Below are 135,080 nucleotides of genomic sequence, written 5' to 3'. Positions count from 1 at the left end.
CCCGCAGGACTGAAGAGCGGAGGTGGCACGTGGGGCCTGGCGTGGGTGGGATGGGGCACAATGCCTGTTCTCGAGCGGTTTGTGCTCTCTCCCCAGAGCTGCAGAAGCTGTCCTGCAGGGCCGAGCTGACTCCATTCTGGCCTACCATCAGCAGAACGTCCCGCGGGCAAAGCTAGACCAGGTATAGCAGCTATGAACCAAACGCTCCTGTCGGCACGTGCTGCTGACTGCTGACCCTTCCCTTCTGACGTGGCCGTTCTCCCCCAGCTCCTGGCCTAGCTGTGGAGGAAGGGGTTGTCAGAAAGCCCTTTCAGTGGGGTGGGAAGCCGCTTTGCTGTGGAACCTCTGCAGAGTGAGTCCTGGCTGCTGTCAGCTGTGAAAAGTTTGGGATGGGGCATGGCACGCGGCCCCGCAGCCATGTGGGCACAGTACCTGATTGTGCGTTTCCAGGGCATGTAATAGGGCCCGCGTCTTCCCCAAAAGGAATGAAGGTGAACTGCCGCGGGGCATGTTTTTGGGACAGAGAGGTCTCCTGCAGGGAAGAATACCTACCTAGGGTTTTTCCCGCTCAGGTTTATTTCCCTTTTCTCTGCCAGGCACCAGCTCCTAAAGTGCTGGGAGTTGCTGAGCCGCTTCCAATTAACCCTCCTGCTGCCAACACTCCGCAGTCCCAGCCACCGGCACCTCAAGCGAGTCAGCCACAGCCGCAGCCTCCCCCGCCGCAGCCTCCGCCCCCGCCTCAGACCATCAGTCAAACACCTTTGCCTGCGCCCAGCAGCCTGCCCCAGGAAGGGACGAGCGAAGATGTCCGGAGAGATCTGACTCCCAACTCTTTGGGGAACAACAGCGGCAGCAACCAGCCTGGAAGTAACCACCCAAATACGCCCACCGCGTCTGCCAACAGCATGCAGCCTGGGCAAGTGGACTCGTCCGCCACGTCCAGCTCCAGCCTCCTCGGGGAGGGCCCGGGCCCGGGGATGCCGGGGAACGGGCAGGCAGGCCTGGGCCCCAGGAACCCCATGAACTCGGAAGGGCTCTCGAAGGAGCAGCTGGAGCACCGGGAGCGCTCTCTGCAGACCCTGCGGGACATTGAGCGTCTGCTGCTGCGCAGCGGGGAGGCCGAGCCCTTCATGAAGTCCAGCCAAAACGCAGGCGAGGGCGGGACGGCCCCTCAGCCGCAGGCTGCCCCTGCCCAGCCCCCCGCGCCCCCCGCCAGCATGAAGAAGTATGAAGAGCCGCTGCAGTCCATGATCTCCCAGACCCAGAGCCTTGGTGGGCCCAGCCTGGAACACGAGGTGCCCCACCACCCAGGCGCTGACATGGGGCAGCAGATGAACATGATGATGCAGCGGCTGAACCAGGACAGCCTGACACCGGAGCAAGTGGCCTGGAGGAAGTTGCAGGAGGAGTACTATGAGGAAAAGCGACGGAAAGAGGAGCAAATCAGCATCCACGGCCGGCCCATGCAGGAGATCATGATCCCGCAGTCGATGGGGAGCATGATGATGCGTGGGCCCCCGCCACCCTACCACAGCAAGCCTGGAGAGCAGTGGCCGCCGGGGATGGGCAGCCAGCTGCGGGGACCCATAGATGTGCAGGACCCTATGCAGCTGCGGGGAGGGCCACCCTTCCCAGGGCCACGGTTCCCTGGGAATCAAATGCAGAGAGTCTCTGGCTTCGGAGGGATGCAGAACATGCCCTTGGATGCTCTTGGGCCCATGAATGCCATGCAGAGGCCGGTCAGGCCCGGCATGGGATGGAGCGACGATATGCCTCCTATGGGAGGCCCCGGGAACTTTCCGCAAGGCACCCTGCCCTACCCATCAGGGCAAGGGGACCCCGAAAGGTTCATGAATCCCCGTGCCAGGGAGGAGATCCTGCGGCATCAGCTGATGGAGAAACGCCCAGTGGCAATGCAGAGGCCCATGGGGATGTCCGGCAACTCCATGAGCCAGGGCATGGAAATGGAGAGGATGATACAGGCGCACAGGCAGATGGATCCATCCATGTTTGCTGGGCAGATAACGGGGGACAGCCTGAGCAGTGCCCCGATGGGAATGGATTTTGCAGGCACTCGGGGGATGCTGAGCCCCCCCATGAGTCAGTCGGGCCTTCGGGACATGGACGCACCCATGGGCCCTGGCAACCTCAACATGAACATGAATGTCAACATGAACATGAACATGAACCTCAATGTCCAGATGACCCCGCAGCAGCAGATGATGATGTCGCAGAAGATGAGGGGCCCCGATATGATGGCCCACCAGGGCATGAGCCCTGAGGAGCTGGCCAGGGCGAGGGCTCAGAATGGCAATGGCAGTGCAATGCTGGGGGGACCCAGAAAATGATGATTCCCTCCCAGTTCCCCGGCCAAGGACAGCAAGGCTTCTCGAGCGGGCAAGGGCCTTACCCCAACATGCCCCAGGAGATGGGCAGCGGCTCGGAGATGTTCAGCCCTGAGCAGGGCGCCATGCCCGTTGGGAGCATCAGTGGCACCACCAGGCTCAGCCACATCCCTCTGCCTCCGGCCTCCAATCCCGCGCCCACGCAAGGGGGCAACCTGGCCAACATGCACCCGGCACCTTCCCGGGGGCTGGGCCGCCGGCCCTCTGACCTCACCATCAACATCAGCCAGATGAACTCCCCCAGCATGGGTCACCTCAAGTCTCCCACCCTCAGCCAGGTGCACTCGCCACTGGTCACGTCCCCCTCTGCCAACCTCAAGTCCCCGCAGACGCCCTCGCAGATGGTCAGCATGCCGCCTTCAAACCAGTCTGGACCCCTCAAGTCCCCCCAGGTGATGAGCTCCTCGCTTAACGTCCGGTCTCCAACCGGCTCACCAAGCCGCCTGAAGTCCCCTTCTATGGCCGTTCCTTCCCCTGGCTGGGTGCCGTCTCCCAAAGCCACCATGCCGAGCCCAGGAGTCAACCAGAGCAAGCAGACTCTCAGCATGAACTCGTCTACTTCCATGGCAGGACTGGATCAGGGTATGCCGGCTATCTTGTGTGCGAGGGCGCATGTGTGCTTGGTTTTGGTGAGCGTGTGGACGGTGGTTCTCTCCAGCCCGTGTGCTCTTGCAGGAGCAGGGAGACGATCGTGCCTGTGCGTGCCCTTACGTCTCACGGAGCGCGTCATTTTCCCCAGGAGTCCAAACAAGGCCTTTTCAGGTAGATGGGAGGGCGAACAGAGCAGCTTTTACTTCAGCCCCGGCTCACGCTCTGCGATACAGGCAGCAAACGATGTGTCTGTGCTGGGCAGTCAGGGGCAGTTGGAAGTGGAAGTCCATCACCGTTCTGGAGCAGGGTCTCCGCGTGAGCCTCCTCAGAGTCCGGAGGGTGCTGGGCCGTGCCAGCTCTGCGTTTTGCAGCCTCCTCTGGTCACTGCTGTCGGAAGGAGGGGACGGGGCTGCCGTCTGACGGGAGCAAGCCACGGTGCGCGAGCGGTACTAAGCCGGTCTCTCTCTTGCTTGCAGGTTCTCTCCCTTCTGGGCCTCGGAGCAGCTCTTCCGCACCGGCCAGTAACACCTCTAGCACCATGAATCCCAACATGCCTTTTACTTCCTCTCCAGATCCATCCCCCTCCCAGAACCCCCTCTCGCTGATGATGTCCCAGATGTCCAAGTATGCCATGCCCAGCTCCACACCGCTTTACCACAATGCCATCAAAACCATCGCCACCTCTGATGACGAGCTGCTGCCGGACAGGCCTATGCTCCCGCCCGGAAGCATGTCAGGTACATACTTCTGGGGCCGGGCTGGCGCGAGGGGTCAGACCGTCTCGTGGCTGCCAGCAGGCCCGAGGCACCAGGTGGAGGAGGCGTCAGAAACTCTGTTCTCCCACCGACTGCCATGTCCAATAGCTTGAATTTGCCCTCGTTCGTAACAGTCTGCTCACTTCTCCGCCCTGTGCCCAGGCTGTCCGTCAGCTTTTGGCTCGGGTGTGCTGTCTGGAAGGACACGAGCCAGGCTGGCATTTGCGGCACCCTTCTTCCACGAGCTCTGGAAGTTTTCGGCACTACCTTGACCCTGCGCGGACGCCTCGGCCCTGGATTTTGACGGCTCCTGGAGTTGTCTCGGGCCCGGGACTTGCAGGCAGAGGTCTGCTGCTTGGAGCCCTTGTGTTCTTGTGCAGCGGGACAGGGACGCCCTGAACAGGGTTTGGGTGTTTTGAGTGGAGCCCAGGTGCCTGCACAGGCGAGGCTATGTCGTAGCATAGTTCTGATTTCAGTAAGCGACAGCCAGATACGCTCCGCTAGCTGGTGGCACTGGTGAGGACAGCTAGGCAAATGAGTGTTTTTCGTCACTTGGTGGCCAGCCCGAAGGGGAATTCCAGCACGCTGTACCACTTGATTTAGGGGTTTAAAGCTGTCTGATAAATATTTTTGGCAGTTTTCAAAATGAAAAATCAACTTTTTGACTCTTTCACTGCTGAGTAGTCACTTAGGTTGACCGCAGGCATGCAAATGCATTGGCTGCCTCCTGACCCGAACCCCTCCGCAGGCACTGATGGCTCCGCCGTACCGATGAGCACAGTCCTCCCTCCCGGACAGCACCTGTGTCGGGCTGCCGACTCTTTTGCTTTTTTTCTCTCCTCACCGCCCGAGGTCGTGTGGTCACAGGAGCTTGCTGCGTGGCTAACCCTGCAGGCAGGCAGTGGTGAAGGGTCACTCCTCAGTGCCTACCAGGCAGCTGAGAGCCCGGCTGAGATCATGGTGTAGGGCTGTCCCAACATGCAGAGCCAGCCGGGACGCTAAAATCAGTGGGCTGTGAGGAACCACAAATCCAGCGTGGGACTGGATGAAGCTGGAATAGCTCTCCGCTGCTCGCGGGCTTGGGGAGCCGGAGTCTGGGGCGCTTTTTCCCGACGTCGGTGCTTTGCGAGCCCATCTTGCGGCTGCTTGCTGAGCATCACGCTCCACGCTCAGGGCTTTCTGAGCAGGAGCGCTCGGCAGCCTTCCAGGGTGTGGATTTTGCAGCCCTGAGAGGTCTGTGGGCAGAGTTAACCCTCCTTTCTTTTTCCTCTCCTTAGGCGTGACGGGGAATCAGCCGAATCAACTGCACTTGAACTCCGTGGGGCCTGGATCCTCTCAGAGCCCCATGGGAATGAACCTGCCTGGTCAGCAACCCCTCTCCCACGAACCGCCCCCCACCTCCATGATGTCCTCCCCGAACCCGCTGGGCTCCAACATTCCTATGCACCCGAGTGCGCCAGGGGCGGGCGTGCCCCCCAGAACCCCATGATGCTGCCCCCGGGGCCCCAGGACTCGTTGAACCAGCAGTGCGGCCCCGTGCCCAACAGTTCGCAGATGATTCCTTCCAACCAGCTCGTGTTCCCCCGCATGCAGCAGCCCCACAACGCCATGCCGTCTCCTGCCGGAGGCATGCCCATGGCCCCCGGCGGGGCAGGCGGCCCTGGCATGCCGCAGCATTACCCGCCGGGGATGCCCTTGCCGCCTGAGGACCTTCCCTCCCAGCAGCCCGGCCAGATGCCCCCTCAGCAGCACATGATGGGCAAGAACATCCCTCCTCGGATCGGCGAGCCCTACCCGCCCGTGCTTCCCGGGGTGGCGTCGGTGCTGAACGACCCCGAGCTCAGCGAGGTCATCCGCCCCACGCCCACGGGTATCCCCGAGTTTGACCTGTCCCGGATCATCCCGTCGGAGAAGCCAAGCAGCACCTTGCAGTATTTCCCCAAGAGCGACAGCCAAGCGCCCAAATCGCAGCCTTCCAACCTCCACCTCATGAACCTGCAGAACATGATGGCTGACCAGCCCCCGGTGCGGCCAGGTATGAATGCCCCCAGCCTCCCCGGGCAGCAGGGCGTGCAGAGGGGACTCAGCATGCCCATGTGCCATCCCGGACAAGTGCCCATGCTGGGCAGGACAGGCATACCGCCCCAGCAAGGCATGATGGGCAACAGCATGCACCAGGGCATGATGTCTCCGCAGCAGAGCCTGATGGCCCAGCAGAATTTCATGCTGATGCAGGCCAAGCAGAGGAGCATGTCTGTGTCGGGGGAGATGTATGCCCAGACCGGACACATGATGTCACCTCAGGGCTCTCTCATGGGGCCCCCGCCTCAGCAGAACCTCATGGTCACGCACCAGATGAGGCAGAGGAGTGTCTCCCTGGACAGCCAGATGAGTTACATCCCCGGGCCCGGGAACATGGCGAACCTGCCTTTCTAACCCCGGCTGGCGCTCAGGGCTGGGGAGGGGACGGGGCTGCCTGTACAAACGTTTTTAAACCTTTCTTCGGGGGAGGGTTGGGGGCCAACGCCGGTGGAGGACACCACGTGGGATGCTTTTCGTATCGGATTCGCCTCTACACAGAAAACCAGATGTGCAGTAAACTTGATGTGAATTGGGTTTCTTTTTCCTTTCTTTTTTGGGGAAGGGGAGGGTGGAGGGGCTGGGAGTGGGGCTGTTACTTTGAACCCTGCGTGGTGACCAGGGACATCCAGACCCTGTGGCAGTTTGTAAATTTTTCATTTATGGTTTTCCTCCGTCAAGTGTTTTTCTTTCCCTTTTTTTCCCTCTCTCTCTTTTTTCCTTTTTCTTTTTTTTTCTTTTTTTTTTTTTTTTTCTTTTTAAGCAACCAAAATGTGCAAGAGGGTTTTTGGAACTAGCTGTAAATAGGTCGCTGGGAAAGGCAAAACTTGTGCTGGTTTTTAATTGTTCTGTATTTCTGTGTTTTAATAGAAGCCTCAAAACATGTTTTAAAAAAACAGAAACAAAAATGTGCTAAAGGCAACAGTGTACAAGGATTGAAAACTCTCCTTGGGGGAGGCAGGAGGATCCCCCAGGGTGCACAGGGCATTGAGAGATCCCATTGTAGAGTGACTCTGTGTCAAACCTGTGTTGTTCACGCGTCTGAACGGTTTGCATGTGCGGGGTGTATAGTTTCACGCAGATCTTAGGCCCCTGTGGAGGCTGTGCCGAGCCCACGAACACGACCGACGACCGAGGACCATCGGGGAGGTCAGAGCTGTGGCCCCGGCGTAACGCTGCCGGAGCAGTCCCCATCCGGCAGGGCAGAGGCTGCAGCTTCACGGGATACAGCTGCCGCTGCTCCGTGGCGAAGCTGCCGTGGCTGGGACGGGGAGGACGCCGGCCCTTCGGCTGGAGAAGCGGCGAGGATCTGGGCTTCGCAGACGATAACATGCTGGACCCGAAGGTCTCGACCAGCCGTGTCGCCTCTAGTCCCTTCTCTTCCCTTCCCGCTGTGTCCCCAGCGGGCAGGGTGGTGCGGTGTCTGGGGACAGGTGGGCTCCGAGATGAGCAAGGCGATGCATTCCTGTGCTTCCAGGAGAGGCTAGCTGGGAACCCAGCTCTTTTGCAGCCTTCCTACACCAGTCCTTTACCCATCCATCGCCCTCCGCCTCTCCACCACGCCCCCTCTACCTCTGCTGCTGAATGCTCTCCCAGGTCTTCCTCACGCTTGTCGGTCCTCCTTCTCCGGAGTTTCACAGGCAGTCTTCACTCCATCTCGCCCTGAGCTACCGGCAGCAGCCCTGCCCTACCGCACAGTAGAGGTCCAGCTGTTGAAGAGGACCTGTCCCTGCATGCGATACTCCGTCTCGGTACAAGAGGTGTCTTGTACGGTGTCAGCGGCGCAGCCATCCCGTGCTCTGGACAGAAGAGGCCGAGGTTGCGTTGCGGCCCCTCGTTCCTAGGCTGGCGGAAGCGTGCCGTTCGAACAACTCCGGCTTTTCTGGATGCGCTCCACCCTCCCCATCCGCCACTCCGTAAGGTCTTCCTGCACGCGGCACTGACGGTCTTTCCCGTGTTTGCTCACGGAGGGGACTGTGGGGTGACGCGCGTGCGTGCGTGCGTGCACTTCTGCACACACCACAGTATCTCTGGACCTCCGCGGGAACCGCATTCCAGCGTGGTGTACCCTATGGGTATCCAACGGTGAACTCGGGGCACGCGATTGCCGGAGGAACACCAGTTGGAGGATTATCTCTGCAGAGCCAGACTTAGCATACTACCTCTCTTGTAACAGAGCTCACCTTTCCCTACTTGCTACTGCAGGGAGGAGAGGGCTTTCAGAAAGGGAGATTGTCAAGTAGCGAGCGAACGGCAACGCTTTTTTATCACGTTGCAAGCTGTTCGGAAAGGCCGGCGGGTGCTGAAACGTCAGCCTGGCGGCTGTCTCGATCCAGTCTGTGAGAAGGTGGAGCCACAAAGTCCAGTTAGGAATACCTCGAAGTCTTGGGGCGTTTTGTAGCGAGCAGTACTGGGTGGGAAGCACGGGTCTGGATTCGAGGAGGGATTTCGCTCTGGTCTCCTGCGTTGTGCGGTTTTGTTGCGTGCGATGTGAGCGAGCAGCGTTTTTGGAGATGGCAAAACGGGAACAATCTCGGGAAGTGCTCATCCCTGCCTCGGCAGTTGGAGCAGAGGAATAATCTTCAGCCCAGGCTAACGAAGTGTGCTTTGGACCCGACGTGTTAGCGGGTTGGATTCTCCCTCCTTTCAGAGCGTGCGTTTCACGTGGGAGGATGTGGCTCGAACAGATGTAGCTCTTTCTAAGCTTGACTTGCCTGAAAGGCTGTGGCTTCTCTTGGCTGCACTTTGGGGTGTTGGCTGCTGGTAGTTTCTCGTAAACATCCAAATACCAGTGCCAGCCCCAAACCTTGCTCATCACCCACCAGCTAGTCTCGGTTAATTTGAAGCCATAATATTTTCTATACGGAAGTTTTTTTGTTTGTCTGTAGACAGCTGTTGTTGTTTTAGCCCGGTTGAGATCTCCACGTGTCCGTACCTTCCCTGTTGTCCCTTCCGCCCAGCCCGACTGAGAAGTTGCCTGGGGCTTGCGGTCCTCGCTCTGTCCGCAGCACGTTGTCCCTGCGTCGGCCAGAGCCCGCGGGCTGCGGTGCGCCGCTGTGCAGTGCTAGGGAGGTCGGCGCTGCCCGCTCGCGGGGACAGGGCAGCGCGATGCTCTTTCTGCCTGGCGGCAGGAGGAAGACCTGTCCTTCGGTGACAAATGAGTAAGGAGCAAAGCCTTTTGACTCAGCAGCCCTGGATGCAAAAGGGAAATCCTGACGCTAGGTCAGAGCTGGGGACTTCGGAGCAGCGGTCGGTGCTCTTCCGCAAAATCCCACCGCCCTGGAGCCAGCCCTACCCCTACCGCTGCGATGGCTGAACAACGGGGAGAAGTGGTGTTGCCTAACTCCCCTCTGCCCCGGGCACCGCGCCCAACCGCGTCTGTGAACAGCAATGTGGCAGGAGCTTCTCTGCAAGCTCAATAACAAGCCAGTCCTTGTTAGACCTGGGCAGGGTTTGCCATCAGCTGGTTGCCCGCTGCCGTGAGCCGTGTCTAGTCTCGTGTCTCGTAGTTTATCGCTCGGCTTCTCAGCTTGAGTTCTGTGTACTGACTCCACCTAATCACAGTCAAAGGTTTGCCCATGTTGTAGCCATGACTTCGCCATGTTTTTCCAGCTCCAAAAAAAGCGAACGCTGGGAAACCGCATCTTTCAGTATGTCAGATAATCACACACCTGGAATTAGCTTTCACGTTGAGGTAATGGTGACTGACCTGTTCTCTGTCATCCCATGGAGAAACTTCCCCAGTCATTTTGTACCATTATATAAATATATATATAAATATAAATATATAAATACAATATGTGAAGACATCTTATTGGTTTTTATTTGAAACAATTTTTAGGCTTGTTTTTGGGTATCTGTGCTGCCTGTAATGTATTGACCTGTTTTATAGGTGCCTTTTTATTAAAAAGACGAATTTCAAAACCTGACCCCGTGCCTGTCTTCCGTGGGCTGCGTGATTTTCTGCGGGGCTGCAAGCGGGTGTGCTCAGCCCAGCCCCCGGGAGCTCAGCCGGCATCGCCTGCGGCAGGTCGGGGCTGATCCCGGGGGCTCAGCTGGCCCCACTATAAAAACCTTTCGTCAGGTGGGGGGCTCCGTTGGAGAGGAGAGGAGCTCTTCTGGGTTGCGGGAGTCATCGGTGCCTAAGGCATGCTGAGACTTGGCTGCACTTGGAGTTTTCTTGCTGTGAAATTCGGGCAGCCCCCTCTCGTAGTGGGGTCGGCTGTTTAGCGCCTGCCGACGATTTGGCCCTCCTCGGCCACTTGCGTGCTGGCTCCCCGGCATCGAACGAGACCCAAGCGCGCAGCTCGGAGCGGTTTGTTACCGTATCGTGGATTTTGCTGCCTAAGTCCAGGCTGTGCTGGCTGGTCTCTCCCGTCCTCTGCCGTGCCAGCCCATCCTCTAGCTCCTGTGGCTTGACACAGATCATCTTTTCTAGCCGCTGCAAACAAGTAACAGTCACGAGGCAAAAACAGCCTCATTTTCCCCTCCTGCCTGCTGCTGGTCCCTGCCTCCGTGGCTGTTCCTGAGCACATCTGCTCCCAGCCACTGGTGCCTGGCAGGAGAGCTGCAGGCCCCCGGGCAGGGGTAGGTGAGGGAGAGGGGCCCGCCACCTGAGCTGCGAGTGCGGCTTCCAGCGCTGCAGGTCCCATCTCCTGCGACTTTGAAGCGGTTGCTGTGTGCCTCCACCTGAAGAGAAGCTCCTGCCCTTCGTGAGATGGCTGCGAGCTCCTTGGAGGAGCTGGGACACCCGCGCTTGGTGCGGACCTGCCTGTACCCCCGCCGTGAGGCTGCACCCTGCCTGCAGCGGGCAGCGATCGGGCCCTGCCGCTTACGGGCAGCGGACGCTGGGCCGGGACCAGGGAACTGCCTTCGCAGGACGTGGGACAGGACAGTCCTCCTAGGTAGGTGGAGGGGCATGCACAGGGCCAGTGGGGGGCCAGGCAGGGCCACCCTGGACGCCGCGAGTCCCTGGGCAGGACTGCAGAGCAGCAGGGACTCGTCGCCCAAGCTGTCCGCTGGTGCCTGGAGCCCCACGGTTCCCCCTTGTTCCGGGCATCTCGTGGCCTGGCAAACGTCTCGTGTGCCGTAGCTGCTGCGTGCTCGTGGGGAGCCAGAGCAAATGTGGAGCGTGCTGAGACGGCAGCGGGGCGAGAGGCCGGTTCTGGGGGGCTCGGAGAGAGAAGGGGGTCGTGCTGCCGTCTGTGCGCAGAGCCGAGGTGGTGCACGTGGCGTGCCGCCCAGGACCCAAGCTCGGGGGCCTTGGTGGCCGTGGTGTCGCATGTCCAGAGCCACCTGTGCTTAAAATAAGGAAGACACGGCAGGCAGCAGTACAGACACTGAAGTGCTTGAGCATCTGTTTGGTTGTGCGAGATTGGGGTGAGGAAGTAGGTCGTCGTCTTGACAAGGAAAATGAAACTGTGTGTGAGTCACAGTGGGGCAGGGGGTGCTAGAGCTGCTAGGAGGGGGTGCAAGGGCGTAGGGAGAGCCCCTTCTCTGCAGCACTCCCAGGCACGCGTTCATTCATGCGTTCCCTGGCTCGCGCTCGTCGGTGCACGCTCCGCTGCCTGCCATGGCCCCGTGATCACTGCATGTGTGTAGCAGGATGCTCTGCTGAAACACCCCAGCTCTGTCTCCTGGGAGACTCGGTCGCCCTGTAGGAAACGCGGAGCAGCGTGCTGTTGTTGGGGGTCTTTGTGTCCCCTTCTTTGGGGTTGCCTTCAGCGTGGGGACCAGGGCTTTCTCTGGGTTGCCTGCTCCAGCCCTGTTTGCAGAGCGCAGCCCGGGGCCGGGGTCACAGAGCGTGCGCTGTGGACGGCGGTGACGTGGCCTGCCCGCACGCCACCTCCCCGCTCCCTGCAGGATCCGCCTCGGAGCTCCCCTCGGCTCAGTCCCCCTTCCCGGCGACCCGGGGGGGGCAGAGCCCATCTGCCTCCCTCGGTAGCGGTGGGCCGGGGGCCGAGCAGAGCTCCGCGGAGGAGCCTGAAGCTCTGCCTGAGGGCTGCGGTGTCTGGGGGCGGCGCTGGTGGCGTGAGCACTTAGCAGGGAAGCCCGCTCTGGGCCAAGGCATGTGACGGCCATGCAAACCTCGGGGAGACGGGGAGGATTTCGCTGAGTGGAAAGCCCAGCTTCCTCTGCGGTGAAGGAGAGTTCCTCTCGCTTTCTTCTCGTCGCCGTTCAGCAGGCTGGCTGCAGTGCCCGCTCTTTGGGGAAGGGTCTGCCAGCTCTGAGCCAAGCCTTCCCCAGGCTGGCTGAGCCGCATGTGGGTGCAAGGGCGGCTTTCCACTCGGGTTAGCAGCTGCTGTAACACCGGGGTAGGAGATGCTGCAGTCGGTGGAAGAGGCTCTGTCAAGCAGGGAGCTAACAGAGGTCTGGACTGGCTCCGAACACAGTGGAGCCTTCTGCGGCACTGGTGAAGGGAAATCTGAGCGAGGCGCTCTTATGAGCCCTGCGGTCTCCATGTGTGAACAGCAACGCTTGTCAGAAAGGTGCCATCAACCCACTTAGTGCTGTCTGATGCATTTCCCTTGCAAAAGTGACACAACTGCAGACAACTGCTTACAAGCACTATACATGAGAAGACGGTATTTTATTTAACTGTTTATTACAGCTGACGTCAAAACTTTCTAAAAGTTTACCAAAATACCAGTACTAAAAACTATAGTAACAACAGATGCGGAATCTGTTCGCTCTTATTTTGCGTGCAGGTTTTCTTTTTACCTTGTGAACACTGTAAGAATTGTACACTCTGACTGTTCATTTCTTCAGTGACATTTTTGTGTAGGAACAGAGTTCCCATCAGAACCGGGGCTGGGGAGGTGTTTGCAATGCGTCAGCAACGGGTTTGCTCACCGATACAACCGTGGAGATAGCAAGGGCAGGCTTCAGAGAGCTGCTCTTCCTCTGCTGCGCGTACGTGCTTGGACAACTACGGTTGCCATTACCTGCAGGTTTCAGCTTTGAAGATGCAGCACTGCAGGAAATGGTGGACTGCTCTTTTGTACAAAAGCCTTACGCTCGGGGAGTTTTCTCCTCAAGTCACAATTTGAGAACGAGCTATTGAGATCTCTGCCTGAGCTGGACTGATGTAATGTGACCCCTTCTGTAATGACTACTCTTTTTAGCAGGGCCCTTGGGTATGGTGAAGTTCGGCTGCAACCGAGCCCTTTGTTAGCGGGCTGAACCTCAGAAGTGAGTTTAGCACAAAATTCCTGCAGCAGCAGGAGAACCGACGTTGTTCCGACTTCGCTTGAAAAGCGAGGTGAATGGTAGAGCGGATTTTAAAGTGTGCTCGTGATTAGGGTCGTGCTCGTGTGACGGTGCGTGTGGCTCTCGTACAGTTCAGGCCACAGCACTGCTTAGCTAGCAAGAGAAATGTAATGGAGCAACGCTGTGTATGCGCTGCGATGTTATACTGTGACAAGACCTACTAGGAAGCAGCAGGCTGCCCGAGTCTGCTAGGGCTGCCCCGCACGCCAGCTTGCGGTGCAGTAATTAAAGACGGTGAAAGCTGCCGCTCTTATTTTGGACCAAATTGTTATCAAGCAGCCCTGATCTGAGCAGTTGTTGGATACTCGTGGCTCAGGGTAAGATCAGTGCCCAGGTTTGTTCTGTGTAGCATGTGCTACACTTCTGAAAGCCCCATAGATGCAGGTGGAGCAAAAATACCAGAAAGCACAGTGCACAGCAAAACGCAACGTTCCGTCTCAGCCTGCTAAAAACAAACAGAAATTATGCAAATGAGCTCTTTTCCTTACTCTGGGGCAGTGGGTCTCCTTGCTCGCAGAACCCGCAAATTGCCGTACAACTAGCTGCAAAAAAAAAAAGTTACACCTTCAGCTTTACAAAGCTGCGTGGTTCATCTCCCCTGTGCTCAGTCACAAGACAGAAGCCGTCTCTTCAGACAGCTTTCTTCCTTAAAGGAAAGCTTTTGCATAGTCAGGCGTTCAGTTCAGCAGTCGCTCACTGGAGCTCTTAACAGCAGTAAAACGGATCAAATGAGTGGGAAGAGGATGCGACTGGTGTCAGGAAAGGAATCTGTGACAGTCAAATCTTTCAGTCCGTGGCAGGACCTCCTGGCATGAGCCGTGTTGGGCAGATCAACGTGCCGTGGCTGGCCGGGGGGGATATCACGCAGCAGGAGGAGCAATATTGCAGCCAGAGACCATCCAGCACCGTGTGCCCGTGCTATCGGAGTGAGCTCTGCATCCCCCGCCCGTCCTACCTGCATCTCTCGTTCCAGTTGCCGTGGCCAATGAGTCCCGCTGCTTCCTTTGGGCATGTGTCTACCAACCTGAGCTGGTGAAATGGAGACCCGCTTAGCTTTTGTCCTCCGTCCTCGCTCACTGACACAACTCCACGTTTACTTGGCTGCACTTTTTTCCTTGCCCCTGGCACCCCAGTCTCGTGCCTGGCTCCATGCACAGGACGCCTGCAGTCAATTTTTGGAGGGAGAGGTGGAAATGTCAGGTTCAACCCGCTCGGGTTCATCTGGCCCTGCCAGAGTGACCACCGGACAGCCAGTGTTCACCAACAGCTGCCAGGCAGATTTCTACAGGTATGAGAACCAGGAGGAGCCAGGGAAGGTATCTGGTGGGATTTGGGTGTTCGGTGGCTATCGGACCTCAGCTTCCTGAGGAGTGAAGGAAGTGGTGGGGACACTTGTGAAACTTGGGACTGAGGCCACAGCATGTGTGCCACTGGGAAGGCAAGCCAAGCCCCAGGCCGGTCCTGCCCTGCTGCAGGCAGCCTTTCCCAGCTAGAAAGTGGAGATAGAGGTGGTGTTGTCAGACTCGATCCCGCTGCCCTTCCTCGTCACCTCCAGGATCTCCTGCAGGGTCTCCTGGCTTATGCAGCCGAGCTCCTGCAGGATTCGGAAGAAGTCGTTACGGAACTTGACTCCAATGAAGGCGTAGAGGATGGGGTTGAGGCAGCAGTGCGTGAAGCCGATGGCCTCTGTCACCATGATGGCCGTGTCCAGCTGGTCTTCCAGGAGGCAGTTCTTGGTGAAGGCTTCTAGCTTGGTAAGCGTGTTCAGGAAGATGACGATGTGGTACGGGCTCCAGCAGAGCAGGAAGACGCCTGTGACCAGGATGGCCACGCGGACAGCTTTTTGCCTCTGCAGGCGCTGGGACTGACACAGAGCCCGGACGATGGCCAGGTAGCAGTAACACATGACCAGCAGCGGCACGAAGAAGGCCACGGTGTGGTAGAGGAAGCGGGTCGCCAGCCAGGCGTTGTTGCCATCGATCCCAACCTCTGGAAAATAGCAGATGCTGCGGTTGCTGTCATCTGTCCAGACTTCCATGAAGATGAGATCGGGTAAGGTCAAAAGCAGCGAGCAGAGCCAGACAGCCGCGCAGGTGAGGTGGATGGAGCGAGCTCTGCGTTTGCGGTAGGTGTGGATCGCGTAGACGATAGCCAGGTAGCGGTCCACCGCGATGCACCCCAGCAGCATGCTGCTGCAGTAGAAATTGATCTTGTGGACAGCGCTGAGGATCTTGCAGAGGAACTTCCCAAATACCCACCCAGCCAAGCTCTCCACCACGCTGAAGGGGAAGGTGAGCAACAGTACCAGGTTGGCCAGGGTGAGGTGGAAAAGGAAGTTTTCCGTGGTAGTGCGAGACCGCTTGAACCTCTCTAAAATGACCAGGACCAGGGCATTGCCCACGGTCCCCAAAACGAACATCAGCAGATAGATGAGGGGCATGAAGACCTTTCTGAAGGGGTCTCTCTGGTTGCCGACCACAGATGAGGCTGGGTTGAAGCAAAAGTAGCCCTCCAAAGAAGGGGTGGTGTTCTCGGCCTCGTAGTAACCGCTCAGCTCCACCTGGCTCTGGGGAACAGAGAGAGTCTGGTTACCGGAGGGGAGCTTTTGAACACGAGAACCCAGTCCCTCAGCTGCACCTGGCAGACCTGGAGCGGAGCGTCCCCACGTCCCGCAGCCCGCCTGTGTCCGGAGGGGGGGCTGCCCGTCTGCAGCGTGATGACCCGGGAGGCCCCTCTGGTGCCAGGAGGTGCAGCAGCACGTGGAGAGGGCTGTCCCGATCTCCGATAGCAAGGGCTGCTCGGTCTGTCATCTTTAACTAGCGTATTTGGGGATGTTCTGGTGTCCAGACAGACGACCAGTTTCATCTTCTGGTTCTTGCCGAGTTACCTGCTGGCGGCTTTTGCTTTCTCGCACAGCACGGAACCCTCCGCTACCAGCTTTCCCGATTTTTTCCACCCATTTCTGACACCGGCTGTCCCTGTCCTGCCTGCCGTCTGCTGTCAGGTACGAAGGTGGTGGGATTCACTGCACAGCACACCTGTACCTCAAGTTACATGCACTGATCCTGTCCCCTTCTGCCTCTCTTCCTCGGAGACCCTGGACCTGCCTGGGGCAGAGCAAGGCGAGGTGGGGACAGCAGCAGCCGTGCTTGGGATCGCTTTCCACGGGCTCGGAGAAAGGTGCGGGGCGGGTGTTCAAACGTGACTGGAGGGAACGCCTCTGAGGCGCCGTGGTGCCATAGCTATGGGGATGGATGCTGGAGAGAGCAATCTGTTCTGTTGGTAAACCTTGCGGTTCTGAATTAATTGCAGTCAGAGCAGGAAAGGGAATCTGAAAACGCCACTCGGCCCCCGGGCTGATACCCGGTAAGGAAAGTGCGATAGAGCCGCCGCAGATGCGATTCGCGCTTGGCAGGCGCGGGCTGAGACTGCGGGCAAGTCCCGAGTGCCAGGAAGCTGGAGTCGCGCTCGGGAGGAGCCCCCCGGACGGCGGGCACGCTCCGGCTGGCCTCGGGCGCCTTGCAGAAGCTGGGCGTTCACAAAAGCAAAGGGCTCGGATGCAGACGAGCGCAAAAAGAGAGCGTCGCAGGAGGCCTGCGGCAAGCTGAGAAATTGGTGTCAACTGGGAAGAGCTCGGCAGCAGTTACCCTGAGCTCCCCCACCCACACCCTCTCTGGAGACCAGCGCCGAGACTTCAGTGTCAACCACAGCGGAAGTCTCTGCTCGCTGCTTTCATACCTTTCACTGCCAACTGTAGCCGTTTGCACCTGCTGCTCCTTCCCTCCTCAGCCAAAGTTCCCATCTAAAAATACTAGCCCTGCTTTAAACAGTTTTAGAGCTGATTTGGGGGGTTTTTGCTCCCCCCGTGTGCTGCTAAGCCAAATGACCGTGACAAGCCTCGAGCCCTGCGTTGTGCCTAGCTGGAGAAGGGCGATTTATGTTTCCTCTCTCTCAGGCAGCCTTCCCTGGGCGACGCGCTGGGTGCCTCTGCACGCGACTGCCTGGGGTAAAGAGGTGACTTCGCAGCGGCAGCGCTCGTCTCGAACTGCTGTGCTGCTGAAACCACCTGCACGGCTCCAAGGGGAGCCCGGGCACGTTGATGGGGAAGAACTCTACGGAGCATTACCGAACGCGCGGAGCAGGCAGCTGGCTCAGACGGTCCCCGAGCAGTGGACGGTAGGAGGGCGAATGGACCCTTGGGGAAAGTGCGGAATAAGCTTGCCCGGCTCTCGCCCTCTTCCCCAGGCCTCTACCTTTGGCTACCGCCAGAAAGAGCGTTGAGCCAGACAGGCTTTGGTTTGACCCAAGTTACTCTTGGTCTTGCCACGGTCCCATTCCCCGCCGGCTCCGCACCCAGCGGTGCTGCCGCTGTGCCGTGATGCCACGGTGCTTCCTCCCGAACGGGCGAGAGCCGGTCCTCTTGGGGGGCTGGGAGTCCTCCTCCCTGCCCAAAACCTCAAACGCACGCGACTGTCTTCCCCTAACGTGACGGTGGGGCTGCAAGCCTTTGGGGAGAAGCATTCGTATTCCCAAAGAACAGTTATTTTTCTGGTTTATGGTATGATTCTGGAAACTGGAGATTGCTGCTAAAGACAAAAGCCTTTAGAAATCCCTCCCAGTTTGTTTTCTCCCTGGCTCAAAAATATTTCCTGCCTAGTCCGTACCTGAACCCTCCATCAGGAGTTACCAATGCGCACAGAAACCTGCGACGTGTTGGCCAGGGCCAGATCCTTGAATCTCCCCGAAAAAAAACCAAAACCAAAAACCTCTGCAATTTGGTACGGCGACCAAACCAGGCTGCTCAGGACACGTGAGTGACCACGCTGAAAACCCTGAAGAGAACATGTGTTGGAATGGGAAACTTCACCGGGGAGAGAGGTTGGAGGGTTCCAGCTTTAAAGGGAAAAAGGAAACGATGGGAAATGGCCGGGTTTGCTGGCTGGAGTGTCCGAGCGCTGCCTGGAGCCACACCAGCGCCCATCGACGACAGCGGACGGGCAGCCTGCGCCGTGTTCAACGGCTTTGGCTGCTGAACGGTTTCCAGCGTCACCCTGCATTCAGAGCCGGAGGTGCGGAGGCTGAGTGCCGCTATCAGACACCATCTGATTGCTGATAAGATGGCAGGTAGGGCTCTTACTGTAAGCCACTCGCCACAGGCAGGGGAAGCGTGCGCTGAGCTGTGTCTGAGGCGTCCTCTCATGTGCATCTCCGAGCAGAGCAGCGAGTGTGGGTAGGAGCGGACAGAGATGAGTTGGAGAGAAATAAAAGAGGATGAAAAGTCAGAGTCCGGGCTGTGACAGGAAGGGCAAGGACCAGAGCTGCGGGAGATGCACTGAACGTGGCAAGCTGAGGCTTTTGGGGACGCTGCTGCGATTCCCATTTCTAGGACTGGAAGCAGGTTGGCTGCCTGATCTGGGATGGGAGAAGTCAGCAGTGTGCGCAGGGGGACCTTGGTACAGGTCTCCTGCAATACAACTGCAGCCAGATTTGGGGGTGGGCGATGCAGCGGTGTCTTTTTCTGCAACTGAGCAGTCAAGTGCATGCCTGGGAAGCCCGTTCCTGTGCGCTCTTTGTTCAGGGATCCCTTTTCCCCTCTAACCCACATCTCAGAGTTATTCCGGTCCCCGCGTGTCAGCTGCTTTTCTCGGTTCCCCACAACTGCCAGCGATCAAAACATTTGGCTGCAGAAGAGAAGCAGCTTGTGCGCTATTAGGGATTTTCCATGTGAGTCATTCCCTTCTAGCCCGTGCCAGAGCCGGGAGAAGCACGTTTCATTCCCAAAGCCTTAAAACTGAAATTGCCCGCGTCAGTGCAAGTTACTGACAGAGCTTCTGCTCATCCCCTCTCCGGGTGCTGAACTGGGGAAACCCACGAATAAGAGCAAAGCCTGTGGAAATGCCATGTTACCGTAGCGCAGGTGCCTTCATGGCTCTTGAGTCATGCTGGTCCCATGACAATGAAAACTGGCCTGCAGCACCTCAGGGGACCTGGTGGAGATCTCGGTGGTCTTTCTGCAACTGTGTTTTTGTTTCTCTAGCCTGCAGCTGAGGAAGGTTAAGCGGGCAAAGCTTTCTTGCTATGGAGAAACAGGGTTATCATTTTGGGCACGTTACTTTTCCACAAGGTTACAGAGACGAGTGGTCCCGTACGGTATCAAAGTTTAGGTGAGGCCCTCGCTGCACTCACTGGGCGATACTGAGATAAATGCCCTTTCGGTGCAAATGTTCTCATCGCTTTTCCTTTCGCACTTGCTCAATCGGTCAAGCGATCCTCTCTGGTGAGTGCACAGCGCAAGGTTTGTGTCGCCACTTTGACCGGACACCGTTGAGGCCTTTTTTGCAAATCTCTGTGGGTAGGTCGGTGCTACAAGCGCCGAGTATAAGTAAAGCAACATATGGCACCACCAAAGCAAGCGTGGCATTGCTCGTGTGAGATCTGTGGCCAGCTCCAGGGAGGGGGCCAAACCTGGGAAGCTCCCAGGGGACAGAGGTGGGAAACGCGTGTCACAAACTCCCGACTGCGGGAAGTCTGAGAAAAGGCATAAAACTGTTCTCGCTGCGGCACCTGGCTGTCGGCGCTCGGTCCCAAAGTTAGCCGAGATTCTAAGCTAAGGTTCTGGAAAGTATTGTATGCAAAGAACAAATCCCAGCGCTGCTTAATCTCTCTGGGTTAAAAACGACGCAGTTTTGCCACAAGCAGCCGCTTGCTTATAGCGCGTGACACGCTGCGAGCAGGCGGACGGCACGCTTCAGCTTCGCTGGTTTTCTGGTGGTGGGGCAGATTTCCAGTGGAGAGAGTTCAGCTGGAGGAATGAACCAGCATGGAGATGAAAAAGGTTTGAGTTTGGTTTTAACCTCTCGGCAAGCATTAGCGCTGCTGCTGAACTTCAGCAGAGGTCAGGGAGAGAAGCGTCTTCTGCAAAAAAAGTTCTAAAGGAACGACCACTGTTCGCAAAGGATTTTTACACTGGATGAATCGGAAAAAATAAGGAGAGTAGGGCTTGCCCCCCGTCCCCCCCCACCGTATCTCCTCTCTCCTCCCTGGTCTATAGGACAAAGGAGTGACAGACAAATTGGTAAAAATTAAATCCAGCATTTCTCTCTTTGGAGAAACTAAACAAAAACTGAGGTCTGCTGTAGAGAGCCACTGTATTAAAAAATAAATTCTGAGCTGCAACATTTGAAAACCAGGCTAATGATAGCGCTGCTGTGGACTTCCCCTTGGATGGCACAACATTCTCTAAAAGGTGCAGGTGCTGTCTTTCGCTTGCAAACGCAGCGGAGAGAACTACGGGCAGAATACACAGTGTCATCACTCCCTATTAGAAGAAGTACTTGCAATTTATCTTCCCCTCTTTAAAATTCCCCTTCTGTAAATATACCGCGTATTCTCCTTTTAGCAGAGTCTATGGCAGCCTGTTCGTGGAGAAGGCAAGCAGGGGTAGGAGCGTGTATGGTCGTACCAAGGGTTTTCACACGCAGAGAGATAGCATTGGGTTTGCTTGGGTATTCCTGTTATGTAAAGATACTAGACGAGATTTCCAGGGCTTTGCACGCTGTGCGCACAGTCATTTATACCACCGAAGGCTGGTGCAAAAGGCGCCTGACTCAGAACAAGCGTTTTACGCCCACGTCGTGTCAATGGCTGCGCAGAGAGCAGGGCAGCAGGGAATAGAGACCGGGACAGGCTGGCAGCGCGGGACGGGGCTGCAGCAGCCCGGCTCTCCCAGCGAGCCGCCTGGCCCTTCGGCAGCGACGGTGGTCTCGGTCCCCGTGCAAGGACGGCGCTCGGGCTCGGCGCTCGCCAGAACGTCTGGCGCGCGAGGTCCCGGTAGTTAGGCGGCTGTCCCCAAGGGAATACCTGGCTCCCTTGGATCGCAACGGCTGCAGCCGCGTTACGCCGGCTCTCCGCAAGCACAGCGCCGTCGCTTGCAGTCCCCCTCATCGGTCGAGTCCGGACTTAAGGGATGCGAGGGCTGATTGCGACGGCGTAAGAAATTGCTCAAGCTCTCCCTCTGACAACAGGAGGGTGAGAAGACGGACAGATAGAAACCAGGTCTGTCAGCCCACCCCAGCTCTACCTGCTCTCCCCGTTATCAAGCAAAGCCAGGCCCGACTCACCAAGTCATAGGTCTCTGATGAGTAGCTGACAGGCCCCATGGTTTCAGGGGCAGGATCCGTCTCTCCTCCAGCAGTTTCAGCAAAAGTTCTTCTTTTTTGGGGTGGAGTTAATCATTTAAGTGAGTAGGGAGGGACCCAGCATGTAACAATAGAGTATTTGCAAGGCAAATGAGCTCCAGGCGTAGAGTGACCTAAATGATGTAAAGATTAGCATCTAGCTTTATCATCTTTTTTTTTGAGTGCTGTAAGTTGATTTTTAAACTACAGTTTGAAGAACCCACGTTCCTTTGGTCTGTACCAGAGAAGATCCAGAATGTCTCTAGGTCTTCCCTGGAAACCTCCAGGGCTCTTGCCCACGGCCGTCCTCATCCCAGGTTGTCCGAAAGGCTTTGCGCCGAAGGATATCCTTACCAGAAATCTCCCCGGATCCGGGCACCTCTCTGGAGCCGTGCAAGGCTTTGAAGACACCTGAGGTGAAATGCATGGGTCTGGTCTGTACGACCATCGCCCTCCGCCTCGGGGTCCTCCTGGCTGCTTGAACCTCGGTGACCTGCGGACGTCTTCTGCTCCTTCTCCTGCTGCTCTGCCCCTCGCCTTGGTCAGGGGGGCGCGCAGCGGCTTGCACGGGAAAGCACGGCCTCGGCGGCCACTGTGCCGGTCTGGGCGAGGGCGGTAGCTAGCAGAGGCTGGTCCGCTGTACGACACACAGCGAAGCCCCTTGATTAGACACCTTCCTGTAGTGCTTGTCTTGCCCATAATAAAGATGGGAAATCAAGGTTCCCTCTGCTCAGGGAAACGGGCATTTTGGCCAGTAACGTCGCAGCCGCAGATTCACGGTGTGAAAGCCCCAGTCTGGGTCAAGCAGGATAGGACGGCATCGCAGCTGGCATTTTGGCAGAAAGCTTTTCCTCTGTGAGGAGCCGAGGCGGTTTGACAAGCGCAGTGCCCGTCCTCCTCTTGTCTGGGCACGGCTGCACCGAAGCCTCCGTACCAGCGAGGAGTCTGGTAGGACTCGGCCTGGTGAAGAAGGCGGCGGCGTTATTCTGGTGAGCACTGTTCGATTTCATCTGCTCCTCATGTTTTTTAGCAGGAGCCTGGTGATCCTGACTCGACGGGGCCCTGCTGCCCCGAGGACGTTCGCTGTCCTCCCCTGCCCTGAGCACCTTCGGCGCACCTGCACGTGCCCACCCGGCCCACCAGCCTCTGGGCACCCCTTCGCCCAAAAGTGAGAGGCCGGAGAGCAGCAAAGCCGGAGGGAGGGCACGGGGAGCCTCGCGTCCCCCGCCTCGTGGGGGGAGTACGGACCTAGCGAGCCCTGTCCCGCATGGCTGGGCTCTCCCGAGGCCCTGTGCTGCCAGGGCTGTGGGGTGAGGCGAGAAGTGGGGTACCGCTGTGCCCGGGAGACAGAGAGGTTAGGAAGGATGTTTTCACCCAGCTAGAACTGGAGGGTGGAGCACTCAGCATCAGGGACTTCCTTTAAGGGCTAGCAACGAGGATGCTGCTCCCCACGGCGGGGCGCGTTTGGGACCGGCTCTGCCGGTGAGACAGCTTGTGACCTTCAACAAATGCCACCTCCCCCAGCCCCAACCGCCCCGTGAGCAAAGCAGAAGTACCGTGCAAAGTAAGGTGCTGCGAGTCCCTAGGTGACGGTGATGCTGCAGAACCTCTCGGGTCAGAGGGACGGTCTGCAGGACACGGCTACGGGGAACTGTAGGCTAGAAACACCTCCCGGGCTGTAAGCTTGGCCCTCGGACGTGGCGTGGGAATGACAGGGGTTCAGGGAGCCTGCTCCAAAGCAATAGACGCAAACGATTTCACTTGCAAACACATACCACGCCGAGAAAATGACTGCTACCGTACGGACGCGACCTACGGGATCCATGTGTTGCTGTAACGTGAAATGTGAGAAAGATGACAGTGAGAGAGAAGAGCATGGGAGAAAAATAAATGGGGAGAAAAGAAATTTAAATGAACAATAATGTCACTTCACGGGCAGGTCAGGAACCGACTATGGAAGAAAATTCAATGATAAATATTTGAGGATTGTTTTGGTGTCTGTACATGGGAATTCCTGGCTGAACTCTGGTTTTCTGCCACAGGTACACTCTCTCACTGGAGAACCGTTCTCGTTTTGTAAGGAACATAAAATTTCGTTAACTTGTATAAGGTATTCTGATAATAGGAAATTACTCAGCTTTACGTAAGGATGATAAAACGCACTACTTGCGTACGAAGTTGCTCTGTTCTGTGTAACTATGTGACTAGCGAGCACATCTACTGACCAGTTTGACACCACACTGACTTTCTGAGCTCTCCTTGAGAAAAGCCAGATCGCTTCTGGCTCCTGAATCTTCTCACCTCTAATGTTTTTCGTTTGTCTTACTTGCCGTTACCGTAACTAAAGCTTTGCTAAGCGTGTGCTGCCTACGGATGTTAGTCGTATTTACTAATCTGTTAATTTCTGTTGTCATTTGTTCTTTTAAGGTTAGAGCATGCTATTTCCTGTACATCTCACTGCGAAGTGCGATGCTTATAGCCCTGCGAAGAGTCGAGATGAAACGCCGGTCCCCGCGCAGCGGGGCCAGAGCAGCAGCAGCAGCAGCAGGCGCCGGAGAACGAAGGTCGTGCCCAGCGTGTGCCTCTGGCTGCGGGAATGGGGGAGTCGAGGCTTCTCCAGCTGTACCTGCTGTGCCCTTCCGCCAACAAGCGGCACGACAAGCGGGCACAGCAAGACACGGGCGAGACGCAGCTTTTCCGCTCCCCTGGCATTTGAAGGCACAGCGCCTGTCTCTTCAGGTTCCTTTTTCTCTTGCCGCGCTTGGAAGAGAAGCTTTACAAAGAAAGAGGGAGGCATCGGGTGGGGGAGAGGCTGACAAGGGAGCTCCGCGCCAGGGACGACCTCTCTGCCCCAGGGGACGGCAGTTCAGGACACGGCAGCAGCCCCACAGCAGAGCAGCGGGTAGTCTGGGAGCGAACGAAAGACAGAAATTAAGGACGAGGCTGTGCTGATCTTTTTTTCCCCGTGAGAATCGGGCAGGAATATGGGAAATGATTGCACTGGAAGGGTCGCCAGGCCTGCTGGAGATGATTGTGCTGCGGCTGGCGGAGGAGGGAACAGCGTGGCATCTTCCTCCCGCTGCGACCCTCAAACCTCTCGTGGTGCTGAGCCCCGGGCGCGCGTTTCGCTGTTGAGGGTAGGGATAAACGACGATCGCAAAAAGACGGCTGCAGATGTGAGGAACTAGGAAAAAACAACAATGTGAGGGGAAACAGATAGGTTTCCCTGTCTTTTTGTGCCTACTTTGGAAAAACATTTGAACAAAAATTTGCCTGCCAAAGAGTTTTGGAATTACCAGCATTTTTAGGCTAGCGTTTAAGATTACATTGCTGTTGTGCCTCAGCTTGTCTAAATAACAGCTATCCAAAAAGAAAATGGCGATATCCAACGTGCCGTGGTGGATGTGGCTCCTGGATGCCGTGGGTCAGTCTTTCATTCTTTCGTTTGTGTTAGCTGTGTTTTAATGACTACCGAACAAAGCCGCGCTAACTTTCCAGGGAAACGGGCGTGTTTCGCTGGAATCCTTGTTATGAGGTCTGAGATGCGTGCGGCTTCCGAGCAAGAGAAGCCATCGCTGCCGGTGGTGCCAACCTTTGTCACCCCGCGTCCCCCTCTATCGCGGAGACACGTTACGCAGGCCAAAACGCTTCCGCAGCGGCGGGAGCAGTGCCGCCCCATCGCTAATAGAGGATGTGGCCGCCTCGGCTCAGAAGCGTTCATTCTTTTTGCGCCAACCAGAACGGCACCAGCCCTCACCCCCTGCAAGGACGCCCACCCTGTGCCGGGGCGGGGGGGTGTGTGTGTGTGTGTGTGTGTTTCCCCGTACCCGCTCTCTCCGCCGCCAGCGCGAGGCTTGTTTCTCCCTCCTCCGCCCACCCCCCCCTCAGGCTGTTCGGCCCCGTGGCCGCCGGAGGACGGGCCGACCCCCGGGCCGAATAGAGACCGCGCACCGGGCGGAAGCACCGCGCCGAAGCACCGCGCCGAAGCACCGCTCCGCTCGCCGTCCGGCGGCGCGGCGGGCGCGGTCACGTGGCCCAGGCGGCGCGGTGCGGGGGGGGGGGGGGATCTCACGCGGGGCCGGGCGCGGCGCGCGCCGTGCGTGCGTGCGTGCGGGGCGGGGCCGGCCTGCCCTGCCGGGAGGGGGAGGGCGCACGGGAGGAAGGAGGAAGCCGCCATCTTGGAGCGTCGAGTCGCCATAACAAGGCACCAGGGGGGAGCGAGAGGATTTTATACCTGGGCGAGGGGGGAGCGCGGCTGGTGGCGGTGAGGACGGGGCAGGGCGCCGGGGCGGGCGCGGGTCCGCGGGAGCGGGGCGGGGGCGGCGGCGGCTGCCGCCCGGCCGAGCCTCGCGGCCTGCGGCGGGCCGCGGGAGCGGCGGGGCCTGAGCGGGGCCTGGCGGCGCCGAGGGGCCGCGAGCGGGGCGGGGGGCGGCCGGGCCGCGCCGGGAGCGGCCGGGCCGCGGGGCCGGCGCGCGGGGCGGGGCGGCGGCGGCGCTCGGTGCCGGCCCGAGCGGCGAGGGCGGCGGGCGGGGGCCGCTCCATTGTTCGCGGGCGGGAGGTGCCGGTGTGGCGCAGCTGCCTTTCGCGGGCGGCGGCGGCGGCGCCGCCGCAGGGCCCGGGGGCCGCGCCGCTCTGTGCCGCGGCGGGGGCGACGCCGCAGTGCGGCCCGGGCTCGCCGGGAACAATGGGCACCGCGGGGGCTCCTGCGGCCGGACGAGCTGCGCGGCCGCTTTGTGCCGGGGCCGGCCGGGCCCGGCCCGGCTCTGCTGAGGCGCGGGGGGGTGGGGGGTGGGGGGGTCGGCCGCCGGCAGAAGAAGGGAAAGGTCTACCGGCGGTTGCCCTGACCGCCAGCCCGCCTGCCTACGTGGTCTGCGCCTGGCGAGAAGAGTCGTGGTGCGGGGGGCCTTTTTGCCGTTGGACTGCCGGTTTGCGAAATGGTGGCGCCTCTCGTCTCGGAACGAGGAGATTCGTTGGGTTCGATGAGGCTGTGCGTTCTCCTGTAAGCTCTGTCCTTTTAACGAGGTAAGGAGCGTAGAGCGAGGGAGGCTAAGGGGCTGGGAGGTTCTCTCCCCTGCGATATTGGAGAACTCCTCGGCGTTGGTATCCGGGTCTTTTAGGCGGCCCTGGTTACTTTCGTGACTCGTCCGGTTTGTACGAAGTTAACGGGCAGGAGAAATCTCCCTTCAAAGATACCTTGGAACAGCGCTTCCGGTCAGGAGGATAACTGGCAGAAAAATCATGGTTCTGCAAACTTTAAAGTTTTCTAGCTGTGAAGGTAGAATTGACACGCTTGGAAACAGCTGGGAAGAGTCTGAATTCCTTTTCCATGCTCTTGAAATGCTCTCGAACGTGCCTCTTATTTGCTGGGGAAACGCGCATTTTTTGTGGACGCTGAAGTTGGGAAACAGTAGTCTGCTAGTTTTTCCTTTGCGTTTTCCCAAGATACAGATGCGTTGTGATGAGGAACTGTACAGGCAAGCCTACTTTCTGTTGCTTCCAAAAGGTTTCGGACTAGGAATGTCTTGGCTCCCTGATACAATCGTAAGGAGTTCTTCAGCACTGGTCCATGCTTACTTTATGTAAGGTGCAGGATTTGTATTATCTGTTTAGAGTTTTGCCAACCTTTCTGTTAAGTACGGTGTCAACATTAAGTCATGTGTACCAAATGTTGTCTTTTGAGCGCAATATGAGTTGTTACTGACAGCTGGAAGGTAACGTCATGCAGAACACATAAGCAGGAAGCTAGAGATCTAGTGTAAATGTATATTACTCACTGCTTCAGTTTAGGCTTGGTCACTTAGACTTAACAAAACAGGAAGCTACTGTCAGTTCAGCTTGATGATATCGTTAGTTTTGCTGCTCCGAATGGTGTTAAATCAATACCCAACTTAAAAGTTTGAGTAAGCTGGTTGAACTAAGTTTTTGGGTTGGAGGAGGGTAAGCTGTTTTCTTCGGTTTTCTGTTGTTGTTGCGTTTTTTTTAAATAAAAAAAGATAGCATAAATTGTGTTTCCCTTTCGAAGTGAAAAGGGCAATCAGAGTAACGTAAGGGTTTCGTCAGTTCTAGCTGGAATGTCCACTTGATATTGTGGTCTCGCTTCCTGTCACAAACTTGTGCATAACGTTGTTGCTTAGCATTTTAGGGCTGCTTTGGTGTGTCCCAGAAGTGGGGGAATTTCAAGAACCGGCAAAGCACTTGATATAATTTGTGCTTACTTTACGGGGCGGGGGGGGCGGGCAGGTAGTATTTTTCAAGTGGTTACTCACTGGAAGGCTGCTGAAAGTACAGCTGTTTAGAAAATTACCTTCGGTGACTGAAGGTCGCGGGTGCAGCTTTATAGAAAGGGGAAAAAAGGTTGATGCGTGTCTTGATAACTAACTATCACCGAGAAAACAGAAAAGCAAGTACTGTTGTTGCACGCCGCCTGGGAAGAAGTGATTCTTAAAATACAAAGGTAAACTGAATGCGATTGACGTAGACAAAAATCCACGTACTAATTGTTATCGTCTGCTTCTCTTTCAGATTGAAGCAAGTGAATTCTGATATAACTCAACTTTGTTAGAGGGCTTTTTTTTAAAAAAAAGTTGATCCACAGTGCATCAGAGCAAGTTACTACTTTACTTTTGAGTGACTTACAGGTGCTTGCCTGCATTGCAATAAAGGACTCATATATTGAGCAAGACTTATTTATCTCTTCGTTTTGGAGAGTCTAATAAACTGTTATTACAGTTTCTGTACTGACTTTCAAAGTTTTGAAGTCTAAAAAGACATCTTTAAAAATAAAAACATGAGCACGGCCAGAACAGAGAACCCTGTTATAATGGGTCTATCCAGTCAGAATGGGCAGTTGAGAGGCCCTGTAAAACCCAGCGGGGGCCCAGGAGGTGGAGGCACACAAACTCAGCAACAGATGAACCAGCTGAAAAACGCCAACACAATCAATAACGGCACTCAACAGCAAGCACAGAGTATGACCACCGCTATTAAGTAAGTGTTTGTATCGGCTGCCACAAAAATAATGTTTGAAAGGCACATATGGGAATGTGTTCTTGGGTTCCCATTTTAAAAAGTTTTCTTCTGTTGTTTTATGACATTGGCGGTTAGAAGCGTCCTGTGTGATGTGCATTATGAAAAGAAATCTGTATTTCCCTGTGCGAGCTTCTCTCTGGCAGTGATCTTTGCAGTGCGTTTGTTGTGAAAATCGAATTTGACGCTTTGCTTTTCAGAACGTGTAGCCGCTTGTCAGAGGTAGCCCACTGAGCAGCAGCAGCATCCTGTTTTCTTTGCTCGTTGCGAGTGGTATGAGAGGGAAGTTGGGGAGTGGGAAGGAACTGAACTGAAATTTAAGACAGAGGAGGAAACGCTGCCTAGTCTCAGTCCAGTTGTGTATGCTTCTCACTTTGTTGCAGTTCTTTCTCATGGTGAGAAGTTCTTTAAAGTTGGTTATCTTTTGTCATCGATCTTAAATAGTAGCGCTTGCCCTCCTCGGTGTAACGCTCCGGCTTTAATTCATCAAAGCCTGAGCTGAGATAATACAGTACCACTGTGATACTCCCCTACCATCAAACTGGTTTTGGAAGCGTGCTAATAAAACATGAGTGTGCTGGCTAGAAATTCTGAAAGATGTAAAAGACTTGGATGGTACGGTCACGTGTTCCTTCCTTCCCCCGCCCATGGTTCCTCCTCCCCCTGAGCAACATTCACTTTTATTTTGTTACTCGATTATTTGCGAAGGAAATGCCTGCTGTCGTCAGAACGTGCGTAATGGAATACTCAGGTTCTTAAAGTTTGCCTAACTTATTTCCTTTTTTTTTTTTTTTTTTTTTTTTTTTTTTTTTTTGGTAAAATGGGTTAATCTAACGAAGCTGATGAGTTAAACTTACCAAAATTCACTCATGACTTCCTGGGATTGGGGAAGAGAAGGGCTTACTCTCCTCTGTCCAGTGGCTTTCGAGAGAGGATGGGTGTCTAAATCTCATTGAGAGCAAAAGAGAACATTTGATCAACAAGCGGAGCGTGTGCTTGCTTAATTTTCTCCCCAGAAGTGTTTTTTGTCTTCTCACATTACTCATGGATTAAGAATGGATGTTCCCTGAGCAAGAGAATTTTTTTTCTTTCTTTTAAGTGATGAAATATTCTCGTGTGGATTTATTATAGCCAGTTTCTGTCACATGACTAAGTCAGTGCTCAGTTTTAAATCTGTGTTCTACTGGATTGATTTGGTGCCCTAAAAATGGGACTTGAATCATGACTGGATAAAGACTTCACAAATTCTCTGTGCGCTTGGCAGACTGCTGATTTTCTCTCTTCACAGTTTCCTGCCTGTTGCATCCTGCTTAGCTCAGAGAAGACTTGAGCTCATATGTGTAGGCGCTTTTAGCTTTCAGGGGGTGAAAATATTACGTGTCCTAAGAAACGTGTAATCTGTATCTAAGAAAATAAAAATGCAAAATAAAACTATTAAACCAGATTTTTTAAAAATTTATTTTTATTTTATTTTTGCTGTAGACCTGGTGATGACTGGAAGAAGACTTTAAAACTCCCTCCAAAGGATTTGAGAATCAAAACTTCGGTAAGGATCGTTGAATTGTAGGAATAAATATTAAACAGGTGGGAGAAGCTGCAGTGGCAAAATATTTGTCCTAAGCAAAGATTCAAAAGCAGTTCAGCTCCTGCGGTTTTAAATGAAGAATTAATTTGTTCTACAACTGCTTGGGACAGATGCTTCTCTTGGAAAGCTCAAAAATGGAGTTCACTGTGGATTCCCTACTATTAGTGTTACGGCATGGGACTGACTGATTGTCGGTGTCTCTCGCAAGGCAGATCGAAAGATGTCGGTGTATGTTCACGGCGCTGAATTTGGTTATCAGAAAGCTAATGTTTCCTTCTCCGCTGTATGCTATCGCACAGATTAGTGGGAACTCCCATGTAGTAATGGAATGTGCTTTGTGGTCTTCCTGCATAGGCAATCTGTCATTGAGTCAGACCAGTCTACAGCTGCGGGTTGTATGACCTAATCTTATGGATGTGCTTTTTTTGATTATTCAGGACGTGACCTCCACAAAAGGAAACGAGTTTGAAGATTACTGTTTGAAACGGGAGTTGCTGATGGGAATTTTTGAAATGGGCTGGGAAAAACCATCTCCTATTCAGGTTGTTTACAGACTACTTACAAGCGGCGTTTAATTTTTATAAATTTATCGAAATTCTTATTCGTGCTTAAATGTCGGATACTCATGTCATGATTTGGGAAAACTGGGGTTGTGAACGGTAGAACTTGGTGGCCCTTTGGGGAAGGCGAGAATTTCTAACAAACACCCGACTAAATCATTAAGTCGTGCAATGGGTGACTTAGAGATGGGACTGACTTAAGCTTTAGAGAAGTTAACTTGGATTTTCCTTTTCACTCTGGAGGCATTAGTGTGTTAATCCTCTGCTCAGTAACATCCTTCACATAGTAGTCCCGGTGAGAACAGGGCTGTTCTGTAAATTTCTGGAAAACTGAGTTACCGTAGGCTGCATACCTTTAGTTGTTACAAAGATAACTATGGCTTTATCACAGTGTCTTGGCTTTTTTATTGTAAGCACCTGGAAGGAGCGTAATGGAGATTATGAGAGAGAGAGATTAATATGTTAGCAAGTTACTTTTCTGTCCCTCCGTCTTGCTTTTACTTTTAAGGCTTGTTCTATTAAGAGCTGTTGATGTGTAAACTTCAGGGGGGCAGGGAGGTTGAACTCTCTTAATTGCACTTTGGGGGATTATCATTGACACAGCTCTGCCACTCTGTCTTCTTAAGGCATGAGAAAGCTATGGCTTTTAGGTAATTTGTCTGCTTTAAAACAGATTCTAACCATGCCGCCTTCCCAAAAGGCTGAACGTTCTTTAGATGTTGCTGTAAAAGACAATAAAGTGAAAATACTTGGGGCCCGTGTTTGGCTGAAGTTTCAAAAGGAAAGTCTCCTGGTTTTATGAGACGTATATCACAGGAGCGTGCAGGTTTGAATTGCACAGGCTGGGGTGGTTCTGATGTTAAGATATAGGTGGGTATCTTCTTCCATAGGAGGAGTTTGCTAGTGACGATCACTGTCTCTTCGCTTTTTTTCCTAATTTTTCACGTTTTTCCTCATGTGTCAGTATGGGTTTACCGTTCCTGTGGTACCTGATCCCTGGTTCTCTTATGACCGGGCAAGATAAGGACTTTTAAGCGAGATATGGGGAGCGGAGCTATTGCTTTGTTGGGGAACTCTTTACTGATAGATGTAACTCCTTCCTGCTGTGAGTCTGCGATGCTTGCAGTTGCAGGATATTCTGTTTGTGAAACAATCGGATTTCATGTCATACCGTTAGCAAGGAGCGTTAAATTTGGCCAGCCTCTTCAGCGCACGTGGCTTACGATTGCTCACGCACTGTCTGTCATTGCATTTCAGGAGGAGAGCATCCCCATTGCTTTATCTGGTAGGGATATCTTGGCTAGAGCGAAAAATGGAACAGGCAAGAGTGGAGCCTACCTCATTCCTTTACTTGAACGGCTAGACTTAAAGAAGGACAATATACAAGGTCAGTTGAGATGGATCTCGCTTAGCCGCAGCCAGGTAATGGTATCGGTTGCTACGTTGCAGACTTGAATCTAAAACTGGTCAATGAAATTGAGCAGTGTAGGTTGTCTGCTCGTACTTTCAGAGAAAGTTAATGGGGAGTGGTGGAGGGGAGGTGGAATTTTAAAAGTCCCACGGTTGCTTTCAAAAGCTTGAAATGGAAGATGTCTTCTGGACTTTACCGTCTTGCCCTGGAAAGTGGATTTGGAGTGATAAGCAAGCGTGCCGGCTGGGGGACTCGCGCGGAGGGAATGTCAAGGGATGGAGAACCTTTGCACAGGATTTGCCTTGTCGTAAGCAGTTTCTAGGTCTCGTTCAGGATATCCGGAGTAGAACTCCAAAACCATAGACATATAGCTTACGTAAAGTCGCTGTCTCCTCTAAGGATTAGTATTTAAGATACAGTGTCTTACTAGTAACTCACACTGACGCTTTTAACTTTCAGCAATGGTGATCGTTCCCACCCGTGAACTAGCCCTGCAGGTCAGTCAAATCTGTATCCAAGTCAGCAAACACATGGGAGGTGCCAAAGTGATGGCAACAACGGGAGGAACCAATTTGCGCGATGACATAATGAGGCTTGACGATACAGGTCGGAGCACTTTTGCTACACTACAGTCGCTGTTTGTTCGTGGCTTTTACGCTGTGGCAGTGGAATTTCTGCTTGTTGTTATTGTTTGCCTGTCACAGAACAGACTACAATGTGTCTTGTTTGCTGTTTGTATGCTGTCATTATTCTCTCAAACTGTTTGTATGAAACATGGCCGTGAATGCCGAAACGATTGTTTTCGTCGCCTTAACCATTTCTTTTGCTCTTCTGACCTTACAGTGCATGTGGTGATAGCTACCCCTGGGAGAATTCTCGATCTCATCAAGAAAGGAGTAGCAAAAGTTGAGCATGTCCAGATGATAGTATTGGATGAGGCAAGTTGCTCATGTTAAACATTTTGGGATTTTAACACCAGGTTAAAACAGTGAGGTGTCTCAACGAGTCTCCTCGTTACGCACAGCAACAAATCAGGCTTGCTTAGAGGCACTATAAGGTTATAGCTCATCTGTTTCTCGGTATTTTTGAGAAGGTATTTTGGCAGAAGAATTTTTCTGCACGTGAATCTTTTAAGAAAACAACCGGTCGTCTTTGCTATTCCTGAAGAATAGATTAACAGTCTATTCTGAAATGAAGGAATGCGTTTCATTTGGTTTCAGTTTATAATGAGCGAGCTGTGCTTACCACATAATTGCATAGAAAACTGATTTGTGAACATCCAGTAGCGTCCAGGCCTCTGAGTGAGAGGTTGAGAAAATAGTTGTGTGAAAGCTTGGGTGACTCTTGGGTGACTCTGATAGGAACCCCGATAACTGTTTTCAATTTAGATTCCATTTATTTTTCCTGGATTTGGTTCTGTTTAAATCAAAGTGCTGAAAACCACTTTGGAGAGGGTAAACTTCCTTTTACTGATGAATCCTGTCTCCAGCAGCTAAATCACAGATCTTTTGGAGCGTGGTGTGCGCTCCGAAGGGGACGGTGCCATCATAAGGGCAGGGAGAATGCTCCTGGTGTTTTGGTTTGGTTGTTTTCCCCCCAAATGTGGTACTACCAGAAGACTGAGATCTTCCCCCATTAATGTAACGTACTCTTTATTACTTCTGTTCTTACAGGCAGATAAATTGCTGTCTCAAGATTTTGTTCAAATAATGGAAGACATTATTCTCACGCTACCTAAAAACAGACAGATTTTGCTCTACTCAGCCACTTTCCCTTTGAGTGTACAGAAGTTCATGGTGAGTGCGGATGTATTCATATACGTACGATGGTGGTGACGTTGCACGTGACGTGCGTGAATGAGTGGTGCATAACTGTTAGTGCTCGTTTGTTTTAACGCATCCAAACTTCACTGGTTTAATCTAAATCAGTCTAAATCTAGGACGGAAGTTTGAAAATAATTTTTGACCCGCAGTAGCCCTGATGGGTACGCACAGTTCTTGCCTGTAAGGTACTGTTTTCCGCTTTGTACGTTAGTTACGTGCCATCTGCACTGATTTGCTTCCAGAGGGTGCTCCTGTTGGTCTGCTCGGTCGCCTTGGATTTATAAGTAATCCTTTGTGAAATTTTACCCACCCTGTCTGTTTTGTGTATAGCATGAAGAGCAAGTGGCTAGGTAGCCCATCCTTGCCGTGGAGGAAGTTAAATGGGCCGGAGGGTGGGAGGTACTTCCGTTGTTTTGCACGTAGATGCGCCCGCTTTATCCTTATCTTTATTTTTCAGAATTCCCATTTGCAGAAACCCTACGAGATTAATCTGATGGAGGAGCTGACCTTGAAGGGAGTTACCCAGTACTATGCCTATGTAACTGAGCGTCAGAAAGTACACTGCCTCAATACGCTGTTTTCCAGGGTAAGCAGTAGGGCTGGGTCAAGAACATACAGAAGCTTTTTTTCCTTTCGGAACCAAGGATAAGACTGAGGGAGGCAAAGACGGCTTAACGACGCTTTTTCCTTGTCAAAATGCGCTAGTTAGCTGAAGCTAGAAATGTGTGCTTCTTGCCCTGTGCCTTTGTGTTATAGAACTCCGTTAATTTTCCCCCCCCTTGTACAAAAATATATACTGTGTAAATTACTAGCAGTGTACCTGCTTTGCTTTCTTTCTGTAAGGGATTTAGACTTATGTCTTGGATCATTTGTTAGTAAAATGCTGCGTTTACTGAGCACGCTACTTCTATGTTCAGCTCCAGATTAACCAGTCGATCATTTTCTGCAACTCCTCTCAACGGGTTGAATTGCTAGCCAAAAAGATCTCCCAGTTGGGCTATTCCTGCTTCTATATCCATGCTAAAATGAGGCAGGTGAGTATGAAGTCTACAGTGGCTTATTCCACACCACCCCACGCTTTACTGCATAGCTGAATTAAGTCTCATGCTTGCTTTAAATTTGCATGGTTTTTTTAAAACTGAAACATGTATTGCTTCGCTATCGATTTGTTTTTAGACCGACACCCCCCCACCCCACCCCCCAACCTCTTTCCAGACTATTCGGTGTAGCTGGTCAGTTGGTACTTAAACGTACTTGAGGTTAATGAGTCTGATGTAAGCACAGACCGCGGCCAGAAGGCACAGCTCTTACTGCTGCTGCCTCACTTTTGCCAGCACGGGGAGCCATGGTAGAGCACGCAGTGAACCTGACACAGATGAAAACAAGCCTGATTTAAAACAAACGACAAAAAACCCAACGCTCAGCCATTGAGTGCTCTGTGTGGCTTTGCAGACAGTGAATCTTGCACTGTGACTGCAGGGGAATCTGAGAAGTCGGGGACGTGGCTTTGATCGAACCTCTTGGCAAAAGCCGCGACTGGCGTGTGGCGACTGAGCACCTGTGGCCTTGGTGTAGGTGATGAAAAATGCCAGTGCAGCTTTGCTGGTGCGGAGGTTTCTGTTAATTGTACGTTAGCTCACATGTCCTCGAGCTTCGTACTCGTAATTTCCTTGTTTTCAGTGAGTGTACTAAAACATATCAGAAGGTTGAAGTGACGCATGTAAAACAGTAGTACTTTGAAATATGTTTTTCGTTTTATATGTAAGCTAGAATAAATTAAAATGAAAGCTTTAGAGGAAACCTAGCTTGCTGTTCGTGGAACTGACAGGTAATGCCAATGTTTCCTGGGCCATACGCTGACCAGTAATTAATTAAGCAGAAGTAGAAGCTGCGTTGGTATTGAGAACAGGGAGATATGCAGATGGGTTCCTTGAAGTCTGATTTTTTTTGTATGCTTTTGATCAGTTAGTAGATGATCTTTGTGGCAAACTGCAGGTACTTTGTGCGGAAACCTTCAACTTGTTCATTCCCGCTGTTAACTTCACTCCTTAACAGTGATATTACTTAATCTTTGTGTGGCCCAAAGTGACTTGTGTGAGAGGAGAGTCTTCACGGACAATTGACTCGTCTCACCCTTAATTCTGAATCGGTAGTGAAAAATACTGCATGCTGGAAAATGCAGTTACTGCAGACTTCAGTTTTTAAGGGAATGAATAAAACGTGCATTGAATTTGGCAGTGGGCTGGGGAAAGACGATAGTCAAAATATCATTTAACTTCCTTGATGTGTGTTTCATGTAATTGTAGCTTAAGATGCTCCTATTCTGAGATGGCTTTGATGTAACTGTAGGAGGCTTTAAAACATGGTCAGTTAAGTGTTTTTGTCTAAAAGTGGCAGCAAGGGCCCCTCTGGTAAGTTCTTTAGAATGTATGGGTGAGAAGTGCTAAAAAATACATACTAGCAGCTTTGTTTGACTCAGCTGTTCTCTAATGATGAGGGGGAGAAATTCACATGATTGAAGTTCAGTGTTTGTAACTTGACTATACCTGAAAGTCACAGCTGTTTGTTGTTTTGTTTGTTTTCTTTTGTTTTTCCTTTTTTTTTTTTTTTTTTTTTTTTTTTTTTCCAGGAGCACCGCAATCGTGTATTCCACGATTTCCGAAATGGCTTATGCCGCAATCTTGTTTGCACTGGTAAGAGTTCCTAAACATTTTCCTGTTTCTAAAGGTTGTGATAGAAGGTGGATTAGCCATTAGCCCAGGCATAATAGATCACTTGATTTCTAATAAAACAAAACAGTATGTTTTGGTATGATATCTTTGTCAAGCTTGTGTGTAGCAGGGTGCAGCACTGCTTTAGGCACATAGATTTTTGTCTTTTGTGACAAACTGTGAAGGTGCAACTTGCTAACAAATCGTTTTACTGTGATAGTGTTTTCTGTATATTTTCACATATGCTCTCTGAGTTGTTGGGCTGTAAGCTTTACGAAATATCGGTAGAACTGTGGCTAGGATCACCCGAGGAAGCTTTGCCAATTCTTTAAATGTTTATAGCTCATCTTTTCTAAATATTTTTACAGTTTTGATTGGCCTGTGTACGATCAGAGTTCTCCGTTGTACGGCCTGTTTGGGCAGTACCGTGGCGGTGTCTGCTGATCGCGACACGTGTCTGGGTCGTCTTAACAAAAATCGCTAGGAGCGGAATAAAAATAGTTGAGCTAGTGGGATGTAGTTCAGATCTCGAGTCTGTTGTGACATTGGCAATGCGCAATCATGAGGAGATGCTTGTATAAGAACACCTGCTCAGAAATAGTCTAACGTGGAAAAAAACTAGCTTTGTGCTAATTACTTTTTTGGCATAGACGCGCAGCTCTGATGTTTTGGTCGTTCTTGTATTATTCATGTTTATAATGGATAAAGAGCAGGAAGAAGCTGTAACAGAATTGTATGTAAACTGTCTTTGATACGAGGGAAGCTTATATCTGGAAACTAGTGCAAGCCAGTGTTGATCATTGTTAATCTTTCCGCCCTAAATACTGTCAGCATTTGATCTCATTGAAATTAACTTTCTTCATGACCTGGCTTGTCTTTCAGATCTGTTTACCCGAGGTATTGATATCCAAGCTGTGAATGTGGTGATAAACTTTGATTTCCCAAAGCTGGCAGAGACTTATCTCCATCGTATTGGCAGATCAGGTGAGAGGAAAAAACGTCTTTTAGGTACAACTTTGCTGATGACTGTGATGTTTCTTAGGCTTGAACTGGCTTCTGTTTTTTATTACTGTATCTGAGAATTATTTTAGGTAGCTTTGATTTTTCTGACAAATTTATTTTTGGGTATCATCTCAGATGGTTATCCTCACAAATATCTGAATAAGGGGCTGTTCTCTTGCAACTGGCCTGAACAGCTGGGGGCGGGGAGAGCGAAGCATATTTTGCTTTACTCTCAGGAGACTTCCTGATGCTCCTGTTTGCAGTTTGGGAAATTTCTATGCTGAAAACTTAGCTTCCGTGGTGTTTTAAGTGTAGTTTTCTTCTGCATATGTTCCAAGGTATGTTTCTAAGGTCTGGACAGCAGCAAAATACACCCTTAAGGAAGGCAGTAAACAAAGGAACTCGGGTACTTGAACTTTGTAGTTCAGGCTTGTTCAAGAGCTCTGTTACTGAAGAAGGGCTGGACGTGCATAATGCAGTAGTGGAAGACTTTTCGTTGGTAATTAACGAGGTGGTTTGGTCAGAGCATTTTGAACCTCCTGCGTTTTCTTATTCCTGTAGCAGTATGAAACTCCTTACCAAAAACTGATGTGAAAGCTGTAGAGACCTGTGGCGGGGTCTGGATTTGCTTTTATCATCAGAGAGCAATGTTGTTAACTCCACAGTCTGCAGACTTTTTCAGTCAGCCTTCTATTCCTCAGTTCAGTCTTTTTTTTTTTTTTTTTTTTTTTTTTTTTTTCCCCTCTCCTTTTCCTTTTGGTCGTCAAGGTCGCTTTGGTCATCTTGGCCTGGCCATCAACTTGATCACCTATGATGATCGATTCAACCTGAAAAGTATTGAGGAGCAGTTGGGAACTGAAATTAAACCCATACCGAGCAACATTGACAAGAGCCTGTATGTGGCAGAATACCACAGTGAACCTGTAGAAGATGAGAAACAGTAAACATGTGCGTATGTAAATGCCTTCTTTCATCCAACACAACTTCTATTCGGGAGGAGCTGACGTGTCAATGTGTTACTGCAGGGGAAGAGGGAAACTGATGTGCTGAAGAGGCTCTGAATGTAAAAACAAGGGTTTGAAATAGACTGTCAGTGCAAGGAATTCTGTGGATGTGCTGAAGCTGGGAGGGGCGGATGACTAATTTTTAGTTGTTGTAATTGAAATGCTGACCATACGCTAAGGAGACCGAAAATGGGGTAAAAGAGGGAGTGGGGAATGGTGTTTGGAGAGGCCAGGATGGCTACTGGTCGCCTAAGGAATTCTTTCTGTATTGCTTAGCTAAAATGAGAAATTGGTGAGAAATGGCAAAGAGGAAGGTGGTTCTCAAAAAGGTGAGGAGAGAAGATGGATAGCTTTGAGAACAGAGCACCAACAGAAGAGCCTAAGCACCTCACCGGTTAGAAGGAACAGGTTGAGGCTAAAGGTGCTGCATCTTTTGCATCCTTTGGTTCATAGAACTCTTGCAAGTAAACGAAGTAGGTAACAAAGCTGTAATTCATCTTTGCTGCCGCTTGAGGTCGTCTACATAGCTTTAGGAGAAAATGAGGTTTCACTGTCGGAGACCCCTAAGCGTGCCTTTTCTGATTGTTGTCTGAGGAAAAACTGCTGAGTCGGGTCCTTTTGTAAGAAGAAAACTCGCCCTCGGTTGCAGTCAAGCAAAATAGCTACAGGATGATGTTTGATCTGGCTTTAGTTAAGATGCTGTATCGTGCAAGATCAGTCACTCTACAGTTTGGGTCGGAAATCATTCTTTTGTGTACTCTTCTCAGAGATGGTGAATTAGAAAGAGAATCCCAACAAAGCTGCTGAAATTCTTCTCGGGTGACAAAAAAAAAAAGCGGCCAGAGAAGCAGACTGCTAGATAGCGTTAAAATGCACCTACGTCCCTTTTTTGAAATCGTTCAAGGGTAGCCCTAGCCAGTCACGCCAGGCTGACTTGCAGCCTCTGCTTTGCTGGCTGAACTTTCTCTGTGTTTTATAAATAAAGAAAAAAAAAAACCCAGGTGATGAACTTGGGGAAGGCTCTTGGGTGGCTTCCTTGCCCCTTCCTAAAGGACAAGAAACCGGTAGGTAGTTGTGCTCCATAGGTATAGTAGGGCGTTAGCAGCACCTCTTTCTGCAAAGCTGTGGTTGAGGTTGAGCTGTTCCAAATGCCCTTTGCTTTTCCAGAGCTACTACGTAGTCAGTGTGATTCATTACTTAGGTTCTGGTTTTGCATAGAATTGATTTAACTGTGGGTGTTGTGGTTGTGTGTTTGGTTTGTGTTTTTTTTAGGCTTTGATTACACATGCCAGAAGGTGAAGCCCTTTGATCCAGATCTGTGACACATCGTTTCTTTGGGGATACCCTTCTCTTTGTGGGTTTTTCTTCGTCTTTTCATTTCGGAACTATGAAGACTAAAGAGCTCGGCCTTTTTTTCTTTTTAAATTTGGCATCAAGGAAGAAAGAAGATAAAAGGAGGAATGTCTTTTTGTTTTTCCACTTGTTTGCACTGTGTGCTGATTGAACATTAGTTGCACTAACTGCTGGTTTTAAATTTTTTTTTTCTTTGGGTGGGAGGGGCAGCAAGGGAAGAAGAGAAACCCTGAAAAGAGAAGAATCTTGATGAACACGAGCTTGTCTGCTATTTCAAATTCTTCAACCATCGACTGAGTGCATTTCAACTTCTCCCTGGTTACTCATCTGTTTTTAAGCTAAAGAGCTTGTTACTTATTCGTGCAAAGTGCCTTATGCTATGAGACCATTCAGAATATCACCTTTCCGACACAGCCCAAGGAATCGACAGCCGTTTTTGGTTTCAGGTCAAAGTTCCCCTCTCTTCCCCCTCTCCTCCTCCCCAAGTACTCAAGCCCAGGGCTGGGAGGTGAAACGTATTGGTAATACTACTTTTTTCTTCAATTTTTTTTTTTTTTTTTTTAATTGGAGGAGTTGATATGCATCTGCAGTTCACCCACACTGTAAATACCTGTATTTAAAACGAAACCAACTTAAAATCTGGGCTGATTAGGTGCAGCATCATAGCTCCAGAAGGAAAGAGTAGCCTGTCATCCTTTGCAGGAGCCATAAGAAAAGCCCTATGCTCTAGCAGAACACTAAAGACTGGTTTCCATAAGAGTCTCCATTAGTAGTTACAGCACTTGATATGTAGACTTGTTTCAGAGCCATGGCCCTCTTTCCTCTGGTGCAGTGTGTCCCATAGAAAATCAGATGTGTATATTGTACAAACTTTGTAAATATGATTTTTTTTTTTTCTGTTTGGGTTCATATATAACTTTTTCTTTTGTGATGAAGGTTGCTGGGGTTAAAGGGATTAGACTGATTATGGGAGCAGCTAAAGATGAGAGGGGCTCAGTTTTCTGCAACACTAAACAATGAGAAGGGCTCTGACCTCCGTGAAGAGCAGGCCTCTACAAGCGTCCCTTGTCAGGGTGGGTTTGCTCTGGTGCTAGCAACACTGTCCTGTACCGCTCGTATGGAAGAGATCGCTGGTGGGGCTGCGAGGCCTCGAGATCTGTAGCTCAGCCCGTTGGGAGACGCTCTTCGATTTCCCCCTTAGAAACTTCAGGAACTTGACAAGCTCTGAAGGGGGCCATGACCTGTGTTCCACCATGGCGTGAGGGAAATCCAGCGGGTGCCAGTGTTGCTGAGCAGTATATGCTTAAGGCGTGGGTTTGGGTTTAAGAGGAACCATAGAGAACCAATTTACATGCATAAACTGACAGTTCTGGAGCTTTGTGGGATTGATTTACTTCCTGCAGCATTGCGCATTTTCTGCCCTGAGCGGCCTCTATACGGACTTGTGAGCGGATAAGGGCAAACCCCTGTTAATGTCAGAAGCTGCAGAAAGCTGCTTGCCATCTCCTCTGTTTTGGCATGAATTGCTGTCTGTCATTTTGCATTGTATATTGCTGAAAAGTGCTTTCTGGTCAAGTAGTGTTGCTTTAAATTGTGCCCCTCCCAACATGCTTGATGTTTGGCCTGATCTACAGGCAAAAGGAGTGAGACAAATCAAAAACCGTACTCTTTTTAAATTCCCTTTTAGCCTGTTCACCAACACTGTCAGGAGGCACCTGGATGGATGCAGTCCCTTTTGCTCAGTCGTTTATTGCGTATACAGATGCTGCACTCACACCACGCTTGCTTACCTTTGAGGCAGGAATTAATTGTCTTAATTTGTCCCGTTTTGACCCTTTTTCTTTTTTTAAATTCGAGTAAAATTGTTTGGAACTACAAGGCGGACTTACCCATCCGTTTCCTTGAGGATCATAAATAGAAGCCGGGTGCCTCCTGACAACAACTTTACAAGATGGAAAGGTTTTTGTGTTTGGGATTTTTTTTTTTTTCCTTTTGTCAGCAGTGACTCCATAATTGTAGCAAATGCTGCACTAGAGTACAAACTCAAGAGCTTGGTCACAGACACTCTGTGAGCCACACAGCTTACGTCTGACTGGCAGGTACTAAATGTAAACAATTTTGGGGTGCTTTTTGGGGGTGGGGGGCGGGAGTTTGTGGGTGGTAACTTTGACCAAAAGTAAAATCTTGCTCTTGTACTGCAGCCAGCTTATGATTTTCCAGAGAGACAGAAGAGGGATCATTTTAGTGCAACAAAGACATGAAAAATGTAAATAAAAGTTTTGTATCTTACCAGGGCATGCACATGTAACAAGAACAGGATAGCGATGTCGAGTCAGACGTGTGTGCTCTGCTTGGATTTGTGGTAGGTTAGCCTGGTGCCATGCGTTGATGGTCCCTCTTGAAGCACAGAACTTCTGAAAGTATTACTTTAAACTTGGCCTCTAATTGAGGATTGGCACTTACCTAAACTATCGGGGGCACCATTTTTAGGTGGCTTCTTGTCTAGAAGGAAGCAGCCTATTTCTGGTGCTAGTAGGCTATCTCTAACAGATGCGATCTTGCAAATGGAAAGATGCTCCAAAGGACTAGGATAATCCTAGTTTTTTTGTTTTTTGGGTTTGTTTTGTGATTTTTTTTTTTTTTTAATTTTGTTTTGGGGTTGTTTTTTTTTGTTGTTGTTCGTTTTTTTTTTTCCCCTACCCAGGAGTAAGGACTGTGTATAAATCTTGGCTTCCTGAGATTCCTTGCGAGCTCCTGTTTTTGCTGGTCACGTGCCAGCCTTTACATTTATGCATTAGTTGGAGCCTTCAGCGATGAGCCCTAGGTCAAATACTTCCTCTGACAAAGATGACGTGCATGAGAATCTGGCGTAGTCTGCGCTGTTCCCCTCGGAAGTCTAAAAGCGTCACTCCGTGAATCTGATGAAATGGAGCTTCACAGCTGGGCGCAGTGGCTGTGAAGAGGGTGACGCGAATCTTCAGCCAGCTTGCTCGAGAGAAACCGTAGGCTGGTCTCTGGGTGTGCGCCGTCAGGAGTGCGCTGCGGTTGCTGGAGGGCTTTTCCCAAAGGGAGGGGGGTGGGTTGGTCTCAAATACGTGTTTCAATTTCCAGAATGAGATGGGAGCATCTTTCCTTTGCCCTGTGTGACTCTTTTGTGGGTAAGAACAGGGAAGCTCAACATGAATTCATGTTGTGTACATGTTGGTATCAAATCATCTCATTCTGATCTTTTGTTCTTTATTTTTACGTGGGATGGGGGAGGGTGTCTGCTCTGAGGATTTAAAAATGCTTCACACACTTGTTTTGGGTTTTGGGGAGTTTTTTGTGTGGTGTTTTTTTTTTTTTTTCTTTTTCCCAAATGACCGATAGGACACAAACCTGCGCAGACGGCTGTCCTGCCTCGGTTTCTGTTCTAGAGGTTACGGAGGTGCCACGCCACGTCTCCCGAGCTGCCGTTGCGGTGGTTCTCGTCCTGGTGCTGGACTTTGTAATGGCGCTGGGGCCGAGCTGCTGTTGCTTTCTGAGGACAAAGCGAATTTTGTTCCCAGGAGCTCCAGCGGTACGGCCGCCATGGTAAAGGTTGGGCGACAGTAGTCCGCGCAGGGAGCTTGCCGATTGCTGTGAACTTTGGGTCCATCTTCTGTGAATCACAGTTTCTCTTGGTAATAAACTGGGTCTCTGGACCAAAGAGCGTGCGTCCGATCTTCAAAATGAGGCTTTGGCAGATTATCCTATAGGTTTTCCTCGGTTCGCTGTTGCGTTGCTAAAATGTCCCTACGTGGAAGCATTGTTAAATTCTGCTGTAGACAAGTTAGGGAAGGGTCGGGAGGGGTGGGGGGAGGGATGGGTTTATTAAGATACAGCCTTGCTGTATTTTAACCAATAATTATGGGGAAGGGGTGTCAGGAGAAGAAAATAGTCACTGTTCCCTTTATTGAAAGAAACTGGAACTTTTATTTCAAGAAAAGAAATTATTTGCAATTCAGGTGGAATATCATAATCCACTGGTCCCTAGTCAAGAGGTTGGTATTCTTACTGTTAACCAGCAAAGAACATGGACTAGTCCTTGAAAACATTCAGGGGAGGGAGGGGAAAATTGGCTTTCTGTTAAATCGGTAATTGGCAAACTCTCCAGTGGAGCTCAGATTTTGTTGAGAATGTGTTTTCTCTGGCTGTATGCGTGTCGCAGCACTGACTTGTGAAGAGCTTCATGAGTTCCGAGTGCAAAAAAGACGAATGGTAAAATCCTGATTTTGTTGGTTAAACTCAATAAAAGCTCCCTGGAACTCCAGTTTGGTCTCGCTTTTTTTTTTTAACTGCGCTGAGCGAAGAGTGCGCTGACCTCTTTATAGAGAACCCTGGCACGCGTCAAGACGCTCGCGACGAGCTTTGGAGAGAAGCCTCAAGAAGAGGAGTCGGTCTTGATAAACGGAAAGGCGCTCTGCCCTTGCGAGTGCCGTGCCGCTGCAAGAGGCGTTCTTTTTCCGCACAGACCCTCTAGCCTAGGTGGCATGTGCTCTTCGGGGGTCCAGTGCTCTGCGGTCTCATCTTGACTAGACTCGCAGGCTTTACCTGGCATCTGGTTGCAGTGCCGCGTGAGCCCCGACTTTGAGAATGGGCGTTTCTGTAAGGGGCCGGAGCCGCGCTGCAGGAGTCTGCTGGGGCTGTATCTTTACATCGTTCATCAGGAGTCACCCCTGAGCTCTGCCGTGCTGGCTGCTTGGGCTCCAGGAAACCTCTCCCCTGTGCTCCGGCTCGGGTCAGGTTAGTTCACGGGCTGTGTGAGTTTCTGTTCCACAGGTAAACCGAGGGCATGGGATGCGACGGACTCTTCTGACCAGAGTGGCTTGCGGTCTCAGCCGAAGCATCTGTGCAAGGTGCACTGCTTTTTCTCGCTTACACCTAAGGGAAAGCCAGCTAGAAAGGGAGGGAAAGCTGCTGCCACGCACTAATACTATATTCCCAACCCACGGTCACTTTTCTTCTTGCAACCAGAGTAGCTGAGTGCCGTCAGCAGTTAAGGAGCAAGGTAAGAACTATTTGGGTGTCCTTGTGGAAGAGGCCTTCTAAAACATACCTGGTGCATACAGCTGAAGTGCGGTGTGAAAACTTCATGGCAAATGTCAAAAGCGGGACTGCAGCTTTTCATCAGAGAGCTCTCTAACTCATTGGGTGAGGGAAAAGAGTTGCCCTGTTCAAAGCACTTCTTGAGCCTTAAGCTGGTAGTCCTGCGAAAGCTCTGAAAATAGTTCGTGAGCTGTGACCAAGGCTATGTGACAGGGCAGGGTGTGAGACCTTCCTGAGGCTGGAAGTGGCTGGCTGCTATCTGAAAACCTCACGGGTAATTGTCCGGCATAAACACAGCAGTAATCGTGTATGCCGAGTTTCTGATTCAGTAGATCCTGGAGTTCTCCCATCTGTTGGATGCTTTAGCTGGAGCCGGCCTGGTCTGCAGTAGTTGTACTCGAGCAGCGTGCAGGGTTGCGTAAAACTCAAAGGCTTTTTCTCTTCTCTATTGGTCAGTGAAGAAAAGGGAATGAAGACTGGAAACAAAGTAATTGCAAAGGACAGTGACTTTTGCAGGCTTTTAAAAATGGGAGGGGGGGGGTATTGGTTTCAGGTGGCTATGCAGTCACCTGCTCTCAGTGAAAAATTCCATAGACCAAAGCATAGGTGAGCCCCTGAAATCTGCCCAAACGAAGGTCTAATGATAAATGAAGTACTTTTAGTCTGGTTTGGAAGTATAAACTGACAACTCTGCCACGTTAGGAGCTCACAGGTCAATATTTCTAGTGGGGGGGGTGGGAAAAAAGCCAGTGCTACTGGAGGGCTGGGATGTAGCTGCATCACCGGGAAGGCTGCGGCACGGTGCAGAGGACAGCACAGCAGGTAGTGCCAGAAACGGAGGCTGGAAGCGGTACTTGATGATGCGCAGCAAGGAAGGGTGCTGCTGCCCTGGGAGCCTCCGTCCTTCCTGCTGCAGCCCGCTCCTGGGACAGGCCTGGGGCCGCGCAGGACCCGCGTGTGCCAGCCCTGCCTGGCGCCGCTGCCGAAAAACGAGGGGCAGTGTCCGCAGCGGGACTGCTCGTGGGCTGGCGGGAGCTGTGCTGTGCCCCTTTAGCAGCACCCAGCGGGGCTGTGTCCCTATGGCCAGCAGCGTCCCCTTCCCACCTGCCCTCTGCAAGGTGCAGAGGCACGGCAAGGCCTGGCTGCCCGCAGGGCTGATGGGCTGCGCTCTGCCAGGCTGCAGACACGTGCTGGACTCTATCAGGTCTGGCTGTAACGCAGTTAACGTTCTCCATAGCAGCCCATGCCGTGTTTTGGATTTGTGACTAAAACAACGTCGGTAACACATCAGTACTTTGGCCACTGCTAAGCAGTACTGGCACAGTGCTGAGGTTTTCCTTTGTCTCTTCCCCCCCGCCCCAGCGAGCGGGCTGGGGGTGCACAAGAGCTTGGGAGAGGATGCAGCTGGGACAGCTGACCTCAACTGATGAGAGGGATATTCTATACTGTATGATGTGCTCAGCAATAAAAGCTGCAAGAAAGGAGGTGGGGGGGCACACGTTTGCAGTTATGGTTTGTGTGACTTCCCAAGGAACTCTTAAGCATGCTGAGGCCCTGCTTTTCGAAGGGGCCTGCCAATGGGAAGTAGTGAATAAATTCCTTATTTTGCTTTGCTTATGTGTGTAGCTTTGCTTCACCTATTAAACTGTCTTTATTTTGATCCACAGGTTTTCAGCTTTTGCTCTTCCAAATCTCTCCCCTCTCCTGCCACAGGGTAGGGGGTGCTCAGCTGCCAGCCCGAGTGACCCTACCACCCAGACACATGATCGAGGTGGGTGTCTCAAGGCAGAGCCTGCAGCCGATGCTGCTTCAGGCTCCTTGGACATTACAGCACAGCGTTTTGACATATGTCTCCCCTCCCTTTCTCCCCCTCCTCTGCTGAGCTTGTAGACGTGACAACAAGCAAACGCGCTCGGTCAGATCATGCTCCTGGGCCACGTGGCACTGGTAAAGCCAGGCACAGCTGTGAAACCAAGCTGGCGTCAACGCACGTCCTTTGGCAGATGACCTCTTGACGTAGGGGAGAAGCGGGGGCTGTAGGAAATGCTGGGTCAGAGCCTCCCGAGTCGCGAGTGGCGCTGCCTGTATAAGGCTGTGACACAGTGGGGGCACGAGCCCTTGCTCCACGCCACCTTCCAGGGCCAAACTCCCCAGCCCCGGGCAGCACCGTTCCCCACCCGTTCACGGTGCGGTTTCCCACAGGTTGTAAAGAGCTGCTGGCCAAAGCCACACGCGAGCAATGGCTTTTGCAGTCAGCGGTAGAAAAACTAAATGGGGGTGGAGGTGTGGGACGGATAACTACAACAAGGTCATGCCAGACTATGAGTTCTCCCTTAATTGCTCTCTTGAAGTACCCCCCTGCCCCGTTGGTGGTAGCGGGGGGGGGGGGTTGGTTGTGCATACGTGCACACACGCACGTGTGAAACCAGTGCGGTACGGAAAGCAGGACGGCGCTAGCGGATGTGTCCCCCCCGACCAAGGCCTGCTGTGAGGAGGCTGAAGCGGCGGGCTCCTCCGGCGACGGCCTGCGGTGCCCGTACCAGGCCCGGCCGCCATGCCGGCCCTCCCGACCCGCGTGGGCGGGGCCCAGGCGAGCGCCCCCCCCCCGGCGCACCTGTGCGCCCCCGCGCCAGCACATGCGCGGTGCGGAGCAGCGAGGGCGCCGCTACGTGCTCTGCCTCGTGACCTGGCGGGGGGGGTGGGGACAGCGGTCACGTGAGAGCGGAGGGAGCTGGGTCCGTCCCCAACATGGCTGCCTACCTGCAGTGGCGCCGCTTCGTCTTCTTCGACAGGGAGACGGTGAAGGAGCCGCCGGGGCCGGATGGGGCCGGCGGGAAGCCCTTCGCGCTGCCGCCGGGCATCGCGGTCTGCGACTCGGGCCGGGGGAGCCTCGTGTTCGGGGATATCCTGCGCGGCGGCGGTGCCGGGCGCTTTGGCCTGCGTGGGGCTCGGTGGGGGCCGGGAGCTGCGGCGGGGCGGGTCGGGGCTGCGCTGCAGGCGAGTCCCTGGCGCTGTCGAGCGCGGGCTTGGGGGTGCTCCAGCCTTGGGAATGCGGCAGCTTCCTGCACTTGGCGCTCCTTTGCCTGTTAAAAAAAAAAAAAAAATGCCTCTAGACGTTTTGGTGCTCTTGGGTTGCTCTGCAGAAGCGTGTTTACCGTAGGCTCACCAGAGGTCAGCGAGAAGCAAGCATGCAGGTTTTTGATTCCGGTGTGGTTGGAGGTGTGGTGGGGTTTTTTTCCCCTCCTTTGTGTGCCTTAACTGTGATCTACATATGGAAGGTCAGATTTGGTTTTTGCCTCGCTCCCTTCAACTCAGTAGTTTCCAGGCGTACAAGCTAAGGGTAACGCACCTGTACCAGCTGAAGCAGCACAGTATCTTGGTTTCTGTTGGTGAGGATGAAGAGGGTATTAACCCCTTGGTAAGTCAAATAACAAAGGGAGGAAAATGCATTTGTATTATGGGTCTTTGTTAAGACTACTGCGATTACTTTGGCTGACCTTTCTTACCTTAAGTAGCTTGCTCATTCTGGGCACTGTTACATTCGATGCCAGGTCTTGGCCTCCTAATACTTCACGTTTTGCTTATGCCAGATCGTCGTCGTTTGTAGGTTAAAGTCTGGAACCTGGAGAAACGAGATGGCGGCAATCCTCTTTGCACGCGAATTTTTCCAGCGATACCAGGTAACAAGCCCACGGTTGTATCCTGCCTAACTGTCCACGAGAATCTTAATTTCATGGCTATTGGTAAGTACAACTGAACTCTAACAGCTTAAGAAAAATATTACGGTCCTTACTCAGATGTAAGGAAAATGAATAGCTAGCACAAAAATCGGCATAGAACGTCCTGACGGTTTTTCTTCTAACGCAGTTTTTATGTTGTTCTCACAGGGAGATATGTATCTTGCGCTGTCAGAGAGCGTGAGAAGATAAATACATAAGTGTAGCCTGAGTCTGTATATATTACAGTAATAACTTTGATATTTAAAAGGGAAGCACACATTTTTAGTTGATGTCATCTTTCCCCGCCAGTCAGCAAGGTTACGCATTTATTGAACTTAGTACTAAATTTAGCTTTTGTTGTAGTTCGGGAAAAAACATAGGTTTTGTGATACCTGACGTTACAGAGAGATTTTTTTCAAGCGTTGTATAGAAAGCTTTTTTTGAAAGAAAAAAGCCAATTTCCCTTTTTGGATTTAACCGTTTGTTTGTAATATTTCTCGCTTAACTTCTGACAGAGTGAGCGCAGTCATGTTGTGAGGTTACAAGCGCTTTCAGTGAGTTGGTCTCTGCACTGAAATTTAAAAAGCTTTCCGTATGTGTGTTGTGGCCTTCCGCCCTGGAACAACTTGCAGGACTGGAGCTGTCGGCAGGCTGTGAAAACCGCACGTTTTACGCGCTCTTAGGAAATCTCCCTCTAGTCTTTTTACAGTGCGTGGTATGTTTCGAATGAGCAAGTGAATTAAAACGATAGTTACAAGTGGTGGGTGAGAAAGCTATTCGTAAAAGAAAATGCAGACAGACTCAAGCAAAAATAACCTGCAAGTGAAGTTTGCGTGTGGAAAGCAAGTTGAACCTTGCTGAACAGTGACATCCTGCGTGCAGCCGGGTGACAGCTCTGAACCGTAACGGGAGTAATTGGGGGTGGTTTGGCGCATACTTCCCTGATGCGAGAACCTGCGGCAATCCTGTTACTTAGTACCTTGTGGGCGAGCGAGGTGTTGTCGCTGACTGGAGCCGCCCGAACTTACGCTGGGTAATATTTCAGGTGTGCCGTGTAAGTAACAGTTTAGTCTGTCCCCTTCACCAGGTTTTGCAGATGGGAGTGTTGTACTTACAAAAGGAGACATCACTCGAGACCGGCATAGTAAGACCCAGATCCTACACGAAGGCAGTTACCCGGTTACTGGCCTTGCTTTCCGACAGTCTGGCAAAACAACGCACCTATTTGTGGTGACCACAGAGAACATCCAGGTGGGAAGTTAATTGGAAAAAACGCGGCTCTGACTTGCAAATTGCATTGGCTTCAGAGTCTGGTTCGGAGCGATCCCCAAAACCTTGCGTTTCCTCTGTAGTCTTATATGCTTTCAGTGAAAGACTATCCTCACCTGGAGCTGGACACTCACGGTTGTGGATTGCGCTGTTCATCTCTCAGCGACCCCTCCCAGGATCTCCAGTTCATCGTGGCAGGAAACGAATGCGTGTACCTTTATCAGCCAGATGAACGTGGCCCCTGCTTTGCGTTCGAGGGACAAAAGCTGATTGTTCACTGGTATCGGGGGTACCTCATCATTGTCTCCAAGGACCGAAAGACTTCTCCAAAGTAGGGCTCCTCGGAACGGCCGAGTTCTTTTTGCTCTTGCAGCTTCCTGCTTTCCCTCTTTTTCCTTCTTCCCTGTGAAGCTTCGCTCTCGGGGGCCGATTGCAACTTTGTCGGAGGTTGTTCAGGTTCATCTGGCCCCGTATGTCGATTAACTTGCGTTGTGAGAGTGGCACGGCGAAGCATGCTGAATGAGTGGGATTTTTTTCCAGTCCTGTGAATTTCTCAGTCTAACACATAGATGGAATTTGTGTATAAATACATGGTGTTTTGCCTCTGGGTCCGCTTAGTTTAATCGCCCAAATGAACCCCATTTGTCTTGCGCTCTGGACATCCCTTGTTTGCATAGGTATCAAGAATTCCAGTTACGCTCTCCTTGTTTTCTAAAACTTTCTTCTGCTCTCCAGGTCAGAGTTTGCTGGGAATGAGGCACAGAATTCGGACAAACAAGTCCTGAATATCTATGACTTGTGCAACAAATTCATTGCGTACAGCTCGATCTTCGATGACATAGTGGATGTCTTAGCCGAGTGGGGTTCTCTGTACGTACTGACCAGAGACGGGAAGATTCACGTACTGCAGGAGAAGGATACGCAAACCAAACTCGAGGCACGTAAATCTGTTTTGTTATTAGTCTCTGCCTTATGTCTGCAAGATTGTACTGGCTCTGCAGATTGAAAAGTCGAACCGTTCAGGTAGGTGAGTTACCTAACAAGTGACCCGATAGCTTTTCGGCATAACCAGCGTCATAAGGCATTTGGTATTTAAAAGTCCGAGCACGTGTACGTGTGCAGCACCAAAAAGAAGAAACAACTTGTTTTCCAGGCGCGTTTGATACTTGTTTTGCGGAGCGGTATTTCCCTCATACTGCTCTTACTGTGTATTTAACAGATGCTGTTCAGGAAGAACTTATTTGAAATGGCCATTAACCTGGCCAAGAGCCACCACTTGGACAGTGATGGCTTGTCAGAGATCTTCCGGCAGTATGGCGATCATCTGTATAACAAGGGGAACCACGATGGAGCCATCCAGCAGTATATCCGGTAAGCGGGGGTCCTATGGAGCCGTGACGGTGTAGTACAGATAGGAGCTACGGAGGCCTTGATTTCTGTTTCAGCCCAGGAACCAAACCAAACCAAAAAAAAGCATGACTTGAGGTGAAAACTCTACCCGTAGAGAGAAACGTGTCAGTGAGATTAAAAGGCTCAGAAAAAGTTGCTTGAAAATCGCTCCGTACGCCTTAGGATGAAGTTCTCCTCTTTGATTGTATTTTAACATGAATAATGAAGGCACACTGGGATGGAGCGGGGCCTGATGACGTCCTTACAAACAAGGGGTCGCTCTAGGTAGGAGGGATGGTGTGATTTGAGCATGTATGGCAGTCGTCTTGGAAAATGCTCAAACAGCTTAATGTCAGTTTTAAAACATCTGGGGTTTTTTAAAACGTGGAGCAGCCTGTTTTGGGGCTTACCGAAAACTTCACGTTCGGTCTCTTTAAAATGCCACAAAGTGTTACGTTCATGTAGAACTGAAACTTTGGAGTCCCGACGTCTAGCCAGAGTCGGCATGTGTTTTATCGTCAGCTTGCATTAAGTGTCAGGATAACTGTGGCTAAAGTGCTCCGTGTAGGCGTGAGCGTTTAAAGCTGACTTTGATGTGACTGAAATGAAGGAAAACATAGGTTTTGTTCCCCTTCTTCTGGGCTTCCAGGTTAGCTGTGGTCAGCGCGTAGTCCATCTTCTCACTGCCTCCTTTAAAGGAGGATTAACTCCTTGCGCGCTGTCACCGTCGTCCCGATCGCGGCCTTTGTAGAGGGCTGTTTGTTTCACTGTGCGTGCGGATGAGCGGTCTTACGCCGTAACTACTTGTTACTTCTAACATGTAGCTGAGTGTTCCCCAGTGGGTTAGCACCTGCTGAAGTTAAGGCTTTTCCGTGCTCTGTTGTTAACGTCTCCATTTATTTTGACTTCCTGGGTATACGGTCTCTTGTAATGCGACTCTTCCCCTCTCAGAACTATAGGGAAGCTGGAACCGTCTTACGTTATTCGGAAATTCCTGGACGCCCAGCGTATCCACAACCTCACTGCTTATCTGCAGACGCTCCACCTGCAGTCCCTGGCCAACGCAGACCATACTACACTTCTGCTGAATTGCTATACCAAACTCAAAGACAGCTCCAAACTGGAGGAGTTCATTAAGGTACGGGGGGAAGGTGAAATCGCGCAAAGCTGTTAGGTCACCATAATAATTAAAAAGGGGTAGCATGACTTGTAAATTGGCTCCTGCGGGGCTGTTGAGAGCGAGAGAAGAATGGATTTATCCCTCAGTACCCCTGTCTTTGCTCCTTTATTTCCAAGCTCTTGGTTACGTTCTCAGTTTGGCTGGCTTGCCGTCTGAGTCTGGAGCGTGCTGGCTTTTGCCAGTGTGACTGGCAAGTGAATGAGAGGCGGTTAGGCTACTTGCTTTCTGCACGTGTGATCTTTCCCTTGCATGAGCTGTCCCTGCTCTGGCTTTCCTCCTCTTACACGAACGATTGCTGCTTGTGGACTGTGGGAATGTTGCCGAGGGACCATCTTTCTGCTTTTGTTCTCGTAGACGAGTGAGAGCGAGGTCCGCTTTGATGTGGAAACGGCGATCAAGGTGCTTCGTCAAGCGGGTTACTACTCCCACGCTGTGTACCTGGCAGAGAAGCACGCGCATCATGAATGGTACCTCAAAATCCAGCTAGAGGACATCAAGGTGAGGAGACGTTATTGCTCCCGTGTTCTTACTGGGGAGAATACCACCTCTCTGGCCGCCTCTTTAGTGAGAATACCATTTCACTGACCTCTTCCCTGCGGCGAGCGTGCTGACAGGACTGCCGAGGCGGCAGTAACAACACCTGCTGCCGCTTGTGCGTCGGCTTTCCGCTTCTGGCTTGTGCGGTAGACTAGGGGTGGAAATCAGAGGGTCTTGTTTGTTCCGTTTCGGATGCGGCTGTTCACGGTGCCCTTTAAGAGGAGGGAGGGTTGTTAGTGAGAGGTCGATCCAAATCGCGCGCTCTTTCCCCCGGGTCGCAGCCAGTCCTCCTCCTTGAGGAGGAAAACAGGCAGGAATAGCGAACGAGGTGATAATTCAGAGCGAACGGTGCTCGTGGCATACTCGCAGCATGTCTTCAATGCTTTCTGTCCTAAGCTCGAAGTGGAGAGCAGAGGCCAATTTCATGTGATTATTTTGCCGGCTGCCTCCACAGAACTACCAAGAGGCTTTGCGCTACATTGGCAAACTGCCTTTTGATCAGGCAGAGAGTAACATGAAGCGGTATGGTAAAATCCTGATGCACCATGTCCCTAACGAGACCACAGAATTGCTGAAGATCCTTTGCACTGATTACCGGCCATCGGGAGACAACGAAGGCCCTGGGATGCTGGAAGGAAAAAAGGTACGGTTTGCGTTGACTGAGAGTTGTTGCTCTCGAGTAGTAACTTTGCGGCGAGCGAGCGCTCCTGCGCGCCTTGCGGTGCAGGCCTGATGTTTTAGGTGTAATGAGAAGTCCCGTCCTGGTGTACTGGTAGTCCCAGAGACAAGAGACCGCTTAAAGCTTTTGCTCAGAACCGTGCATCCCGTACCCTGCTGTATCCGCGGCGTCACAGACTCTGGGAACGAGCACTCTGTGCGGCAGGGAAGAAGCACCGCTCTGGCTGAGACTGATCTGGGTGCTCGGCTTTTTCTTGGCTGTGTTACAGGCTAATTCAGAGGAGTTCATTCCGGTCTTTGCAAACAACTCCCGAGAACTGAAGGCTTTTCTGGAGCACATGACTGAGGTGCAGGCTGACTCTCCGCAGGGTGTCTATGACACTTTACTGGAACTTCGACTCCAGAACTGGGCACACGAACAAGATGAGCAGGTTTGAGCTCCTCCAGCTTTGTGTTTTGAGAGGGAGATTTGGTGTCTTTGAATCCTATTTGCATCCCTGCCGACCCGTAACCTTTCCAGATGGGCATGGATAACATGAGGCAATACATATGCTGTGCTGGACAAATGGCACATAAATGGGAAAGCAGCCTGCTAGCTGGGAGAATACTCCTTTCGGTGAGGCTGAGCTTGTTTTGTACGAATCTCATTTAAGAACAGATTGCAGACAATACAACCTCTGTGCGCAGATGCCTCTCCCACAAAAGTAGCTCTGTTTGCTTGCCTAGATCTCTGAGGATGCTGACTGTTTGGGCGGAGGAAATCACGTCCTGTTTGCTTGAAAGGGATAGAGGGCAAACAGCAAAACTGTCCTCCTCTTTGAAAGAGCTGCAAATTGTTGTCAGGTCTTAGTGCCAAGTGTTCTCTGTGTGTGTGTGTGTGTGTTGCTCTCCCCGACCTCTCCTCCTTCTCTGTAGATCAAGGAGAAGCTGCACAATGAAGCCCTCACCCTCCTGAAGAGCGGAAGGTTCAAAACAGTCTTCGATAAGGCCTTGGTCTTATGTCAGATGCACAATTTCAAGGATGGTGTCCTCTACCTCTATGAGCAGGGCAAACTGTGAGTGTCGCTCTTGTCTGTAGAGTCCTGTCCCTCCCCCCCGCTGCAGGGATTTCTGAGCCATAGATGTCCCGGCCTGACAATGGTAACGACCTCTCTAGTATCTCAGGATGGGAACTGTAGATCGTGGCTCAGCTGAAAATACCTTGTTGTTAGAGCAGGGCAGTTACGTAGAGAGCGAATGACGGACTTTTCTTGGCTTCTGTGTGAATGTCTAGGGATGGCATGGCTGGGTGAAAACCTGAGGTCCCTGTAGCAACTCAGAAGGAGAGGTGGATTGGTGCAGCTGATGAATCTCTTTCTCCCGTAGTTTCCAACAGATCATGCACTACCACATGCAGAATGAGCAGTACAAGAAGGTGATCGAGGTGTGCGAGTTGTACGGAGACCAAGAGGCTTGTCTCTGGGAACAGGCTCTCGGCTACTTTGCGCGGAAGGAGGAGGACTGCAAAGAGTATATTGCTGCGGTGCTGAAACACATTGAGAACAAGAATCTTATGCCTCCGTTGCTTGGTAATAATGACATGTGGCACCCAAAAAAAAAAACCCAAACCCAACCAAACTAGTTTATAGCACTCTCTGTAGATTAGAAATTTGAGAGAAGTGTCAACGAAGTTTGAGCCCACCATTTGAACGAATAACCTGCTCTATAGGGAAAAGCGATGCCAGTCACAGCTCCCTAATTAGGAAGAAAGATCTGCGGTATCAGTCGTAGAGGTGTCTGTACGCGACTTCTGTTCTGTCAGTGTGGGGAGGTGAAGGGCTTGCTGAAACTCCTGCTGTGCCTTGGTGGAGAAGTTGAAACGCAATCCAATCCACTAGATCCTTGCTTTGCCCCTTTTGGTCTGAGCTATCCAAACGTGCTCCCGGTCACCCATTTCTGCAAGAGGTCAAACTGAAATCGAGTCTTTAAATGAGCTCTCTGAGTCAGTAAGAATGCTGACTGCCTCTGCCTCTAAGTGGCCTTTTACAGGAAAGCGGTCTGTCCAGGTAGGACTAGCGTAGCTGCGTTTTTTTTGCTTGTGTTTAAACTAACATCTCGGTTGCTCTCAGTTGTGCAGACGCTGGCTCATAACTCCACAGCCACACTGTCTGTGATTAAGGATTATCTTGTCAACAAGCTGCAGAAGCAGAGCTGCCAGATAGAGCAGGATGAACAGAGAATTAAAAAATACCGAGAAGAAACTACAAGGATCCGCCAGGAGATCGAAGAGCTAAAAGCAAGGTGCGGGACTGTGTGCCGTCTTGTCTTATATAGGATAGAACTGTTGTGTTTTTTTTTTCTTAAGGAAAAATATCCTTTGTCTTTCTCGCCCTTCTGCCTCCTCTCACTCTCTCAGTCCCAAGATCTTTCAGAAGACCAAGTGTAGCATTTGCACCAGTGCCCTGGAGCTGCCTTCGGTCCACTTCCTGTGCGGCCATTCCTTCCACCAGCATTGCTTTGAAAGCTACTCGGAGAGCGATTCAGAATGTCCGACTTGCATGCCAGAAAATCGCAAAGTGATGGACATGATCCGAGCCCAGGAGCAGAAGAGAGATCTGCACGACCAGTTTCAGCATCAGGTAGGGTAACGTTGCCCGTCTTACCAAATTCAAGTAAACAGGGCTTAGACTTGTTTACGGATCCCCAGAGGCTGGTAGAGAAGGGTAAGGGTGAAAGTATTTTGTCAACGAGGTTACGTTGACCGCGAATAATGAGGCATTAGGCCCTAGGGTGACTGCGTTACGTATAGGGCCTAAAGAGTCCTTGATGCTGTCCAAAGGTGAAAGAGAAACTGTTCTCACCTGACCCTGAAACACATCGAGGCCTATCGGTCAGTGTTGTGACAGCTGGTCAACAAGTTGCATAGAACAAATTAAGGACGAAGGAAAAAAAGTTGTGTGAATTGGAATGGGGACAAGGACGGTGCAGTTGGGGTACATCAAAAGTGTTGCATCTGCATTGTGTTTCCCAAGCAGGAAGCGGCGAAGTCGAGAACGGGGCATTAGCTAGAACGTATTGACGCACGTGGAAACTAGAGTAGCTGAGGCCGTCGCTTTGCTGCTTAAGATAATTGTTCGTTACCTGTTCAGTGCACGGCCGAAATGTGGGATTGAAACAAGAGGTGGAATGGCTGGCGGCAGAAAACTGGGCTGCTGTGTGTCTAATAAAGAGGCTGTAAGCGCAGGGGGTGATAGGAAAGGGGCTGGAGGCAGGCGGCTCCCGGGCTTTTGCTGACGCTGCTGCTGCTGCTTTGTGTCCGGCAGCTCAAGTGCTCCAACGATGGCTTCTCCGTTGTCGCCGACTACTTTGGTCGAGGCGTCTTCAACAAGCTCACCCTCATCACGGACCTGCCCTCGGGCAAAGCGGCTACGACGATCGAGGCTGGCCTCCAGCGGGAACTGCTCATCCACGCCAAGCGCAGTACCTGACCCGCGGCCGCCTCTCGGGTTGTGACGGGGCTCCCCCTCTGCGTCCTCGGGCAACTTGTGCGCGGGCTTCACCCTGCTCTGTCCCTCAGCCCCCCCCAATAAACCGGACTCGCTGGGCCGTGCGGGGAGCGGGCGGGCTCCTTCAGCGCCGCCGCCGTTACCGGCTTGGAGAAGGAGGGGGGGGGGGGGCGGTGACGCGGGCAGCCGGACGTGACGTCTGGAGGCGGGGTGGCGCCATGGAGCAGTGCGGGGAGAGCTGAGGGCAAGGCGGTGTCATGGCCGAGCCGGGCACGGCTGCCGTGAGTCGGGGTCTCGGGGGGACTGGGGGTGCGGGCATGGCGGGCCGCGGGGGTGGGGTGGGGGGGGGAAAGGCCCGCCGGCAGCAGCGGGGACCGGCGGGGCAGGGGGCGGCCGCTGACCCGGTTGTCGCCGCAGGGCGAGAACGGCGTGGGCGGCAGAGCGGTCCGCGTGGGCACCCGCCGGAGCCAGGTAGGCAGCGGCGGGGCCGGGGCGCGGGGAGGGCTCCCGTCCTCGGCGGCCGCGGAGGGAGGCGCGGGAAGGCGGAGGGGAGGCCGCGCGGCGCTGCGTGGGAGCGAAGGCGTTCGTCCCGGCGGGTCCCGCCGCCCGGGAAGCAAGTTGGAGTAACGACTCGGCGAGGGCTGAACCGGCGGGGACGTAGTCTGGCACCGCAGCTGCTGCCGGCTCTGCTGCTTGCCGGCGGCGGAGAAAGGCTGAGCTCCCTCGCGGGGGAGCCGTGCGGGATGGAGGGAGCGCGTTCTGGTTCCCTTCTTGGGACGCCGGGAATAAGTTTCGAAAACGCTTCCTTGGGAGCCCCGGTGGGTGCGAGTGCCCCTCCGGGGTAACAGGGATCTTGCTGTGGACTTTTTAACTTGCAAGGCTTGTGCAGCCCTTCCAGGGAGGCGGGAAAAAAAAGCCCCCAACGACTAATGGCTTCAGCCCACACAGAAGACAGGGAAGGGACACGTCTAGAGATACAGTGGGTATCTCTTGCCAGCTGGTTGCAGCAGGGAGGAGCGGACTCGCAAAGGGAGATAAATGTCCTTCAGGGCTTTGTTCTGAGATAATCTCGTTCGTTCTGGTAGCACGTTCTAGGAAGAATTCTGTACTTTCGAGAAGGTGCTTCGCGTAGACATCGGGGCAAGGGACATAGCCCTGCATCGGTACTACCTCTTTTTCTAACCTGAGGCTCTTGTGGTCCTTTACAAAGGGAAGCAGCTGCTTATACTCATTTTACATGTAGAGAAACTACAGTCCCGAGAACGAAGTTAATTGCCCCAGGCTACACAGCTCATCAGCAGGAGAGAAGCTGAAACTCACCTGCGGTTGCTTGAGTCTGTTGCTGCTTGCATGTGTGGAATGATCCTCTGCTAGCGTAATTCTGTTTTTATTTTACTTGCTTCTGCCGCTCTTATGCGAGGGAATGTTCTTCCTGCATTTTACTGCTTTAAGATCTGTTGCTGTGCATGCAGACCTAAGCTGTTACCTTTTTCTTTTTTTTTTTTTTTTTTACTCTGTAGAACCTCTGAAGAGAGCTCTGATCTTGCAGAGGATAACTCACTCATATTTGCCAGTAAATATAGATTTTTCCAGTGGCATAGTGAAATCCTACTAGCTTCTCCCAAAACTTGCAGTATTGGTAAAATCCATACTCTTAGAAAAAGCAGAGGGTATCCAGCGTGCGATATGACTTGTTCTTGTGTGACTGAGCAACAGGAGGATGGTTTTGCTTACCTTTCTGCCCGCTTGCCGATGAGCGGGCATCTTTGAGCGGTCGCATTCCGCAGAGGTGAAACCAAGCGGCTCAAAGTTAGGTAGGTAAATGCTGTCTATGAATAAGGGCGCCGAGGTGGTATAGAGAAATGGAATTTCTGACTGGGGGACAGCTAATGACCTTAATAACACAGCTGGAAGTAGAGCGTGCAAATCCCGACATGTAGGCTTCTGCTGTAGTCGCTCTTCCTAACTCGATAAATTCTTTGCTTTGCCTTGTCAGTGCGTGGATCACGACGGCGCTGGACATGGGGAGATGTTATCCTGCCACTTAGTCGATAAAATAAGTTCTTCAGTGAAATGCTCTGGTCACAATATGAGTTCATATGGTTCACGGAGTTTGTACATACGAGCGATTTTTCTCGGGGCTACTTATTTCTAATGCTTTCGATTTAGAGAATGTAGCGGTCACGCATGCCTGACTGTCAAAGAATGGCAAAGTCCTCTCTAGCTACTGTATGGGCGATGCGTTCTTTGTTTAGGGCTTTGCTTTCTGCTTCGTTGCAGCTGGCCCGAATTCAGACCGACAGCGTAGTCGAGATGCTCCGTGAGCTATACCCTGACCTCCGCTTTGAGATTGGTAAGTTTTTTTGGATGCCACCCTGGGGTGGATGGCAGCAGGAGCCAGCCGCTTATCTTTGTGCGCAAGAGGTGTGTGTAGAGTGCTGTCACGAGGAGGAGGATTCGACCCCGCTTATCTAAGAGTGCCGTCTGAATTCAGTTAGGTTGTGTGGCTCAGCAACTGCTGCTGGTTTCTTCTAGGGGAGAAAGACGGATTTCATAAGCTCCTGATGATTGAAGCTCTGAGTATATCATGCAGATGGTGTTACGTTGCTCCATTTGAGAACCTGGTATTGTTCTGGCCGCATCCCAGTCTGCATTAGGGACGTTTCCCTGTCTGGGGCTTGAGGCGTTCAACAGGAATAATGGGAGCCCAGCCTGGCACTGAAGAGAACTGCTGAGTACCTGTTTACTGGCACTCCAGAGCAAGACCGTGGCAGTTTCTGTTGGGTCAGCTCTTCCCAAAACTTGCCCTCTTTCCCCTTGCTCTGTTTTTGAGGACAGCGAAGGAAATCTCAATTTCACTTGTCTTGAGCGCAGTGTATTTCTAGAAGTGAGCTGCTCTTATATTTATCTTGAGTGTGTGTTCAGGCAGTAGCATGTGGCGCTGTACTGCTCGTTATGTGTTACGTAGATATGTCCAGTCTAGGCCTAGGTGCTCTGACCGAGCCTCACGTTTTACCTGCGCTCTCTCTCTCTGAGCAGTTGCCATGTCAACGACCGGAGACAAGATCTTGGATACAGCTCTTTCCAAGGTAAAGAATCTCTTCTTCCTCTACGCAAGAAGTAATTGTATTTGATGATATATTTGCAGGTGTTTCTTTTGTGATTCATGTTCCTCCATTTATGTGTAGATTGGGGAGAAAAGCCTCTTCACCAAAGAGCTGGAAAATGCACTTGAAAGAAACGAGTAAGAGCTCATTGTTTTCTCTCTTCCTCCTCCAGCATTTGTGGTGCTCTTCGGACGTCTTCAGCTTGCTGCATACGTGATCTAGTTTGCTTCTGTTCTGGTACCTCTCTGGCTAGGAAAGAAATCCTTTGATAAGCCATTGTCTTTTTCTTTTTTCTGTCCCCTCTCTACCCTGGGCTTAGGCCACGTATTTTGAAGTGGAATTATTGTGTCACTTGGTCTGCCCCAGTTAGGTTTTTTTCCTCCTGTGATTTGTGTGTTACGTGCGCATCAGAGAGGATGTAATCTAATCTAATTCCTGCTTACAAGTACGTTCTTTTAAAATAGTTTGCTTGGTGGTCTTAACGTATTGCGTAACATATTTAGTGTTATCAGGTTAACATGTCTTAATATATTTGCATGCTAATTATGCAGGAGAATTGGGCACGGGCAAGTTGTGCTGCTTTCTGGGTAACTTCTTTCTACAGAAAAGCTTGGTTCAGGCTCCTGCTGGAGCAGAGGGAGATTAGCGTTGGGGTTTTTTTGTCTCTTTTTTCTTTTTCGATATCCTGAGGAGGGTTTCAGTGGTACTTATGCCTTAGTTAAAGTAGGTTAAAACCAAAGATATTCTTCTGCATCTCTGACACGTAGGCACGTGATACTGCATTTTCGAGTAAAGTCGGTGAAAAAATACCAGAGACTCAGGCATTTACAATGATGTTCGTTTGCCTTGTGACGAAGCAGATAGCTTTTACTTTGGCTAGCTGTTGTTTTCAGTTTGACACGTAATACCAGACAATGTACCGGTTGCACATTGGTACGATGAGTCTCTCCGTGTGAACGTCTCCGGCGTGTTCCCCTCATTCAGCCTGATTGTTGTAATGTGTCTTGCATCGCTGCTGGGAGGAAGGCATTGTCTTAATTTTACAGGTGGGAAAAGAGAGACAGGGAAAGGTGAAGTGGCTTTTCTGGTGCAATGCTAGAATTCTGTAGTAATTCTGGCTATAGAATCCTGAAATTCCTCCCTCTTCTCCAAATTAATTCCCGGGGTGGATTCACACTTTTCTGTAGATGACCTGCAGGCCTCTGGTAGGTACCGCGTGAGCTCAGCCGTCTGTTCAGTGATTACTGTCCTCTTAATTTTTAGAGTTGACCTCGTGGTTCACTCCTTGAAGGACCTGCCAACTTCTCTTCCTCCTGGCTTTACCATCGGCGCTGTCTGCAAGTAAGTGTGGGCACGAGGCTCGATTCTCCGGGGGACTTGCATTTTACAGTGTCGGTAGCGGTAGGAGAGCAAAGGCAGCTTAGATCCTTTTAGGTGTTCAAAGTTTGATGACCCTCTGATTAATCTCTGTAACGGTGGAAACACTAGAGCTGTCCTTGTGGTCTGTAGCCAGCGGGTTTGCTGGAAAATCTTGCTTTTACGATGATGGTGGGGTATTCTGGAGCCAGAGGCAGTTCCTCTGGGGACCGATAGCAGAACTGTAAAGCTTAACAGCCTTCCGTTAAATGAAGTGTCGGCCATTCTGCGCTTGTGCATTATTTTGCAGAAGGGAAAACCCACTTGATGCTGTTGTCTTTCATCCCAAAAACCGTGGGAAAACACTGAGCCTCCTTCCTGAAAAGAGGTGAGTGGGGAGAGGAAGGGGAAGACAGTCGGGTGTAAAAATGGAAGGGAGGAGTTGGTTGATACTTCCCAGCGGCAAGTCAGTGAGCTCCTTGCTTTATCCTGTAGTGGTGTTACACTGCCTTCCGTTAGCTTTCCATAGACATTACGCTGAACCCACTTGCTGAAAAGAGCCACGCTGTCTTGTGGGAGCGCTGCATGCCGAGTGAGGCTGGATCTCTTGAGCCACCCTTGAGTTGCAATGTTTTCTCAAGTCGGACCCTTTCTTATCGCGGTCTCCAGAGTGAATTCCTGCTCCTTTGTATTGTGCTTACTGCAGGGGAATGCATGCAATGCAGACAGGGTGTCCGGTGCAGTATTTTAGTTTGCACGGGCCTGAACTATGCTCCTGTTCTCACCCAGCCAGTTGCAATTTCTTCATTGTTTTTTTGGCATCGCTTTCTTACGGTTCTGCTGGGAGCGTGAGCAGTTTCTCCATTTTGAATTACCTGCCTTCTCGTAGAGGTTATTGGAGTCTTTTGTCTGAGACAGCTGAGTGAAATTACTCAGATTAAGGTAACTATTAGAAAGATTCCCCCCCCCCCATGTTAAAGTAAAAGAAACAAACTAGTTATGACACAAACGTAGACTCGCGCTTCTGCATGTCTGGATAGCAGGAAAATCATGTCTGGTTTAGGTTCCAGGGTACCAAGAAAAGCGAATAGCGTACATCTCTAGAAAGGAAATGCTTACTGCCCAGACTGGCAGTTTTCTGTGGATTCCAGTTACACACCCTACTGTTCCCAAAGGTTCTCCTCCCACTGCCTTTCTATCGTTGTGGAGTCCCCCCATTTTAGTCACTTCAGTTGTCTGGCTACGTCTGGCTCAGTTTGGGGCAGCCAAGTCTTTTTTTCTGTGACAAGCGTTGCGGTCTTTAAATGAGGTTTCATCGGTCCTTGACGGTGGCTAGGGGCTGCCCTCCAGCAGCATCTCCTATAAATTGGTTCCTTGGGAGTGGCTTGCCTTGCCTAGCTTCAGCCAGGCTTTATGCTAAACCTCACAGAGTGGTTTTCTTTCTTCTAAGGAGATATAAATCATTGGCAGGTTCTTGGATCTTCATTTCAATTAAAAAAAAAAAAAAAAAAAGTCGTCGTTTGTTTCCTTGAAAGTTCTGACACATCTCTAGCTGGAGGTTAAGCGTAGGAGTATTCTGGATTTCATTGATTTTATTTTCCCCACAGTGTGATTGGAACCAGTTCACTTCGGAGAGCAGCTCAGCTCAAAAAGAAGTTCCCTCAGTTAGAATTCAGGGATATTGTATCCTTTCCTGGCAAAACATGGGAGCTGGGTAAAGCTGCAAACAGGAAAGTATAACTTAATGCGAAATCTAGATTCAAGGCTGATTTCTTGTAGGTCAGGCAGTATAACAAACGGCTTCCTCAAAGGCTGCCCTCCGCTAACCTAATGTGAGAGGGGTGTATAGCGTACCATAGCCCGTTCTGTCCTCTGCTTTCTCACGAGGCTGTAAAGAAGGGGCCGGCCTTCATCTAGCTGAGATTCAGGTTGCAGATGAATTTTACGTTAAGGAATGTTCAAAAAACTGCTTGGCGGGTGCCTACCGTGTGTTTGTCGCAGTGGTGTGGCCAAGTGCCGATTGGTTCCCAATACTCGGGATACGATTTGGGCCTCTAGTTCTGACATGGGCCGCTGAACTAGTGGTAAAAGGCATTGTTACTTCAGTCCTAGTAACCTAGTTCTTTGCTATGCAAAAGGAGTTGGTGTCGGGTGTTAATAATGTACTTAAATGACGTGCATCTCTTTTGAGAGCCAGTGCTTGAATTAATATTCCGTAATGCTCGGCAAAATTCTGTTTAAAGAAACAATTGTCCGTATTTAACGCTTCTTTCAGGATGGTACTCTGACTGATTCTCATTTGGAGGCTGTTGGATTCTGTAGGTTCTGTAAAGGGACTCAAGCGAATGTGAAGTGGTTATAGGACTGTTTGCCTGCTGTTTCTATGCTTGCTTAATCACTGCTGCAGAGAGGGAATTTAAATACCCGCTTAAAGAAGCTAGATGAGAAGGAAGACTTCAGTGCCATCATCCTGGCTGCTGCTGGGCTGAAGAGAATGGGCTGGGAGAACCGCATCGGCCAGGTGAGGAGCAGCAAAGCAGAAAATCCCATTCTCTGCCGAACCATCAACTGCTTGCCTTTCAGAGCTTGCGGTTGTCCTGTCGAAGACGAGCATGCAGTCTGCTGAATCCGTTGCCACGTTAGCTCGTGATCTGATGCGCTTCAGGGAGGATTTTTTTTTTTTTTTTGGTTGGGTGGTTGGTTGGTTTTGTTTTCTTCATACAGGACTTTATACTGTTCAGTTTTCCACAGTGCAGTAACAGTTTGTAATTTGGTTGTCTCCCAGCATTTCACAATACTTGCGTCTAGCAACGCAGCAGCGTGCACGACTAAGATTTTTCTGATCAGCTAATTCACAAAGTATTACAGTCCAGGTGAAGGAAAGTGCATTATCTCGCTTTAGGGGTGGAAACACTGAGGCCTGGGAAGGGGGGGGTGATATTTCTTTGGTCGGGCACAAAATCAGTTGATGTTAGAGGTGAGCATAGGATTTGGCCCTCGCTTCCTGTATTCTGAACAGTGCAACTTGAGTTAACTCTGATTTTACTTTCTTCCAGCTCCTAAGCCCTGAAGATTGTCTGTATGCTGTTGGACAGGTACGTTACACCTTTTGTATCTTAAGCTGTACTGCGTATTGAAAGCCGGCAGCAGTACAGTGTGTCAGAGTAGTTAATTGTGCCAAATACCTCTCGTGCGTTGGTTGCCAAAGAACTACTACATCCACCTCTTTTTGTTGGCCGTTACGCTGTTTTGGGCACAGCTTCTGGGGAGAATGGTAGTCAGCTCTGTTAGCTGGTGTGGTGGGGGCTGACTTCCATCAGTAATGGAAAAACAGTAAATGGTAAAGGTAGCGTGTGGCACAACTACGCTGGGGTGACACGGCAGATACGGGGCGGGCTCCGGCAGGATCAGCGTTGCGCTGTACCGGGATAATTGTGCAGAGCCACCGCAGTATCTTTGCCCTGCGACGCTCCCTCCTTCTCCCTTGTGGACGGTGTCCTAAATTCCGTAGGGTGGAGCTGAAACACCTGCCTTGGAGCACGTTCTTAGTGCTCTTGTTTCCAGGCAGGCAAACCACTCCAGCCCATGCTGGCCGTGTGGCTGAGTTTACACAGTGTCGCACAGTGGGTATCAAAGTTGCTAAACCCAAACTGGCTATGCGTTAGTGATTGCAAGTGACCAATCTGCAAATTCAGCCCGAAATAGTGATTTCGATCATGTGTTTGTCAGGTACTGTGCAGTTAGTTCCTTCCCCCCATCTCGTTTCCAGTTTAGGATAATTGTTTTGTTACTGTTACTCATTCAGCATTTGATCTTTATCTCGAGAAAAGGTGGGGAAGCTTGCATTTATCCAGCCTTCTTGTCACGCAGGGACATCAGGGTGGGTGTTTCTATATACGCAGTCATAACCGAGATAGGTTCTAGAATGGTTTGAGGTGACAGCGTGATCTTGAACACTTGGCTGAAGTAAGTTCTGATCGTCCCTTTACAGCAGCTGCTATAGGATGTCTCTGCAACCAGTGGATTGTTTTGTACTTCATTTCTGTAAACGTCTAAACATCGCTCCCTTAGTGAAACGCATCCAAGCCTCTGAGTTCTGGTTCATGACCAATGCTGAGTGCACGCAGAGATGCGGAAGTTGAGGCATTATGACGCTTACTATGTCGTGTGTTTCTTCTTCTTCTTACAGGGTGCCTTAGCAGTAGAAGTTCGTGCCAAAGACCAAGAGATACTGAATATGGTATCTGCCCTGCATGATGCAGACACCGTGTTATGCTGCATTGCCGAGAGAGCCTTTATGAAACGTTTGGTAGGTATGGCATCCTTGCTCTTCTGCCTGCAGCAATAAATACTGCTCTGCTAGTTGACCTGACGCCACAGTATAGGAAATCTGTTACGCTTTCCTAAAACTGCGAAATAGAGATTACTTCTGAATCGAGAGGGGCCTGAAGAGCGATAGGCGGGGTTGTGTGCAGCCTAAACTTTTCAGAGGCCTCCACTTTGAATGTGTCGGGTCGGAGCCTCGGCGTCAGCTGCTTTCTGTTTTAGGAGGGTGGATGTAGCGTCCCTGTCGCTGTCAACGCCACGCTGAAAGATGGCCAGGTGAGGAGTGCTTTGTATTTATCTGGGATTATTTCTGAAAACCTGTTCCAGCGCATGCGTTTTCCCTGATCCTTCCCTGAAGGTAACTCCAGCAGGTATCTTTATAGCCAATTAGGACAGATAGGCTCCTGACTCGAGCCTTCTGGGTTTGTGTCCAAAGCGGGAGTACGAGAATGGGTCTGGCTGCTGAAGCTCAGTCTTCTAGAAAATGCCCTTATAGTAAGTAGCAGGTTCCCTCCCCCCAACCTCGCCCCTTCTTTAAAGGTAGTGTTGCCCTGAGATCTGAAACTCTTGCTTTTGACCTCAGAAAATCAGTGTTTTTACACAACGGAGCGTGATGAAGGAGGTGGGAAGCTAGAAAAAAGATCAGCTTTTTCCTTGGGAAGTCGCATCTTCCCTAACAGGGATTACTTTTCTTATCGTTGTATTGTACCGCTATTCTTGCCGATCCCACTGCACTACAAAAGCCTTCCCCTCCAGACTTAGCTTCGTAGGTTGCATGTTTTTTGTTTTTTTTTTTTTTAAAAAGGGGGGTAGTTGGCTTTCTGTCTGTTTGTTAATGCGGTATTAATCCCTTCTGCGTGTCTTTCCAAGTTGTATTTGACAGGAGCAGTCTACAGTTTGGATGGATCCGATAGCCTGAAAGAGACTATGCAGACCAGTGTTAATTATCCCCAACAGGTATGTGAACCACGGTGGCTTCAAAATCCAAACCTGAAGCTGAATGACAAACCCAGACCTTTTGAAATCTGTTACTTTTGGTCTGGTTCCTTGGAAACCGTAACAGCGCGCTGTTCTTGAGGCTCCTCAGACCACAGATTTTACCCTGTTTCACGTGTGGCTTAAACTATTCATTGCCCGCTCCTTCCCGCTGCCTTACGCTGAGGTGTTTATATTTGCAGAATGAAGACGGACCAAACGATGATGTGCAGCACGTTGGCATCACAGCCAAGAATGTCCCTGGTCAGGCCCAGGAAGCTGCAGAGAGCCTTGGTGTTGAACTAGCTAGTTTACTTCTGAGCAAGGGAGCTAAGCATATCCTTAGCGTGGCAAGGCAGCTCAACGATGCCCGCTAAACCTGTGGTGCGGTCGGCACGATTGCTAGAACTCTAGCAAGTCTTTGCAGTTACACTATCATCCTTCTTTGGAGGAAGGGATTTATTTAAACATTCGCACTGGTCTTATCTGATGTTTGGGCGCAAAAACTTGAAGTAATAAGTTAACTAACTAACTTGAGTAGTTTACGCTCTTCAGGGTTTTCATCCCTCTCTGCATTTCTCTAAATTGCAAAGTGTCTCTGTGAAAGTTTAACAATTTTTGTAGCTAGGAAGTTAAAAAAAAAAAAATCTGTAAGCGTCCTCCTGTTTTGCTTAGGAACAAGGGACTCATTACAGATTATAATCAGAGACTCAACTGTGACGGTACTAAAGCGCTGTACTGGGCTGACAGTACTAAAGTACTTTCAGTAGTCATTGATACTATTTGGGCCTGTTCACTCATCAGAACGCTGAAGAGGAAGACTGCTATTAAGTTCCTAATAGTAAAGTAGCAGAGATGCCCTGTTCATCATAGGTCTCAGTTAAGGTAAGGAATTAAGTTTGCAGTTACCAGATGCAAATTTGTCAGTTGGCCAACAGTAATAAATTAGGAAATGGACAGCCAGTCTCGTTTCCCTCGTATGCTTGTCTACAAGGGTAATGTGAGGCAGTCGTTCATCTACACTAACCAGTCAACAGGGAGCTGAAGAGGAAGCCCAAACTTGGGCTGTCGTGCCTTTCTCTGCAGCTGCTAGCCCCTTCTTTTACTGTGGCTCCTTGCCCTCGCTACCAGGTCGCCATCCTCTCAGCGGGCCTCACGCCTTACAGTGCCTTGTAGAAACACTGAAACGGCACCTTACCGGGGTCCCGTTTTGGAAAGGAAGCATTGTTTTATTCTCTATGCAACGTCCACTAAATGTAACAGGCGATAAATACAGCTGAATTATAAGCACCCCGGTGGAAGTGTCCGTCTTTCCGGAGCAGCTCTCCGGTTCGCAGTTCCTCTGACTGGGCGCCAGCGGGCCGCCTCCTCGCCGCCCCTTCCGTTGGCCGCCAGCCCGCTGCGGGTGCCCGGGCGCCGCAGCGCCGCCTAGCGGCCGGGCGGGCAGCCAGCCCGCCGCTAGCGCTGGCAGGCGGGGCGGAGACGCGCCCCCTCCCTCCCGACCCCCGCGGATCGCAGCTCTCCCGGTGAGCAATGGGGGTGGCCCTGAAAAGGGCCTTTGTGTGGCGCCGGGGGTGGGGGGGGTGGGGGTGTCGTCGGCCGGCCGGCCGCCTTAGTACTCCTGCGACTGCTGCCCGCTGCCCTTCTTGCCGGCCTTGGTGGGGCCCGCGCCGCCGCCGCCGCCTGTCTTCTTGGGCAGCAGCACGGCCTGGATGTTGGGCAGGACGCCGCCCTGCGCGATGGTGACGCCGCCCAGCAGCTTGTTGAGCTCCTCGTCGTTGCGCACCGCCAGCTGCAGGTGGCGGGGGATGATGCGCGTCTTCTTGTTGTCGCGCGCCGCGTTGCCCGCCAGCTCCAGGATCTCGGCCGTCAGGTACTCCAGCACGGCGGCCAGGTACACGGGCGCACCGGCCCCCACCCGCTCCGCGTAGTGCCCGCGCCGCAGCAGCCGGTGAACGCGCCCGACCGGAAACTGCAGCCCAGCCCGGGACGAGCGAGACTTGGCCTTAGCTCGGGCCTTACCGCCGCTCTTGCCACGGCCAGACATGGCGCCTCGCTACGCTGTGGGCGCTACCGCCTCTCCTCCGGCGCTCTGCGGCGAAGTGAGGCGGGAGGCCCCGCACCCAGCCTTTTTATGACCTCCCGCAAAGTAGGGCTCAGCTCATTGGGCAGCCCCACCGCGCCTCCCTATTGGCGCGTCCGCCGGAAGAAGCTTTTTGCTGACTGGTCGCCTGTGCGCCACGGCGGCGCTTGCCCCGAGTCTATTGGCGGCGGAGACCGGCCAATAAGAAGGTAAGGCGCCAAATTCATACCGTGCTGAGGCAGTTGGTGCGCGCCGCCGCCGCCGCCGCCGGGGCGGGGCCGGGCGGGGAGGGGGGGTGTGTGTGCGCGAGGGGGCGCGGCGCCGCCGCTCGGACCGCCTCCGCCGGCCCCCGCGGCGGCGGGCCGGCCTGCCTGCCTGCCTGCCTGCCTGCTCGTCGGGGGGCTGCGGCCGGTCCGCTGGCGGCGGAGGGGCCGGGCAGGCCGCCGCGGCGGGCCTGTGTTGCCTGCGCTCGGGACGAGCTGGCTGTCTCGCAGGGAGCCCCTCGTCCTTCCCGTCCACCCGCGAGCAGCCGAAGCGCCTCCTGCACGAGCGCTGGAACTCCGGACGGGAGGCGGTCACGCTTCGAGGATCGGTTCTGCGTAAGGAGCTGTGGCTGCGTCACCTCCGAGGTTACGTCAGGGCTGGTCACGGTAACCCGAAGAGGCGGAGGGGTGACGATAGATGGGGCGCTCCGGTGACCGCACCAGCGTGATGCCGCCCCGGCTGGGCTGCTGCCAGAGCTTTTTTTGAGGAGTCGGGTCGGCGCCCGGGCCCGGGTCTTGGCCTGGCTCCCCTCCAGAGTGAGTCTGGGGGGCTCCCGGGACGCCTGCAGACTGAGGGGGATCCCCGCCCGTAGGGGTGTTGGGCTTACGGTGGCATACGGGGGAAGAGGATTCGGGGATGCGCAAAACCTCCTGTGAGAGCCTTTTTAGGGGATTGTGGGAACGCGTGCGGTGTATTATGGGTTGTTCAAGGGAAGCGCCAAAGGTGGGGAAGGAGTCAAAGCGGGCTGGGAGGAAAAAAGATGGGAACGTGGAAGGAGAAGCAGGGTGAAGAAGGCGGTCGTGTGCGAACGTGTTGCTGATTGGTAGCCTTTATCTCTGCAGTCTGTCCTGCCTCGCTAAACTCCCTTTCTAGTTTTTTTTTTCCAGGGTGAGGGGATTGTCTGCCCTGCGTGCACATGTAAGCCTGGAGGCCTAAGCGCCAGTAACTGGCGTCGGGCCGCAGGTCAAAGGGGCCAGCATGTGTATGTGGTACCAGCAAATGGGAAGACCGGAGCATGCGCAGAGGGGGGCCGGGGCTAGGGTGGAACGCCAGCGTGTGTGATCACTAGCGAACGAGCCACACTAGTGAGCGAGCAGGTTAATGGGCTTTGGAGCCAGGTATCTGGGACCAGACAGGGGAGAGATTGCGGGCGGAGGTAGGTCTAAGCCAGCTTACCGGACAAAATGGGGTGGCTGCCTGAGAGATGGCTACTGGGAGGCCGTACGTCTGGATCAGCTAGCAGAGAGATTAATTTCTCTCTCTCCCTCTCTCTAGGTAAGAAGATTTAAGTAAGAGCAAGTAGAGTAGTACCGTGGACCTCAGGTGTTCATATGCCCCCGTGCCAGGAAATCTAGCGGCTAGTTACTGGACAGACTGAGTGTTTAAGGCCAGCTACCGAAGGGATTCATGTTTGTGTGCGTGTATACACGTATATGTTTATACGAATATGCTCTACTAGCAGACTTCCAAACTGATCGGCTGGAGAGGAGGAAGAGGATTCGGCCGCTCGTACCGTTCACGTTTGAGTGCTGTGTGTTTTCTGTGTTGATCGGTATCGCTGGACATGTGCATTTTTGCCTACCGGGAATACATTCTCAGCCTCGCTACTGGCTGGACTTGGGTGCGTGGAGGTGCAGCAGCCTTGCATCTATTATGGCACCGGACTCGGCAACTTTTACTGTCACCCATCTCAGCGTCCCTGTCTTTGCTGTTGCATCATTTTGCTTTTCGCTCCCGTTAATCTCGCGCAGACTCTTTAACCTGGTACTCCGAGGCTGTTATGTGTTTTTCTGTCAGGGAGGCAGGAATTCTGCGGTGAACTACGGTGCCAGATACCGCTACATAAACAATGATTTGTATTTGAGGAAAAGATAATTGCAGCCTGCAGGGTCTTAGCTCCATGTTAATCTACGGTTTTTACTGATGTCCTCTGTTACGCAAGGACACAGCGATCCTTACTCTGCTAGCCTGTTCCAGACGTGTCCTGTTCCACAAAGGAAGGCAGGAAGGCGGATGACAGAGGTGTTCACAAATAAAAGCCCTTCCATGGGAACATTCCCGGTAGCTGTGAAAGAGGAGGGAGTCTACTGCAGAAACGATCAGCCCCCTAGCAGGGCAGAAAGGCACAGAGATGTATCGTGTAACCTAGTTTCGCTGCGTGTCAATGTTCCCGAGGCAAAGCACTGAAGGGGAAAGGGTACCACGAGTTATTTTATTCTCAGAGTGCTCTGAGTTTTGGGTATGATTTATAACATGTCACTCTATGTCCGTGGACCAAAGACAGCATTGGAGAAGCCAGGAGAGGATTCTGGTTTACTTGTTCTGCTGTAGAGAGTCTCACAGAAACTGAAGTTCCCGTTTTCTCTCTCGGGAGACGGTAACATGCTTGTTAGATGTATAGAGATTTAATCTTTCCCGCTTTCCCTAAGTGCTGTGAGGTCTTTTGGGTCATGTACTCCCAGGAACAACGATGTCCAAGTAGCACTGAATCTTTTCTGTCAGCAGAATCGGACAAAAGCCTCCTATGCACAAAAAAAGACGATGACGGTTCAAGACTGGCCCACGCAGTGTAGTTGCTTGCATTTTGACAGGTGTCCTGAGGTTCTTGGAGGGCCGGAGTAAGATCAGTTGAATCATTTCGTCAGCAATTAGCGAAAACTGACTGGCAGGTACAACTCTTTCCCCTGCTCCCAACAGCCCAGTCAGACATCGTAAAACAAGCGCACTAGTTGGTACCGGACTGAAAATGCAATCGTGCTGCCCAGGACCTAGGTAGAAATCAGACAGACAACGGAAACATCATAGTCTTAAATAGTTTACAGGCTGGCAGATTTGTTCTTTCCAGATGGATTTGCTATGCTTTCCAGCGTAGCGGCAGTATCCGTGAGGCACCTCAACCTTGTGCTCCAAGCTGCCTCAAAACGCTCCCACACCCCGCTCAGATTTCAGATGCCGCCGAGCTGCGTGCCACGCTTACGCAAGTCCACCAGCCGGAGGTAACTCCGGGACTGCGTTATTTGGTATGACTGAACAACGGCAACGTGGAAAAAGGGTGTATCCGGTCAGAGTGACAAGGCACTCTGCTTTCCTAATGTTTTTCTAGCATCCAACGATTCGTGCCTCGGGAATCTTCTCAAGCTAACCTAGGGACTTTGTATTTACTAGCTCTCAATGAGCGGGGTGGGGAGGGGGGAGGAGTCTGTTTCCCCCTTGAGCTGTGTAAACTTCCAATTCTCCTCAAGTTCCGCAGCTCAACTGCATCTCGTGTGAAAAGCATGCTACTTTACTTCCCCCTTTCCCCTTGAAACTCTTGAGGCCGACCTGGATCTGTTTCTATTGCAGGGTACGTGTTTCTACTGGAGGAACCATTTGTCTGACCTGAATGAGTAGCAACAGGAGAGTGAGACTTCGCTCGTGGGTGGGTCCAATCAGCTTTATAACAAAGTTAATCAGTGTCATATTATTGCACTCGGTGTATTCGCCATCTTCATCCGTTCCGCTCCTCACATCTACTACGTGCAAGATCTTGACTGCCTGGGGAAAGAAATATTGCACGCTATTTCACCAGGTACGTTTGGTGCTCACCGGCTGGTTTTGCTCAAGATCCCTTTTGCTGTGTACCATCCCTGAAGTCTGGCGCGTGCTCTTACTAAAAAGACAGGACAGGCTTACGATGGTCCTGGGACACTGCTACGTGCGGCTACTCTGAAAGATTGATTATTAACGCAATCGAGTGACTGCGAGGGATGGTGATAAGCATCACCATAAATGAAAACGCTTTTCATATTATTCTAAGCAGAATATTTTCTTCTGGATTTGAGCCAGGAAATAACTAGTGAACCCAGAAGTTCTGCATTCCCTCCCATCCTGTTCCTCTCGCATTTTATCACTGCCTCAGAACGTGTCTGGATTTTGAATGTTTTCCGGACATTACCTTCAGAATGTTTATTCCCAGGGCAGAGAGGCTCTTAGTTTTGAATTTGGAGTAGCTCATCTCCAACTTCCCTGTACTAGGATTGAGCCTAAAAGAAACATTAAAATTTTAGTCCAGATACAGCAAGGAGACAAAGAGATCCCTACGTAAGCAGACTGAGATCCCTAGCTGAGTAGTCGAGAAAGAAATCCGGTGGTGGAAAAAGCAGGAATAATCCGATACGCTTCACCACAGCTGCCGATACCTAGTCCCTCAGATCGGGCAGAGTCAGGAGGAGATTCCTCCCCGCTGCACCCCCAATATACGCATAAAGCTGTATAGCTTTAAAAATAAAATAGAAGAATCTAACATCTGCAGAGACAATTGCTGATATGGCACAGTGCCACAGAATGCTTGCTACTATGCAATCTTAGCAGATACTACTGCAACAGCATTAGAAGTGGCCTGTATCAATTTCTCTCAGCCTTGTAGCTGAGAATAATCACATTCTAACATTGTTAAAAATCACTCTTCTGTTTCTGGGGGTGTGGGGTGGTCAGAAAAGTTAACTTCTTTGAGAAACCTCTACTGCATGACTCTGTAGCTGGCAGAGCGAGCCAGCTAACTTTTAACTATAAAACTTCTTTCTTTGATGGCTTTTAAAAAGAGCACCTACTGCCACCTTTCTCGACCGGTGTTGGAGATAAAAGGCACGATCTGCGGTACCATTACAGGTCACTCGGGTACGTTACCTCGGCAGCCGGTGACGGGGACAAGGAATGACGTGGAAGAGTTGAGGCAAAGAGTAGAGGAAGTTGAGCACTTGCGGGATGAAAAAAAGCAGCATTGTTTTGCTGAAGTGCCCCAAGATCCCCACCACGGCGAAGGTCATGCCGGCAAAGTAGCAGAAGGTGTCCCCGACAAACACTCGAGAAGGGTACCTGCAAGCCACAGGGCAGAAAAGCAAAGGTCTGTCATGATCTCCATTGCTGTGAAAATGACTTTACAACTACTGAATGTATTCCCACGTGGCACGTTAGGGGCCGAGAGGGAACTGCAGCAGATCTACACAGTAAAAACAACAATTGCAGGTATTTATGCTAAGAACTGCGGGACTGGGACCCACAATGCAACTTACAGAGAACACGGTATGAAAAAACAGCTGGCGAGACACGAGGGAGCGTATTCTGTGCATTTTGGTGAGCCGGCGTGACCGGAATTTTTCTAATAAAAAGAAAAGCTACCAGTGCGTCGACGCTTTGCGCTCTTGGTTTCGACAAGAAGCCCGTCTACGCTCTGGCGTCCCACCTGCACGTCAGTAAGCGGTTTTGTTTGTTTGAAAAGGGGGGAAGTAAAGGGAAAGGACGCTTCCGAAGAAACTCTGAATGTCCATCCTCTTACCAGTTGTGGTAAAACAGCCCCAGCGTGGTAAAAAAAAAGGGAATCATGAAGTAGAGAGAAAAGATGTGATCATCTCGATAATCCCCTATAGAAAAAAGAAAAAATGCGTTTGTGATAAGACAGGACTGGCTGATTTTTAGTAATACAGATATTGAAATCTAGGATTCTATCTCCCTTTGATTTTTGCACCCGCAAACATATACGTTATCTTCCTTACCATTTAACTCTACAATGTTGAATACGATAATGGAAGCAGCTATCACCAGAGACTGCCCTGCTTCAATTCCATTAATTCCAGCGAGAATGTTGATGGCGTTAGTGCAGAACACTGCTAGCATGCCCATGTACACGTAGTAGAGGATACCTGCAGATCAGAGCGAGCCAAGTGCTTTAGTATTCACAGGCGAAGCGGGCCCGGGCCCAATTCACCGAAGCTCTCGCTTCCTGCTTTGTACAACAATCCATTACCTAGCGATCTCGGTGAGTTTTGATATCGGTAGCTTACTAATAAATCGCTCCCTCTCCTGTGAATAAGCCGTCGCGCGTACGCACAACACAGCGACTGTGGCAAACCGTTGCGACACGGCGGCAGGCCATAGCGCTCTGTTTCTGTCCTTCGGTCGTTCTGGTGTCGGCAGCTGAGTGCCCTGTGCACCTGGCGCTCAACTATCGCCAGAATCCTGGAAAAAAGATCGGTGCCTATCTATGCACGCTTGAAGGCGTGCTGGGTTACTGGATGTTCTTTCCAGCCTAATATTTAGTGGGTGGAGTTGCGCCCTCTCACCGGTTACTTAAGCAAATCCTTCGTGCGTTCCCTCCGCAGCACAGAGCGCCGTCAGGCGACCCTGTGCACCGATCGCTCGCCGCTTGGATTGATGGCTTGCGGTGATTCGTAACTTACCCAGGTCCAAGTGCATGCCCAGCAGCACCCGGAAGGGCTTAGGCACCACAATGGTCGTGTTCCCGAAGTTGGTGAAGTAAACCATGAGCAGCGGGAGGGAGGCCATGGTAGGCAGGAGCAGCTTGTGGCGCCAGCGCAGGTTCAGGACGTCATCTGCAAAGCCCAGGAAAATCATGCAGCAGATGGCGAGGAGCGAACCGATGAGCTCCACGAACTGCAGGACAGAGAACAGGACCCCCGTTACCAGCGGCCGCTCCTGGCCCATGCCTGCCGCGCTCCCAGCGCCGGGCGAGCCTCACCTCGTCGTGAGGGAAGGCCGCGCACTGCTCCTCCACGAAGCACCTCAGGAAGGGCACGGGGATGAAGCAGAAGAGGATGATCAGGAACACGGCCCCGCTGATCACACCCTGTGCTTCGGGGCTGAAAGGAAGGTAAGGCGGGGAGTCAGCCCGGCCGGTCCCGGGGCCGGGCCGGTGCCGGGGCCGGTCCGGCCCTGCGGCGCACGGTTCGGCGGGGCAGCGCTACTCACACGGGCCGCCGTGAGGCCTTGTTGAGGTCTTCGCCGAAGAGCCGCGCGGCCAGAAAGTGGTCCTTGAAGGCCGGGATCAGCGTCAGCGTGGCCGCGAAGCCCAGCAGCGACCCGCCGAGGTTGATGAGGAGGGGCACGGCGGGCCAGGCCGCCATGGCCACGGCGGGCGCGGCTCCTGCCAAGGGCACCGAGCGGGGCCGGGCGCGGAGCGCCGCCCGCTGACGCCTCCCGCCGGCTGTTTCCAGCCGGACGCTAGAGAGGAGGCGCCGGAAGCACGGGCCCCCTCCGACCTATGGGCGAGGGGAGCGCCATCTTTGGCCCTGGCACGAGCCGCCTGCCGGCGCGGGGCTCTGCTCGGACGGCGGCCGGGACCGGGGCCGGTAGCGCTTTCGGCTGCGCTGAGGGGCGCGAGTCAGCGCCTGTGCCCGGCGCTGGGGTCTGCGTGGATCCGCCCGTGCCTCCGCGAAGCTCTCTGCGCGGGAAGCAGCGCTGGCTCCGGCCTGGGGGCGGCCCCGCGACGGACTCCGCCCCGCAGTGCCCGCAACCGCCATGGCCGCCTCGGCGCCCCACCAACCGCGCGCCGGCTCTGTTCCGCCCCCAGGTACGTCACTTCCTCCCGGCGCGGCGAGCGGGCAAGCCCCGGCGGAGGGAGGCGCGGGGCCGCCATGGCGCTCGCCCTGCCGGTCTGCCAGCAGCCGGAACCGCGTTTTGCCCAGGTCTGGGAGGCGGCGCTGGCGGGCGGCTGCCGGCCACCCCGGGCAGCGCAGCCACCGCCAGCCGCCGAGCTCCGCGCTTGCTGGCGGCGGGGCGGGGAGCCGGCTGACTGGCGGGGCGGTCCCGCGCCTGGCGCTGGCGGGATGCGCCAGAGCGACAATCGGAGCGGCCGTCGGTTTCGTTGCCCCACGCGTTTCCTCAGATGTTGGAAAAAACTAATAAAGTGTCTTGCCAGGAAATCTGTGGCAGCCGTTGGACCCTCAGGGGATTACTTGGGCGGGGGGGGGGCGGGGGGGAAGGCAGGATAGGCCCAGTTTCTGTCCACAGATGTTGCATTCAGGCGTGAGTCCGTGAGCAGAGGAGCAAAGCAGCAAGAAAGGGGGGGGGAAGCAGCAAGAAGGGCTTTCCCGTGCCCTGCACCTGCTTTAAGTGGGGTGTGGTGACCCGAGATGGTTTCTGATGGGTTTTTCTGTGCCGCTGTGCTGAGAGAGGCTGCCTCTGCTCTGCTGTCCGTTGAGCTTCTGCAAAAATGACTTTGCAAACTTCAACCGAGCCTTAAACAAACCTCGAGGCCGGTGCGTGTTACTGCTGGGGAGGGAACCGCAGCAGAGAGTGGGGGGGGATGGTTGGCCAGAGACCCTCCCGCAGCTCCAGCAGCGAGGAATCGCCACCAGCCGGCCGCTGCTGCCTTGGGTCGCGACTCGCGTTACCCGCCCTCCACACCGAGGGTGGCCGCCGGGGTACAGCCGCTGCCCGCTTCGGGCCGCCCCGCCGGGCCGCGGGGGGGCGCGCGCTGCGCGGCGCCCCAGCGCCGGAAGCGGGCGGCCGGCTGGCGGAGCGCGGGCCGGGGCGGCGGTTGTGCGCACGCGGGGCCGGGGCGCCGCTGGGGCCAGGCGGCGGCGGCGGCCGGGAGGAGGAGGAGGGCGGCAGGCGGCGGCGGCGCGGCCTCCCCTCCTCTCCCACCCCTCCCGCGGTGGGAGGTGGCAGCGGCCGGGCCGGCGCCGCAGCCCGCCCGCCATGCCCGCCGGCCCGCCGTGAGTCGCTGCGGGCGGCGCCATGGGGCCGGATCCGGGCTGGGCCGCGCTGGTGCTGCTCTTCGCCGCCTCGCTGCTCACCGTCGCGGCCTGGCTCCTTCAGTACTGGCGGTCCGCGGCCCTGCGGGCGCCGCGGCGGCGCGGGGCGGCGGCGGCGGAGGAGGCCGGGGCCCGGGCGCTGCTCGCCGCGCTGCTCGCCCTCCGGTCCCTGCGGGAACAGTGGCAGCGGGCCTGGGTGCGAGCCCTCAACAGCCAGGCGCGCCGGCACGGGGTACGGCGGGGCCCGGGCGGGCGCGGCGGCGAGGTGAGGTGGGGGGGGGGGGGGGGGGGGGGGGGGGGGGGGGGGGGGGGGGGGGGGGAGCTGTCGTCGGGGGGAGGGGGGAGCGGCGGCGGCTTCTGGGCCTGGCCTTTGTTCTCGGGCTGCGGGGAAGCCTTCCTGGCCGGGCGCTGTCCGGGGCTGCGAGGTCTCGGCCGAAGGGAGCCGGCAGGCGCACGGGGAGCCAGCGTCGCTTTTCGAGCAGCTTTGCGCCGGCCTGGTGGGACGGGAGCGTAACCACAGGTGAGTGTGCCCGCGTTGTAAAAGCACGGAAAGGTAGGTGTTGGGCAGCGCGCTTTGTTTGGCGCGGTGTGGGGCCTGAGCCGGAGTCAGGTCTGGTGAAGCCGGCCGATGTAGCCACTTTGAGGTTTCCGCAGCAACCTCTTCCGAATTTTCCGGTGTTTTATTCCCTTTAATCTCCCGGGATTGCCGTTGTATCGATCTGCAGTTTTGAAGTTCACGAAGGAGAATACGCCTCGCTGATTCCATACAGCAATAATTGCACAGTAGCTCGCGTTGCTTGCAAGGCAGGTGCTTTTGCCCGCAAAAGCCACGGTCCAAAGTCTGTCGTAGTCTCCTTTCTTCCTGTCATGTGAACGGGAAGGGGGAGCCTTTCTGTTAAGTTGCATGGGAAAACCAAGAGCTAAAAAAGGTTAGCGTGAAGCCAGTGTGTTTGCAGAAAAGGAAATTAAAGTCTTGAAGAATGCGATGCGAACTCGCGTTCGAGTTTTCCAACGAGATTGGAAAAGTCTCTCCCCTTTTGACAAAGCGAGATAAAATCTGGACTGGAGGCAGGACAGAAAAGCGGATCTCTCAGTGCAGCACGACCACGTGAAAAAATCAGGCGATGGGTGAAGGTGGGGAGGAATGAGAAATTATTACTCCCCCCGTTATTACGAAGCGTCATAGGCTTCGTAAAGCCTAACCCCATAGGTAATGGCGTGACTTTGACTCCTTTGGGAATGTTTGCACAGCAGTTTTTCCAGCGTACCTTCTGTAGCTCTTCATTTCTCTGTGTTTTCATTTGCCTCGGTGTCATCCTCTGAGAATAACTTGCTAGGTTGAGATGAAGAAATTGGATCTTGGAGGAAGGCGACTTAGGAAGAAATACTTGTTTTTGTTATGTGTCTCCTGGGTGGTACCTGTCTTTTCTCAGGGAAGTCCTTTTCAGTTACAAGGCATGTAAGTCGCACCCGTGCGATACAGCCGTTTGAATAAAGGCTGCAGAACCTGCATGAGTGTCCTCTGCAATTTGACCGAAGGAGGGCTTAACTTCATCGGCAAGTGTGGGGCGGCTCAGTTTTGGCCTTTGTTTTGCTGCTTAAAGTAGATAGCGTTGTCTGGCATCTTGAGAGCAGAAGGGTAAATAAGGCTTGTTAAGCAGTTGTACTTGAAAGTAACCGCGCAAGACGGAACAAATCTTAATTGCGTAGGTCGAGCGTGGTGTTCTTGAAGTTCTGTAGTCCTTAACTGTAGCAGAGCAGAACCCTTTTTGAAAGGATTTAATCAAATGCTCTCCTTCAAAGCGCAGAGTGAGGGCTGTGATTATTTCCGGATGACGGTTGCTGCCTGGCATTAGGAAGCGCAGAATGACCGGCATGGGATATTAGCGTGTAATGAGCCACCTTTGCGTTCCTTTTCCAGCCTCGGACCGGGAATGTTTTTGTTGTACCAGTGTCAAGCATTGTAGGGCAGAGAATATTTAAAAATGTTGTCCGCCGCTCCTTTTGGAAGGATGTATGAAGTCACCTAAGACCAGGTAACGCAGATTTAGAGCACAGACTGTTAGAGGCTTTGTGAAGAAAGCCATAGCCGGTACTACCTGGTCCCGGTACCCCGTATGTTGGCCGTGTGGGAACGGTGAGTTTTCTGAGAGACTTTGTTGTCTGTCACAGCTACGAGGCGAGATGGTTGAGCGTTACTACTCGGAAGAGCAGCGTGTCTTGAGGCAAGTTTTGTTCTCGTAAGAAATATATAGAATCAGCCTCTAGGAGCATTGTGTAGGTGCGAATGCGGCTGGGCTGTCTGCGTGGGATTGTGTACCCCTGTTACCCGGCTGATGTTTTTACCTGCTAAATTATATTTTCTGCCTGTTACAGATGGATCGGGGAATTGACTTGTTCCGAACGTTACCTTTCTTAATGCTTGTCTTACGTGTGTCGTGTCTTCCTGTTTTGAGGTGCGTCAGAGACCCCGCTCGTGAAGCTGGGTGTTGCTTACTGCCACGGTTTTGGACAGATTTGGTTCGTTGGACCTGCCTCACTGATGCTCCCCAGCTAGTTTTTATTGTTTTCCTCTTGAAGAAAGAAAATTTTTTTTCTTTGTTCCGTCGTGTGCAGTCCTTTGCTTTCCCACCTGAAGTTCTCTCTGCCCCATGCGTGGCGTGACTTCTCACCTCCTCCTTTGCCTTGTTAGATCGACTCACGAAATGTTAGATTGACTTGGAAGGGCTGGCGTAGTTTCTCCTTCGTTGCTGCTTGCGATAAGTGAAATTGTCCTTTTTAACAGAAATGTAGCGGCACCCGGTCTTTCTTTCCTGCTTTAGATCTAGCTGGCTAGCATTAGAAAATGGGAACGGATGTTTGTGTCCCCGTCCAGGCTCTGATGATGTCAAAAGACGGAGTATTCAAAGTTGTTCATTGGTTTTAGGATGAGCTTATCCTCTGACGGGTTTTCAAGAGATTGAGTGCTCTGTTCCCGAGAGGTTTGTGGAAAACTGGGTCTTTCCACAAAGGTGCGGTTGATCTGCCAGACGCAGGGGTAAAGATCGAGTTAACCATCAAACCATAAGCTGTGCCTGCTTTTGTGAATTTGGCAGTTCCTTCTCTGGTGATTCTTTGTCTTTTAATTTCCTTTAATGTCGTCAATCGCTTGCACTTAGTTGTCAACGACTGAGAAAATGGTAAGGTGCCGGTTTGAAAATAGGGTAAGAAGTTTGCATAGAGGGGAGAAAAAAAAAAAACCGACTGGCCCTGGTGTTGTGTTCACGTCCATTTTCTCGTACTGGTTACTTGGAACGAGTTCAGAAACCTTCATCGTGCTCTAAGAGAGTTAGAAAACGGTCCCTTAAGTATACCAAGGGCAGGAGGAGTCCAGAGTGTGGGCCTGACTCCTCTGAGAGAAGGTAGGACTGATTACGAGTAGTAGCCTAATGAGTACTAACCAGTCTCTGTTCTTGATCTTACAGGATGAGGTACAAGACGAATGAGAGGGTGGTGCTGTATAAGGTGGCTGTGGGACTACCTGCTGCAGGCTGTTGGAACTGAGTCTTTTGCTGGAACTAAACGAGACTAGATTATGTACTGTAAGGTTACGCTCTTGATAGTTACACCGGGTAAGATGTGAGAAACTTGATCTGGTGTTTAACATCTCAGCTGCTAAAGTTCTTCCTTCTGCCTGCCTCCATTTCTTTCTCCCTCCCTCCTCCTCCCCGCCTTCCCCTGGTCGTGCAAATAGCTGGGTGCAGCGTTGAACCCGAGATACACGTCCTGAAAAAGCGGTCCTTTTTGCTGTGGAAAACTTCTGAGTGTCAGGATATGCTCGGCTGATTTATTGTACGGAAGCCGAAACCGTGCAGATCCTGCTGGTATTGAACCGTCAAAGCCAGCGCTTTCTTTTGTGACTGAAAGTAAGTCTGTTCTGATACGATGCATATTGTATCGAGGGGACCCGCTGCCGTGAGTGACGCTTAGCGGCTCCCCCACGGTTGGCTCGGTACAGCGGCTCGCATAGGGCGAGCCACGGCAACCGCTTCTTCTCTTTACGAGACCTGCGCGCACAGGCAGAGGCCTTCCCTCTTTGGAGAGAGGGCTCGGCAAGGGACCGAACAGAAGCGAGAACATCTGCGCAGCGCCTCCCCCCCGTAGAAACGCACCCTCTCCTTCTGGGCCCCTCTTGTCGGAATGCCGCGGTCGTGGTGGTCAAGTGTCAGCAGTCGCCCGTATCTGATACCCTGCGCTCTTCTGTCAAGCGCTGAATTCCTCAGATTCTCACAAACTTACCTGAATTTCTAAGTTGCAGAATTTAGAACTCCTTTAAGGTGAAGATTAGCTGAGGGCTGAAGTGGCACGCTTCGATTGCTGCTGCAGTCACTCCTCGTCTGGAGCACATCTACTCAGAAAGTGGCGTTGCCGCAGTGAATTGCTGGATCTAAAAGCTGTTCCCTGAAGTGGGGCCCGGTGGTTACCCTGGGGGGCTGTCCTTTACGTGGGATACTGGATAAGATCGGGAGTTACCTGGAGCTGCTTACATCTGTTTAACTGGGAAAAATACTCCATCTCGGACCCTTTTCTTGTCCCGGCCGTCGGGCGTCCCATTCCTGCCAATGCCCTGCTTTTCGGACATGGAATTCCGGCAGTCAGCCTCCCGGTCCTCGTAAAATGGGATAAAGTGACTGATCGTGTCTAACTGGGAAAGAGACAACGATGATCTTTTTGCTAGTGTTTCCTCCTTGAGCCTTGGAATTAAGACGTGGACATTCTTTCGGACACACAGAAGAAATGGCACGGACGTCGATCGGTGATGGCGGTGGAAGACTTAGCGCGGGCACTGAATCCAAGTAACGCTCGCAAAGCCACGGAGATACGTAATTGTTGTTCAAGATAACTATTTATGTAGTGATTTCAGTTGCATCTAAACTTTGCAATCCATATAGAAAGTTACTGTGTTGCAACGTTTGGCCTGGACTCACGACTGTCCTTTGTAACACGGTTGTTTTTGAGGTATCTCCTTGTCAGGCGATAAAACAACTTGAAAATTGACATCTTCTCTTTTAGCTAGTGCTTCGGTACTGAGTTTTTGCGAGATGCATTCTGCCGAGGAACTCTTCGCTGACTTATATGAGAACTTTCACGTTGCAGCCTGTAGCGTCACGAGAGCATACCAGTAGAAGAAGAAGTAAGACCGTTTTAGTCTCGGTTGTTGCAACTTTGCTAACGTATTGCGAGGCTGAGTAACTTTTCGTTGCGTGCCCTGAGGAATTATGTTTTCAAGCGATCTAGGGGGCTGCCAAATGAGAAGAGAGTAGGGACTTAATAATGAAAGCGCTAACTGTAAGTGAAAAATTTTTTTAAGACAATAGTCCTCTGGTCTTTTAAAAGTTCAGTGCGATGAGGTGAAGTCAGCCTCAGGTTGACTACAGTCTTCTCCCGGTAGTCCGTGCGCACCTTCCGAAGACCACGGAACAGGAGACTTGTTCTGGGCTGGGTGCGTGTTAGGTTTTTTTGTCTTGTTTTTGTGATGAAGTTGCGTAAAGGATAGTCCTGCCGTCCGCCGAGATCTCGAAGGAGAAGCCGCGTCTCCTTTTCTGCGGTGCGTTGTAGTTTTCAGGCAAACCTCAGTTTCGAACCGATGGCGATTCAGTCGTTGAAAATGCGCTAGCCTTGTCCTGAAAAGGCATTCCCCTGTGGCCCCCTCCCGCCCCGGTCCCTGTCTCCTACGAAATTATTCTTGCATCCGGTTGAGGGAAGGGACAGAAGGCCTGATGGCGCTCATCGCAACTGACAGCAGCTCCTTCCCCGCTCCCGGTCTGACTCCGCCACTGCTCTCCTTTTAAGTCCTGAGGGGAGTCGGGGGATAGGTCTATGCTTAGAAGTGAGCAATCTCACTTTCTCCCGGGTAGACTTATTCTTAGCTCCTTTTGCTGTCACGATCTTTTCATTTTAGCTGTATCGACTGACAAAAAGCCGTAAGGAAACGCAGCTCTGCAAAGCTGGGTTTAACAGTGCCGTTATTGCGGAGGAGCGGATGGTTGTGAGTACGTCAGGCTCTCGGCGTGGACGCAGAACGGCGGAGGATCTCGTCCCTCAGATTTATAAGCCTGCTTCCACAGGCTTGTTGGCACGGCTGGGGAAGAACCGCAGATTCCTGTCTTGATTGTCTGTTCGAGAGCTATCTTTACCGTCCTCTGGGTGTGCCGTCTCATTTTCCCTTGCGCATAGTCCCAAGAAAGGGAAAGGAAAATGCCGAAACTGGGGTAGAAGTCTCGTGGTTTGCCGTAAAAGGATAATAGAGGGAGGCTAGCGTTCCAGAGTCCTAGTCCTGGAGGAACTCTGCTCTGTCGCTTCCCTCTTTATAGTCTGTTTCCTTCTGTGGCTTTGTTGTTTCTGCATGGCTTCTTTCAGCTTGGTGAATTTTAAAAGAATACGTCCTAATCTCATTCAGGTCTAGATTTGCCCACGTTTCCCCGTGGTTCCGAATCACGGTGAACGTGAGAACGTAACGCGCATGGTAGGAGCTTTATAGGAGCGCATTCGTGGTCAGAGCACGCCAGCATCTGAATTCGGGCAGATTCCGCGAAGAGCGTGATCTGAGGGAGCCGGCAGTGGGCAGATGAGGGTCGGTCCGCCTCCCGGCCGTGTCTCATTCTCATCCCTGGTACTTGAGAGCATGGCTTTAGTCACGAGGTGTCGCTTTTTTCCGTAGATCTTTAATTGTTAGCAGCTGGTATTTCATATTTCCTGTTCGGATTTCAAGTTACTTGCCTTAAAACGGGGCAAAGACTTGAAAGGAATTGAGTTGCCTCTCAAGCACGTGCTTCCCTCCTTGTTTTATTTTTCGTCTGTGTTTTCTCCCTGCCTTGGGGTATCTATATAGATTCGCGCTACCTTGCGCGTGCGGTTCATTCTGCGTGGGCTGAGTAACGAGATCTTTTGAAGTTGGCCGGTGCCTCCCAGTTCGGTGAGGCTGTGACGTATTGGGAAGAACAGGGCAACAGCTTGCCGCTGATGATTATATACTTGACTCATTGGGCGGAGGTTCTGGTCGTGGAGAGAAAGGGCTGATCTGATATTCTGTAGAGAACCGCTCCTGTTGTGTGGGGAAATCCTCAAACGAAGAAGAGGGATGCTTCTGCGGTGGAGATTGTAATCTAATAAACCAGGAGAGGGTTGAAAAAGGGAACGAGTCGAGCACAGGAGCTGATGTACCATTTGCTGAGGGTGGGTTTTGTTGTTGTTGTTTGGGGTTTTGGTTTGGTTTTTGGGTTTTGTTTATTTGTTTGTTTTTTGCTTGGGGCAGGATTAGCACAGAGGGGAAAGAGAGAAGAAACAGCGAAGCTTCTGCAATGAAGAAGGGTTAATGCACTTGACTTAGAGTTGACTGCTACCCAGAACAATTTTACGTTCTCATTTGGGCTTGCGTGTCTGAAATTAACGTAGCGTTTGTGAGTCTCAGCCTTGACTGGAGACCTTGTTTCCTTTCTCTGCATGGACAAGCCGAGGTGGGTGGAATTGCAGCGTGCGACGATTCTGCGTGCTGGCTGGCTTCGTGGAAACGGACCGGAGCGTCTCTGGGGCCCCACCTCAGAATCGTTCGTCCTCTTCGAAACTCTCTGGGATACCCTGACCGCTGGGGACTAACGGAGTTCTCTTTTCGTAGAGTTCAGTGCAGATCACATTTGAAGAGGGTCCTCAGTTACCGCCGGCCGCAAACATAAGTCGCGTGACGTGCAAGGGGCAGTCGGACCACAGCATGGTAAGGCTTTGCGGTTCTGAATCGTATGGTGTGGGGTTTCTCCATCGACCGACCGCGTGTTCTACGGAGATTGCCGAGGCCCACGCGATGGGGATGGTGGAACCGGGGAAGTTTCGGGCGAGGTCTATTGTTGAGTTCGGAGGCCTGTCGACGGGCTCGTGAGATCGCAGCTCTGGGGCTGCACGTCGGTGAGCTCTGGGAGAGCCGGGGGGGGGAGATGTGTTCGTGGAGCTGGGGCGTATGAATGCTGAGCCCGAATGTCGGGGTCCTACAGCGGAGAGGAGAAGAGAGCTCCTGTCACCGATACGTCTTTACTGCCTCACGTACAGAGTCTGAAACGGCAGGTTCGCGGTGCGGGACGGGGTCTGGGAGTAAGCCTGATGTTTCTTTCCTGCCACGATGGGTCCGCGTTGCCTGTTGCTTTTAGAGGCTTTGCCATCGCGGGGCTGCCTCTGGTCAAGGATGTAAACTCATCTCCTTCCTTTTCTTTCTAGGTGCTACACTGCCATCTGTCAGCTGAAGCTGTGAAATTCCCCGTCTCCGTTACTCAGCAGTCCCCAGTTGCTGTTTCTGTGGACACCTATCATGTCACTTTGGCTGTGCTGCAGGCTCAGGTAACAGTTGTAAAAAGTTAGCCGTTGAACTTGTTCTTTCAGCCGGCCCCACGCCGATCGAGGAAGGAGGACCCGATTTAGTGCAAATAAAGGCCTCGTCATGCCGGAAGAAGCAGCGCGCTGTCACTGACGTTTGGCGGGGTGGCGTATATTCCCGGTCTGTGTGCCGAGTCCCGTTTTCTGAGTCTTGTTCTGCAGATCTTGGCTATGTGACGTAGCTGTAACAAAATCCAGAGAGATTTGAGGCACGGCAGCGTTCTATACTGTGTTTTTAAGCGGGTGTTTAAGAAGCGAAAGGTCCACGGAGTTCGATTCCCCTCGCGGCGCGATGGACAGGGAGAGATGCGTCCTGTGCGTATGTACAATTATGGTGTTGTCCTGGTGGTTGGTGTGAAAAAGAAATCCACGATGAGGAGCGGTTTTCTTCTCGCTGCTCCCCTTAATATGTTCATAAGAGCGTGATATGGACTTTTTCTGTGTGTCGAATCTTGGAGATGCTTCTTCCAGAACAGAAGCTCTGTGAAATCGCGACGGGTGGTAACTCCGTAGTCACTTTCTGGCTGGATTTGCTTCTCTGGAATGCGATTTTGTTCCCATCGTGAAGAAGGGCTTGACGCTGGAGACAGTATCTTGCTTGGAGACCGCGCGCTCGTTTGCGCTATAGGGAGACATGGCAAAATTAGAAGTAACTCTGTGGTAGCAGAAGCCAATCCCGTGCTATTGCAGGTATTGCAGCTGGAAGGTTGTTCTAGAACCCCTTTGCTCTCGGAAGCTTTATTAAATTTTTCAACCGACATTTATCGGATCGTGCCGGTTTGGTTTTGTGCCTCCGTTCCGTGGTTGTTTAAATAGCTCCTCTCTCTCTCCTCGGCGCTTAGCGTGCCTGCCGCCGATCTAGTTGTGGGCGGCAACTGTGGTCACTTTTCATCTTTGCGTGGTCTCTGGGAGCAAGGTGGCCTTTGTCACGTCTCATCAAATTGCTCCTCTACTCGCTGGCGTTTTCTAGGTCTCCTTGTCTGCGCCTCTGGCTGAAGTTTTGGGATCGTTCTCGTAGAGAATTGCGTGTGGTATTCTAATTGAGGTCTTGCTGCCACATTGTGAAATGCTGGTAAGGTTACCGTGTGCCTGTTGGTCGGAATACTTCAAGTACTGCATTCCCGAATGTGCCTTGCCTTTTTTATGCACCTCTTATTGGTTACTTGCCTGGCTGCCGTGTCCCAGATCTGTCGCTTTCGACTGACGACCTTCTGTGTTCTTGGTAACTGAATGTCAGTCTGTCCATTGCTTTAGAACTACGTTAAATTTCATTCCCCTGTTTTTACTAGATATATTGGGTCAGGAGTTCTTCCTGTGTGGTTTGTTTCTGTCTGTTGCATTAAGGACACCTTTCAGGTGTATGGGTGTGCAACTTTTCAACTGAACTACGGGATGGTGTACGGTCTGGTTTGTAGTTGCAGACTATTGGTAACCCGGATGAGTTTTCAATCTGAGGATGATCTCCTGGAGACGCATTGCATACGTTTGGCAACGGTTAATTGATGTAGCTCAGTAAACATCCCGTGTCAGTGCCCAACCCGCTCTTTCGGATTGTCCTGCAGGCTTTTTCTTCAGCCAAAGAAATAACCTATTGTTTTTCCTTCTGATGGCGCCTGGGCATCCAAAGGTGGTGAGGAAGCCAGATCTCACTATGGAGCGATGAGGCTTCTGTAGCTGCTTCTTCCCGTAGGCCCGGGACCACTTGCGTTCTTACGTTCTGCCTCTTACTGTTGCACTGGCGTGAGAGCCTGTCGCGGTTTAACCCCAGTCAGAAGCCAAGCACCACACAGCCGCTCCCTCACTCCCCGTCCCCTGCCCGCCCTGCTCCCGGTGGGATGGGGAGGAGAATCGGGAAAGGAGGCAAAACTCCTGGGTTGAGATAAGAACACTTTAATAACTAAAGTAAAATATAATACTAACAATAATAATAATGAAATATAATAATAATACTAGTAATGAAAAGGAATATAACAAAAAAAAAGGGGGGGGGAGGGAAGGGAAAAACCCCAGTGATGCACAATGCAGTTGCTCACCACCCGCTGACTGATGCCAGAGCCGCGATCCGCCCCTCCCGGCCAACTCCCCCCTGTTTATATACCGGGCATATATACCGGGCATGATGTTCCATGCTATGGAACACCCCTTTGGCTAGTTGGGGTCAGCTGCCCTGGCTATGCTCCCTCCCAGCTTCTTGCATACCTGCTTGCTGGCAGAGCATGGGAAACTGAAAAGTCCTTGGCTTAAGAGAAGTGCTACTTAGCAACAACTGAAGCATCGGAGTGTTGTCAACAGTATTCTCACACTAAATCCAAACCACAGCACTGTACCAGCTACTAAAAAGAAAGTTAACTCTGTCCCAGCCGAAACCAGGACAGGGCCTTTCAGTCGCTGAATTTGAAGCAGGGCAAAAAGCACCTAATGGAAACAGAAACTGTTCCTGACTATGGGTATTTGTTCTGGGTCAGGTGGAGATCCACTTGGAGGAGATACAGAACGAAGGTCTCCTGGTGTCGTGGACGTTCAAGGACAGACCAGACTTGAACCTTTCGGTTCTTCCGAGACTTCAACTTCGCGAGGTGAGCGGCAAACAGTGGGAGGCTGGACTCGAGAGCGGAGGAAGGGCGGGAGGGGCAGGAGCAGCGCCGAGCCAAGAGAAAGGCTGCGGCGGAAGGGAGAGGTTGGCAACTCGCTGTCCTGGCCCTTTAGGGTGAGGGAGGGGATTCTTTCGCCCTGGCATCGATTCTAGCTCAGCTCTGTCAAAACGGCGCGTCCTCAAGAGGGCCGAAGCGGTATCAATGTCTGTTGTCCGAGTTTGGTGTAACAGCTGAATGGGAGTCTGTGTAGCAAAAAAGGCTTTCTGTCCGTGTAGGTGGTCCTGCTGTTGTCAGATGTAGAGCTGCAAAATGAGCTGGGTTGGTTCTTTTCTTTTTTTGTGTGTGTGTGTTTTTTTTGTTTGTTTTGTTTTGTTTTGTTTGTTTGGGTTTTGTTTGTTTGGGGTTTTTTTGAGAGGTTAGTGTGGGGAACCCGTGGGCATTAGAGGTTTAACGAGCTGAACATGGGTGTGCTTGTGCTTCTGTGATCCAAACAGGTTGGTTGATTTGTTTTATTGCCACCCTTGTTGCTTTATCCTGAGTAGATGTAGGGATTTGGCTGTTCTCCCGAAAGTGCGGTGGCACCATCTCATGAGGTGGTGAGGAGGTGGCAAACTGTAAAAGCTGTGTGGTCAAAATTTGCAACAGGCAGACTACAGATGTAGAGGCTGAGTTTGTCTCATTTAGATGATGTACGTTTGCCTGCAGCTGTTAGGCGGAAGCTTTAGGCACTGGGGAGAGCGAGTACGGGATATGGGCAGAGCACCTGGGAGGTTATTACCAGGAGAAAGACCGTGTAGCGTCTTAGAGGCTCGAGAGGCAGTTGGAGCTGTATAAGGAGAAAATGTGTCTGCCTCGTTATGACTTTTCTGCATTTCCTCTTGATTTGCGGAGAGAAGAATGAAGGGAGAGCGGATCTGTCCACCATAAAGGATCTGATCGAGGATACCATTGTCAGCACGCAGCCAGCCATGATGGTGAATCTGAAGGCCTGCACCGCTGGAGCCGGTGCGGTAAGGCGCTCTCCTCGTGTGCTGCTTGTGCCTCAAACGCTGTGCCCCAAGGTGCTTCTGAGGGCGGGGGCTCAGGCGGGAATCCCAGGGCTGAGACTCGCTTCTGGGCGACAGCCGCATCCTGGCCTGCGCTGTCGTAGGAGTTGGGGTGCTGTGGCACGGGGAGTAGGGATAATTAGAAGCTGCTCCAAAGGGCAGCTCTGTTTGTACCTTGTTTCCTGAATGCTGAGTGCCGGTCGTGTTGAGGTGGAGCCGGACTGCCTGAGACGCATCTCTCTTTTGGCAGTCTGTTGCTCTGAACACCACGGCTCCGTCTAGGGCAGCCTCTACAGGCATGGAATGTCCGTGGTTTGTCGTCTTCAGTTGTCCGTCTGGCAGCCAGCAAGCTTGTTCTTGTCTGTCTCTTTTCCTGACTGCCTTAAATTTCCCATCTGAAATAACACGGGGGCCCGCCGGAGGTCGATAGCTTGAGGACCCCGCAGCATCTCTTGATGGCTCTGTGGGTATTCCCCTACGTTGGTGTGAGGAGCTACTTAGCAAATGCAAGGACGAACCATCTTGCTGCTGTCTGCTGGCGAGTGAACGATAAAGGCGTCGGTCTTGCTCTCGTCATTCCTCAGGTACCCAGCAATAAGTTGACTCGAGAGTCCCCGTCCAGAGTCGCAGCGGCCCCTCTGGGTTCTAAGCTGTTGCTCCGGAATCTTCGAGTGCTGAACTTGGGCTGCCAGGGGAAGGGAGGTAAGCGTGAAAACACTGCTGATCTGCAGGGGCAAGCGCGCAGGTGGTGAGATTGGAGCGAGTGGATATTTTGGGTGGGTTTGAACGGAAAAGAGGGGTGTGCGTCCGCCAAGCCGCTGCCTCGTGTTGACGAGCGCACGCATGCGCTCTATCCCTCTGTTGCAGGAGTTGGGGAGATACGCTGCGTGGCAGAGCTAGACAGCCCCCCGCAGCAGAAGCAGACGAGGCCGGCGGCGGCTGGCAGTGCCGGTGCCGCAGCAGAGATGGAGTGGAACGAGGAGCTCTTCCTGTAAGTGTCTGCCCTCCTTCCAGCTGGCACGGCGGAGGCGGACCGGCACGGTCTCTGGGTGTCATTACCGCACCGCAGTAACCGATGCGGACGGCGCAGAGGTGAAGTCTGCACCGCAGAGCAGCCTGTGTTTGTGCTGCCAGCGTGCCGGCCTACCGATTCCCACGATTGGCCCCAGCTTGCGTACATATTTCCCGCTCCCCTGGACGCTCTGTGTTTTAACTGGATGGGCAGAAGCGCCGATCGCAGGCGGTGTGTGGGAGCGGCAGGTGCGGAAGGCCTGGAGCGTAAATCTCGGCCTTCCAGACAGATCGCCCTCTCAGCTTCCCCTGGCAGCCTACACAGCCCCGCAGGGGACACGAACCGGAGTTCTCCTCTTCGTGTAGTTTGCCGCCCCTTGTCGTGTCCTCCAAAGTAGCGCACGCATGCTGGAGCTTTGGAAGAGGTGACGAGGCGTGTGAGATTTGAAGGAGGGAAGATACGGAATGGCGTTGTTTGCTCCATGGCCGTTTTGCAAAGATTGCCTAATACCAGCCCGTCTTTTTCTGTTTCAACAGGGAGTTGGGACCTAGAAGTAAAGAGCTGAAGCTACAGGTGCTGGGGAACAGTGACGGAGGAGGAAGTGAGTACGGGCAACCGTAAGATGGATTGTAAGATGGGGGGACAAAAATGCCTGAGGGGCTTCCTGTGCTTTGAGCCTGCGGTAGTTCTGTGTCGGTACGATGTGTGATGAACTCGGCAAAGGATTTTTCGTATCCGGCTTTACGTGAGCCTCTGACTGTGTGAAGTAACTCTGGAGTCCGTTCTTCATAGCAAAATGCTCTTACTCTGACCTTTTTGATACCCGCGAGGTTCCTGTGGCCCGCCTGTCTCCGCTCTGATGTGGGGAGAGGGGCGCGGGGATTTGCCCCCGCGTATTGGAAGAAGGTTGCAGAAGGCTCTTAACTCTGTTCATTTGTACTCGGTCGGGGACTAAGCGCGGCACCTATTTTTGATGGAGGCCGTGCGACGGCCACCTCTTTAAGGGAGTCAGTTTCTGGATTGGTAAAGAGGAGCGGAGGAGCGCTGCCCGCCCCCTCCCCGCCACGAACCCGGCAGCTACCGGAGTCGTGGGGATCTGCTTCGTTGGCCCGCAGGGCTGCTTCCCAAAAGCGGGGCTTGCCTGGGAGACATCTGAGGTCATGCGGTGTGTTTTGTTTTCCTGTTCCTTCTCGCAGACGTGCTGCTGGCACATGCCACGCTTTTGCTTGATTCTTTGGGCAAACAACCGTCTGGGAGACAGGCCTGCTCGCTGGCCCCGGGAGCTGGGCGGTCGCTGGCGGCTGAAGCTACCATTATATTGGAGGTGAGCTCACTGCTCCGTAAGCTCGGCAGAAACGCGTGCTCCGGGAGCGTTCACGATGTGAGCCTCTAGCCGGAGACAAGCGTGATTGGGCCTGGGCTCATCGCAGGGAACCGGCGGACCCTTAGGCCGAGGAGGGGTGTCGCCTGGCCCTCAGTCCCTGGGCCTCCCTCCATTCGACCGACGTTGTAGCTGGGATGGCTCCTCGGTGCCCAGAGCGGTGGCTTTTGTCACCGTATGCCTGCCTTTCCGTCTGGGAGGAGGAGAGCCTCTCTGAGCTGTGCTTTACTCTTTGTAGCTGCTATTCCAGGAGTCTCCTGCATCTCTGAACGCTCAGCATGCCACGTCTCTGCGAAGTAGCATCACCCCCACTAAGAAGGTGGAGATGGACCGGACCATCATGCCCGACGGCACTATCGTGACTACGGTCACCACGATTCAGTCCCGGCCCAAGGCAGACTGCAAACTGGGTGAGCTTGCCCCGCGACAGGCATCTTGTACGGGGGGGCCACAGCTTCGGCCGCCATATTCCCGAGGCCGCTCACGCGGGCGGTAGCAAAACTGCTTAGCCGTTGTACGTTGTGGTTGTTGCAGACTCGCACCTTGCGCGGCGCTTTTGGTTTCGGAACGCGGGCGTCGTCGCCGTTCCCTTAGCGTCTTGTGGCTGGCTGGAGAGTCGTGTGTAGCCTTGGGGGAGGGACTCGATGCAGCCCTGTGTTTTCAGGGGGAGGCGAGAGAGGGACGAGCCTCTCTGTGACACCCTTTGGTGGCGGGGGGTCCCGACTCTAACGTGTATGCTGCCGCGTAACCTCTGTGTGGTGTCAGGCGAAGTGTTTTGCCGCTCTTCCTCTATTTTCTTCGCTGCTAAAGAAGTTACGCTGTACGTACCGAATGCGGAGCTGAAAGCATGTTGACCTTGCTTACTAGCGGTTGTTGCTGCTGGTAGTCTGAAGTCCTGATGAACGTGGCGCTGGATGTTCCACGAGGTGGGGCTGGGAAACGGCACGAACGGGGTCTCACGATGGGGTGGCTTCCCATGTCTTTTTCCAGTAGGCTTCTTGCTGCTTTGTTGCCGCAAAGCCTCACGGAGTCGGCCTCTGCGGGCTCTCTGCACACGCTCGAGGCTTTTCGGGGGTGCACGTAGGGGGCCACGATACAGTAACGAAGCTGCCTAAGCTTCATCTGCGCTTACCGGTGTCTCTGTGTGTCTGCCTCTCTTTCACTGTGAAGATTCACCGTCGAGGTCGCCTTCCAAGGTGGAAGTGACTGAAAAGAAGACAACGGTGCTTTTGGAGAGCGGCTGCCCTCGCGGCCCCTTGCCCAGCGGTAGCCGTAAGTGCTTGGAAATGCGAGGCTCTTACCGGAGCGACTGCGTTCCTTAGTCGTTCTTGGAGAGTGGCAGTCTGAATGTGGGTCACTGAACTCGTCTGCGTTTGCTGCAGAAGAGAACGTCCAAGTGCCCGAGCGAAGGTGGGGGTGGAGGGGTGGTGGCAGCAGCGGGTGAGGCGGTGGCAGGTAAAAGAAATTCCCCTTTGGCTGTCCAGTCCATGACTCTGGGTGTTTCCTTGCTTGACAAGAACGTTGCGGGCTACCCGAACCCAAAGAGCTTTGCTCGCCCTGTACTCGGGGCTCTGATTGTCTCCGGGACAGAGCGCTGCTGCCATTTTGATGGTTTGTGGCCAAGGCTGCCCAAACTCTTGGGAGTCTTTGGAAGTCTTTGTGGAGCGGGAAGGGTATTTTAATGATATGCCTGGTGGCAAATCAAGCTTTCCAGGTGCCTAAAAGAGCCGAGAGCTATATGGAGCTTCCTTCCTTTGGTTTATTCGGGCAAGTCCATAATAAATTCTGTTCTCTACCTTTGTGCACGCGTAGTTGCCGATTATGAGCGGCGCGGTCAGCGAGCGACCCCTTGCCCGTGCTGAAGGTTGCTACTTGAAGCGTTGGTATCTTTCTTGTGCTCAGGGGATAGCCATATGCCCAACGGCTTGGATCCGGTGGCTGAGACGGCGATCAGGCAGCTGACCGAGACGAACAACAAGCCCGCCAAGAAGACTCCAACAAAACGCAGCACGCTGATCATCTCAGGAGTTTCCAAGGTCTCTGGTAGTTAGGGGGCTCCATTTCCAATCTGGGAGGTTGTTCCTAGGGATGTGTGCGTGAAACCACCCTGTCCCGTAGGGACCGGTGTGGGAAGGTTCCAGCACAGACGACTTGCTCGGCAGAACCCTTTCGCTGCTTCCTTGCAGCTTGTCGCTGCTTCCCAGTGAGTGTCAAAGGTACCTCGCCAGTCTGCAGGGCAGCTGCCGGTGGGAGTTCACAAAGGGCAGCCGCAGAAGGGGAGGCTGCTGCCGTACCCGGTTGGGAACCTCGTGGAGAAACTAAGGAGTTCTCCTTGGACTTGCCTACGGGAGTGAGGGAGGTGCTGCCGAATGCTTTGGAACAGGCTGTGTTCCAGTAGGTTTCAGCAAAAGCGTGACGATTGCGCGTCGGTGCTGTCTGGCGCTGACGATTGCAACTGGAGCATCCGTATGTAGGTGTGGATGGAAGGAGGGAGATGAACGCGATCCTTCAGACCCTGTCTTCCTGTCTGTCTGACCTTCTAACCCCCCTCCAGGTACCTATCGCTCAAGATGAAATGGCACTTTCTCTGGGTTACGCTGCATCCCTGGAGGCCACAGCGTACGGGGATTCTGCGGCAGAGGGCGCAGCTGACCGGATGCACGATTCTACCGAATCGTCACGGCTGCTGGAATCGTCACCGTCGGGACAAAGGGCCAGTCAGGAGCTGGATGAGACGACGCGATCGGACATCTCTGAGAGGCCATCGGTGGAAGATGTTGAGTCCGAAACCGGCTCCACGGGAGCCCTTGAGACCAGGAGCTTGAAAGATCACAAAGGTAAGGATGAACCGTTAGACGGTAGCTAACGTTAGCCTGTTGTACTTGAGGACAAAGCGACGTCCAAGTTCCCCGCCCGAGTGCGGGGGCTGCAGCCAGCTTTCGACGTGGCGAAGAGCGGCTTCTGCTGGAGCCTGGAAGAGCCTGCCTGTCTCCCGCGCTACCCGTTGGAGTGGTTCCAAACTCCTCTATTTGCAGGTGTCCGATTCCCGTGGCCTTTTCGGTTTCTGCGCTCTCTTAGATGGGAATCCTGCACAGCTTGCCTGTTCCCGAGAACCCGTGTTCTCTCCCTGGCCTCCGGGTCTGCAGATCGGGCGCGTGTCCGTAAATAATGATTCCTCCTCCGAATTCGGCCGTCTCTGGCGCAGAAACGGAGGCCGCCCGATGATGTGGATTGTACGGGCCTCGATGCCCTCCCTCTTTCTCTGTTAGCATCGAGGCAGCTGGCGCCTCTGACCTGTCGTACCATAGGATGCCCACACAAACTCTCCGCTTTTAAATGATGGAGCGGGCCTGCCCCGACTGAGCTGCCGTTCTGGACTTTCCGGGCTTGCGTCGATTAGGCGGGTGGCGCGCCTTGGATTTGTCTGCTTGTAGCCGTGACGGTTTCCGTTAGCTACAAACTTACATAAACAAGCGCAAGCCAAAATCTCGATTGCTCAGAATATGAGAGTGGGACGAGTTTTGGGGGTTGTACGCTGGTACAACCGGGTACGGTTTGGACTGTGGTGGCCCCTTGTTTGCACATCAGCGGGTAGAAAGGCGTGTGGCCCAGATTCTGGAGAGACCTGGCGGGCGGGGAAGAGAAGGAAGAAAACGGAAAGCGAGCCCCCTCTGTAGGAAACACTGTTGTAGCTTTGTACGGTGTGCGGGTTTTGGATACCCATTTTTGCACCCGTTTGGGGCTGACAGCGATCGGTGTCTCCATCCTGTCCCGCCCACGTGAGTTGTCCTGAGCCATTGCCGTTATTCGTCTCCAGATTTGGGCATCTTGTGAAGCCGTGGGCGGTTGTTCCGGGGGCTCGATGACCGGCTAATCCGGGTGCCCTTGAGACGGGCTAGTCTGAGAGGCCTTTTCCCTGTTGTGTGTTCCTCCCGGCGTCTCCGCATGCAGACATTCTCCCTTGTTTTCCATTCGTATGAGTCTTAGCTTTCTATTACAATTCTGCACGCTTCCACTGGGGGGAGGACGCTGTTGCCTAAAAGAAAGTTTACGCAGAGGGGACGCGTGACGGCGTGCTTAGCGAAGCAGCTCGTTGGTATTGCAGTCTGTCCTGAACGTAGACTTTGTCTTGTGGTTGGGAGCTGGGATTCGCCCACCTGCCGCGCGCTTCCGGCACTCGGGGTGGAAGAGCTCTTTGCCGCTCGTCCGAGAGCGGCCGGGTGCGTTATCGCCCCCGAGACTCGCCAGGGCAGGATGCTACCATGCTTTCCGTCTCCTTCCTTTCTGTCTCTGCAGTTAGCTTTCTTCGGAGCGGTACCAAGCTCATCTTCCGGAGAAGGAGCAAGCAGAAGGAAGCGGGCCTGAGCCAGTCGCATGATGACTTGTCCAACATCACCGCCAACTCCGCCGCCAGGAAGAAAGCCGGCAGCTTCTCCCGCCGCCTCATCAAGCGCTTCTCCTTCAAGTCTAAATCCAAACCCAAAGCTAGCGACAGCACAACAGCAGGTGAGAACTGAAGGAGGGAGAAGCCTGTTGGAAAGATTGCGCAGAGGTCGTTTTCTAGTCTCTTGTCTTCCCGCTCCGCGGTATCTGTGACCTGCAGTCCAGTTCCTTCCGACCTCGGCTGAGGGAAGACGCCCCGGTGCTTTACGCCGTTTGGGGAGCGGAGGTGGCGAACCCGGGGCTTGGGCTGCTTGTCTGCCTTGGCTTAGCCTTCTCCGACTGTCGTACCCCACCGTGCTTTCCCAGAAAATCCAGGCGGCGTGCTAATCCCCGTGGGGGTCCCAGGAGCTGCGGAAGCGACTCTGCCTGCGTAGCTGTCCGGCATCGCCGGATGCGTCCTGGGAAGGGGGGGGCAGGGTCTCAAGCGGCAACCCTCAGAGTTAAAGATCGAGAAACTACCGGGTTAGCTACATTGCCGAGAAGTGTGGGATGTAGCCTTGCTCAGCTCTTCCCGCGGGAGAGAATGACGCGGTCGCTGGCCGTCTAAACGCTCTCGTTGCTTCTGCTTGGTGCAGAGGCCGTAACCTGACTGAGGTGCGGGGCGATGCGTTCCTGGGCCGTGAGCTGTCAGGAGAACAAGCTGCGGTTCTCCACCCGGCTCTGCCGTTGGAACAGTCTCTGGTTCGGACAGCGCTGAGGGATGCCTGCTTTCTGTGCTATGCTGATGAAGGAAGGAGTCTCTAAGAAGAAGGAAGTTTTAACCACTGGGCAAGTTTTTGTAGAAGCCCGGGCCCTTGCAAGAACGTCTGGTCGGTGCTGTCGGTGCTGCCACCCTGCGATGCAGCCCTCCTTCCGCGTCCATGTTCTTGAACGGGGAAGGGGCCACACTGCGTGTGTGCACGCTGGCCCTCGTACGAGTGGAACCCTTTCCCTTGGGGGCATTGCCGACGGGGGCCCAGGCTGTCTTCCGGACCTGCGGAGCGCCTGGCCTCTCACGCTCTCGCAGTTCTCGCGCCGAGGACCGGCACTGCGCTGGGGATGGACGGCGAGGAACGTGGCGATGCTAGCGAAAGGGCGGTCTGACGTGGAGCCTGAAGCCACGTGGCGGAAAGAGGCAAGAGTTTACGTGTTTTCACTGACGAAAGGGTTTCCTGTAGTAGACGGAGCCTTTCTTGATTGTATCTGGTATTTCCTTTCTTCTAGCAAACCCGATGCACCGTGTTCGAACGGCGGGCATTTCCGCAGCGGGTATTTGCGGAGGGAGAGGCACGCAGGGGAAAATCGACTCCTTGTGCGGGAGGAGACTGCCCTTCTAGATGAACGGTTTTCCGGTCTCCTGATGCGTGCCTGTTGCGAATATCCCCGGAGGCCCTGTTCGGATAGCGTAACGACGCTCTTTAGAGAAACGCTCGTGCCCTGTCAGCGCGCCTGGTTTGAATGGAAGCCCCTGTTCTCCTGTGGGTTGTAGAATTGAGGAGATGGGGCAAAGGGGACGAAAAACCTCACTGAAGAGCGATCTCCTAGGCCTGACTGGACTGGCTAGCTCTGCTCTCCTGTTACGGTACCTCCCGAGGTGGGGGCTGTCGCCCCGCCTTATGCAGGATGCGGCCAACTGAAAAAGCAGTTGTTCTCTTGGCGGTGCGCATAAAGCAACATGTTGTGTTCTTTGGAAGGACAGATCCTGGCTTACTGGTATGGACGTCACGTGCCATTTCCGAAGACCGGAACGTGTTAGGTATGCCGCTGTGAAAGGATTCACAGGCAGGAATTTCAGGGCGTCTCTTGAAAGTGTCTGGAGGTAGGGAAGGCCGGAGTCACCTGGGGCTTGGATTGAAAGGGCCGGTGTGTGCCAGCAGGAGGGACTCTCTTTCCTGTTTTTCCTGCCGATTCCCTGCGAGGTTGGGCATGTGTGAGAAATCGGACCGGTCCGTCTGGCTGACCAGGAACCTCTTCTCCATCTGTTTGTTTTGGTCTGGGAGTCTTTCTGTCATCCCCGAGCTCTTTCGTGTCTCTTATCCTTTGTTTCTTTCCTCGTCCGCATGGTACTGGGGCTTTGTTCGCAGCTCTGTGCGCTACGGATGTCAGAGCGCTCGCTGTTTCTCGCTGAAAATCGTTTTCCTCGATGCGAGTGACCGGTTCCTGCTGTGGCGCTGGTGGAAGCTGGCAGTCTGCGGCTCGTCTCTAGCGATCCGGCCGCCGGTTCGACGTAGCCTGCCTTTGCTGGGTCGGCACAGCGTCACATGCGGCGCTGTCCTTTGCAGGCATGCCCTTGTTCCTGGAGCCTCGGGGTTTGGTTCCGGTTTGGCATTCTCTCTTTCACCGTCCCCGCTGCGATTCTGCCTCTGTCGCTAACGGTACTTGACGCTCTGTTTTCAGTTTTTGTTTATTCTTTTTTAATAGCTTGTCAAGGTTGCTGTCGTGGTTTAACCCCAGCCGGCGACCAAGCGCCACGCAGCCGCTCACGTGCTCCCCGCCCCTGGTGGGATGGGGGAGAGAATCTGAAGAGTGAGTGAGAAAACTCGTGGGTTGAGGTAAAGGCAGTTTAATAGGTAAGGCACAAGCAAAGCAAAACAAGGAATTCATTTGCTGCTTCCCATTGGCAGGCAAGTGTTCAGCCATCTCCGGGAAAGCAGGGCTCCGTCGTGCGTAACGGTGACGTGGGAAGACAAACGCTGTCGCCCCGAACATCCCCCCACTTCCTTCTTCTTCCCCTAGCTTTATATGCTGAGCGTGACGTCCTATGGTCTGGAATATCCCTTTGGTCAGTTGGGGTCAGCTGTCCCGGCTGCGTCCCCTCCCAACTTTTAGTGCACCCCCAGCCTGCTCGCTGGTGGGGCGGTGTGAAAAGCAGAAAAGCCCTTGACGCTGTGCAAGCGCTGCTCAGCAATAACTAAAATATCTCTGTGTTATCAACACTTTCCAGTACAAATCCAACCCATAGCCCTGTACCAGCTACTCTGAAGAAAATGAACTCTACCCCAGCCAAAACCAGCAGAGTTGCTTTGAACGAAAAGTGCTGGCTGAGCCCAGACAGCACTGCTTCTCTAGCAGGATGGCTGTGAAACCTTCCGTTAGAAATGCTGGTTTGAACGGAAGGGAACTTTCAGAGGAGCCGGCAGCTCTTCAGTTGCGGGTTTATCACGGGGCCTTCTGCGATTCTCATTTAATAGTCCTGTATTCTTTTCTTTAAACTGCAAGAGCGGCTCGAGCTGTCTCGGTGCGGAGCGGCCGGAGGCGAATGCCCGAGGCTCCCACCCACGCTTCCGAAGCGTGAATCTGGGGCTCGTGTACGTGAGGAGGGCCACGAGGGCTAGCGAGCGTTGTCCTTGTCGCTGTAGACGGGAGGCAGAAAAGGCGAGCGAGGTTCGTGTTCGACAAACACGTAGCTAGATTTCGACCGGAATATTTTGGTCTGGCTTGGAGGAAGGAGGCGACAGGAAAGCTAGGAGTAAAACCGAAACTTGTGTTCCTCACCAGCCTTGGGGACCAAGGATCCCTTTCTAGCCGTGTTAAATGGGCAATTCCTGCCATACGTCCGTGGGCTTTCCTGAATTTATTTCCAGTTTGTTGGCTCCAGGCTGTGCCTGCTGATGAATTGCAGCAGAGGTACTGGTTTTGATTTTGAGCTTTGACCTGGCAGAAGACTCATCTGGGAATCTCCTGCACTGCGGTCCGTGGAACAAACGGCACACAGGACACACGACGGTTGGTGTGCATCTTCCCTTGAATTTTTGGCAGTGCTTTTTATCACGGGCAGTAAATTGCTATGAAAGTTTGTATCTGGTTAGATAGCTTGCAAAGGAAAAGGATATTGTCAAGTGCTGACAGAGCGCATCCCCAAACAGTAATTCCCTCACCCACTTGTGTTTCCCAATGGAGATGTACTTTCTGCCATTTCATTGCCTCTCAAAGTCGTACAATGTAGGACTGATGTTGTAACCTTTTATCTTCTTCTAAGTGTTCTCGGTAAGCGCAGAATGTTTTTCAGGGTGTTTGGGTAAACTGCTATTTGAGGGACAGAGGGGTAGGGGGGAATGGTGCGGCTATGCACACTGGGAGTTTTTTAGTTCTGATACGCTCCTGATTAACGCTCCTCGATTCTTTCTCTTCGTATTTGTGCGTGGCTTCCTTTCTCGCACACATGGTTGTTTTTGTCCCCCAAGTAGCAGGCGGCTGGGCAAGCACGGGTGACTCTCCCAGCTTCCCGAAGCCGAGAACGGTAACGAATCTGCCTCGTGGGGGAGGTGTGATTATTGGTGGGAGAAACGATTCTTCTGTCCTGTTCTTCTCGGAAGGAAGGGGAAGGTCACGTAGGTCTTTGGCCTCCAGAAACTGTAAAGACAGAATCCCGGGGAGTTTCCCCCCATAGAACTGCTGCTTAAAGAAATCTCTTTTGTATTTAATCCCTGCTCGTGCTTCTGGCTTTAGGACAGAAGAAATGCTTTTTGAAATCTGCTTTTCCCCATTTAACTTCTTCCGGATACCCATGCCCTCACCTCGGTGCCATTGCGGGGTCTGTGGCGTTTCGTAATGCCCGGGACCGCGGAGCAACCCCGGTGCGTGGTGCGGGCCACCATCAAACTTTTTAGACTTAAATGATCTGCGGTTGCCAGGTTGCTGTCTCAGGGTAGGCTCGATGTTTGCACCTTGTGAAATCGGTCCTCGACCAAATATGTGGGGGAAGAGGAGCGGCAGAGCGGCGGGCTTGAACGCACCGACGTTGCTGAAGCAGTTCAACCTGCTTATGAGGGCCTGCGTTCCAAATGCTGCGTTTCGCTGCCGGCTACATGAGTAGAAACGGTGACTGGTAAATGAAGCCAAAGTATACATTTTGAGTTTGGTGGGTTGTGGGTATTGGTTTTGTGGTTTTTTTTTTTTGTTTTGGGTTTTTTTTGGGGGTTGTTTTTGGTTTTTTTGTTTGTTTGTGTTTTTTTTTTTTTTTTTTATTTTGGCTGAACAGAGTTACTAGAACTTACCTATGCTGTGTATTTTTACTTCTCTGAAGAAAATAGATTTCTCTAGCTCTAAGTATGCTTGTAAGTATAGTTCTGTCTGGATACATCCTGTCCCCATGTTTTGGTAAGGCTTTTTAAGAGCCTCCCCATCGAAAAAGCCCTCGACGTCGACCCGCAAGGGGTATCCTGCCGAGGCGAGAGAGAACAGGCACGGGAAGAAACGGAGGGAACTGCAAAACCTCAGTGTTTTGGGGGTGCCATAGGCGTTAGCGTGATGGATGTCTGACGGAGGTCCAATACTTGGAGGGGGTGCTCAAAGGCCGCGTATTCGAGGGCAGAGGGATCGCACGCGTGCGCGTTTGCGCATGCTTGTAATTAGAGCGCGGTCTGCGAATGCCCGTACTGGTCGTGCTGCAACGTGACTGAGGACAACAGGGCCGATCGGTGGGTCGGGAGAGCGGCCTTACCAGCTGCTGTCACATCCACAAAGTTTTTCTTACATGGACCTCCGCGTGGGCATACTTGAGTGAGCCAGTCCAACTTCTGCCCCCGCGAGCGCCCTCACGCTGCTTATATAGTTGAGGATGGGTTTTTAGGCAGATTGGCTGAAGCGGGGGAGAGCGAGGGGAGACTACTTGGGTAGAGAGCTAGTCAGAAAACAGTTCAGCGGAGGGGAGCGTAATGAAAACTTATTCAAACCGATGTAAAAGGGCCACGGGCACGCGCTGTTTCTAGACTAGAACCGGGCGCACGGCAAAGCGTATGTTTACAAATGTTTTCGTTCCGCTTTTTTGTCTTTAGCGATGCCGCTTCCTTCCTGCGATGGCTTCTCTCGGTTCGTTATTTGCTAAACCTACAGAGGAGTAATTTCTGGGTAGCTGGCGAGATGCTTGAACATTGGGTGGCTGGCGTTTGCGTGTTTTGGGGTCTTTTGCGTTGTTCTCCCCTCCCTCCCCCTAGGCCACGGTGGGCGTCACGGTAGAGTAACAATCCCGGTGGCGGTCATACTTCTGGAAAAGGTCTTTGTGTACTTGCGATATCACAGCTCCTTCTACAGGCATGACTGCTCCACGCCACCTTTCCCTGCTCGTACAGGTACTGGACCAAATACCCACGCTGAATTTGAATTAGCACCCCTCCTTGTGCGTGCTCTTTTGTACTTTGATGCCTTCTCTCTGGGTGGATTATTTTAAGCCCAGATTGTTTAGAGGAAAAAAAATAGGAACTGTGTAGCTATTTAAGAGATAAGAATAAAATGACTTAATTCGGACTAAATGAATGAAGTTCTTGCACCTTTGTAAATGTTGAAGAAGAATTCCATTGCTGTGTAATGGCTGAACCTGTTAACTTATTAAACCACGTGGAAATCAAAACCTGACCCCGAGTCTGACTTTATACCTGCTGCGGTGCGGTGAGTTGGGCTTTGGCTTTCTAGAAGTTCGGGGAGGTAACTGATTTTTAGCCCTCTTTTGTAAGACTGTCGTCTCCGAACAGCCCTTTTTGCCAAATGCAGATACACGGGTTTACGGTCTGTAAGACCACGGCGAGGGCTGTAGCCTTTGGGGTGCTTCTAGGAGGCAAGGGATTCCCGAGATGGTGACGTCGGCCCCGGAAGGCGTGAGCGGCAACGAAACCTTCGGCTGACCCCGGACGTGCGGCGGTCCCCCGGGAGGGTCTGTTACCGCTTCGCGGGGCGCCCTACCGGAGCGAGGAGAGCCCTGCTGCCCTCTCCCTCATTAGCGCCCGCTTCGCATTTTCTTCTCCCTTTGCCTGCCCTCCTTTCCCTTGTTTCTTGTCCTCTCTTTGTTGCAGGGCCTACAGTTCCAGCTGCAAAGTCAAGGCAGGCCAGAGAGGCGGTGGCTGCGCATTTCTGCTCCGGGAAGGGCTCACCCTGCAGGGAAGGAGGTGGCGTCGGGCCACCGTGCTGGCCCTGCTGCCTGGGGCAGGGGGGCTCGTCTCCCACACGGTTCCTGTAGGGTGAGGCGCCGTCTGACCACCATAGTTGGCACGTTCTGAGCGGCGGAAGGGCCGTAAGGGGCTGGGAGACGGATGGGGGGCTGTGTGTAAGCGGGAGAACCGGGTAAAGGAAAAAATGTGGCCTGCTGCTGGCGGGGGCACAGGAAAGGGGGGGCCGAGGCGGAGGAGATGGGCGTCACCACAGGGTCAGGACGCGGAGAGCACTGCCTCTGGGAGCCGTTGGCCGGCAGAGCAAGCCGGGCACGGTGGTCTTCCGGGCAGCGATGTTCGGGGGCTTGCGGCAACGTGTACTCTTTCTTGCAGCCGCTGTGCCCGCGGGAGGTGTAGTTTCCTGCCATTGCTTTCTATTCATTTTCGGGGTTCATGCGCCGCCCGTTCAGCGAAAGGCGGTACAGCAGCGTGCACCGGCGGTGCTGCCGCGGCGGGAGCAGAGCGCGGCACTGCACAGCGACCTCCGCGCCTGCTCGGGGGCGCCGCCGCCTTCACTGCCGCCACCCAGCGTCCGACCGAGCGGTGCTGCAGGCCTGGGGGCGCCCCCGCCTCGCTGCTGCCGCCTTGTGACCCAAAACGTGCCGTGGCGCCTCGGGGAGGGAGCCCGTGCTCGCCGGTATCGGCCTGCGGTCCTGCGGCGGGCAGCCCGCGCACGCGCAGTGCTGCCGGGTGCTCACTGCTGCCACCAGGTGGCGGAGAGCCGGGTAGTGCGGCGGGCGTGCCGCGCGTGCGCAGTAGCGCTGCCCTCCTCACGGCTGCCTCCCGGTGACTGATGCGAGGTACGGCGGCCCGGCGTTCGCGCATGCGCACGTCCCCGGTGCAGCCTCCGGCCCCTGCCGCGCGCCGTCGGCGGCCGGCGCATGCGCGGCGCCCGGGAGCAGCATGGCGGCGCCCGGGAGCGGCGAGCCGGAGCGGGCTTCCCTTCGTGGGCGGCAGGTGAGGGCCGGCACCACCGGTGTGGCGAGCGAGACCCTTCGGCGGTCGCAGGCTCGGGGGTGTCTCCCGCCCGCCTGGGGGTAGCGGGGCGGCGGGGCTCGGCACCGTGGTGCGCGGGAGCTGTTAGGAGCGGGCCAGGGCCTTGCCCGTACCCTATGCGGTTGTGAGAGTCCCGTTGCCGCCCCGGGTGCCCGTGGAGAGGGACTGACGGGAGCCCCGGAGAAGGGCGGAGGCCGGTGGGAGGGTTCCAGCCCGGGGTGAACAAACATAATCGTCGATAACAGTCACTCGTTCTTTTCGTCTCCTGGGGCGGCCCTGAGGACTAAGGTATCCGTTCCTCCTCTGGGGGTGTCGTTGGCTGCATCCGGCTAAGGTTTGCTCCTGTCGTCCCTTGTTATCGTAGCAGGGCGCGTGAAAAGGGAAAGCTCTAATACTTGTTGTCTTTTTAGACCAGCTGCTGTGGCTGAAGTTGAAGAGAACGGAAAAAGGCGAACCGGCTGAAGAGGGAAGCGAAGTGGATCCAACTGGAAACTGCCTCCGTCTGCAGAATAGAGAAACCCTGCCTGTTTGAGTGAGGAACGATCCCAAGTAATAGTCCTCGGCAGACTACATCACTAACGTATAACACAGGGTCTGTATATGTATCCAAAGGTACAGTACGTTCATGTGTTGTGTGTGTGAGTGAGAGAGAGACACTATGTATCTATGAACCCTCACATTTAAAGAGCTGTAAGACCGTAGCTGTGCTTTCTTAGATGGATGACAGTCGAGTAACTGGAGCTACAGAACAGGAAGGGAGAGAGCAAGCGAGAGGGAGAGAGAAGCGTCCGAACTGTACATTTCTCCAGGCGGCGCCAACAGCGGGAGCTGCGGTGAGTCCTGGGCCCTTGGGCATGCGTCCCCCTTCCTCCCCATCCTGGTTCCTCCCTGCCCTCCTCTGCACTGACTCTCCCCCCGCCTCCCCCCATCCCCGCCTGTCTCTGCCTTTCCCTGCCTCCGTCTCTCTGTTGCACTGTTCTTCATTCCTCCATCGTTCTCTTTTGGCCTGTCCATACATCTGCCTGGCTCCCTGTCCCGCTGCCTGGCTCCCTGACCTTCTCTCTTTCCCTCTCTGTCATTTTTTCCACTTACCCGTACTCCTGTTCTTCTTTCTACTCTTACGTCCAGCTCCCTGTCCCTCTCTTTATCCCTCGGTCCTGGTCCCCATCGCTCTTTTTGTCTCTCTGCCTCTCTGTCCTTCTCCTTGTCCCTATTTTTTTTTCCTGCTCCATCTCTGTCCTGCTCCCTGTCCCTCTTTTTCTGTCTCTGTTCCTCTGAGCTGTTCCCTGCCTTCGTCCTTCCCCCCCTCCAATTCTCTGTCATTCTCCCTGCCCCCCCCCGCTGCCATCTCTCTCCCCCCCCACCATCTCAGCCCCTGCCTGTCCTGCTCGCTGTACCTCCTGGTTTTTTCTGTATTTCATTTTCTGGCTGCTTGTCCTTCAGCTTTTTTTTATATTCCTCCTGTCCTTCTTTTTTGCTATTCTTCTGTTCTTCTGCCTGTCCCTCTCTTTCTCTCAATGTCCTTCCATCCTGTCTCCCATCAGTATTTTTCTCTCCATCTCTGTCCTGTTCTGTGTGCCTCTTTTTCCGTCCCAGTGTCCTACTCCATGTCCCTGTCTTTTCCTCTCTGTCCTTCTCCTTGTTCTTTTCCCTCGCCCCCTCTTTCTTTTTCTGTTCTCTCTGCCGCTCGGTCCTGCTGCCAGTCCCGTTGTTTCTCGCTATATCCCTCTGTTCTGCTCACTGGCCCTATTTTTTTCTTACTCTGTCCTGCTGCCCATCGCCATTTTATAAATCCATCTCTGTCCTGTTCCCTAGCCCTGTTTTCTCTCTCTCTCATTCTATCCTGATCCCTTTCACTGACAATCCTGCTCCTTATAAGTCTTTTTTCTTTCTCTGTCTCTCTGTCCTGCTCCCTGTCCGTCTCTCTTCCTCTGTCCTTCTTCCTTTTTCTCTCTATTCCTCTGTCCCTCTTGCTGCTTTTTCCATCTCTGTCCTGCTCCGTGTCCCTTTCTTTCTCTTTGTCATTCCATCCATCTTCTCGTGCCTATCTTTTCTGGCTTTCTCTGCCCCGCTGCCTGTCCCATCCTTTCTTGCTATATCCCCCATCCAGCTGGCTCTCCCCCTTTCCCCCTGACCTCGTCATCTTTCCTGCTCCTCGGTCCTTCTTGCTCTTCCTTTGTCGCAGTCCTGCAGTTTTTCTTTCTCCGCCTCTTTGTCGTGTCCTGCATACCTTCTCTCTGTTTTCAAACCTTTTCTCCTGTTGCCTTTCTTCGGTTTCTCTCTCTGTCTGTGTGTCCCACTCCCTGTCCCTGTCCCTGTCCCTCCCTCTCCCTGTCTCCCCCCCCCCCCCCCCCCCCCCATCTGCATCGGTAATTTTTCTTTCTGCAGCTACTCTCCTGCTTCCCAGTCATCTTTCTCGCTGTATTCCTCTCTCCTGCTCCCCGTCTTTATTTTTTCGTACTCTGTAGGTCTGACCTCTTGCGCGTTACTGTTTTTTCTTTCTCCGCCTCTTTGTGTGGCTCCCTGTCCTTCTCTTTCTCTGTCCTTCTCTCTGTCCTTTCTGCCCCCGTAGTTCTTTCCTGCTCCTTCCTCCTTTTTTTCTCATCAGTCACCCTGTCCTGCTCCCTGTCCCTTCTTTTCTTCCTGCCTTTTTCTCTCTCTGTCCCTTTGTCCCTCCTGCTTCTTCCTCCATCTCTGCCCTGCTCCCTCTCCCTTTTTTCCTCTCATCGTCCCTCTGCCCTGTTTCCTCTCCCTGTCTTTTCTGTCTTTATCTCTCTGTCCTGTTCCCTGTCCCATCCTTTCTTGCTATATCCCCCCATCCAGCTGGCTGTGCCTTTCTTCCTCTTTCTTCCTCAATACTTTGTCTTTCTCCATCTCTCTGTCCTGCTGCCCATCACATTTTTTTTTTCCCTCTCGTGCTGTCCTGCTTCCTTTGCTTTTTTCCTCTCTCCGTCACTCTGTCTAGCCTGCTGTCCCTTTTTCCCCTCTGTCCTGGTTTCGGCTGGGATAGCGTTAATTTTCTTCTTAGTAGCTGGTACAGTGCTGTGTGTTGGATTTAATGTGAGAATAATGTTGATAACACGCTGATCTTTTAGTTGTTGCTAAGTAGCGCTTATCCTAAGTTAAGGATTTTTCAGTTTCCCATGCTCTGCCAGCGAGCAGGTGTGCAAGAAGCTGGGAGGGAGCACAGCCAGGACAGCTGACCTGAACTAGCCAAAGGGATATTCTGTACCATGGAACGTCATGCCCAGTATATAAACTGGGGGGAGTTGGCCGGATCGCTGCTCTGGCATCGGTCAGTGAGCAACTGCATTGTGCATTACTTATCTTTTTCTTGGGTTTTATTTCTCTTTTGTTATATTCCTTTTCATTACTACTATTATTATAATATTTTAATTATTATTATTATTATTGTTAGTATTCTATTTTATTTTACTTTAGTTATTAAACTATTCTTATCTCAACCCCTGAGTTTTACTTTGTTTTCCGATCCTCCTCCCCATCGCACTGGGAGGGGAGCGGTTGGGTGGTGCTTGGCCGCTGGCTGGGGTTAAACCATGACACCCTCTCTCTTCTTTTGTCCACCACTGCGGCCCCTCGCTACAGGAGCTGACCATTCACCGCAGGACGGACAAATGCCGCTCCAGTAATGACTTCTGAGGTGTCCGAGGGGAAGAGGGAGCGTACAGGCACTGAGCCCCGTAGCAGACTCAGTCCCAGGAGTTACATGCGTTCATTAATAAATGATTGCTTTCTTTTTGCACTCACGGCTGTGCCTGCAGGCTCTTTGCGCTTGGGAAGAGGCTGTCGCAGAGTCCAGGGAATGAGTTTACATGTCTTGGGGGCTGGCTGACAGCCCCCTGTTTTGGATGGGCTGCAGCTGTGGGCCAGGGCTGGGTTAGCCCCAGGTGCAGTCAGTGAGGCTGATGAGGGTGGGGATGGCCTCTCAGCTCGCAGTGTGGCTCCTGGAGAGGTGGAGGTGGTGGTTGAGCTGCCTGGTGCGGCTGGCGTGGAACAACGGAGGAGTCGCTGGGACTACAGTTGCGCTCCTGGAGAAGGTGAGCGGGGCCGGGCATCTTTTGGGCTGCAAAAGAGCCGGGCACTGTCATGCAAACGGTGGGAGGAGGGTCGGAGGCACACAGGCAGGAGGCCCTGGGAGAAGTGTCCGGTAGCTGGGAAAAGGGGGGGGGGCGGTGTGGGGATGTGGGTGGCACAGGACCCGGGCGGGGGGGGACGGGGACACAGCGGTTCGGCATGCAGGGGAGGGACACTGAGGGGCGGGGAAGGCTCGGGGTCCAGTCGGGGGCTGCGCAAAGAGCGAGTCCGGGGGAAAGCCGCCGTGCGTGGGGGGGTGGTGGTGCAGAGCAGTGGCGGAGAGGTTCTGGGGACGCGGGGGGGGACCACGATGCATCGTACCCGAACCAGAGCCGTCACGGTGGAGCCCCGGGGCCGTGTTGGGGACTCTGGGCTCTGCGGGGCTTCCGGGTGAAGCGGGGGGGGGGGGAGAATGGCGTCCCCGCAGGGTCAGAGCTCGGAGAACGCTGCGGCCCATGGCATGCCGCACGCCGGGAGGTGTCATTCTCTGCTGGTTTCTCAATCCATTGTGCAGCACTCCGTGGCATGCTCAGAGCTGCATGGCAGGTGCCGGTGTCTTCCCGCCCCGTGACGAAGCCTTCGTGCGTCCGTTCCCCATCGCCGCGTGCCGCTCGCGCCCAGCCCCGTCGGTCTCGAGGAGCCGCACGGCGTCCCCGGTTTGGCGCAGGGGGTGTTCGCCAACAGCGGCGGGATCGGGCGGGGCTGGAGCCGGCCCGGTTGACCACGGAGAGCTGGGGAGGGTATGGAGGCAGAGGGGGACCTTGGCAGCGGTAACTCACGTCCCTGTGAAATAATTACTGGCCGACTAAGGAGACTGGTATCGACTCCCGGGTCTTGCTCGTAGCATTACAGCAACCTATTGTCAAAGATCAATGAAGGTTATGACAGAACCTCATTCGCAGGTGACAGCAGCCTTCTCGGCCCATCCGCATCCGGAGCGACGTTCCTCTTCGGATGGAAAGGTCCGTTCCAAGCACTGTTAACGACAATGCGGACGGCGGCGAACGTGGAAGGAACGGAAGCCTGGATACGCGCGGCACTTTGTAAAAGCAGCAACATTGTCGCGACAGGAACTGGCCCCGAGCCGGAAGCGGAGAACGGCATGAAGCAGACAGATTCCCCCAAGGTCAAATACGGATTGGGAAACAGTAGAGTGTGCACCTCTCAAAAGACTAGTGAGTTACTCTAGTGAATGGTATAATTGGGAAAGTTATACTGAGTTGGAGATCTTACTGGCATTACTGGTCTCTTTTCTGTTTGTAACGTTATTTTTCGTAACGCTTATTGCGAACCACCGTCAGGTTTTAAAATCTGATGGAGCTACTGCCTGTTATGTCTTTGCCCCACCTTCGGAAGAGGGATGCGCTTTATGGCGGTGTAATTCTTATTATAATCTCTTGCAACAAATTGTGACATGCACACATTCTTCGAATTGTCGGATACGTACTTGTATGCATCCCTACTTCAGGGGTATCTAACGTTCCCACGACAGGGATGCCTGTGGAGTGGATACGTAATCGGACAGAGCAGTGGATGACAGCTGATATCGCCATAGTCGACGCCGCTCCGGGAGCGCCTCATCGGATGCTGTCTAAGAGGACCCCCTTTGGCCTGGTCTCTTTCCAATCGCACCTCTCCTAAGATCCCCGTTCCCCAGAGCGGTCTTTTCCTTCTCTACGCCATCTAGGATGCCTACAGAGACCCTCCTTGTGCCCTGCAGCGTTTTTGTAGTGCTCTACCTCCCTTTCCATCTTTCTCATCTCCCGGCTCACACCTATCTTTTCTCTGCAATCTAGGGTGTATCCATTCGGTTCCCCTCTCGCTCACGGCATCCTCGAGCCTTTCTTTTCCCCCTACAGCTCCCTCCATAACTCCTTTACTCTCTACGGCGATGTCTTTTGAGTCCTTTCTCGTACTCCATGGCGCGCTCTGAGCGTTTTGGCTCCCTTTCGATTTCTCTGGTTCCCTCAGAGCTTTCCGTCGTCCCTCCGAGCCTCTCGTGACCCCCCTCTGCTCCCGTAGAGAGCTTTCTATTGCTTTCGTAGTCTTCCCAGCAGGGCGATTTTAGTTTTGCTACGCGTGGAATCGTCTATTTTTTTGGACACGTCTCCCGTGGCGTTTTTTGTTGCCTTTTGTCATTTATTTTTGTTCTGGCTGCTTAGGCGTTAAGTGGGCTGTTTTGGACCATTTCCAATGCTCTTCTCATCTTTCTGCACTTTTTGGGCGTTTTCTGTTCTTTGGGACTTGTCTCATTCCATTACGGGAGTCAGTCGGAGACGCTGTCGAGGAGTCTCGGTGACTCGGCGTCGTTGGCGAATCTAGACGATTCGTAACGGTGGAGCGTTTGGGTTTTTGCTAGGAATCTCAAGCACACCTTTTCTGCTATTAAAGTTGTTCTTCCTTTCAACAAACTATTCTCCCACGTAGATTAGGTTATTTCTATCTGTTTAAATAAAGACTCGCGTTCATTCCCATAAAAATACGCTTAATTACCTACCCGGTCGTGTCGTCGGCGAGACGGACGAAGTCGCGGTAAAAGGGCAGGTATTATTTTCAGCAGCGGTCCATTTCTCCATTCAAATGTTTCGTACGCCTGGAGCTTAAAGAAGAGAGGAAAACAGGCCGCTGCTCCTCCGGCCGTCTTTATGCCTTCCGGTGGTTCACCCCGCCCCTTTCCCAGGGGATTGTGGGAAGGGTGCTGGGCGGGGCCCGGGGTATATCAGCCATAGGCATGGGGTGGGGGAGCGTGTGCTGCCGGAGGCTTCCCTGGGTGTGGGTGCTCTGTTTTCCCTTGGGTTTTGAGCTGTTTAGGTGAATGCATTTTGAAGTTTATTGAAAACAAGGTGTCCGTTTTTGGCGAGAACCTCAGGATGAGCAGTGTGTATAGTAGGAAGTGTGTTTGTTGCACATGGCTTTTTCTCCCGTCAGTAACTTTATATGGGATGGTTAGGGGTGACAAAATTGTTTAATATTCTGTGTTTAACTTTGTTGGTTTTTTTTTAATTCTAGGTGCATTGCCCTTTCCTGGAGTTTCTGTTTATATTGTAGAGGGAACTTCCTTTTTTCACCACTTGTGTTGGAAATAGTTTAAGTTGGTAATGTGATCTTTTTTCATAGGTTTCATGGTAAGATTATCTAGCAGGGGTTAAGGTGAGCATTTTGTACGCATCTGTATACAGAGCTTCGTCATTTTTCAAGTAAGGGGAAGGCAAGCGAGGCACAGCGTTTTTCAGGGGCTGGGATGCCTCATCATCTTTCCCGGTCACCCATGGGACACTGTGTGGTCTGTAGAGCCTTTGCAGGTTTTAACGGGCCCCTTCTAGGCTATAAGCGTCTGGAACTGGCTTAGCGTGCGGGCCCGTAGCGGAGCCAGGAGTCGGAGGGAAGATGGAGGTTGGGAGGTGCCCGTGGAACGCAGTGGACGGCTGGGAACAGCGGTTCCCGAGGAGCGGCGGACGTAGACCCACAGCGACACTGCCCCCGTCTGTCTCTGCTGCCCCACCGCCTGGGTCTGTGTCTGCCCTCCCCCTGCCCTGGGTCTGTGTCTTCCCTCTCCCTCCTTCCTCCCACTGCAGTCAGGGTCCGTGTCTTCCTCCACTCCCTCCCCTTCCGTGGTCTGTGTCTTCCCAACCCTGCCCCGGAGTCCCCCACGCGAGTTTTTCCCCCACGCGAGTTTTTCCCCCACGCGAGTTTTTCCCCCACGCGAGTTTTTCCCCCACGCGAGTTTTTCCCCCACGCGAGTTTTTCCCCCACGCGAGTTTTTCCCCCACGCGAGTTTTTCGCGGGACCGCCGCCGCCCCCCCCCCCCCGGCCCCGCCCACGCGAGGGTTCGCGGGACCGCCGCCGCCCCCCCACCCCCTTGCCCGCCCACGGGAGGGGTTCGCGGGACCGCCGCCGCCCCCCCACCCCCCGCCCCGCCCACGGGAGGGGTTCGCGGGACCGCCGCCGCCCCCCCACCCCCCGGCCCCGCCCACGGGAGGGGTTCGCGGGACCGCCGCCGCCCCCCCCCCCCCCCCCCCCCCGGCCCCGCCCACGGGAGGGGTTCGCGGGACCGCCGCCGCCCCCCCCCCCCCGGCCCCGCCCACGGGAGGGGTTCGCGGGACCGCCGCCGCCGCCCGCCCCCCCCGGCCCCGCCCACGGGAGGGGTTCGCGGGACCGCCGCCGCCCGCCCCCCCCCCGGCCCCGCCCACGGGAGGGGTTCGCGGGACCGCCGCCGCCCGCCCCCCCCGGCCCCGCCCACGGGAGGGGTTCGCGGGACCGCCGCCGCCGCCGCCCCCCCCCGGCCCCGCCCACGGGAGGGTTCGCGGGACCGCCGCCGCCGCCGCCCCCCCCCGGCCCCGCCCACGGGAGGGGTTCGCGGGACCGCCGCCGCCGCCGCCCCCCCCGGCCCCGCCCACGGGAGGGGTTCGCGGGACCGCCGCCGCCGCCCCCCCCCGGCCCCGCCCACGGGAGGGTTCGCGGGACCGCCGCCGCCCCCCCTCCGGCCCCGCCCACGGGAGGGGTTCGCGGGACCGCCGCCGCCCCCCCCCCGGCCCCGCCCACGGGAGGGGTTCGCGGGACCGCCGCCCGCCGCCCCCCCCGGCCCCGCCCACGGGAGGGGTTCGCGGGACCGCCGCCGCCGCCCCCCCCCGGCCCCGCCCACGGGAGGGGTTCGCGGGACCGCCGCCCCCCGCCCCCCCCCCGGCCCCGCCCACGGGAGGGGTTCGCGGGACCGCCGCCCCCGCCCCCCCGGCCCCGCCCACGGGAGGGGTTCGCGGGACCGCCGCCCCCGCCCCCCCCGGCCCCGCCCACGGGAGGGGTTCGCGGGACCGCCGCCCCGCCGGCCCCGCCCACGGGAGGGGTTCGCGGGACCGCGCCCCCCCGGCCCCGCCCACGGGAGGGGTTCGCGGGACCGCCCCTTGTCCTGCGAGATTAAGTCCTCTTTCTCTGCCCTGCATTCTAGATATACTTTTTCTTTCTTAGACTCTCTCGTTCCAGGTCCCTGTCCCAATGTTTCAATTTCTGCCTCCTCTGTCTCATAACCCATTTTTCTCTTTACCATTCTCTATCTCGCTCCCTGTCCTTTAAGTCCTCCCCCCTTTAGCTCATTGAGGGTTTTGGTATTTCTCAGTCTCTCTCTGACCACCCCACTGTCCCCTTTTTTAATTCCTCCCTCTCTGCTCTGCGGCTGATCACTATTCTTTGTTTTTCTCCGTCTCTCTCAGTCTGGTTCCCTCTCCTTTCCTCTTCTCTGGCCTGTAGCCCATCGCTATGGTTTCCCCCCCCCCCCTACCTCTCTCTCTGTGGCTCCCTTTCCCTATTTTTCAATCCCCCCACCTGCCCTGCAGCCGATTGCTGTCCTATTGGATTTATGTGGCAAGGTTTTGTTAGCTGGGGGTGGAGGCAGGGGCTGCAGGGGCGGCTTCTGTGGGAAGACACCAGGAGTTGCCCCCGTGCTGGGCACAGCAGGTTCCAGCCCGCTCCAAGACAGATCTGCTGCTGCTCAAAGCTGAGCCCATCAGCAACACTGGTGGTACCTCTGTGATGACATATTTAAGAAGGGCTAAAAAATGCTGCGCAGAAGCTGTGACAGAGAAAATGTGAGTGTGAAACAGCCCTGCAGACACCAAGGTCAGTGAAGGAGGAGGGGGAGGAGGTGCTCCAGGCACCGGAGCAGAGATTCCCCTGCAGCCTGTGGTGAAGACCATGGTGAGGCAGGCTGTCCCCTTGCAGCCCATGGAGGTCCACGGTGGAGCAGACATGCACCCGCAGCCCGTGGAGGACCCCGTGTCGGAGCAGGTCAATGTGCCTGAAGGAAGCTGTGACCCTGTGGAGAGCACACATGGGAGCAGGCTCCTGTCAGCAGCTGTGGAGAGGAGCCCATGCTGGAGCAGGTTTGCTGGCAGGACCTGTGGCCCCGTGGGAATGACCCCACGCTGGAGCAGAAGAAGAACATGAGGAGGAAGGAGCAGCAGGGACAACATGTGATGAACTGACCGCAACCCCTGCTCCCTGCCCCCTGCACCGCTTGGGGGGAGGAGGTAGAGAAGTGAGGAGTGAAGATGAGCCCAGGAAAAAGAGAGGGGTGGGGGGAAGGTGTTTTCTAGATTTGTTCTTTTTTCTCATGATCTTACTCTGATTTTGATTGACAATAAATTATATTGATTTCCCCAAGTTGAGTCTGTTTTGCCTGTGACAGTAATTGGGGAGCGATCTCTTTGTCCTTATCTTGTACCCCAACTTTTTCATTGTATTTTCTCTCCCTGTCTTGTTGAAGAGGGGGAGTGATAGAGCAGCTTGGTGGGCACCTGGCAGCCAGCCAAGGTCAACCCACTACAGTCTCCTTCTATCAAGCTCCCTGTCCTTGTTTTTCAATTCTTGCCTATGTTTCTTTAACACCATCAATTTTGAAGCTTTCTTTCTACTTCTCCATCCCTGTTTTTTAAATTCTTGCATATGTTTCTTGAACCTAGTCGCTTTTAAAATTTTCTTGCTACCTTTCCCTCTCTCTGTCTCCCTGACCTAATTTTAATTTCTTGCACCCCATCGCTTTTCAAATTTCCTTCCTACATCTCCCTCTATGCAGCTCCGTGTACCTTTTTTTTAATTCTTGATATGGTTCTTGTATCCTGTTGCTTTTTGAAATTTTCTTTCCAACTCTATCCGGCTCCCGGTTTCTATTTTTTATTTCTTGCCTATGTTTCTTTTCCCCTATCACTTTAGAACTGTTCCCCATCCCTTGTCTTGTCTCTGTCTTCTTGTCCTGCTGGTCCCTTCCACCTCTCTCCCCTGCCCCCTGCCTCTCTTATTTATCCTTCCATCTCTCTGTCCCTGTTTTCTTGCACAATCTCTCTGCTCTCCTCTCTCTATGCTGTTGTCCTGCTCCTTGTCCCTCTCTTGTTCGCAGCACCCTGTTTTCTGGCTCTCTGCCGCACTCATCCTCTGTGTCCCTCTGTCTTTCCTCCTGCTTTTCTCTTCCCTTTTCTCCCTCTGTCCTGCTGCCTTTGGGCACTGAGCCTTGTAGCCAGCTCACTGCCGGGATTTCTTATGTGCCTTAAGGAACAAACTTCTCCTGCCTCCTCTGTGCCCCTGGCTGTGTTTGCAGCCCCTGGGTGCAGAGCTCCTGGCTGTGGACAGGAGCAGGGCAGGGGGTGATGTGCTGTGGGGCTTTGGCAATGGCCCCTGTTCCCGATGGGCCCCAGCTGGGGCTGGAGCTGGGGCAGCCCCAGGTGTGGCCAGTGAGGCTGAGGAGTTTTCCCCTGCTTGCAGCTGCCAACTGGCAACCAAAAATAGGTACTGCAGCTTATACTTGAGTCTCTCCCAGCCCCACTCACCCCATGCAGCTGCCCCCAGCTCCAGCACCTCTCCTGAAGCCTGTCCCATAGCCCCAGACTGCTCCCAAACCCTGTCCTCACGGCAGCAAGCCGCCCCCTGAATATGCTTTATTCTCCATCAATGCAGGTGCCTTTAGCATCAGTTCGGGGAAAGAGCGGCGTCTCCAGAAGCTCCTGCGGAAGGAGGGGTTCCTGCCTGAGGAGAGCTACAGTCATCCCTGTGGATAACAGTTGCTTGCTCTTTCCCTCTCCCAGAGGCAGCGCTGAGGCCTCAGTTGTGGGTTCCTCTGCGGGGACGTTGTGGACTGCATCTGGCTCAGGTTTGGGTGGGTTGCCTTTGGCCTCATTCTCCGAGCGGCATGGGCGAACAGGGACAGCTGGAGCGCTTACTGGCTGTGGACAGGAGCTGCCGTGGCTGAAGCTGGAGAGGCCAGAAAAAGGTAAAGCGGCTGAAGAATAAAATAAAGGGATCCAGCCGGCAGCAGCCTCCAGCTGCAGACAGGGGACAGCCTGCCTCTCTGGGGAGGAAGGATCCCTCTCAGCGTAGTCCTCAGCAGATCCGATCACCAGTGTGCACTGCAGGGTCTGTATGCGTAACCAAAAGCACAGTATGGCCATGTAGTGTGTGTTTGTGAGGCTATGTATCTGGGAAGCCTCATACTGTAAGAGCTGTAAGACAGCAATCTATTCTTTTAGGTGGATGACAGTCAAGCCACTGGAGCTACAGAGGAGGAAGGGAGCCGGAGAGAAAGATGGAGAAAGATGAGTGCGAACTGTCAAATTGTCGTAGCAGCTCTGACAGCGGGAGCTGTGGTGAGTCCTGGACCCTTGGGGCCATGTCGCCCCTCTACTGCATCCGGGTCCCTCCCTGCCCCACCCCCCATCGCTGTCATGTTTTTCACTTCCCTGTACCTCTCCCTCTCTCATTCTCCCGAGTCCCCCTCTTTCTCTGTCGTTCTGCCTCTCCACGTTCTTTTTCTCTCTACATGCTTCTGTCGTGTTCCCTGTCCCTCTTTTTTTCATCCTCTGTCTCTGTCCTGCAGCCCATTGCTGTTTTTATCTTTCTCCATCTATCTGTCTGTCTTCCTATCCCAATTCTTTTTAATTCCTCCCCATCTGCCCTTTAGCCCTTCACAATTCCCGCCCCCCAATTCTCTCTGTCTGGCTCCATGTTCCTATTTTTTAATTCTTTCCTATGTTTCTTGTAGCCTGTCCCTCTAAAATTTCTGTCTCCCTCTATCCGATTCCCTGTCCCTATTTATTACTTCCTCTCTCTCTGTCCTGTACCCAGTTGCTTTAAAAATTTTCTTTCTATGTCTCCATTTATTTAGTTTCCTGTCCTCCTTTTTTAATTTTGTCCTGTCTATACTATATCAATTTTAAATTTTGTTTCTATGGCTACTTTTATCCAGTTGACTGTCTTCATTTTCTAATTCTCTCTGGTCTGTCCTGTACCCTGTCGCTTCTTCAATTTTCTTTCTATGTCAAAGTTTATCCACTTTGGTGTCCCTATTTTTTATGTTTTCCTGTCTATCCTGTACCCTGTCGCTTTTAAAATTTTCTTTCCGTGTCTACTTTAACCAATTTACTGTCTGTCTGTTTTATTTGCTTCTTGTCTGTTCTGTACCCCATAGCTTTTGAAATTGTCTTCCGATATCTCTCTGTATTTTTCTCCCCATTCTTATTTTGTAACTGTGCTGGGTCTGGCTGGGATAGAGTTAGTTTTCTTCATAGTAGCTAGTATAGGGCTATGTTTTGGATTTGTGCTGAAAACAGTGTTGATAACACAGGGATGTTTTCGTTATTGCTGAGCAGTGCTTACACAGAGTCAGGGCCTTTGCTGCTTCTCACACCGCCCCGCCAGCGAGCAGGCTGGGGGTGCACGAGAAGTTGGGAGGGGACACAGCCGGGACAGCTGACCCCAACTGCCCAAAGGGATATTCCAGACCATATGGCGTCATGCTCAGCATATAAAGCTGGGGGTGGAGGTTGGGGGGGGGGTGTGCTGCTTGGAACTGGCTGGTCATCGGATGGTTGGTGGTGAGCAATTGTTTTCATTTGCACCGCTTGTTTTTCTTGGGTTTTATTTTCCTCTCTCTTTGTTGGTCCCACCCGCCTTACTTTTTTCTTTAAAAAAATTCTTATTAATTATTAAATTGTTTTTATATCAACTCATGAGTTTCTTTCTCACATTTACCCTTCCAGTTCTCTCCCCATCCCACTGTGAGGGAGTGAGCAAGCAGCTGTATGGTGCTTAGTTGCCAGCCGAGGTTAAACCACAATGCTATGTCTACTTTTATGAAGCTGCCTTGCTATTTTTTATTTCCTGTCTGTCACGTACCCTGTCGCTTTTAAAATTTTCTTTCTATGTCTCCCTCTATTCAGTTTTTTTGCTATTTTTTAATTTTTTCCTCTCCATGTTTTCATTTTTGAATTTTTGTTTCTATCTTCACTTTTATGCATTTTTCTATCTCTGTTTACTTTTTTCCTATCTGTCCTCTATGTTGTCACTTCAAGAATTTTCCTTCTATGTTTACTTTTATCAAGATGCCTAACCCTATCTTTTTATTATTTCCTGTCTGTCCTGTGTCACATTGCTTTTACATTTTCTTTCTATATCTACTTTTATCCAGTTCACTGTCTTTATTTTTCAATTTTCTTTCTATGTCTCCGTTTATTTAGTTTGTTGTCCCTATTTTTTAGTTTTTTTCTCCTTTAATGCCTTCATTTTTCATTTTTTCCCTATGTCTACTTTTATCTAGTCTTCTGTCCCTATTTTTAAATTTTTTTCCTCCTCTGCCTTGTACCCTTTTGCTTTTTAAATTCTCTTTCTATGTCTACTTTTATCAAGCTGTCTATCCCTCTTTTTTAATTCTTTGTTGTTTGTCACGTACCCTGTTGCTCTTTAAGTTTTCTTTGCGTCTTATTTTTTTCCTTTTCCCTCGGTTCATCCCGAGGCTTTAGAGGGTCTCCTTGGCACGCTTTTATCTCTGGAGCGTAATTTGTACCCCTCTCGGTTTGTCAGAACATCTCCTCTTCCTCAGAGCGGTCTTTTTGTCCTCTCCTCCATGTCGTTTGCCTCCAGTGGGTCAGCGTCTCCCTCACGACATTTGTGCTCTGTTCAAATCCCCTCCCGAGTACCTTTGATGGTCCTCGAGCCACCATCTGTCTCTCTGGCCACCTCAGCGCCCCTCTATTCCTGTCACGATGCTTCCTGTGAGCGTGCTTGTGTTCCACAGCCATCCTTTAGTTCTGCAGCAGGCTTTGTATCTTTCTTATTCAGACACAACTCTTCCTCGGGCTTTCATTGTGCCCCAGAGCACTCTTGCCTTCCCCTCCGCCATGTCGGATGCCTCCGTTTGGTCCCCGGTCCCCTGAGGACATCTGTACTCTGTTCAGATCCCTTCCCGAGCACCTCATTGTGTCAGCAATACTTTGTCTCTGTCCCCTCGGGGCCCTCTCGTTCCCATCACGACGCCTCCCAAGACCGTCCTCGTGCCCCATGGCACCCTTGGAGCTCTGCAGCCCTCCTTGTATCTCTCTTATTCAGACGGAACCCTTCCTCAGGCTTGCTCTGTGCCCCAGAGCTCTCTTACCTTGTTTGCTGCCATCTAGGATGTCTCCATTCAGTTGCTCATCCCCTGAGGACATCTGTACATTGCGGGGACACCTTCTTGAGTTTTGCATTGTGTCCCAGAGCCGCCTTCTATCGCTCTTTCACTCTCAGCACCCCTTCTGCTGCCGTCATCGTGCCTCCCGAGGCCATCCTCGTGCCCCACAGCCCTCTTTTGGCTCTGTAGCGCACTTTGCGCTCTTCTCCCTCCCCGAGAACCTTTCCTGATGCCACCTTTCATCTCTGGGACGCTCTTGTTGTCCTCTATGCTAGCTAGGATACCTCTGTTCAGTCCCTGGTCCCCTGAGGACATCGGTAGTCTGTTCAAATCCCCTCTGGACTTCTTCATCATGTCCTCGAGCCTTCTTTTGTCTGTCCCTCTCAGAACCCCTCTGCTACTGTCACGATGCCTCCTGAGGTCTTCGATGTTCCCTGCAGCACACTTTTAGCTCTGTGAGCCCCCTTTGGACTCATTTTGTTGCAATCGCGCCTCTCCCAAGCTCTCCATTCCCAAATAAGCGCATTCTTTTTCTCCTCTATGCTAGCTAGGATGCCTCCCGAGACTTTCCTTGCGCTCCACAGCATTTTGGTAGCGCTTTGCCTCCCTTTCAATCTCTCTTATCCCTCCGAGCCTTTCACGACCCCTCTGCTCCCAGTCATCGTGCCTCCTCAGATGCCTTCCTTGTGTACCACAGCCCTGTTTGAGCTCTGTAGCGGACTTTGATCGTCTCGCGGTCCCTCAGAAACCCGTCCTCGGCTTTGTTTGTCCCTCAGAGCACTCTGAGCGTCCCCTCTGCCATCGAGGGTGCCTCCATTTGGTCCCCAGCCTCCTGATGACATCCATGCTGTGTTCAAATCCCCTCCAGACTTCCTCCTTGTGTCCCTGAGCTGCCTTTGGCCCAATCGGGACCCCTGTAATGGTGTCACGATGCCTATCGATGCCTTCGAGGTCACCCTTAGCACACTTTTAGCTTTGTAGCAGACCTCACATCCCTCTCGTTCCCTCAGAGGACTTCCTGAGTCCATATCTGTGACCCAGCCCGGTCATTCCGTCCTCCCTTCCCTCTAGCCGTGCCTCTATTCATTCCCTGGCCCTCCGATGACACGGTTACTCGGTGCAGATCCCCTCTGGATTTAATCGCCATATCTCCAATCCTTTTTCTGTCTCTCTGGCTCCCTCGCGACATTTCTTCTCCCAGTCACAATACCTCCCGAGACCTTCCTCGTGCTCCACATCCACATTGTAGCACTTTAGGTGGGGCCATCTTTGAGCCGCAGAACACTCATTTGTTCCTCTACGCTGTCTAGGATTCCCGTGTTCAGTCCCCGGCCACCAGAGACCATGTGTACTCTGCTCGGATGATCACCTGAGTTCCTCCTTGTTGTCCCTAAGCCTTCTTTTGCCCGTCGGCCCCCCTCAACAACCCTCTCCTCACAGTTACGATGCCTCCCGAGACCCTCCTCGGTCTCCACAGCACCTTGGAGCACTTTATCTCCCCTTCTATCTCTCTTGTTCCATGAAAGCGTCCCTTCTTTCTTTGCTACGCAGCGCTCCTTTGTCTTTCTCTTTGCCATCGAGGGTGTCTCCATTTGGTCCCTCTCTCAGAGGGGGTCTCCAGTGGTCTGTAGTTTGCCTAGACACCCTCCTGAGACTCCAAGGCCCTCGTGGTGTCTCCAAGACTTCTTTTCTTACCCTGCCCCCTCCTAATTCTTCTACTCTCTATAACAGTGTCTTCCGAGTCCTTTCTTGTACCCCACAGCACTTTTGTAGCACTTTAGCTCCCTTTTGATTTTATTTTTTTGTGCTCTTCAGAGCGCTCTTATCTTACTCTTATGCCATTTAGGATGCCTTCGTTCAGCCCCCAGCCCCGTGACAACATCTGTACTTTGTTGAAATCCCCTTCAGAGCTCCTCACTGTTATCTCTGAGGCTTCTTTGGTCTCTCAAGCCCCCTCAGAACGCTTCCGCTCCCTTTGCCAAGCTCTTGCGAGACACCTCCTATGCCCTAGAGCCCCATTTTAGCTTGGGAGGTGCTTTGCACCCCTCTCTTCCCCTCAGAACCCTTCCTAAGTCCACATCTGTTACCCTGGTCAGTCTTTCTGTCCTCTCATCTCTGGTGCGCCTCCATTTGGTCCCCGGTCCCCTGAGGACACCTGTACTTTGTTCAATTCCCTTTGAGCTCATTGCATCCCAAGACTTCTTTGGTCTCTGGCCCCTTTGGGATCCCTCTAATCCCTGTGACGATGCCTCTTGTTCTGTCAGAACTTTTCCAAAGCCATCTTTGTGCTCCGGAGCAGTCTTTTTGTTTTCCATCTTACAGTCTGTTTCTATTTGGTAGCTGGTACCCCAAAGATGTCTATCGTCAGCTCAGATCTTGTCTTGAGTTTTTCAGAGAAGGCGATAACCTTCATCTATTTTTACGGACACATCTCCCGTGGTGGTTTTTGTTCTGTTTTGCAATTTGTTTTTGTTCTAGCTACTTAGGTGTTAATTAGGCTGCTTCTGCTGCATACAGTGTCTGATACATTTCTTGTATTTCCATTACTTTTTGGTGTTTTCTGTCCTTGGGGACTGATCTAGTTCTGTTAAGGGAGTTGGTCAGAGAGACCACCAAGGTGACCCTGAATCGTTGGCGACTTACAGTAAATAATTTACTTTGCAACCAGAGATATTTTTGAGAAGGGATTCTTCGGGATCTAATTCTGTTTTGTCATTCGGTCCTATCCAGAAGGCAGTTCTGGTAGAATTTAGGTAGTATGCGGGTCTTGCTAGAAACGAAGTGTAACCCCATAGCATTTTTGGTTTTTTTTAATAGGAAACTAAAGCACATCATTTTTGATAACAATATTGTTGTTACATTTAACGAACTACTTTCTTACAGAGCTTAGTAGGACATCTATCTATGCTCCAGGAAAATTAAGTTAATTCCCTACCCGGTCACATTGCTGATGCAATGTAGACAGAGTTGCAGTAAAAGAGCAGGTATCGTCATTTTCAGTAAGGGTCGCTTTCTCTGCTCAGCGCTTTGCACGCCGTAAACTGAAGGCAGATGAGAAAACTCCCTGCTGCTCCTCTGGCTGCCTCCATGTTGTCTGGTGGTTGGCCCCGCCCCTTTCCCAGGGGATTGTGGGAAGGGTGGTGGGCGGGGCCCGGGGTATATAAGCCACAGCCTCTGCTCCAGGAGCTCATTCTGTTCCTGGGCTTCTGTGGTGTCGGTGCTCTGCTGTTCCTTCAGTCCTTTGCAGCTTTTGAGCTGTTTAAGCTGTTTGGGCAGATGGGTTTTGACATTTAGAGGGGCGGAGGTGTCTGTTTGAGGTAAGAGCATTGGGACCAGCCAAAGTTCAGCAGCATATATAGTAGAAAGTACGCTTGTCTGCAGGGTTTGGGTTTTTTTTGGTCAGTAATTTTGTATCGAGTGTTCAGGGGTGGCAAGATGGTTTAATAGTATGTTGGTTTTTTTAATTCTAGGTGCCTTGCGTTTTCCTGGATTTCTTGACTTTATTGAAGATGGAACCTTGTTTTCTTCATCGGTTTGGTGTGTACTGTGTGAGTTGGTGATATCATCTCTCTTAATAAGATTGATGGTGAGATCATCTAGCAGGTGTTAGGGTGAGCATCTTGTATGCACCTGTGGATGGAGTTTTGGCATTTTTCAAGGAAAGCGGTAGGGACACAAGGCGTGGCATCTTTCAGGGTATGGGCCCGCTCATTGCCTTTCCCGATTGCCCACAGAGAACCGTGTTGTCCCTAGAACCTTTGCAGCTTGCGGCAGGCCTCTTGAGGATTATAAGCATTGGGACTTCACTTGTGTTGTGGGCTTGTAGCGAAGCCCAGAGTCAGTGGGAAGGTGTAAGATAGGAGGTGGCCGCAGAATGCAGGGTGCGGCTGAGAAGAGCAGCTCCTGAGGCGCGGCCGATGCGGGGCGTTCAGGGGTGCAAATACAGGGCAGGAGCTGTCGGGAAGCAGTGGGGTTCCTTCCCAGACAGTTCAGGAGAGGAGAAGGGGTTTGTAAAGTTTTGAGACTGGGGGATGGCTGGGAAAGGGAGGAGGGTTCGTCAGCCTTTCTCAGATGGGTTTTGCAGTTGGATTTGGATGTTGATGAGGTCTGTTCTGTTTTAGTGTCCCGGCAGCCGACGGGAGGTACAACAGAGTTGCAAGAGACGTGGCGTAAACCGTCCGGGCCTCTGCGTCTCAATATGCGGGGCTGAATGTCAGATGAGGTTTTTTTTTCAGGTGCCGCAAGTGGACTCGGAGGGGTGAAGCTGCATGGTGATGAGCGGCTCTAGAATGAGAGGTGGCTGTTGGCCGGGTCAGCGTCTAATGCAAAGTACTATATGGCAACTCGGTTAAGCATTTTTCTTTGGTTTTGCAGGCGCCCTGCAGGCAGCCTTTGGAACTGGATGAACATTTGAGGTGAGCTGGGGTAGTAGCGAGGAGGAGCACGGGGCCGGTGACTTCTCCCAAGCGCAATGGTAGTCTTCTGTCTTTTGGTGTCTTAGGTACCACGAGCGATGACGGCCGCAGCGTCCGAGACTGGAATTCCTGCAGAGCAGGTGAGCAGAAGGCCACATTCCTGTTGAAGAGGAGGGTGTTGTGGAAGAGGTCTGTGTTGACTGGCACCATGCTTACTGCTGGCACTGGTTCTTTTGCAGATGATGAAAGAGGAACGTGGCGACTGCAGGAATGTCCTGGTTTGCTGATGTGTTTTTTGTTGAGGATGGATTCAGACCGCTGGCCCTCTGAAAGCTAAGTTGAGGGACTGGTGTTTGGGAGGGGGCCCTGTGGGGAGGGGACGAGGCTGGGAACTGCAGGGAGGGGTTTTACAGTTAGTGTAGGGGAGAGGGCTGTCCAGGAACAGTTCCCTTTGGGCAGGTAAGGGGAAGCGGGTTACTCTTTGGCAGACGCTATCTTGTGCCGGGCAGGGCAGTTCCAGCCTTTGTCTGTGTTGTTGTGGTGTTTGTGTAGTCTGTCTTCTGTGTCTTAGACCTTCCTCGGGTCTCGATGTCCTCATCGCTCTTTGCGCTCAAGGAGCGCAGCACGCGCCTCAGGCGCCGTCCCTAGGGTCTCAAGTGCCTGTGCCGATTGGCATAGTGCCGATCGGGTGCTTCTTTTCTTGCGTGACAAGCTTAAAGCGTGGATAGGTCTTGCGTCGTGGGAGCTTCCGGTCAGTCCCCTTTTGCGGTGGCGTTCCAGGCTGCGTCAGCATCTCTGATCTTGAGCGGTCTGTTTTCACGGACACCTTTTCTGGGACTTCTTCCCTGCATCCCTACGTTCTCTAGGTCTTTAAGCAAGTCTGCTTGCGCGCGCTTCATTTCCGTTGTGGCCGTATCTTTTTGCCACGGGCCACAGCGTTTGATTCTTTTTGGGCTGCCATAGATTCTTCTTCACGGCCTCCTAGGTCTTCTCGCCCGATGACCTCTCTCATCCAGGAGTCATTCTTCTTAGAGAGCTTTTTTATGTCTCTGGGTCATGCCGTTTGTCTTGTTTGTGTGCAGTGTTGGTCTGTGCATGCTTGTGTCTGGGTTGGAGCTGCTCTGCCTGGGGGCATAGCGGTGATAGTCAGCAGAACAACAACAATAAGATTCTAAGGCTAACACATTGATAAGCCTAGACTTTGTGGGCCAAGGGTGTACAGGCCATTTCAGAGCAAGGAGCCGTATATGTAGCAGGCAAGGCGAGTTATTTCTGTAGCGCTATGCAGAGACACAGGGGACGACCAGATTTTTTTTTTAATGGCAGGCTGTAGTGAGAATCTAGATGGTATACCTAAATGGAATCAAGACCTTCAATTGTTAAGGTATCGCTCTGCGTCCGGGTGACTTGTTCAATATTGCTTTTGCAGATGCAGAAGGACGAGCTGTGCGTCAAAGGGCAACGGAGGAGAGGCGAGCGGAGCGCCGTAAGAAGGTGGGTCGGTCGGCGTGTGAACTCTGAGGGAAGATGCGACTGGTGGCTATATGTCTATGTTATGGTTTGTGGGGGTGTGGTTTTTTGTGTGGGTTCTTTTATTTATTTTTTTATTTTATTTTATTTTGAGGGTGTGAAGCGATGAGCAAAGCAGCATATCTGCACCGGAGCTGACTCGGGCAAGGTGAGCCACGCCTAGTGGGCTGAAGTAGCGGTTATTTTTCAGGTGCCGTACCGTTGGTGAAGTTGTAAGCATCCCTTGTTGTTTGTGTCTTACAGGTGGTACCCGAGCCTCAACGTGGCGACCTGTAAGCGGCAGAGGCAGGGCGGGCGAGCGGCCGAGGTAAAGGAGCGGGAGATGGGAATCGGCGCGGGTGGGCTGCGGTTTCGGGCAGTGTCTCAGCATGTGTCTTTTGATTTGGTTTTTTCAGGTGCCACACGTAGCCTCGGAGGGGCGAAGCCGCGTGCTGATGAGCGGTCCGAGAAGGCAAAGGCGGTTGTCGGCCAGGTTGGTGCCCAATAGCAAAGTATTATATGGCAACTTAGTAAGCATTTCTCTTTGGTTTTGCAGGTGCCGTGCGGGCCACCTTTGGAACTGGATGAGCGTTTGAGGTGAGCTGGGGTGGCAGCGAGGAGGACTGTGGGGCTGGTGACTTCTCACAAGAGCAATGGTAATTTTGTGTGTCTCGGTATCTTAGGTACCGCAAGCGACGACGGCCACGGCGTCTGACTCTGGAATGAGGAGGTGAGCGGAACGCCATGGCCCTTCTGAGGAGGGGGCAGTTGTGGAAGAGGTCAGCGTTGACCGGTGTGATGCTTACTGCCTTCGCTGTTTGGGGTGGGTTTTTTATTGCAGATGATGAAGAGGAACCTGGTGACTGCAGGAACATCCCAGTTAGCCGATGTGGTTTTTGTTGAGGATGGATTCAAACCCCTGGCTCTCTGAAAGCTAAGTCGAAGGACCGGGTCTGGGGAGGGGCTGGGAGGAGGGGACAAGGTTGGGAATTGCAGGGAGGGATTTTAAAGTTGGTGTAGGGGAGAGGGCTGTCCAGGTAAAGTGAGCGGGTTACTTTTCAGCACAACACTAGCGTGTGCCGGGCAGGGCAGCTCCAGCCTGCGTATTTGTGTTGTGTAGTTTGTGTGGTCTGTCTTCTGTGTCTTAGACCTTCCTCGGGTCTCGATGTCATCATTGCTCTTTGTGCTCAAGGAGCGTGGCATGCATCTTGGGCGGCATCTCTAGGGTCTCAAATGCCAATACTCATCGGCATTGTTCCAATCGAGTGTTCTTTTTTGGCGTTACAAGCTTAAAGCTTGGATCGGTCTTGCATCTCGGAAGTTTCCGGTCGCTCCTCTTTTGCGGCGTCATTCCAGGCTGTGTCAGCAGCTCTGCTCTCTAAGTCTGTTTTCACGGACTGAGACTTCTTCCCTGCATCCTTACATTCTTAGGTCTTGAAGCCAGGCTGCTTGTGTATCCATCATCTCAGTTTTGACAGTAACTTCTTGTAACGGGCCATTACTTTCAACTCTTTTCTGGGGTTGCCGTAGAGTCTCCTCATCTCACTGTTGCGGCCCCTTAGGTCTTCTTGCCCAACAGCATCTCCCGTCTGGGAGTCATTCTTCTTGCCGAGAGTTTTCTTGCATCTTTGAGTCGCATTGTTTGTAGTGTTCTGTGTACTCTTGGTCTCTGCATGTGTGTGGCTTGGAGCTGCTCTGCCCAGTGGTGTGGATCTGGGTAGGTGGAACAGAAATAAGAGTCTATGGTTAAGAAGTTGATATGCCTCGACCGTTGAGGCAACGGTGGTACAGCCATCTTGGATCGAGTAGCCGTCGGCAGGTTGTGTGGATGGTCATTTCAATACTGTCCATGGGGATGATCGGAGCCATCAGGGAGGGGCTGTTCAGCGGTAGCGAAGCAGATCGAATCTCGAAGGTGTGAAGGCTTGTATGTGTGGGGCTTAAAGTTTGGTCTATTTTTAAATGGCAGGCTGTCGTTGGACTGTAGATGGTATTCCTAAATGGAAACAAGACCTCTGGAATTGTTCAGCCATCCCTCGGCATCAGGGTGACTTGTTTGATATTACTTTTTCAGATGCAGAGGGACAAGCCGCACAGCAGCGGGCGACAGAGGAGAGACGAGCAGGGCGCCAAAAGAAGGTAGTTTGGCGCGTGGTGTCGGAGGGAAGATGTGATTCATGACTGTATGACTAGCTTACAGGTTTTGGGTTATTTGTTTTATTTTGAACGTGTGAAGTGGGATATCGGCACCAGAGGTGACTCGTGCAAGGTGAGCAATGACTAGCGGGCTGAAGTAGCAGTTATTTTTCAGGTGTCATAGTGTTGGTGAAGTTAGAAGCGTCCCTTGTTGTTTGTGTCCCGCAGGTGGTACCCGAGCCTCAACGTGGCAACCTGTAAACAGCAGAGGCAGGGCGGTCGAGCGGCCAAGGTAAAGGAGCAGGATATGGGAATCGGTGTTGCTAAGTAGCGCTTATCTTAAGCCAAGGACTTTTCAGTTTCCCATGCTCTGCCAGCAAGCAGGTGTGCAAGAAGCTGGGAGGGAGCATGGCCGGGGCAGCTGACCTGAACTAGCCAAAGGGGTGTTCCATACCATGGAACGTCATGCCCAGTATAGAAACAGGGGGGGATTTGGCCGGGAGGCGCGGATCGCAGCTCTGGCATCGGTCAGCGGGTGGTGAGCAATTGCATTGTGCATCACTGGTTTTCTTTCCTCCTCCCCACCCCCCCCTTTTTTTTTTTGTTATATTCCTTTTCATTCCTATGATTATTATATTTCATTATTATTATTATTGTTAGTATTATATTTTAGTTTAGTTATGAAAGTGTTCTTATCTCAACCCACGAGTTCTGCCTTCTTTCGTGATTCTCCTCCCCATCCCACCGGGAGCAGGGTCGGGGAGTGAGGGTGCGGCTGCGTGGTGCTTGGCTGCTGACTGGGGTTAAACCACGACAAGCGGAAATCTTTCTCATTCAAAGAAGTTGCATTTTATTGAGCTTCCCATCAGAGCGGATCTTCAGAGATGATGTAATTGGCAGTAGAAGTCACCAGCAGCAAGACTGTTCACTCTCTTAAAAAAAAAAAAAAAAAAAAAAAAAAGAGAGAGAGAGAGGGGAAAAAAAAAAATTTACTTCCTTCCAAAGACCCAAGCACAGCAACATGTCTTCCAAAAGTCGATGGCGTCGCTGGTCTTTGGTTTCTCAGTTGTAACGGTTGAGACATTATAAAAACATGTTCCTCTGTGTGCTTCAATACAGCCAAGAGCATTAGCAAATCTGCCAGTCCTTTTTGGTAGCCTTATTGCGGCACTGGGATTTGATCCCATCCCCCCCCCCCCCCCCCCCTTTTTTCAGAAGATCCCCTATATGGTTTTACTTCTATCTCACTGGTTTTTCTGTCATAAATGAAACTTTAAAAAAAATTAAATTGTATAATTCGCAAATTAACTTGCATTGTTTAAAGGGTAACTGCCGAATAGCTATAGCATCTAATTTATTAGGTGTACTTAAGCAGTTAGGTATTTTGTCTAAATCTTGAAAAAGACAGGCAACTGAATGTTATGGGGTTTTCCCCCTGATATTTTGACGGAGTGCTCTGAAGTCCTTTATTTCTGTCTGGCTTTCAATGGTGCATTTCCCTGGCAGTTCGGTAGCATCTCTCGTGGGCAGTGCGGCTGGCCAGATGTCCATCCTAACTATGTAACACAAAAAACCCTCTAGTCAAATTGTAGCTGTGTATGTTGGAGACAGGTAATTTGATGGTATCAATTCACAGCTATGCAAGTTAAACTAATGCAAAAGGAAAACCAAATACTTTTCTAGTACAGGTATTGTTATTGGATGTGTATAAACATACGCACACCTGTTTAGTATGAAGTGAATTACTGAGATTTATTCTTTATTTTCCATTTTACTCTTGAAAGTTTTACGCTTCATTTCCAGTTTTGTCAACCAGACAAGCAGGACGTGTTATTTTAATGTGCTGTGTTTTTCAGATGCGGTGGTGTAAGCATCTCGTGATGCTCAGCAGATCCCCCCCCAGCCCAGCGTTGCCTGCCGGTGGCTAAGAAGACTCACCGTAAGGGCCGGCCCTGTGCCTGGAGGCTCCGGGCTCTCTCTGCAGCGGGTGCCCCGCAGGTGCGGCAGCAAGGGCCGTGTGGGGGGGAGAGTCCGGGGCCGAGAGGGACCGGGGGCGTTTGTTGCCCTGGGGAGCCCCTCCCAGCGTGGGAACGGAGGGGAAACATCCCAGAGCAGAGCCTGAGCAAGGGAGGTGGCACCGTGCTCGGGCACGCCGCCCCCTGCCCCGCCCCCGCCCCGCCCCCCCTGCCCCGCCTCCCGCGGCAGCAGTTGCCAGCCTGCAAGAGAGGGGCTGAGGGAGCTGCAACTGTTCCGGGGGACCACCCTCCAAGCATGTCCCCCCCGGCCCCCGTGTCCGTGGGTGGCTTCCCCCCCCCCCCCCCCCCCCCCCCCCCCCCGTGTCCGTGGGTGCTCCCCCCCCCCCCCCCCCCCCCCCCCCCCCCCCCCCCCCCCCCCCCCCCCCCCCCCCGCCCCCGTGTCCGTGGGTGGCTCCCCCCCCCCCCCCCCCCCCCCCCCCCCCCCCCCCCCCCCCCCCCCCCCCCCCCCGGCCCCCGTGTCCGTGGGTGGCTCCCGCCCCCTGCCCCCCCGCCCCGGCCCCCGTGTCCGTGGGTGGCTCCCGCCCCCCTGCCCCCCCCGCCCCGGCCCCCGTGTCCGTGGGTGGCTCCCGCCCCCCTGCCCCCCCCCGCCCCGGCCCCCGTGTCCGTGGGTGGCTCCCGCCCCCCTGCCCCCCCCCCCCCCCCCCCCCCCCCCCCCCCCCCCCCCCCCCCCCCCCCCCCCCCCCCCCCCCCCGCCCCGGCCCCCGTGTCCGTGGGTGGCTCCCGCCCCCTGCCCCCCCCGCCCCGGCCCCGTGTCCGTGGGTGGCTCCCGCCCCCCCCCCCCCCCCCCCCCCCCCCCCCCCCCCCCCCCCCCCCCCCCCCCCCCCCCCCCCCCCCCCCCCCGGCCCCCGTGTCCGTGGGTGGCTCCCGCCCCCTGCCCCCCCCGCCCGGCCCCGTGTCCGTGGGTGGCTCCCGCCCCCCTGCCCCCCCCGCCCCGGCCCCCGTGTCCGTGGGTGGCTCCCGCCCCCTGCCCCCCCCCGCCCCGGCCCCGTGTCCGTGGGTGGCTCCCGCCCCCCTGCCCCCCCCCCCCCCCCCCCCCCCCCCCCGGCCCCCGTGTCCGTGGGTGGCTCCCGCCCCCTGCCCCCCCCCCCGCCCCGGCCCCCGTGTCCGTGGGTGGCTCCCGCCCCCTGCCCCCCCCCCGGCCCCGTGTCCGTGGGTGGCTCCCGCCCCCCCCCCCCCCCGCCCCGGCCCCCGTGTCCGTGGGTGGCTCCGCCCCCCGCCCCCCGCCCCGGCCCCCGTGTCCGTGGGTGGCTCCCGCCCCCCCCCCCGCCCCGGCCCCCGTGTCCGTGGGTGGCTCCCGCCCCCCCCCCCCCCCCCCCCCCCCCCCCCCCCCCCCCCCCCCCCCCCCCCGCCCCCGTGTCCGTGGGTGGCTCCCGCCCCCCCCCCCCGCCCCGGCCCCCGTGTCCGTGGGTGGCTCCCGCCCCCCCCCCCCCCCCCCCCCCCCCCCCCCCCCCCCCCCCCCCCCCCCCCCCCCCCCCCCCCCCCCCCCCCCCCCCCCCCCCCCCCCCCCCCCCCCCCCCCCCCCCCCCCCCCCCGCCCCCGTGTCCGTGGGTGGCTCCCGCCCCCCCCCCTCACCCGCCGGCCCCCGTGTCCGTGGGTGGCTCCCGCCGGCCCCGTGTCCGTGGGTGGCTCCCGCCCTGTGCCTGGAGGCTCCGGGCTCTCTCTGCAGCGGGTGCCCCCACCTGCGGCAGCAAGGGCTGTCTGGGAGGGGGGGGAGCAGTTCGCGGCCAAGGGGGACCGGGGACGTTTGTTGCCCTGCGGAGCCCCTCCCAGCGTGGGAACCGAGGGGGAAACCTTGTGCCTTTTTGGGGGGGAATGAAAAGGGGAGGACTGGGGGGGCCTGGGGAGGTGATGATGTCATTTGGGGCACCACTGTCACCGGGGGAGGCGTTGCCTTGGCAGAGGGGCAGGTGAGTGGTGGACGGGGGGGCCACAGCCCAAAACTGCCTGAAGATTCATGGATGGGGGGTTTAAAAAATACTGAAAACTGTAAATATGGGTGTGAGGTGTTTGAAATAATAGAGAAAAAGATCTCATTTTCATATATATTGAAAGCCGATATTGTTTTATAGATATTTAAAGGATTTCAAAATAAAAACCTGTATCTACTCTATCATATAAAGGATTACAGAGTATAAAAAAATTCTAACTAGGGATATATATGTAGGCTTTTAAAATAGAAAAATAGCTCGTGTATATATAAATTCAAAAATAAAGGACTTATAAAATATATCTTTTTTTGCTTTCTTACATGAAGGAATTTAAAACAGAAAAAAGTCTGACTAGGTAGAGCTATCTCCACTACACTATGTAACGCTTAGTAAGTCTAAGCGGAGAAGTCTGAAAAGATGCTAAAGTGTCAAAATACCTAATAGCTCGAAAGATAAATAGTCTAAATAGATATTCTATATGATTAATGGAAATAGGTCAGTGTAAATAGAGATAATACGTCAGTCTAAAGAGATATTCTATATACTAAGTGGAAATAGAGGTATGTGTAAGTAGAGATAGTATCTCTATGTCTAATAGATATTCTATCTAATATGTGGAAATAGAGACGTGTGTCAGTAGAGATAACATGTCTATGTCTAAACATGATAATCTCTCTAATATGTGGAAACAGAGGTAAGTGCAAATATGTATGTGTCTCAATAGATATTCTGGATTATCTGTTGCGGATCATCCCAGGTGAGTTATCTGTTGTGGATTATCCCAGGTGGACCCCCTGGTGTAGGTCAATCCCATGCGTGTCCGTGGGTGGCTCCCGGCCCCCATGTCCGTGGGTGCCTCCCACCCGCCCCGCCCCCGTGTCCGTAGGTGGCTCCCGTCCCCCAGCCCCCGTGTCCGTAGGTGGCTCCCGACCCCCATCCTCCACCCCGGCCCCCGTGTCCGTGGGTGCCTCCCGACCCCCCCCCCCCCCCCGGCCCCCATGTCCGTGGGTGCCTCCCGCCCCCCCCCCGGTCTTTGGGCCCCCGTGTCCGTGGGTAGCTCCTGCCCCCCCCCCGGCCCCGTGTCCGTGGGTGCCTCCCGCCCCCCCCCCCGGCCCCCGTGTTCGTGGGTGCTCGTGCCCCCCTCCCCCGGCCCCGTGTCCGTGGGTGGCTCCGCCCGCACCCCCCCCCGCGGCCCCGTGTCCGTGGGTGGCTCCCGCCCGCACCCCCACCCCCGCGGCCCCCGTGTCCGTGGGTGCCTCCCGCCCCCCCGGCCCCGTGTCCGTGGGTGCCTCCCCCCCCCCCTCCCCCCGGCCCCGTGTCCGTGGGTGCCTCCCCCTCCCCCCCTCCCCCGGCCCCTGTGTCCGTGGGTGCCTCCCACACCCCCCCCGGTCTTTGGGCCCCCGTGTCCATGGGTGGCTCGCGCCCCACCCCCCCCCGGCCCCCGTGTCCGTGGGTGGCCCCCCCGCAGCCCCGTGTCCGTGGGTGGATCATGCCTGCCCCCCCAGCCCCGTGGGTGCCTTATGACTCATGTGAATTTTTCACCACGTGAGTCCCCCACCGCCCCCGAGCTACTCTGCCACCGGACCCGTGGGTGCTGCCTGCACCCGCCGTCTCTGGATGTTTCTCCGTTTCTGCCCCGCTCCCTGTCCATTTTCTCTTATCTTTTCTGTCCTCCATCGTCCCCCTTTTTGCTTGTATATCTGCATAACACTGCCTGCTCATCATTTCTCACTGTATCCCCCTGCCCAGCTCGCTGTCCCATTATTCCCCTCTGTCCTGATCCCTGGCCTTTTTTCTCATCCTGCAGTCCATCCCTGTTTTATCTGTCTCCATCTCTTTGTCCTCGTCTCTGTGTGTCTTTTTTCCTCCTCAATCCCTCTGGCTTGTTCCCCGTCTCTTTCTCTCCCTCCCAACTTCTTTATTCCTCTCATTCCGTTTCACTCTCGATCCATCTGTTCTGCTCCCTGCTCATCATTTTCTCTCTCTTTCCCTCTGTCCTGCTCCCTGACGCTGTTTTTCTTCTGCCATGTCCCTGCAGGGCTCCGCTTCCCTTTTTTATTGATTTCTCCATCTCACTGGCCTTTCCCCTGTACCTGTTTCTTTCTTTGCTCCTCAGTCCTTCTCCCTCATTTTATTTTTCTCTTTCTGTTCCTCTGTCCTGCTCCCCATCGCTGTATTTTTGTTCTCTGTATCTGCTGCTAGCGGACTTACTCCCGGGACTTACAGACATTAACGAATAAACACTCACTGTCTCATTTGCACTCATGGCTGTGTTTGTAGCCCTTTGTACTTGGTGAGTGGCTGTCACAGAGTCCTGGGGAGCAGGTTACCTAGCGGGTGTAAGGGGCCATGGCTGCAGCTGTGGGCTGGAGGAGCCCCGGGGGGGCCAGTGAGGCTGATGGTGATGGCCCCTCTGTATCACAGGGCTGCAGCCCCAGGGGATGGTGCTGCTGGGACATGCCTGCCTGAGAGTGCCAACAAGCTGCAAGGATGTTTCCAACCCACCGGTGCAACAGGCTGCAGATCACTTGGAGTCAGGCCCCATCAGGGCAGTTCCCAGGGATTTTCTGAGAGCTGGTGGAGAGGAAGCAGGAAGAGGGGCAGGAGATGGCTGCCCCACCTCTCTGGGTACCTGGAGGCCTTCCCACCCCCTGGAAAAGGCACTGGGTGCCTCCCCAACTCAACAAAACTCCTCCAGCCCCGCTCATCCCATGCAGCTGCCGCCAGCTCCAGCACCTCCCCTGAAGCCTGTCCCGTAGCCACAGACTGCTCCCAAACCCTGTCCTCACGGCAGCAAGCCGTCCCCTGAATATGCTTTATTCTCCATCAATGCAGGTGCCTTTAGCATCAGTTCGGGGAAAGAGCGGCGTCTCCAGAAGCTCCTGCGGAAGGAGGGGTTCCTGCCTGAGGAGAGCTACAGTCATCCCTGTGGATAACAGTTGCTTGCTCTTTCCCTCTCCCAGAGGCAGCGCTGAGGCCTCAGTTGTGGGTTCCTCTGCGGGGACGTTGTGGACTGCATCTGGCTCAGGTTTGGGTGGGTTGCCTTTGGCCTCATTCTCCGAGCGGCATGGGCGAACAGGGACAGCTGGAGCGCTTACTGGCTGTGGACAGGAGCTGCCGTGGCTGAAGCTGGAGAGGCCAGAAAAAGGTAAAGCGGCTGAAGAATAAAATAAAGGGGATCCAGCCGGCAGCAGCCTCCAGCTGCAGACAGGGGACAGCCTGCCTCTCTGCATGAGGAAGGATCCCTCTCAGCGTAGTCCTCAGCAGATCCGATCACCAACGTGCACTGCAGGGTCTGTATGCGTAACCAAAAGCACAGTATGGCCATGTAGTGTGTGTTTGTGAAGCTATGTATCTGGGAAGCCTCATACTGTAAGAGCTGTAAGACACCAATCTATTCTTCTAGGTGGATGACAGTCAAGTGACTGGAGCTACAGAGGAGGAAAGGAGGCGGAGAGAAAGGGAGACAGAGAAAGACGCGTCCACACTGTCAAATTCTCCCAGCACCTCTGACAGCGGGAGTTGCGGTGAGTCTGGACCCTTGGG

The 135,080-nt window shown here is 53.3% G+C and overlaps 8 protein-coding genes and 1 long non-coding RNA gene across 12 annotated transcripts in view; 6 read left to right on the top strand and 3 right to left on the bottom strand.

The window, feature by feature from the left end:
- The window catches only part of BCL9L (BCL9 like), an 11,372-nt gene extending 5,102 nt beyond the window's left edge, over nt 1-6,270 (top strand). Inside the window, 6 exon segments of the mRNA XM_050910940.1 lie at nt 97-181; nt 597-2,324; nt 2,327-2,987; nt 3,473-3,733; nt 5,029-5,217; nt 5,220-6,270. Of these exon segments, the coding sequence (XP_050766897.1) occupies nt 97-181; nt 597-2,324; nt 2,327-2,987; nt 3,473-3,733; nt 5,029-5,217; nt 5,220-6,187 (3,892 nt within the window). The 3' untranslated portion in view covers nt 6,188-6,270.
- An 8,318-nt stretch (nt 6,271-14,588) lies between these two features.
- On the bottom strand, nt 14,589-21,258 carry CXCR5 (C-X-C motif chemokine receptor 5). The gene is made up of 2 exons (XM_050911064.1): nt 21,220-21,258; nt 14,589-15,665 (listed from the first exon to the last, which is right to left on the bottom strand). The coding sequence occupies exons 1-2, from the start codon at nt 21,256-21,258 to the stop codon at nt 14,589-14,591; spliced, it is 1,116 nt and encodes a 371-aa protein (XP_050767021.1).
- A 6,378-nt stretch (nt 21,259-27,636) lies between these two features.
- Nucleotides 27,637-39,918, top strand: DDX6 (DEAD-box helicase 6). Of its 2 annotated transcripts, none has more exons than XM_050910913.1 (13): nt 27,637-28,263; nt 29,785-29,848; nt 30,325-30,429; nt 31,705-31,834; nt 32,318-32,464; nt 32,702-32,796; nt 33,532-33,654; nt 34,139-34,267; nt 34,599-34,715; nt 36,311-36,374; nt 37,275-37,376; nt 38,163-38,342; nt 39,671-39,918. In XM_050910913.1, exons 1-12 carry the CDS (start codon nt 28,064-28,066, stop codon nt 38,336-38,338), a joined length of 1,452 nt encoding a protein of 483 aa, XP_050766870.1. In that variant the 5' UTR covers nt 27,637-28,063; the 3' UTR covers nt 38,339-38,342; nt 39,671-39,918. The 2 variants fall into 2 exon arrangements, with proteins under 2 accessions (XP_050766870.1, XP_050766869.1); XM_050910912.1 differs by having other exon boundaries at nt 32,702-32,800; nt 33,536-33,654.
- A 7,648-nt stretch (nt 39,919-47,566) lies between these two features.
- On the top strand, nt 47,567-57,178 carry VPS11 (VPS11 core subunit of CORVET and HOPS complexes). 2 transcript variants are annotated; one of them, XM_050911034.1, is made up of 16 exons: nt 47,567-47,720; nt 48,088-48,236; nt 48,426-48,561; nt 49,625-49,788; nt 49,890-50,137; nt 50,542-50,743; nt 51,041-51,177; nt 52,147-52,333; nt 52,730-52,873; nt 53,367-53,555; nt 53,860-54,021; nt 54,506-54,645; nt 54,956-55,158; nt 55,699-55,870; nt 55,986-56,208; nt 56,893-57,178. In XM_050911034.1, exons 1-16 carry the CDS (start codon nt 47,567-47,569, stop codon nt 57,055-57,057), a joined length of 2,775 nt encoding a protein of 924 aa, XP_050766991.1. In that variant the 3' UTR covers nt 57,058-57,178. The 2 variants fall into 2 exon arrangements, with proteins under 2 accessions (XP_050766991.1, XP_050766990.1); XM_050911033.1 differs by having other exon boundaries at nt 51,026-51,177.
- Nucleotides 57,179-57,332: 154 nt separating this feature from the next.
- Nucleotides 57,333-68,129, top strand: HMBS (hydroxymethylbilane synthase). The gene is made up of 14 exons (XM_050910827.1): nt 57,333-57,356; nt 57,493-57,546; nt 59,356-59,428; nt 60,115-60,164; nt 60,264-60,319; nt 61,446-61,523; nt 61,849-61,926; nt 63,146-63,221; nt 63,946-64,059; nt 64,595-64,633; nt 65,728-65,847; nt 66,087-66,140; nt 66,735-66,821; nt 67,043-68,129. Exons 1-14 carry the CDS (start codon nt 57,333-57,335, stop codon nt 67,214-67,216), a joined length of 1,077 nt encoding a protein of 358 aa, XP_050766784.1. The 3' UTR covers nt 67,217-68,129.
- Nucleotides 68,130-68,441: 312 nt separating this feature from the next.
- LOC127025801 (histone H2A) lies at nt 68,442-68,886 on the bottom strand. The gene has a single exon (XM_050910915.1). It carries the CDS (start codon nt 68,884-68,886, stop codon nt 68,452-68,454), a length of 435 nt encoding a protein of 144 aa, XP_050766872.1. The 3' UTR covers nt 68,442-68,451.
- A 2,480-nt stretch (nt 68,887-71,366) lies between these two features.
- On the bottom strand, nt 71,367-76,087 carry DPAGT1 (dolichyl-phosphate N-acetylglucosaminephosphotransferase 1). The gene is made up of 9 exons (XM_050911037.1): nt 75,931-76,087; nt 75,701-75,821; nt 75,402-75,615; nt 74,718-74,864; nt 74,501-74,585; nt 73,852-74,040; nt 73,121-73,208; nt 72,565-72,720; nt 71,367-71,954 (listed from the first exon to the last, which is right to left on the bottom strand). Exons 1-9 carry the CDS (start codon nt 76,083-76,085, stop codon nt 71,889-71,891), a joined length of 1,221 nt encoding a protein of 406 aa, XP_050766994.1. The 5' UTR covers nt 76,086-76,087; the 3' UTR covers nt 71,367-71,888.
- Nucleotides 76,088-77,700: 1,613 nt separating this feature from the next.
- C2CD2L (C2CD2 like) lies at nt 77,701-111,070 on the top strand. Its single transcript, XM_050910862.1, has 20 exons — nt 77,701-77,949; nt 85,372-85,467; nt 85,962-86,081; nt 88,583-88,693; nt 89,605-89,721; nt 90,342-90,459; nt 90,625-90,748; nt 91,306-91,370; nt 91,966-92,093; nt 92,389-92,560; nt 93,321-93,422; nt 94,053-94,186; nt 94,705-94,987; nt 96,447-96,656; nt 104,902-105,083; nt 105,208-105,324; nt 107,629-107,786; nt 108,098-108,549; nt 109,489-109,761; nt 110,079-111,070. The coding sequence occupies exons 1-15, from the start codon at nt 77,701-77,703 to the stop codon at nt 105,021-105,023; spliced, it is 2,151 nt and encodes a 716-aa protein (XP_050766819.1). The 3' UTR covers nt 105,024-105,083; nt 105,208-105,324; nt 107,629-107,786; nt 108,098-108,549; nt 109,489-109,761; nt 110,079-111,070.
- Nucleotides 111,071-122,767: 11,697 nt separating this feature from the next.
- LOC127025907 (uncharacterized) lies at nt 122,768-126,380 on the top strand. Of its 2 annotated transcripts, XR_007767713.1 has the most exons (11): nt 122,768-122,827; nt 122,981-123,058; nt 123,885-123,925; nt 124,012-124,065; nt 124,165-124,262; nt 125,355-125,419; nt 125,550-125,603; nt 125,699-125,762; nt 125,851-126,031; nt 126,118-126,164; nt 126,276-126,380. It is a non-coding gene; the product is annotated as an uncharacterized LOC127025907 (long non-coding RNA). The 2 variants fall into 2 exon arrangements; XR_007767712.1 differs by having other exon boundaries at nt 125,550-125,762.
- The last annotated feature ends 8,700 nt before the right edge of the window (nt 126,381-135,080 follow it).

The sequence above is a fragment of the Gymnogyps californianus genome, chromosome 25, assembly GCF_018139145.2.
Source record: "Gymnogyps californianus isolate 813 chromosome 25, ASM1813914v2, whole genome shotgun sequence".
In the NCBI taxonomy this organism is placed as follows: Eukaryota; Metazoa; Chordata; class Aves; order Accipitriformes; family Cathartidae; genus Gymnogyps; species Gymnogyps californianus.
Note: the sequence above shows the minus strand (reverse complement) of the source record. Positions and strands in the feature narration are given on the sequence as shown.

Excerpts from the sequence above, each read along its gene's own strand:
- CXCR5 (XM_050911064.1), bottom strand. The coding sequence starts at position 21,258 with ATGGGGCCTGTCAGCTACTCATCAGAGACCTATGACTTG. Across the intron at positions 15,666-21,219 it reads CATCAGAGACCTATGACTTG|AGCCAGGTGGAGCTGAGCGG; the intron begins GTGAGTCGGGCC and ends TCTGTTCCCCAG.
- DDX6 (XM_050910913.1), top strand. The coding sequence starts at position 28,064 with ATGAGCACGGCCAGAACAGAGAACCCTGTTATAATGGGTCTATCCAGT. Across the intron at positions 34,268-34,598 it reads TCAATACGCTGTTTTCCAGG|CTCCAGATTAACCAGTCGAT; the intron begins GTAAGCAGTAGG and ends TTCTATGTTCAG. Across the intron at positions 37,377-38,162 it reads CCATCGTATTGGCAGATCAG|GTCGCTTTGGTCATCTTGGC; the intron begins GTGAGAGGAAAA and ends TTGGTCGTCAAG.
- VPS11 (XM_050911033.1), top strand. The coding sequence starts at position 47,567 with ATGGCTGCCTACCTGCAGTGGCGCCGCTTCGTCTTCTTCGACAGGGAG. Across the intron at positions 50,744-51,025 it reads ATACGCAAACCAAACTCGAG|ATGCTGTTCAGGAAGAACTT; the intron begins GCACGTAAATCT and ends TGTATTTAACAG. Across the intron at positions 51,178-52,146 it reads GCCATCCAGCAGTATATCCG|AACTATAGGGAAGCTGGAAC; the intron begins GTAAGCGGGGGT and ends TTCCCCTCTCAG.
- HMBS (XM_050910827.1), top strand. The coding sequence starts at position 57,333 with ATGGCCGAGCCGGGCACGGCTGCC. Across the intron at positions 60,320-61,445 it reads AATGCACTTGAAAGAAACGA|AGTTGACCTCGTGGTTCACT; the intron begins GTAAGAGCTCAT and ends CTTAATTTTTAG. Across the intron at positions 63,222-63,945 it reads AGTTAGAATTCAGGGATATT|AGAGGGAATTTAAATACCCG; the intron begins GTATCCTTTCCT and ends TCACTGCTGCAG.
- LOC127025801 (XM_050910915.1), bottom strand. The coding sequence starts at position 68,886 with ATGTCTGGCCGTGGCAAGAGCGGCGGTAAGGCCCGAGCTAAGGCCAAG.
- DPAGT1 (XM_050911037.1), bottom strand. The coding sequence starts at position 76,085 with ATGGCGGCCTGGCCCGCCGTGCCCCTCCTCATCAACCTCGGCGGGTCG. Across the intron at positions 75,822-75,930 it reads AAGGCCTCACGGCGGCCCGT|CCCCGAAGCACAGGGTGTGA; the intron begins GTGAGTAGCGCT and ends CCTTCCTTTCAG. Across the intron at positions 72,721-73,120 it reads TGGGAATAAACATTCTGAAG|GCAGTCAAGATCTTGCACGT; the intron begins GTAATGTCCGGA and ends TTCTTTCCCCAG.
- C2CD2L (XM_050910862.1), top strand. The coding sequence starts at position 77,701 with ATGGGGCCGGATCCGGGCTGGGCCGCGCTGGTGCTGCTCTTCGCCGCC. Across the intron at positions 88,694-89,604 it reads CGAGACTTCAACTTCGCGAG|AAGAATGAAGGGAGAGCGGA; the intron begins GTGAGCGGCAAA and ends ATTTGCGGAGAG. Across the intron at positions 90,460-90,624 it reads GGGCTGCCAGGGGAAGGGAG|GAGTTGGGGAGATACGCTGC; the intron begins GTAAGCGTGAAA and ends CCTCTGTTGCAG.